Source organism: Sturnira hondurensis, unplaced genomic scaffold (genome assembly GCF_014824575.4).
Source record: "Sturnira hondurensis isolate 20B ecotype Veracruz unplaced genomic scaffold, ASM1482457v3 Scaffold0019234, whole genome shotgun sequence".
Classification (NCBI taxonomy): domain Eukaryota; kingdom Metazoa; phylum Chordata; class Mammalia; order Chiroptera; family Phyllostomidae; genus Sturnira; species Sturnira hondurensis.
This window is the reverse complement of record NW_028091865.1, coordinates 656,446-796,381: the sequence shown is the minus strand read 5'-3', so window position 1 is coordinate 796,381 and position 139,936 is coordinate 656,446. Positions and strand designations below refer to the sequence as shown.

The window sequence follows — 139,936 nt, the reverse complement described above, 5'->3', positions numbered from 1 at the left end:
AAGGACAAGGCCTGACTTGACTTTGGGTCACCGGGGGGTGCTGCTTGGCTTGGGACGACGAGCGTCCCAACAGAAAGATGGAGGTGCCGAGATCACCGGCTTTTAATGGGTCCCCTCAGAACAGGCTGCGGGGTGTCATTGGTTGGACTATAAATGGCACCATCCTCTTTGGGCGCCTGGGCACTTTGCATGTGGGGTGGATTGAACTAAAACGCTCTGTGATTAAAGCCAGGAAGTGCTTTGANAGTCATCCCGGAGCGGTTTGCGATGTCTTTGGCTCCGAAGCCAGGGGACACATCCAAGACTTCCAATGCCCGGTTGGGTGGCATCTCTCTGGCTTTGATTATCACACCCAAGCATGTGCTAGTTGGAGGTCCAGGTCCCACAGGCTGGTCTGGGGTCGACAGGTTCTGCCGGGCTTCGAGGCCTCTTCCCCTAGTGGGTCCACACGGACCACGTGTGAGCGGAAATCTCCTGGCTGCACACGCCATGGGGTGGAGTCCTTGGACCCACGGTCTAAGATTCTTGAGAAGGACAAGGCCTGACTTGACTTTGGGTCGCCGGTGGGGGGGGGGGCTGCTTGGCTTGGGACGACGAGCGTCCCAACAGAAAGATGGAGGTGCCGAGATCACCGGCTTTTAATGGGTCCCCTCAGAACAGGCTGCAGGGTGTCATTGGTTGGACTATAAATGGCACCATCCTCTTTGGGCGCCTGGGCACTTTGCACGTGGGGTGGATTGAACTAAAAGCCTGAGGACACATCTTATGTGCTCTTGGAGCCGGTAAGGACATGATCAACACTCTGTGATTAAAGCCAGGATGTGTTTTGATACAAGTTGGTGGAAGGCGCGCCTTCCGCTCCGGGGCCAGGGCCTGACCCCTGCACACCCCTCGCGTCTGTCCTTTTGACCCCGTAAATGAATAACCGGCAATCCCGTCCCTGGGTCCGAGTGTGCGTGTGTGTGTTTACACACCCTCCCGTTTATTCCCGTCTCCTCGTGGACTCTAGTAAATGGTTAACCCCGACTTCACCAAGCACTCAACACGGTCGAGGTGTCTCCTGCCACAGAGCCTCCCGTTGAATCAGTTCCAGATCGAACACGGGGCACTCTTTCCCGTTGTTACAGACACACTATTTCGAGCTTGCGTGTTGAAAGAGACCCTCCAGTACACCCGTTTCCACCGCGATTCCACAGACGGTGAGTGGTAAATCTTTTGTATTTTGAGATAATTGCCGAGTCAGAGAAAGTCGCACAGCCTGCGAGGCCAGGCGGTGCCCACGCTCCCAGAGGCCCTTAAGCCAGCTTCGCCGCCTGGGGGCAGGTTCCCGTGACCGCCACGGGACGACACCAAACCCAGGACCACGCCCTCACTAGCCTGGCTCAGTGGGGTGAGCATCGTCCTGCAGAGAGCAAAGTCACAGGTTCGATTCCCAGGCAGGGCACAGGCCTGGGTTGAGGGCCAGGTCCCTGGTGTGTGAGAGGCAACTGATCACTGTCTCTCTCCCTCTTTTTCTCCCTCCTTCCCTTTGTCTCTAAAAGTAAATAAATAAGATCTTTTAAAAAATGATTTTAAAAAAAACCAACCCAGGACATCAGTATTGCACATTCTTATTTACGAGACTGCAGACGCCAATGAAGTGAAGACTTTTACCAATCCATTGAACTTTATTTATTTTTATTGTTTTAAATTTATTGACGAGAGAGAGAGAGAGAGAGAGAGATTGATTCGTTGTTCCATTTTTTCATGCACCACAGGCTGATTCTTGCATGCACCTTGACCGGGGATCGAACCCACAACCTCCGTGCATCAGGACGATGCTCTCACCGACTGAGCTACCCGGCCAGGGCCATTCAGTCCACTTCCAGTGAGCACATTTCCGCCCTGTGTGGCCCTAACGAAACCCTAATGCACAAGGCATTCCAGAGCGCTTACCATTCACCGGCCAAGCAAGAAACGTTGCTGGAAAACCCGTCTCATTAGGTCCTGGGAGAAATAGCAACAAACGCCCCACCTCCCTGTACTAGCCAGCCTTTGGGGGCTCCTGTGGCTGGAGTGCGGGGGCGGGGGGGAAGACCCTTGAGGGAGGATGAGGGCTGTTCTGAACCAGCAGGGGGCTGCTTTGTGTAGAAGCAGGGTCACCAAAGTGGGGTGAAGGAGAGACCCTGTCACCAGGGGTCTTCCAACCGTCTTCCATCACCGCCACGGAAACCGCCCTGCATCTGGAAGGTGTCAGGAGAGACGTTCCGGAGGAGGCAAGAGGCTTGGAAGAGAAGGGGCCTGCCCAGTGGGCAGGGCAGGCGCCGCTCCCTCAGGGGTCTTGTGGGTGAGGACCCCCGATAAAGGAAGCACAGGGAAGAGACCTCAGAGGGTGCGCAGGGGTTCCCCAGAAATGGGGAGCCAGGGCTGGCACCCCTTGGGCTGGCTCCTGCAGCTGGGAGCCCTGAGCCGCAGCGGCCCTGGGGCAAGGGAGCTGTGGCCTCAGATAAGAGGGGTGTGAGCAGCCTCAGGACCCCAGGGTGAGGCTCGACTCACCCTCAGAAGCCCCCAGGACCCTTGTGGAAGCCACAGGAGCCCCCCTGGCTGGAGGCCAAACCTCAGCCCCTGCTTCTGGGGAAGCCCACAGCCACCACCCCGTTTTTGATCTCAGAGAACCTGAATGGTCTGTGTATGTGTGTGGGGGTGGGGACGGGGAGCACGGGGGTGTTTACAGCCCTGCCCAGCTCCGCCCAGCCCCAGAGAGGCCGGCCTTGGTTCCGAATCGGCCCAGGTCCTCCCCCAAGCCCAGCCGGACAGCCCTGGTGCAGATGAGTCACTGAGAGAGGGCGCAGCCCTTGGCCCACCTCCAAATCCCATTTCCTTCGTCTTTCCGGTGGCCCCGCCCGCACGCAGGCCCCGAAACCCACAAGTCCCTTTCCACTCACCACGACAGTCAGCGGTTCTCGGGGACACGCCCGGCTCTCTAGTGTTTTTCTGCAGGCGCGGGGCTAGAAGGAGCAGAGTTCATCGGGCAGGGGAGCCGTCCGTCCCCTTACAACCGCCCTGAGCGCAGCCCGCTTGGCCGAGGGGCATTGCTGGGTGGCCTTTAGCCGCCCCGCCCGCCCCACTGAGAACTGACCAGTCCGCTGAGAAAGTCACCAAAGGACGCAGGGCGCAGTCAACGGCCCCGAGGTGGCCCTGCCCCCAGCGCGGAGGAGGTTTGTTGTCGCCGTTTCCACGGAGACGCGCCGCAGCGAAACTGGCAGCAGTCGGCGCAGAGCTCAGCGCGCGGCGGGGCGGGGGGGGGCCTTATCTCTCTGCCCGGGGGCGGGTTTCAGGCGGGGGGGTAACCAAAAACAAACAAGCCCAAACAAAAAAGTATAATAATAACGGTGACAAACGGAAAGTTTTAGGTCGCGCAGCCAATGTGTTTGGACCCGTTGCCAAAACACTGATTTTTAAACTTACCTTTATCGAGTTTACCAGGGTGACAGTGGGTGATCTACCCATCTCCTCGGAGGTTTTTTTTTTCTTTTTTGCCTGACCCCTCCCCCTTTTCCCCCAGCCCCCCCAGGCCCCTCCTCTGGTCCAGCTTAATCTCTCCGTCTGCGTGTGGCAGTCTGTCTCTGCTTGGTCGCTTGTCTTTTTCCGGCTGCCTTATTTCGCGGAGTGAATTTTTGTCTGAAAAGCTATTTCCCTCCTCAGTGGGTGTTTTGAGAGACCTGATGCGGAGGCAGAGCAGGGAATGACGCGGGGCCCGCGGGTGGCCGCAGCCGGCCACCGCGAGGGGGGGGACGGGTGGCGCTTCAACGCCTCTGTGCGGTCCCCTGCCTCCAGCAATGCTGGGTCCTGCACCTGAGAGCACATTCCCGGAATAGTTAGACGGGATGCCTTCCGGATGAGTTCTCCTGCTCCTCTCAGATCGGAGTCACGGGAGTGTCTGGTCGCTCTGCCGGACACTCAGTCTGACATCCTGTGGAATGCCATCCGAAACTGAACAATAAAACTCCTAAACAGGAAACCCAGCCCCGGCCGGGATGCTCCGTGGGTTGGCGCGCCATCTTGTACGCCAGAAGGTTGCGGGTTCGATCCCCAGTCGGATTGCCTACGAGAGAAAACCAATGGCTGTTTCTCTCTCGCATTGATGTTTCTCTCTCTCTCTCTCCTTCCCCTTCCTCTCTCTCTAAAATCGATAAATAAATCCTTGGGTGACGATTTCACAAAAATAAAAACAAGTAGAAAGAAAGTCAGATAATTGTCCAAGACCGAAGGCCGGGGATGCGGCCTGAACCCATCCCTGGCCGGTAAGTGCATGCTGGCGGGACGCCCCCTGCCCCCCCCCTCCCCCCCGAGACCCAGAAGTCACAGCACAGGCGAGCACCATGAAATGACGAGGGAAAGGGCTGCGTTTTCATAAGTTTAAGCCCCCACCTTCCCGGACGCGTTGACCATGCCGGGAGGAAGTCGATCGGCGCCCCCCTCCCCGAGAGCGCGGCTGCCCCTGCGCGGCCGCGAAGGACTCTCGCCTGGACGCGCCTCCACACCGGGGCGCACCGGGAGCGCGGATCCCTTAGGCGTGAAGCACTGTCTGCGTGCAGCGAGCTGTTCGGCCACAGCGACGGTGAGATTAGGGGGCCCCGTCGGGTCGGAGCAGTTAGGCCGGCTGGACTTGGCTCGCTTCTTTCTCGCTGGACGGCATCCTGTCCAGGCCTCCGAGGCAGGCTTCGGAAGCAACCGAAGAGCCGGTAGTGATGGGGGTCGCCAGCGGTCTCCAGAAGCACAGACAACTCCCACAACGGAGATGCAGGTGCCTGGACCACCCGCAGGCCGTTTGGATGCTGGGAATGATCGCGAACAACGTTTGCAAACGTGGTCCAGGCATATTCCTTATGTTACCTGCACGGCGACCCTGTTCTCCGTCAACCCGACAGGGTAAGGTGTGGGACGGGAGCAAGACCAACCCAGAACCCAGAACCCAGAGACGCGGGGAAGCAAGTGACATGTTGGGGCCTTCACAGCTGCTCACCGCTGCGTCCTCTGCGTCTGAGGGTGCAGAAAACAAAGATCCAAGTTTTTGTCTCTATCTCCTTGTCACATTATGAGGACTCAGAACATTGCACTGTGGACCAGTGGTCAAGATGATTTTCTTAAAAAAAAAAAGATTTTATATGGTAGTTTTAGAGAGAGGGGAAGAGAAGGAGAAAGACAGGGAGAGAAACATCAGTGTGTGGTTGCCTCTCACGCGCCCCCTCCTGGGGACCTGGCCCTCAACCCAGGCCTGTGCCCCGACTGGGAATCGAACCCGCGACCTGTTCCCCCCGGCTGGGGCTCAGTCTGCTGAGCCACACCAGCCAGGGTAAGATGGGGTTTTTTAAATCCTTATCTGAGTATATGTTTATTGATTTTGGAGAGACAGACAGAAGCTTTGATATAAGAGAGAAACATCCTTCTGCGCACACATCAAACCGGCAACCTTTCCATGTACAGGACGACGCTCCAGCCAACTGAGCCACAGGGCCAGTGTGCAAGCTGATTTTCCTTGCTAATGTTATGCATTTGGGTCCCCTGAAGCCCAAACTCCTTGGAGGGCCCTTGGACACCCTAGGACCCGGAGTCCACACAGGGACCCCCGAGGGAAGGCTGTTCTGAACCACACATAAACGACCCCACCGTCGGGCCTCCCTGCTCTCTCACAGCCCGGCACCGACCGGAGCAGATGAGAATCAGATGCTGAAGGCCCCAGGCAGACCGGCCCCGACCTGGATCCTGAGGGCCGATTTCTGCAACCAGGTCCTCGGGAAATCCTCGTCGCCTCTGATCCCACCGTTCCCATCACGCCCCTTTCAACCGCGGACGCCATGGGGGCCAACGACCCACACGCTGCCCCCCCCAAAAGCTGAGTGGTGTGGCCCTGTCCTCTCCTCTCTTCCTTCAGGTGCGGTGACACCCGGGGACAAAGGCACCCCTTTCCCCCAGGAATGGGGAGAAGCCTACATGTTCCAAGAGAACAGGGACATGAACGTGCAGTTTTCCAGGCCAGGGAAGGGGCACCCCAATCTTCCCAATCCCCCGGGGCCACACTTCGTGGATTACCGCTCAGCCTCCCCACCAGCCACCCCCCAAGTCATCTGGCTATTGAGCTCAGGGACAAATGCCTGGCTTCTGGCAGACACCAGACCCCCGGGCCCCTCCCTGGGAGCGAGCATGCCTCCGGCCCCTCTGTGGACGAGGGGTGTCCCCACATGCACTGGGCTCTTCGGTTGGCAGCTTTTGTGGGAGCTCCCCCCCCCCGCAAATGCCTTCCCTCGCCCGGGCCATCCTGTCCCCCAGGCCCAGCCAGCCGCCCTGACACAGGGATCCTTGTTCGGAGCTGGCGGAGTGGGTGCCATCTCCTGAACCGGGGCCCGGGAAGGGCGCCGCTGACTTCAGGACATTTTTTTCCAAAAGTCACAGCCATTTCTTGGTCTTTTCCTGTCCGCGGGCACATTCCAGGCATCCCACAGGGCACCCGCCAACGGGAGCTGTCGGCTTCTCTCAGCTCCCCTGGGGGGTTGTGCCCAGGGTGAAGGTCCTGAGACCTCCTGCCGTTTCCGAGGTGAACACCTGGGGCGTGGTAGGGAGCCAGGCGGGGGTCAAAGGGGATCCCCTGACAGCAGTGACGGCTGAGGTGGCGTCTGTAAAAGGAAGAGGCATTAGTGTCTCACACAGGGGGTGGCTGGGAGTGTTGGGTGTGGCCCTGGCCTGTGCAAAGGGCCTGGGGCAGGAGGGACTAAGGGTGCGTGGGGGGCCATGTGATCCCCTGACGAGGCAGCGTGTGATGGGTGTGTGATGAGAGCCAGGCGTGCCCACACTCACTCCCCAATTGTGAATCCTTGGTCCCCAGGAGCCAGTGTGGTTTTTTTTTTTAAATTGATTTCAGAGAGTGCAAAAGAGAGAGAGACCTCGGTTTTTTTGTTCCACTTATTAATGCATCATCGGTGGCTTCCTGTATGTGCCCTGGCCGGGAATTGAACCCATAACCTCAGTGTATCGTGGCAGTCGTCCAGCAGACTCATCTACCCGGCCAGTCCTGTGTTTGCCTTTCATTCCACGGTCTTCCCCTTGCCCGGCCCCCCTGCCCCTGCCCGCCGCCTAACTCTCTGGCCTCATCTCGGGCTCTCACATTCCTGAAGGTCCCCGTCACGTTCCTGGTGCTAATGTTAGGGCTTTGAGTTCATTTTCTGACCACGAACGCAGCGCGACCTCACGATGGACAACCACGGACACCAAGGGACGTCAGCCACCTACACCACCCCCTGCGTGTTGCCGCGGCGGTGACCCTGGGTGGGGCAGCTGGCACCCTTCTCTCTGAGGACGGACTCTTCTGTTGCGGTGAGTTGCTGAGACGGGCCCAGCCTAGTAGACACGCCTCCCCTCCGTGTGGGGGTGGCCCCCCCTCTCGGCCGGACGCTCCCAGTCCTCGTCCCAAACCTGCTTGGTGCCACCCCGCATGGGCCCCGGGGAGCCAGGCGCTTCCTCGACCCCCTGTTCCAGCAACTTGGTTTGGCCGTGGAGGGGACACCTTCTCCCAGGTCTGGGCCCCATCAGCTCTTCCCATCCCGTGGGGTGGCCTGAACAGGGGTCCCCAAGCCTGCTCAGGTCCTCATCTTGGGGACCTGGAGAGGGGCTCCCTTAGGCCACACAGGGGGCTCTGCAGGTGGGATTCGGAGAAGGGGCTTCCAGAGATAATCCTGCACGTTGGTCGAAATCAGAAGCTTTCTTCCAAGAGACACACGAGGGGGCGGTTAGAAGAGGGTCCCCAACACCCGTCACTCTAGGAAGTGCCTTACGTGGAGCGGGAGGCCACTGAGAACAAACAGGCTCCAGATAAACTTTCCCCCGGGTCTTGAAGAATTTCACGTGGACGAATTCTGCGGTCTTTCGGGAGATCAGAGGCTGGATGGCGGGCCCTCCCCGGTGGCGGCTCTACACCTGGTGGGTTGACTCCGAGGTGCCTTGGTATGCAGTTCAGTGTCCCTCGATGGGACCGTAGGAGACACACCGGCGTTCTCGTGGACTTCCTTATTCCAAGAGGGAGCCCGGGCGCCTTCCCCCGGGCCGAGGAAAGAGCGCGTCCACGCGTGAAAGCAGGAAGGCGGAAGTTGGCACGAGGCTAGCATCTCCATGGACTGCCTCAGCGCCCTGTACCTCACCCCCAAAAGTGTGATGGTGCGTGGGCCAACGACACCTGTGCTCCAGTGCTCCCGTCAGATGGCTCCAGGAGCACCCGCCTGTCTTTAACTTCACTCAAAACAATTTTGTGAGATTGGATGAGGGCTGCTGTGGGGTCCCCGTGCATTTTTTTCTTTTTTTGGTTCATGCAACTTTATCGAAGAAAAATAAATGATTTACTAGCAGAGGTATTCATTGACCCCTCATCCACTGACACCTTGATTGGACGATAGATGAACTTTTTGTTCTGTTTTATTTTGTTTTTTGGGGGGAGGATCAGCGTGCATTTGTTGAAAAACTCACCAACTGGGTGCATTTTTGTGCAGCCAGTTTAACACTGAAGATGCAGGAAAAGACGCGACATTTTCAGCCTATCGTGCTCTATTACTCCCAGAAAGGTAAAAACACAACCGAGATGCAGAAAAGGGTGTGTGCGGTGTGTGGAGAAGGGGCTGTGGGTGATGCAACGTGTCAGAAGTGGTTTGTGAAGTTTCGTGCTGGAGATTTCTCGCCGGACGACGCTCCGCGGTCGGGTAGGCCAGTGAAAGTCAACAGCGATCCCAACGAGACATCCATTGAGAACAATCAACATTCTACCGGGTGGGAGAGAGCGGACACACTCAAAATACCCCAATCAATAAATCGACGGGTGAAGAGAAAAAAAAATGTGTCTTTCATTTTACAGGAAAAAAAAAAGCTGTACAGCCTTTTTGGCCAAACCCAAGATTTGCACATGGAAGGTTCGCAGCAGCCAGAGGTCAGGGAGACAATCCCCTGTCACGATGGGGCAAACGCCGGCCTGTAAGGTGCAGCGTCTCCCCTGCGGCACCTCATCGTCCCACAATCTGAGACGCTGGACACCCCGCTCTTTCCCCGCCCAACGGACCCCTTCGCTTTAAGTGTTTACAAAGGAACAAAAATCAGAGCGGGTCTCATTTCAGCTACAAGATCCTAAGGGGGAAAAAAATCCTTCTTCAGCGGATAAAAAAAAAATGTGTTTCACGAAACTGATCTGGTTGCCGATTAAATGACAGGCACACAGGGCGGTGGTGACTTATGCATCCTTTCTCTGCTGGGGACAGGAGCCACGGACCCGGAGACACAATGGGGTCACCCTTGGGCAGCGATGATGTGATCCCAGCACGCAACTTCTCGGTGGCTGTGCAGCTGGGACTTTATCAGCACGGAGCAGACACAGCCCTCGGGCTCCGGGGCAACTCCACGGGGCTAATCACCCGGCACGCAGGGACCCCAGGAGCAGCTCAGAGCATCGGTGGCATATGCCCTGACAGTTGGACGCTCTGCGGCGAACGCCTACGCTGTATCTCCTTGAATGAGTCGACTAATCAGATGTCCCGGGGAGCCAAGTGCTGCCCAGGCTGATAAGCAAACACACACACACACACACACACACACACCCCTCGGCGGGCACAGAAAGAAGTATATCACTTGCATGTGATATAGAGGAATTCTTTTCTTTCCGAAAGCAGCCCGACGTAGCAGTCGATGAATCTTGTTAAGGGGATTGGGAAGGAGAGGTGGGAAGGAGAATTGGACTTTCCTTGGACAGGTACGGCCAACACGTCAGACGGGGCTGGCAGAATGCGTCAGCTCCATGGCTTGCCCTGGGCCCCCTGCCCTGCTCTGGGAAGGAGACTGAGCCGTCTAAAACACTCCGTGCCCCACCGGTGACTCCGAGTATGGAACGTTACCATTGAGGGAATCGTCGCGTTGAATCATTGAAAAAGAAAATGCAGTCGGTAGCCAGCCGTCTTTGCCTGCGGCGAGCAAAGCCACCGCCCCTTCTGCAGTCACCAATCAGTAACTCTGGCGTTTTTAACAGAATAGAAATCGCCACCGTATTTTTACAGGGCTGATGAGGCGTCACCGGTTTCTTTATGTTTTTTTTTTCAATATAAAAGGAGACACCCCCTGCGGCTGGGGGAGTATTTAGGAGAAATAGAACTACACGAAGGGTCCGCTTCCCTTTTTATTCTGCAAGCAGCAGAGTGTCCCATTCTTTGGGGGCTCTGACTAATCACACCCCCAACACCATCTTCATGCGCAGATTTAGCTCCTGAGGACGGTTGGACGGGCTGGGGGAAGGAGGAGGAGGGTAGGTGGCTGGCTACCTTGCATGTCTGCACCGTGGCGATGTCTGCCGGTGACGAGAGACTCACCTGTCGATGCGGGCAGCGGGCCGCACCGGCGTCAGGGACAAGCGTCAAACTCCGAGAGTTATGTTTCCCGATGCTGCCTTTCCAGGGCTTGCTGTCGGTGTTACAAGAAAATAACGATCATGACCTCTGGCCTCTCGGAAATGGAGTTGGAGCGCCAGCCCCAAGGAGCTGCCTCGCACGTCGGATGCGTCCAAACTGGGGGCTTTGGAACAGGACAAAGTGACCTGTGCCTGGGACCGAAAGCCACCCTGTGTCCCACAGAGCTGTGTGCAAAGGGGACAGGAAAGCCGACAGGGTGACGACTGGATGGATGAGCACAGGACTGAGAGCGAAACATGCTGTGGAGAACCAGCGTCACGATGCCATGTCAGCTGCACCCACAGCCACGCCTCCCTGCTGTGGGTGTCCCTGTCCCCTCCCCTTTCTCACAGGGGCCACCCCTGTGTCTGCTCATCCTGGGGACCCTGTGTGGGCTCCTGCTCGAGTCAGCACTTCCCCAGGAGCTGTTCTTATTGACCGCTAATACACACCGTCACCTGTCACTTTGAAAACCTTTCGTTTTTAGGCGAACCAGTCCTGGTGTCCTCAGGGGTGACCTGAACAGGCCATGTCCACGGCAGGTGACCAAGGTCGCCCCCTGCTGTGCGTTGAAGGCAGGACAGGCTCCTGGGGATATTTTCAGAGAAAAGAACTGAAAAAAAAAAAGGTACAAAGCTCCGTTGAGAATGAGGCTCCCAGAAGCCAACAAAAGAGATCACCACAAAAAGGATGTATTTTTGCCGACCCCTGATGTTCACAGAGAATAGTGCTGACTGTAAACTGCCATTGAAATATTTTGTAAACACACCAGGGCAACGGTGCACTAATTCTCCACTTTTGGGCACGTTTTCGTGGCCAGAGTCTTCTTTGGGGCAGCTCAGAGGGCAGCAGGCCGACGGCGACGGAATCCTGAGGATTTCGCCCTGTGGAGCGCACATGGTGGGTGCCCGTGGACCCCAGGCAGACCCACGTGGTGTCTTGAGATCTGGGGGCCGTTTTCTGCACCCAGCATCAGAAAGCTGCCTGCCGAGCTCCCTGTGACCACGTGCGTGAAGAAAGCCCCTGCCGTGGGATCCCCGTGGCTACTCTTGCTTCCGGCGGCCGACCCTTTTCCATACCCTTCTGTCTAAACCCAGTGCCTGCAAGGAGCCTGGTCTACTCCTGAGTGTATCGCTCCTCCCACGTTGCTCTGAGGATGAGCAGGGTGAACTAGGGGATGCAACACAGGGCCCCCACCCCGTGCCATCGAAGGAGGGGTGGGGTGAGCCGACAGGACAGCCTCTCGTGCCTCCCTGCCTCCAGGGAGCACACAGCCAGCACTGGGGACTTTCTGGCACCCTGGGACCCCCACGTCACACACCTGTTAGGCCACGAGCACGTGGAGGAGGTGAGTTTGCCAGTCGTTTCCTGCTACGGGAAGGAGGAAGCTTCACCCAGTGCCCTGGGCTGATGGGGCTGATGTAAGGAGCAAAGCGCCCCACACAGGCTGGTTGAAAACTAGAGAGATTTGTATGCTCTCCGTGGGGGAGAGCGGGCGTCTGAGGTGCACCTGCCCCCAAGGCATTGAGAGGGAGACAGGAGCCACGCCCGCACCCTGCCCCTCTCTGCAGGGGACCACTCTTTCTGCCTTCCTCCGTGCACTGTTGTCCTCAGAAACCCCCCCGACCAGGATGTCCCTGGCGACCCAGCTCGCCTGGCAAACCAGGACCTCCCCACACTCACTCACGGGCCCACCGCCGTCACTGCGGCCCTAGCACCCCCTCGCCCAGTCCCCCAGACGCGAAGCTCAGGGACGGGAAGGCACACATCAGAGCCAGAGCCGCCTGCGCTGGCAAGAACGCCACGGACGGACAGACCAGGAGTGGTGTTTGCCCACAGGAAACCAAGCAGGCCCGGGACTCCGCCCCTCGGCACCTGCCCGTCCGCCTTCCAGTTTCACTTCCCCGCAGGGCTGCCTGGCCTGCAGGGGCCGGAGTCTGTGCACTCTTCACGGGGGGGAGGGGGGGTTCCTGCTTGTCCCTGAGCACAAGGCCCAGGTCAGGGCCAGCCTGAGCCATGACGGGCTGCATAACCACCCAGCCGGCCTGCCCCTCGACAGGGAGACCAGGCAGAGCGTCCAGGCGTTTGCTACACACAGCGGTGGCGGAGTCACACCTTCCAGGCCGCGGCACCTGTGCGTCATTCCTGGGACCCACCCCCCCCTCCCACCTCCCCCACACACCCACCGCGTGCATCTGAACCCTGGTTGCAGGGTTTGCTTCCGGGAGGAACAGGACAATGACTCCTGGCTTCCAGCTCGGTCTGCAAGGTGGTCACTATGGAGACGTATAAAGCACCCTGGCCAGGTGCTCATTGGGTTAGAGCATCGACCGGATGCCCCAGGGTTGTGGGGTTGAGGCCCAGTCAGGCACATGCAAGAGTGAGCCAATGATGCATCCATAAATCGAACCGTGAATCGATGCTTCTCTCTCTACAGCATCAATGAAACGTTTTTTAAAAGAGTCACCACGCCCCTTGTCAATGAACTCCAGTCACCTACGTCACCCCCTAAATGCCACTTTGTCGCTCTAATTGCAAGCCTCCCTCGGTCCCTCATCCCCTGACTCCTTCCTGTTTCCCCCCTGAACACGCCTCCTGGGGGACAAATCAGCCGTCTTCTCAGATCCTGAGGGAGCAACACGGCTCTCCCCCGAAGGCGAGGCTTGGTTTGGGGACGTCACAGTTGTTCATGGTCTCCACCGTTTTCTGTAATAAACACAGTCTCATCGTCCTCGCCCACAGGGTGCTGGGGACCGGGGGTAGGGGGCACCCTCGAAGAACAAGCTGAGCCAGGGGCATGGCGTTGCCCCAATCATCGCAGGACCCGTGGCAAAGCCAGGTGGAGGCCTCGGACAAGCCACTTTGCTTCCAGGGCCCTGGAGGTTCTCATCCAAGTAGCACAGGTGAACTTGAACATTGAGAAGTTCCTTTCACGTCCAAAAGCCCCCACAGACCCTGAGCTCTGTTTCCTGTGGCCTCTCTGTCCCCCTCCAGGTGAGCACACAGGTGTCCCCGGCCAGGGGAGGTAGAGTGGGCGGCCGAGGATTCGGGCAGAAATGAGGCCCGAGGTGCAGCACTGGGAACGGGGCTGTTATTCACAGTCTAAGGCAGGGGCTGCTGAGCACCCCCCCCAAAAAAAACACCACCCACATTCAGTCCTGATTTGCGTGTTTCTGTGGATTGGGCGTCGTACTGCAAAGGGGAAGGTCGCCGGTTCAATTCCCGGTCAAGGCGCATACCTGGGTTGCAGGTTCAATGCCCGGTTGGAGCACATACGAGAAGCAGCCCATCAGTGTTTGTCTCCCTCTCTTTCTCCTTCCCTTCCCCTCTCTCTACAAAGAAAACAAAACAAAAATAAAAGAGACACACTGCCCTGAATGTATGGCTTGGCTTTGCTCGTGTATAGTCATGATACAGAAAAGCCAAGGTTACTCATGGACTCTTAGAAAAGATCCTTCACGCCCACGCCCATGGCACCAATGGGCAAGTCGGTAAGGACAACACGGTCCCCGCGGACCCCAGAAAACAAGTCAGCTTGGGAAAAGCTGGAACTCTTGCCACTTCTGCGAACACCCACGCACCTGCAAAACGTGCAAAGCGAGATGAGCCAGGCAGAATTTAAAACTAGGCCTGAACGACCTCCCTCACAGGTGGGATCTAAAAGACTGTGAGGTGTAGCAGCGGAGCGTGGAAAGGGGCTGGGGGAGGGGAGAACGGACACGTTAGTCAAAAGGCACAACGTGTCAGTCATACGAGACAGAGAAATTGTGGAGATGCGCTGCGGACGTACTTCCGAGAGCTAACCGTACTGTGTGAAGTACCTGGAATGGGCTGAGAAAGCAGGTCTTAAGAGTTCTCANACACCCACGCACCTGCAAAATGTGCAAAGCGAGATGAGCCAGGCAGAATTTAAAACTAGGCCTGAACGACCTCCCTCACAGGTGGGATCTAAAAGACTGTGAGGTGTAGCAGCGGAGCGTGGAAAGGGGCTGGGGGAGGGGAGAACGGACACGTTAGTCAAAAGGCACAAAGTGTCAGTCATACGAGACAGAGAAATTGTGGAGATGCGCTGTGGACGTACTTCCGAGAGCTAACCGTACTGTGTAAAGTACCTGGAATGGGCTGAGAAAGCAGGTCTTAAGAGTTCTCACAAAAGAAAGAAGGAAAGGAAGGACAGAGAGAAAGAAAGAAGGAGAGAGAGAGAGAGAAGGAAGGAAGGAAGGAAAGAAAATGGAAACCATGGGAGGTGACTGATAGGTTAATGAGCTTGCGCTCCTGTCAGAAGACATATCAAAACATCGTGTGTGTGCGTGTGTGCGTGTGTGTGTGCCTTCACTATATATAAAACACTCGCTTGCTGATCACGGCTGAATAAAGCTGAAGGGGGCCAAAGGAAGCCCCCAAACCAATAGCGGCCTTCAGTGTGATCAATGAGGAACCGGGCGTCACCGTACGGGTACAATGGCCTCTGGTCCCCACACACTGTGACGGACCCGTTGCCAGGCCGACACAGCGACCTCAGGTACACAGGCCGGATCAGAGATGTGAATCGCTCGCACGTGGCTTTATGGACACACCTGTGAATGTGAGAGAGTTGGCCCATTTTCAAGGGTCTGAGTCAGTAAGGATTAGCATATTTACAGAGCTGCCTCACCATGAGCCTAATTTAGAAAGAAGCCCTGTCCCCACTGGCCCATGAGTCTGCACTCCCTCTCCCAGCCCCTGATAACCACGGACCCCTCTTTGCTCCTGTGGACTGGCCTGCTCTGGGAGTGTCATACACACGGAATCCACACCAGGGGGCCACGCGTGTGTGTGTGTCTGGAGTCTCTCATGGGGCATCGTGTGCTCAAGGCCTGTCCTCGCTGCAGCCTGAGTCAGAGCCTCGCTCCTGTTCCTGGCTGCGTAGTATTCCACCACGAGCCTGGACACACACACCCCTTCTGTGTATCCACACCCATCCAACCCCAGACATGTGCGCTGCTGCACTGTATTTGGGGGCAAACAGATGTTCTCATGTCTGTCGAGTCTACCCCCAGGAATGGACTGGCTGGATCCTATTGTGCGTCCCTGCTGGATCTTGGGAGGAAGCGCCGCGTTGTCACGCACCTGTCCCCCTGGCCTGTCTATCTAACCAGGCAGACCTGGCTCCCACTGGGACCTGAGGTCTCGGCTGCGGTCGGGGTCCCCAGCCCTCTGCGCCCCAGCGCCCCGCACGAATCTGGGTCGCGCTCTATTTCCAGGTGGCTGGGGACCTGGTCCATTTCGCACCACCGCACACAGACAGAAAGCACGCCACGCCACGCCCTCCACCCACGAGCAGCGCCCTGTGAAGTCCTGGGGCTGTGGGTAGCAGCGCCAGGACCTGGGTCTCCCTCCCTCTCTGCCCCTCTCCGTCTCTTCCTGCCTCCCGGCGCCTCCAGGCCCTCTTTTCCTCCTTGAGGACCCACCGTTTTCACCACAGAGCCTGCCTTATCGCAGAAGCTTAACGGCAAAGGGCACTGCAGCGAGCAACCTGCAAAACCCACCTGAACGAGGTGGGCCAGGTGGCCGCAAGGCAGAGCATCCCTCCTGCAGGTTCGCAGGTGAGCCCCCGGCCCCGCTGGGACTTCCCAGGGCCCCCCCCCCACGGAGGCCCCTCACCCCGTTGCAGATGGAAGGCTCCCGGGGCCGGCAGCCGAGGAGGGCAGCAGTCGCGCTGGGTCGCCGGCAGGTGGCGCAGTCAGACAAGGGAATTCAGCTTAGCAGCGTCGCCTGAGCGCAAAAGGTCGCTCCCTCCCCCCCCCCACCTCCCCACGCCCTCCCCAGCAGGAGCCCAGTCTGGGAGCTTCCTCAGGTTCGCCCAGGGGGTACCAACCCCGCTGCAGCGCCTGCGCGGACCTTGGCGGTGCCCCCTGCCCCAGGAAACCCAGCCACGGTGGGGTCCACCCTGGGTTTCTGGGAGGCTGTGTGCCGCCGGCCAGAGGCAAAGAATTCAGTTTTGACCATGTGCGTCCTGGGGCCCGTGTTCAAAAACCCAGGTTGTAATCACGAGTTTTCTGACGCCCCGCATGGGCTCCTGAAGCCAGCTCCGGACTTGCAGGATTCCTGCGGGCCACGGGGCAGGTTTCCCAAAACTCCACCTCTGTTGGACCCCTACCCAGCACCTTTTTGGAAACCGAACATCATTCTTTCCTAACAGTCAGTCGAGGCTGACACGCCAGGCGGGGTCTGGGAAGTCGTGCTTTCTAATAAAACTGTCATAAGCTGCCCCTAATAAGCCGTGACGTTTAGCAGAATACTCTTGACAGGATGTGGAAGACAGGGAACTGCTTCCGACACCGACCCCCCCCCGGAGGAATTTCGGGGTTCAAACTGCCCCTTTGCCTGGCTGCTCCCAGAGACCTCGCGGGAAAAGGGGGGCCCCCCCCGCTATGCCTCCCTCAAAGGGCTTCCTGGGAAATGTTTTAACACGGCACACAGCACCAAGGAGGACTGGACTCATCCATCTTGCCTGCACCCCCAAATGTCACGGTCCCACAGTTTCTCCAAGTGCAACACCTCCCCCTCCCCTTACAGGCGGCCTGCTGATCAAGGACACTGACCACCTGGGGCCTCCTTCACCGGCAGATAGAATGTTTTCAAAGAACAGAAAATCGCTTCTCGGCAAAGCAGTGGACAAAACCCCCAAGGTCCTCTTTGGTTCTCGGGGTTTCTTCTGTCCATACAAGGACGCTGGGTGCTGGGCCTGTGACACTCGCGAGTCCCTTTCACTTCCCGTTTCCTGCCAGCCAGCCCCGGGGCTCCCACGTGCCCCGGCTCGCATTTTTCCCGGCTTTCCCGTGGTTTTCAGTGTGTGGGAAGACCACCCGGAGGAAGGAGACTCCTTACAGACTGAGATGTGTCCTTTTGCTCCCAAGACTCGGAAGGAGATTGTCGGTTTTTCTGTGTGCGGGGACCCCAGCTTCAGCCAGGGCAACCTTGTCAGATGTGGGTGAAGTGTGTTCTTCACACACCACCCCCCCCGTATCTCCCCCCAGAGGACCTTACCCACCAAGCGTGGAGATTACGACAGCTTCCACATTCTGTGGAGAGTATTCTGCTAAATGTCACGGCTTATTATGGGCAGCTTATGACAGTTTTGTTAGAAAGCATGACTTCCGAGACCCCGCCTGGCCTGTCAGCCTCGACTGGGTGTTCTGGCGAATAACCCAAATGACTCGGCGGGTCCCAGGAATGTAGGCAGGCGGGCCCGCAGATTTGTTCAAGGGGAGCATTGAAAGAACCCTCCATGGCCCAACGCCGAGCACCAGATGCCGATTCAACTTCAGATCTCCCTTAGAAGGAATGCACGGCCAGCTGCTCATTTTCCCCAGCGTTGCTGACATCTGGATTGGCGCTCCGTGGGGAGCAAATGACAATGGGAACACAGTCGGAAAGAGAGACGTGCCAGCCCAGGCTGGGTGGCTCCGTGTGGTTGGGACATCGTCCCCCAGACTGAGAGGTCGTGAGTTCGATCCCTGGTCAGGGCCCATAGGTGGGCTCTGGGTTCGATCTTCGGCCAGGCCGTGTACGAGAAGGCAACCGATCGCTGTTTCTCCTTCTGTCTCTCTGCCTGCCTTCCTCTCTGAAAGAAAAAAAGAAAAAGAAAAAAGTCCTCAGGTAAGGCTTATTAAAAAAAGAAAGACTTACCAGCGTAGAAAATGTAGAACATACCTCGGGCCACAGCCGCAGAAATAACCACGAGTGTCTGCCCCTGTCTGAATGCATTCGTCATTCTGAAGCCAAAGCCCAGAGGCCGCTGTCTGTTATTGTGAAAGTAAAACATCCGTTTCCCTGTAGTTCCTACAGTTCTGGTGCCAGCTCGCCGTGGCTGGAATCGACGGCAAGAAAATCACGCTGCCGTCAGCAGGTGCCCCGCACGCAGCACCGCTGCCTCCAGAACACCTCTCCCCGACTCCGGATTGACCGGAGGGACTCATTTCCTGCAACGAGACGGTTATCTCCAGGGTTCGAAAGCCATTTCCCGATGAACGTGTTCCTTCCGGAGAGGTGCGTGGGCTCGCCAGCTCCCCTCTCGGGTAAAAGTCACGCTGGTCCTCACATTTCAATTCACAGGCGGAAATCGGGGACGTCCAAAACCCGAGTTTGAGCGTATTCCGAACCTGGGCATGAAAGCTGAGCCCTTTCCCACCAGGCTGCCCGGAACCAACTTGGATTTGAACGAGGGACAAAAAGGCGTAAACCCAAGATAACGAAGCTCGGAGGCAACAGAAAATAAAAATAAAAATCAAATAAGCCGGGAACCTCTCCCGTGTATAACGCACACCCACGTTTGGGGCCCAAACTTTCAGGGGGAAAAATCTTTCATTCAATTTTTTTTTTATGCATCGCTATTTAGAGACTTGGCTGGTTTGGGTGTGTGATAAAGGAATTTTAACATTGATCTTTGAACATCTTGCGGGGCAAGGAGTTTTATGGAACCCACAATTACAGAACATGAGAGCAGTTTATCCATGCCAGGCACGCCCCATGGATAAACGTGAGTCCTTACTTGCCCCCCAACATTTGGGCAAACTACGGTGCCTCGGAACCTCAAGATTTTTTTTTTTTTTTTTTTNGGGGACGTCCAAAACCCGAGTTTGAGCGTATTCCGAACCTGGGCATGAAAGCTGAGCCCTTTCCCACCAGGCTGCCCGGAACCAACTTGGATTTGAACGAGGGACAAAAAGGCGTAAACCCAAGATAACGAAGCTCGGAGGCAACAGAAAATAAAAATAAAAATCAAATAAGCCGGGAACCTCTCCCGTGTATAACGCACACCCACGTTTGGGGCCCAAACTTTCAGGGGGAAAAATCTTTCATTCAATTTTTTTTTTATGCATCGCTATTTAGAGACTTGGCTGGTTTGGGTGTGTGATAAAGGAATTTTAACATTGATCTTTGAACATCTTGCGGGGCAAGGAGTTTTATGGAACCCACAATTATAGAACATGAGAGCAGATACCAGGCATGTCAGGCACGCCCCATGGATAAACGTGAGTCCTTACTTGCCCCCCAACATTTGGGCAAACTTCGGTGCCTCGGAACCTCAAGATTCCCCGGACCATACAAACATGTAATTTCGGCTCATTGGGTTTTCTTGCTGTTCTCATTTGCTTCTTTTTTTTTTTTTTTTTTTTGCCCACGTTGGCAGGTCTGCTTTTGCCTAAGTCAGAGCCTCGAGTCCACACGGCCAGGCACGCTCCTCCTTACCAGCCTTGTCCTCGTGAAATCAGCCCAGATGGAGAAAGAGCCCTCCTTTCGGGGCCCCCGACACTCAAACGCACTCACACACAGGCCGGCCAGCCTCCGATTCAGAGACCAAATGGGCGGTGGATAAGCCGAGTTTTATGAATACGAAGGGGAGTCCCGGAAGAGCGGACGGAGTCTCGGGGGCCTCACTCGGCGTGGGCTGACCCCCAGGGTTCCGAGGCCCCCCCTCCGCCACCCTCGGGGAGGGGGGACCACGGCGCGGTGGAGAACGCGGGCAAGCTGCGTGGGGGCTAAAATGCACGTTTTTCTGCCCCCAAAGTGCAGCTGGCGCACAGGCAATTAAAATTGAATTACTCCAGGCAATCGAGTCCAGCCAGACAAAGGCACCGTCCAAAAATCTTCTCTATAAAGCGCTGGGCCCCTGCCAGCGCTCTCCAAGGACCTGGGACACATTCGGGAAAAGGCGCGTGGTTCTTCAGCACGAAGGCCGACACGGAGGTCGGGCCGGCCTGGGGTGCGCGCCCATCTCCCGTCAGTCAGCCTGTGGCCCCGAAGAAATCTTGTCGTCCTTCCTTGTCTTAGTCACGCACGACCTTTTGGTCACAGAGAGGGGAAGGGCTTTCCTTGTCTGCCTGCTCCCCACGCCATGTGCCCCCCTCAATGAGTGTTTAAATGTTCCCGGAACCGTCCTGGGCAGCTTCGGTCAGCGGAAGGCGTGTCCTCGGGTCTGTCACGTTGGAGAATAACACATCTCGTTTGCCTTCTTCCACCGAAACCGGAGCGGGCGGGCCGGCTGCCCGGCGTCTCCGAATTTCTGCCGCACAGAGCGTGTGCCTCTTCACAGGGCGCTCGCTACTCCCCCAGGCCTTGATAGAAGGTGCATCTCACCGGTGGACACACTGGCCGGTGCCCCTTGAAGGAAAGAAAAGCTTCCTCGTGGGTCTTCCAGGCTGGCTGTGCACCCCCTGAACCCCACGGGACTGTGAGAGACGCTCGCCGCAGCCTCTCGGCCGACCTCAGGACCTCCTGCCGGGTCGTGGCTTGGGAGCCCAGTGCCAAAGCCACAAGGAAGGCGTGCCCATTGACCCACGCCGGCGTTCCGACCTTCAAATGACCCTGCGGGGTCTGACCTGGACCTTCAGGGTACGTGATGTCCAGAGGAGGAATGCGGAGCCTTCGGTGCAGGGAACGCCGATTTAAAAGGAGGAAGCCTTCATTCCCAGCTCGATGCGCGTTGGTAGACCCCACCCTGCCTGACAACCCCCCCCCCCCAGACTCAGCAACTTCGAAAGAGTCTTTTGTAGGCAGCCAGTGCGTTTTGATAGAGGGAGCANGACCCTGCGGGGTCTGACCTGGACCTTCAGGGTACGTGATGTCCAGAGGAGGAATGCGGAGCCTTCGGTGCAGGGAACGCCGATTTAAAAGGAGGAAGCCTTCATTCCCAGCTCGATGCGCGTTGGTAGACCCCACCCTGCCTGACAGCCCCCCACCCACAGACTCAGCAACTTTGAAAGAGTCTTTTGTAGGCAGCCAGTGCGTTTTGATAGAGGGAGCAGCCCTTTGCCATTTCCCTAGTTCCCCCCCGGGGGGAGGGACGGGGGGGGGGCAGCCAATTCACAGCAACTGCACCTTGCTGTAGGACTTGGCCAAGGAACTCACCGAATACACAAAAAGAGGAAAACGAGGTGCGTGTCCTCAACTGCAGGGTCACACAGCGACCATGGCGACGATGCCGCAGACTGAAAGGAAAACGGTGTGCCCAGGGGGACCCGCCAGGTGACCGGTGAGGCCTGGAGGGTAGGTAGGGAATGGGGGCCGGTCCCCCGACTGCCACCCCATCGGGGACAGGTGGTGAGTTGGAAGGGGGTGGCTCAAGGCCAAGGTGTGCAGTCCCCCCTTGGATCCAGGCCCTCTGGGGGTTCAGTCCAATCAAACACACCCACGAGGGGTGCACAGGGGCCAGCAGAGGTGCCAAAGCTTGTGAAGGTGGCGGTGTGGGCCCAGCGAAGGGGGCTCTGTCTTTCTCCCTCCCAACCCCCTTCCATTTGGCCAGGAGGGAACGGGCTGCCTGCCCCCCCAGGCGGCGTCTCCCTTCACACCTGGGTGCTCCCTGGCGCTCCGAGCTCCATTAGGCCACCCTGATAGAGGCGCAGGCAAGATCAAGTTTAATGGAGCAGTGCAGGACACTCTGTCTTTGCCCCTTCGCGCACCCTTGAGAATCGGGAGCTCTGCGTGTGCGTGCGTGTGTCCTTGGTAAGGCCTCCTCTCCCCCTGGGGACATGAGGAAGTCCCACGGGCTGGGCTGCGTCACCTCCCCTGCCAAGCCTGTCCTTCACCCCCCGTTCTGACAGCGTTCCTTTCCCAGACAGCAGACACAGATAACAGACATTTCCACTCCTCCCTCTCGGTTGCTGGGCACCTCCGGTGTGTGTGTGTGGGGGGGGGGGGGTCCCTTCTGGCCTCGCTGCCTATCCACGCGGGGCAGACTGGGGCGTGGGGAGCTGGACTCCTGATTCCTGCCTCCTGCGTGACCGGCTCAGGCCCCACGGTCGCGGCACCCACGCGGCACCCTGAGCCCTCCTTCAGCTGCCTCCCGAGGGGACGTCGTTTCCAACAGACGGGCCAGGCCCGCTGTGTGCCTGCCTCTGAAGATCAAGGGTGTCCGTGTCTGTCCGACAGCTCAGAAGCTCTCGGGCACCTGGCTCTCCCTGTGGCTGGAGGCCCCAGGGGGACGAGGGACGGGGTCCCCACCTGCATTTCTGCTGTTCCCACAGTGCACACAGGAGGACTTGTCGGAGGGAGGCAGGTGGAAACGAGGACCGGGGCGAGCTAGGCCCGAACCCCAGGTGCCGCGGGCCTGTCTGTGCCTGGCTCCGAGTCCTGTTCCTGGTGCCAGTCCCCATGCCCTGGTCCCCCAACCAACTCCATACTGGCCACTCTGCCGGCGGACCCTGTTTCCTTTCCCAGGAGCCTGGCGCTGGTGCGTGGGGCCTCCTTCCCCCTCCCTTGTCCTGCGGGACACCCCACGAGCCCTCAGCCCTACACAGAAGGAAGGTGCTTGGCCTGAGGGAGGTGCGAAGCTGCGAGGGGCTGCAGGATGCAACGTCCATCCGCTCATCCACAGGTCCCAGGCCCGGAGGATGGGAGACACGTGTTTGGGGGGAGCACGGGCAGGCGTCTTTTCGGCTGGAAGGACCTATTGCAGAGGTCCGCCGCCTCGGGGCCATCCATCTGTGTATCACACAACTGGGAACCCCGCTCCCCTTACGTGAGTCCTCATGGTGGGCGCCCTGGGCCCGAAGCTCCCTTGCACCACGTCCACCTCCAATCCCTCTCCTGCTACATGGAGGCGCCGCGCAAACCCTTCCCGGGTTCAGCTGCACCCAGGAAGGAGGAGGAAGGAGAAAGGGGCCGCCTGTCTCCACCAGCCCCCTTCTTTCCCCCACCCCTTCTCCGTGCCCGTTCCTCTGTAATGACAGCCAGCGCACCAGCCGCGGGGGTGAGGGGTATCGGCTCCGAAATCAGGGAGGAAAAGAAAAGAGACTCCGAAGCGGAGGGGACCTGAGGGAGACAGGGGGACAGGGGGGACAACCGAGGTGGGGATACAGTGAGGGGCCGGGGAGGGCGCAGAGGCAGGAGGGGCGACGCGGAGTGGGGCGCAGGGGGGGCGCAGGGGGCGTGGCGCAGCTTCTCCCGCGCCCACCCCCCACCCCCCCCCGCGCGGTCTGCGGAGGGAACCCCCCTCTGCGTTCCGCAGCCCCTCCCGCGCTCGTCCCCGCGCCTCCCTCCCGCGCCCTGCGCCCCCCGCCGCCCGCGGACGGCTGCGCGCTGCTCCCCGCGGGGCCGGGCTTCCACCTGTCACCGCGCGCCCGCCGTCTCGCCGCTGCNCGCGCCCCCCGCCCTCCCGCGCGCCCCGCCGGGGCCATGCAGTCGCTCATCTCGCCGGTGACCAAGGCGATCCTGGTGGCCCTCTTCATCTTCGCCATCCTGCTCATCCTCTACGTGATCCTCTGGTACATCTGCCGCGATGTGGACTGCGACCACGGCATCTGAACGCCCAGGGCCCCGGGGGCCGCCGCGCTGAGGGCGCCCCCGCGCCGGGCATGGGGGCTGCGCGGCCCGCCCGCGCCCCCCGCCCCTGGCCCCGCTGCGCGCCCGCCGCTGCCACCTGGCCTTGACCTTCAGGGACGGACGGGGGGAGCCGGTGAGTGCACTCCTGCGGCCGCCCTGCGCGGTGGGGCGACGGTGGGGGAACCACAACTTCGCGGAGGGCGCGCGATCCGGGCGCGGGACCGTCCCCGGGGGGTGGGCGCTGCGCCCTGTATTCCCCACCGGGGCGCCGGAGGTGGAGAGCGGGGGCAGGTGGGTGTTCGGGGGCGGGGGCCGGGAGCCGGCCTGCTGGGCCGCTGCCGAGCAGTCCCGCCAGGCGCCTGGTGTAGCAGGGCGCAAAGCACTCGCGCCTTCGGTCGCCACCTGCGCGGCGGCCCCCCGGGCCGGGTGGGACTGAGCCCCCGGGTGCCCGGTGCCTGCCTCGCTCTGCCCGGTCCCCAGAGCTTCGCCTGCGAGCTGGGGGTGGGACCCTTCTCGCCGATGTCCCCCCTCCCGAAGCCCGGCACCGGTGTACTAGGTGCGCGCGTTTGCGGGGGACACAGCGGCATCCGCCGCAAAGGGACTTGTCTGGCGAGCAGGAGAAAAGAGGTCTGAAGCGCCCTGCTGCCCAGCCCAGGCATGCTAACGGTGGGAGAAGGGGACTTCCTCTGAGGGCTTCCTTGACCCCTGCCCCACACGAGGCGCCCAGAGAGACGAGAATCCAGCTCTGCCGCCCTCCCCCCGCAGCGCGCCGGGCAAGTTTGTGAATAAAATCGGGGCAGCCAGGAAAAAGGCCCTCCCCGCCGAACCTGTCTCTCCGAAAAGGAGCCTGGGCGAGGAACCGCTGCCCAATTGGGTATCTGCCGGTGGCCACTGTCCTCCCAGCCCGCGGGGACGTGGGGGTCCCTGCTGTGCCCCCAGGGGAGTCCACGTCTGGTCGTGCCTAGCCCCGTTTTGTGACAACTCAGTCCGTGTATTTCCCTCTCTCCAGCTCCTTCGCCTCTGGCCACCGCAGGGTTAAGGAATCGAGGGGATCAGAGCCTCCCGGGTGCCTGCCCCCCACCCCCGGGGGGGATAGTCGGTAACTCCAGGCAGGGGCTGACACTGTCTGGTGCGGGGTGATTAGCTGTGGCGGGCGTGCGGTGCCTCTGCCGTGGCGAAGCTGGGGTTGAGCCGGCCAGAGCTTCTGCAGCGTCTCGGGCACATCTCCAGGACCGGGTGCGGGAGGATGGGGGCCCGGAGACGCGACTGGGAAGACGGGCACTGCTGTTTGAGTGAATAAAGACAGCTTGGTGGAGCACCCCCACACCCTCTGACGCCCCTAGACTGGAAGGACATGTTTTCTGAGGGCACCGTGTGGAACTGGCTGTGTACCTGCTGTGCCCAGATGGAATGGGCATCTCAGCCCACCCTCCCCTGCCAGGGCCACAAGGATCAGACTCTCCCAACTCAGTCCTACAAAACACCCCCAATTGACAACCAGAATAGCCGAGTCTGTAGGTTTCCAAAGCCCCGCCCTCCGAGGGGGCAAGTGCAATTAGCTCAGACAAGCTGGAGGCGAACCGTGCTGGTCACTTTCTGAGCTGTGCCTTGAAGTTCAGTGTCCCCGCAGGGGAGAAAACACCCCCAGAGTGCCTCATGTCTGCACCGCACACACAGCCCGGCACCCAGGACCCCAGATTTCACCCAGCGTATTTCCCTTCTCCGGGAGGAGAAGGAGAAAGGGCCCCACCCCTGCCACCCCGTGAAGTGCCTGATTCCCGGGGTGTCCCGGGGAGACGTGGGGGAGAGAGCTTGGAGGCCAGTGGGGCACGTCTGGGAGGGACAGGGAAGGGACAGCATGCAAGCGACAGCGTCCCTCAGATGTGTTTCTCTCTCCAGCAATTTCGGTCCCCGTAAAGCAAGGTTTCCCCGACGCCCCAAAGACAACGTGGAAACTACAGCCTGGTGCCCAGTCCTGCATTGCTGTCCCTCAGGGTCATGGCCACGTCCACCCCACGGCGCTCCTCAGCGTTCACAAGACGAGGCGAGCACAAAGCCCGCAGAGATAGCACGCTCTTCTGCCAGACGGTCACCCCTCCCCCGCAAAGGACAGACACCCCAGTCACCCAGGGAGACCAAGACCCTTCAGACAAGTTCGCAGGACATTTCCTCAAGTTCACACAGCCCCGTGTGGTCTACTTCCCAACCACTGTGCTGGGAAGAGGTCAGAGTCTCGTTCCGGCCCCAGCGTAGGCGCCGAAACGCAGGCCAGGATCCATAGCCTCTTGGGCAAGGTCACAGAGCTGGTGAGGGGACAGTCGTCCCTGGTCGTGGGCAGTGTCCCCGGACCTTCCAACTGAAGATGGAGCCGTGTCTCCAAGATGGGAGACTTTTCGCTGCTGCTGGGAGACTCACGCCGGGTTCCCCCGTCCGCCTGTCTCCGCGCCTGCAGATAAATCAGCTCCCCAGGGTGCCTGCCGTTCGCTCCCGGCCACCGTTGGGGCGTTTCCTCTCTCGAGAAAAGGGGCCATTTCTCAGCATCGACACGGTGTCCCCCCGCCGCCGCCGAGACCCACATAGGGGGGCATCGAGGTAGAAAGGAAAATCTGAACCAGCTGGAAGAGGCGTGAGGCGGCAGACATATCTGTCTGCTCACCTGCCTCGTTCTCTGGGGACACCGCAGGGCACGGAGGGGCTGGGATTTCTGCCAGCGCCGCGTCCTTCCCCATAAATAACCGTGGCCTGCCGCCTGCCTTTCCCGCGGGCAGCCGTCCACTCGGCGGTTTCATTGACGCTGCTGCGTTTCTCCCGCCGACGGCGGAGAGGAGTGCGATGATTACCCCAATTACACAGAGCAACGGAGGAGAAGCGAGGCTGAGACGGAAAGGGGAAGGTTACGTAACTCGCCGAACCGGGGAAGAAACGAGGTTCGCCAGCCAGCACCCCCCCCCCGGGGGGAAATCCTTCCCGCACACCTGCTGGCTCCCGGGCGCGTGCGTGGCGTGGGTGCGTGTCTGTGTGTGTCTGTCCAGGCTCACAACGCTTGCTTTCTCCTTCAAAGTTTTAGATTGTGTTGCTCTTGTCTTCTGTCCCTGAGGGCCGGGGAATACTACTTCCCCTAAGATTTTAAAACCACGTCTTGTGTATTTAAAACCACGTCCTGTTCTCTCTCACATCAATGTCTCTCTCTCTCTCTCTCTCTCTCTCTCTCTCTCTCTCTCGTCTGCCCCTTCCTCTCTCTCCAAACTCAATACACATATCCTCGGTGAAGATTTAAAGAGAAAAAAATCAGAACCTCTTGCTTTGTGAGTACCGACCAACAGCTGTGAAGATTGGAGAGGAAAACAAACAAAAAAAAGCAAGTGGGCACTGGAGGGTTTTCTGGGTTTTGGACATTGTGTTCCAGGGCGAGACAAACACGGGCTTCATCCAGTGACCCTTGTGGACTCCGTGTCTCTGAAACCGGGAACATGTCGACGGGCCCTGATTGGTCCCCTGAAGAGGACGGGCGGGGGGGGGGCTGCCGATGTCTCGGGGCCCGGCTTCTAGAACTTGGCTTGGAAACAGGGCCGGGACTGGCTACCGCAGTGTGCGCTGGCCTGGCCCGGCTGCTGGCGTGGCCGTTGGCTTTTGCTCAGGAGAGATGTGTGGGCTCACGGTTGGGGCGGGGGGCACAGCAGGCAGGCAAGAAGAAAATGGGGGTGTCAGAGCTTCATACTCCCTGGTGGGTCCACGTAGACCCCCCAACTCGACGTCCCTGATAAACAAGGACATGCTTATGTCCCTCATGAACTTCGGGAGGCAGAAAGAAGGTTGGAAATCTTCTTGTTTCTGAAGGCATTTCCAGGGTTGTTTTTTTTTTTTGAAAAACGAGGTCGAGTCCTCCTGGCCGGTGTGGCTCACTTCGCAGAAGTCCTGTCCGATCTACTGAGAGGTCAGATGTTCAAATCCCACTCAGGGCACACGCCTGGGTTTCAGGGCTGCTCCCTGCTCCTCTCGCTCTCTCTCTCTCTCTCTCTCTCCCCTCCTATCTTTAAAACGGGATGAACAAGTGCTCCAATGAGACTCTAAGTAGAAAATAAAAAAGCAAGCGGAGAAAGCAGGCAAAAGTGGCATCTTCCCTGGTTATTTCCTCCCTGTCTCAGGCTCAATGCCACCTTCACAAGGGAGATGAGATACCACCGGGGGGTCTGGGCCTGGAAGGAAGGGGCGGGGGCTGGGGGACGGACCCCCGGACAACCTGGAGGGTCCGAGAGAGGAAGAGGGGCAGTTGCCTTCCTGTCCCCACCCCCAGCACGGCTCTCGGTGACGCTGGCGCCTGGGAGTGGAAGATATAACGGCTGCGGGCATTTCCAGAAGAGTTCCCGGAACAGGGGGGCACCCCGCGCAGCCCTTGGCACCTGCGGGTGGGTTTGGGGGTGGGGGACGGGTCATTTGTTTCGTAACTTCGCCTGCGCGCTTCCCCCCCTAAGGAGGTCTTTGAGGACTCGGCGTCAGGAACCACACATCCACGCATCCTCCCCACTGGGGTGACGTGGGTTCGTGTGCCCCTTACAAACCCCGGGACGGCTTCCCTTGGTGGCGGGGAAACTCAGGGTCTCTGAGGCTGGGCGGCTGTGAGGGCCAGCATGGTGGGGTCAGCTGCGGCTGCCCACAACCCGTCTCGGTCCCTCTCCCGTCTGGCCACGCTGACCATCGTCCTCACCTTCCGTCTCTGAGAGTCCTCGGCGGGCTGAGCTGCCCATGGACGTGTGGGCTTTGTACGAACACGGCGGGGGAAGCTCGCCTCGGCCGGCAGGATCACGGGAGGGACCCCGGGACAAAGGGGGAAGCGCGTCCTCGATGTCCACTCGTCCCTGGTTCTGTCTCTGCACGGCTGCCCTGTGACCCTGTCCTGAGCTATGCACACAAGGACGATGGAAACGAAATCTTTTATGTCCCCTGAACACCTGTGCTTTTATTTTGCTCTCCCCTCTACTTACTTATTTTTTCTTGTTTTTCCATTACCGTGGACTTTCAGCATTATGTTCCATTAGTTTCAGGGGCACAGCACGGTGCTTGGACCATCGTACGCTTGGCAAAGGGAGGGGTCCCCCGACATTTCCAGCACCCACCCAACGGCCACCCAGTGCTGTGACAACATTGCTGACCACATTCCCTGGATGTCCCGCTCACTTGACATCCTGTGGCCCTCCTGGAACAAGAGCCCTTCTGGGCTGCTTACCCCCCTCACCTTTTCCACCCGGCCCCCCAACTTCCTCCCCTCTGGCAGCCTTCCATCTACTCCTCGTGTGTCTGAGTCTGTTTCGATTTTGTTTGTTTGTTGTTTAGAGAGAAGAGAAGGGAGGGAGAAAGAGAGGGAGAGAAACATCCGTGTGTGGTTGCCCCTCATGCGCCCCTACCTGGGGACCTGGCCCGCAACCCAGGCCTGTGCCCTGACTGGGAATCGAACCGGCGACCCTTTGCTTCGCAGGCCCGTGCCCAATCCCTTGAGCTACACCAGCTACGGCCTGTTTCGGCTTCGATGGTTCTTTGATTGTGTCCATTAGATTCCACACATGAGTGGCATCGTATGGCATTTGTCTTCCCGTGCCTGACTCATTTCATTTCGCAGAACACCCTCCAAGTCCATCTCCGCTGTCACAAATGGTAAGGTTTCCTTCTTTGCGTGGCCAAGGAGGAGTATCCCGTCGCGTAAGGGCGCCGTACTTTTTTTTTTTTTTTTTGGTCTACTTGCCCCCTGACCGGCGTTTGGGCTGCTTCCAAACCCGAGCCGTCGTCAATAACGCTGCAAGGGACAGAGGGGTGCCCGTAGGCTTCCGAATTAATGTTTGGGGATTTTTCCGCACGTGCTCCCAGAAATGAAATCGCTGGATCGAAAAGCAGTTCCGTGTTTGGTCTGGCGAGGAAATTCCACACTGTCTCCCACAGGGGCAGCCCCGGTCTGCAATCCCCCCCAAGAGTGCATGAGGGGTCCCCTTCTCTCAGCATTTGCCCCAACACTTGCTGTTGGCTGGTTTGTCTATGCCGGCCCATCGGACCGGTGTGAGGTGGTATCTCGCGGTGGTTTTAATTTGCGTCTCTCTGATGGCTAGGGACGCTGAGCATCCTTCCGTAGGTCTCTGGCCCCTCCGTACGTCCTCCTGGGAGAGGTGTTTCTTCAGGTCCTTTGCCGATCTCTTCACAGGATTGTTGGTCGTTCGCGTTCTGAAGCAGATTCCCGTCTCTCTTCTCCATGTCTCGATGACGACATTCTGGAGCGTTGGGACCCTCCTCGAGGGAGGGTCCCCCCAAACTGTGTGGCTTTTATAGTAGGGTGGCTCTGCACCGTGATTTTGGGAAACAGGCATGCCACCTAATTGCAGACCTGACTAATTCACTGCTTTCTTGGGTCGTCCTTATCATTATTTCTTAGTGGTTTCCTTGGGGACCTTACGCATTTTCTACACGCCCGTGGAACGGGGCCCGGCTTGTGTACGCTACATGGTAGTGAAAGTTTTATGGTGAAGAAAGGGAGTTAGACACCTAACACTCTACTTTGTCTGTGGCTGCTTTCTTCTCTATTCTCTCTTTTAAAAAAAAAATTGTTAAGCATGTGTATCGTCGAGTGTTTCCAGGGGGCAGAGCCCCGCGTCGGTGGTGGGGTGAGAGGGCTCGCTCATTGCCAGGGAGGAAAGTTGGGAAATAATGATTCTTGTCCTGGAATAAATCATGGCCCCGGGCCTGTGCTCCGCCACTTTTGTTATTATTTTAGTCCAAGATACTATAAAGGGAGGCTGGTTCTTGTCGCAGCCGAGTGACCCGTTTTGGGACCTACATTCTCCCCGGTCCCCGGTGCAGGGAAGGCGGGACGCTGTTTCCCGACGTGGCCCCGAGAACGCCCTGGAACCGTTGGGTTTGGCCGTGATGACCGCTGGGTGCGGCCCGGGGCACCCCCTGGGTTCTGCGGCTCCTGGGGTTGGAGCGTCAGGGAGTGAGCCGTAGGATGCCAGTGGTGAACGGAAGCCCCGTGATTTCGGGGAAGACGGACCGTTTCCCCCACGCCCCGAGGGGTCTCTGTCCTCTCGTGCCGGCAGATTCAGCGTGTGAGACAGGCAGCGTCCAGGAGGCCCCGACGGAGCCCAGCACGGCCCCAAGAGGTGTGGCTGGGTCGGCAGCAGCTGAGAGCTGCTCTGGCACACGTGTGTGTCTCCCGAGACCCAGTCCCCGGATCGGCCCCCTCTCCGGGGAGCCCCGGCCCGTCGGTCTCGTAGGGATGGGGGACAGGGACCCCGACGCGGGGGCGGGGCAGGGCCTTGTCCCCGGCTTTGCAGGCCCGTCGTCGCTGTGCTCAGCTCACCCTCACTCTCCTTTTCTTCTTTTCACGTCCTTTAGGGTCACCCAAGGGACAGAGAGCTCTGGCCGCTGGGGGAGCCCCGGGCCTGCCTGCTCTCCAGGTGCAAGCCAGGATGCTCTGACGGTGGCGCCGTCGGGAGGCGCAGCTGCGATGTCACCGCTCGGCGGCGGCCGTGGGGAAGCGACCAGCATCCCTTCTGCCCGCACTGAGGGGGAAAAGATGGGGTGACCCTCGGGAGGAGCAAGGCCACCCCCCGACTCTCATCTTGCAAAGCCATCACCAGGTGGCCGGGACTCACAGGCCGAGTCCCCCGCGGGGCCATGCTGGTTTCTGTCACGTCCACCCACCCTGGCGGTCCCCTCCCGCCATCCCCGCCCGCCCGCCCGCCCGCCTGGCCCTGCGTGTTGTGACGTGTTCGTCAGCCTGTCCCCCGTAGTTCGTCCTCCTTCGTGGGTTCAGATGCCCCAGGCACGGTGTCCTTGTCCCCCGTAGCTCGCCGAGGCCAGGGCGCCGGGCCGCAGAGAGCACGCTGTTGTGCTCGGCGGGGGCCCGGCCCCCGGGGTCACAAGGGCAGCCCCTGCCTGAGCATCACCCCGAACTGCCTACACCCCGGGCATCCAGAGCTCCCCAGACGCTCCAGGGAGGACACACAGGGACCCCCTCTCCGTGGTCGCATCAGCGTGGTGCTGCCGGAAGACACCTGGTTCCGACATCAATGAGTCACCCTGCCCGACGGGGACTGGAAGCTGGGTGCATGGAATCAGAGTGCGGGCTGTGGAAAGTTCTAGAAACACACCCAGCACGGGAATGTCTGAACTGTAAACCACGCCTCGGGCGCTTTCTAAATCACGTCTCCGGGGACGGGGCCGTGACTGCCAAGGACCCTTGGGCTGGGTTTCGTGACCTCTGTTGAAAATCCCAGGGGACGCGTGGTGGGGAGCCCGGTCTGCCCTGTGGGGTGGGGGTGTGAGGCGTGAACGTCTCGGTGAGTGTGTGCCCGCGCTGTGTAGGCCCCCCGTCCCCGCCCGCCCGCCCCCCTCCCGTTTTGTACACGCTCCCGAGCCCGGCCGTCCTTCTGTCCCGCAAGCCTGTCTGTCCCCTTCCATGGCTTCTGCCTCTCCGCCCGCCAGAGGCCCTCCCGTCGGAGCTGACACATTACGGCTATTCCAGAAAATAAAATATTTTTGAAACTGCCCGGCTCCAGAGTGGGTCTTTGTCTCGTGGCGGGGAGCCAAACCCCCGTGAGCTCGGGGGAGAGGAGCGCGTGGGACCCGGCAGGGGCCAGGCCGAGAGGGGCCGCCACAGGCGGCCGGCGTAGCCTGGGGTCTGTGCGTCCGGCAGAGTGAGACCCGAACCCGGGGGCTGTCTGCAGGGGTGGGGACGGGGGGTGTGTCCAGGAACACCAACAGGGGAGAAGCAGAGGCAAAGGTCGGTGACGCATCACACCAGTGCTGTGCTGACGTCTTTTTCTCCTGCACCGGGGGTGTCCCCACCTCACAGCAGGACTTGGGGGGCCACCCTGCGCTGGTGCCCTCTCCACCTCCTGGTTCCCGGTGGCCTCGGGCCTCCTGGGCACCCGCCCCGGCTTCGAGCTGCCACCCCACTGGTCCCAGAAGGCACGGGGAGCTCCAGGGACCGCGCCCAGAACGGGCCTGAAGGGCCGAGGCTCGAAGTTGGAAAGTGCAGCTTTAAATACACACACTTTCATCGGATAACACAAAATGCCCATTGTGCTCATAAGACACTTATTTTAATGTTGATTGTGAGCAGGGAAACAGGGGTGTGGGGTGAAGGGGTGGCTTTGGTATTTACCTCCCGACAAGCGCACTCTGTGTGGAGGGAGCTCTGGGGAGGGGGGGGCGCGCTGCAGGACCCCCTAGAAAGCAGGCTGCAGCGTCTTGGGGTGTTCTGGCTCCTCAGAGGGATGGGGCGCTGGTCGGCACACAGCTGCTTCATGGGGCCACAGGTGTTGCTCAGGGCCAGGAGCCCATGCCGGGGTGGGGAATCGCCCTGAGGTGGCCAGCCCCTGCCCCGTTTGGGGGGTGCATGTCACTGAGACCTCTGGCAGGCAGGAGTCCCCTGGGTGTCCCCAACGCCTGAGGACCACATTGCAGAGCAGACGCCGCTACTTTCCAAGGCCCTGGGAGGAGCTGGGTGGAGGCCTCGGTGGCGAGGGCGCAGGGTTCCCCCAGCACAGAAGCCCGGCGAAGACCCCCATCTACGGTCCTGTCCCCACGACTCCAGACACGGAAGGTACCAGGGACTGGACACCTGTGGCCCGAGGCCATGGTGATCCGTTGTTTGTTGGATGCCCAAATGTGCCCACCAATCACTCCACACGGTACACCCTCCACCCGCAGGACACACACCGTCGGGATGAATATTTCCAACTCGCCCAGGGATGAACCCAGTGAGGAACGAGTCGATGTGCGTGGCCCTGGGGTGGGAACCCCGTGGAAGGAAGAGGCAGGCTGTCTCGGCGACGTCACGGGCGGTGGACGCATCCCGCGGCACTGGCTAACGAGATCGGTGAGTACGGGCGGGCGTTCTTCTAGGGGAACCTTAGGTTTCAAAAAGCAAAAGGTCTTGGAAGTTGGCTAACACGAGGCCTAGCAGAAGGAGTCTTCCTCTCTTTGAATCAAAAAGGCCCCGTTGGAGGTTGGAGGCTTATGTCGGGGCTGGATAAGCTGGGAGGCATGGATGGAAAAGGAACACCTTTCTACCCACACAGACTCAATGCGCAGTGACCAGGGCCTTTCGGAAATCCACCCTCGTCCCCCGGCTGTCCCAGTGAACCATGCCTCGTTTGGGGGACCCCCACATCCACGAGGCCACCAGCCACCCAGTAGTCTTGCCACGGGCTTCATAAATCACGAAGAACGGTCTCTTAAAAAAACACGTGAAGGTGATTCTTTAAAAAAAATGTCTGAAGGTGACTCTGGTGAAGCCCTGGGTGTCCACGTGGCTGGGGCGCTCAGCACGGTTGCAGTTTTGAACCCCAGTTGGGACCCATGTGTGACGCACCTGGTGGAGGTTTCTGATGTCATCTCTGTCTCTCTCTCTCTCTCTCAAAGCAATGAAAAAATATCCTTGGGCAAAGATAAAAAGAAATGAGTACCTCTTGAAAAAACTTGGTGCTGTGGGGAGACCCAAGATAACGCCGGCTAACACACTCATTTCCTTGCAGGTGAAACTGTAGAAAACGCCACTTTCTGGAAGGGAGTAGACGAGGCGTTGATCTAGCATAGACGAAGCGACCCCAAAATGTAACGGTCAGAGGGTGGGTGTCGCTCACGGAATCCCTGTCACTGCAGCGAGGCCCGGAGGGAGGGAGGGAGGTGGCTGTGCGTAGACCGAGGGGCCGATGACCGTGAGGAGCGCGGCCCAGGTGAGCGCGAGGGCCAAGCAGCCAGGACTCAACCTGCAGGGTGTCCACCTGCAGGGGGCAGGTGTCAGCCCCCACAGCTTCGGCACGGGCCCGTTGGTCTGTTTTGCTCCTCAGTCTGAGTGGACGTGGTCATCGTCCTTCTCGTGGTTGGTATTCACCTTCCCTGTTCAGGTAGGTGGACATGTCTGAGTTTTTGTGACATGCCTCATTATTATGGTTTCATCCTCACCCCAGGGTGTGTTTATTGATTTTAGAGCGAGAGGAAGGCGGGGGGTGGGGGCACCGGGGGAAAGAGAGAGAGAGAGAGAGACACCAGCTGGCTGCCTCCCTGAACTTTCAGTTCATGAGATGTCACTCAACCAACCGAGCCACCCCGCCGGAGTGCGACCCGGCCTTTTCATCCCAGAGAGCCACGGGCTCCAGATTCTTCTGCTGGAAGACATGTTCACTCAAAATCCGGGTCACTTTGTTTAACACCAGCAGCTCATTTACAGTTCTCGCTTGCGAAAGGCCTGACCTAGTTTCGGGGCCACTTGAGGAGCGTCCCCACGTGGCACCGGTGGGGACACACGGAACGGCCATCTCTCAATTGTAGCATCGTGTGCGGAGCTCTCGGGAGGCCACCCGGACCCTATTTTCCCCACCAAGTCCTCGTGAGCGACTCGTGAGGTAGGCGTGATGCATGTCTCCGCCCGAGGGTTATCATGGTGGAGGGGTAGACAGGCAGCATCGCAAGCCCAGGACAGCACAGGTGGTACCTGGAGCCGCCGACCAAAGTGCCTGCCTGTAACCTCTACCTCAGCCCAAGCCTCCTGTCCTCTGGGACCAGCAGGCTGCCTGCAGGGGGGGAAGGAAGCGGTCATAAGCTAGGAAGTTGAGAATCTCGCATTCGTCTACCCCTCTGACCCCCGACGCTCTCTCTATCCACCCACCTACACATTCACCTACCTAGCTCTCCATTCATTTAGTAACCCACCCATTCACCTATCCACGCATTCATCTGTTCACCTCTGAATGGATTCATGAACCTACCCATTAACGTATCTATCTATCCACCGGTACATGCAATGCACTCATCCATTTATGTACATTTTCATCTAGACATTCCTACGTCCACCTGTACCCATCCATCCATCCCTCCACGTATCCACGTATCCGTCCATCCGCCCATTCACCCATGAATCCATTTACCCTTAATCCATTCACTGACTTATCCATTTATCCATTATTCATCCATCCATCCACTCACCACCCCCCACCTATCCATTTGACCATTTCTTTACCACCCACCCATTGTTTTCTGAAACCAAATGTCCGTCCCGAGGGACGTTCAGACAGACCTACCTTCATTCCTGGCACGGCACAAGCAACCGGCATTCACTCACTAAATGGACACAGTCAAGAGTGAATGCCTTGTTTTTGTCACGAGCGTCCCGCGGATGTTTGACGAGGCTCTTCGTAGTGTCACCGAGAAACCAACCCAAGGGACAGAAACAACCCGATGACAAGGAGCCTCCAGGACTTTGTAGAGGAGAGATTAAGCACCGAGGCCGTGTAACTGTAGCCCTGAGGAAATGTTCGGGGTCACAAGCAACGCCAAACAGAGGGGTTACCTTCTCCGGATGGTGCTGGAAGCGGGAGGTGGCAGGTTGCTGCTAGTTCACGGCTTGATCTGAGCCCAGCTCTCGACCATCGCCACACATGTCACTCTCCAAACTTGGCAAATGGGGGAGTCGTGCTCCTCGTTACCTGCTGACAACCATTTCAGCAGGGCGGCAGCGTTGAGACCTGTTACGTCGTCAACCCTGCCTGGAGAGTCTCGACTCTGTCTTCCTTTTATATCTACACATATATAGAGGGCATCTTATCTTACAACATCTTTTTTTTTTCTTTTAGAATCAGCAGCGTAATGAATCTTTAACCGGGGTTCACCAAGTCAGTTTCAAGACGGACGCTACTATGCCTCCCGTAAGCGAGGGGAAGATCAGTGCTGGGCAGAATCGTCTGTCTCGAGAAAGAATATCAAAACTCTGTCCTTGGGCATTTTGTCTTTTAAGAAGCATCTCCAGACCCCCCGAGTTTCCCTAAGGCTGGGGGGGTGTCCCGGGGCCTGAGCTCCGCCCTCAGCACTTAACCGTCACAGGCAGGGAGTTTGTTGAGGTCCTAGAAAACGCTCCCCATTGTCCACCAACGACTTTGAGGACATACACAGGAGAGAGGGCCCCCGACTCCCCGCTCCGTGGAATTGTAGATAGGTCCCAGTGAGCAGTCCGACCAGACAGTTAGTTCTCGGTGGTTCAACCCTGAGCTGCCGTCTGCACCAGGCAGAGCCTGGCTTGCGTTTCCAAACGTAACTTCTCGCAGAGACAGAGGCGCGGTGGGGTTTGCATTCACCTGGCGTCCCTTTGGGAAATTCCCACGGCTCAGAGGAGAAGGTACAGCAACGGAAGGAGGTGTGCGTTCAGGGAATCATTCCTGGGGGCGGGATGTGGGTTACAGGGACGCCCTGTGGAGGGTTTTTGCCTATGGGCTGACCCGTGTCTCCAGACTAGACGATTTTGTGGCAGGAAAAAGGAAGGCACTGGCTGAGGGAAAATGCCACTCCCCACTCACGCCAGCTTTTAGCCCGTGAAAACGTTCGCCTGTGTAACCTGCTGTAACCTTATCCTATTCCATCAGAGGATTACAGAATAATGTTATATTTTTATATATGCATCTGACTCTTGAAGAACACGGTTGGAACCCCGCAGGTCCACATATACGTGTATTTTTTTCAATAGATGCTGCAAATGTCTTTTGTCTTTTCTGTGATTTTCTTGATAACACACTCTCTTTTCTCGCCTACTTTATTGTAGGGACGCAGTATGGAATACACATGGCCTGCAAAATAAAGATTGGTTGGCTGCTTACGTGATATTTCACGCTTCCAGTCAACAGCAGGCTATTCGTAGTGACATTCTAGGGAGTCAAAAGTAATATGTGAATGTTTTTTTTACTGTGTGCGGAGTTGGGACCCGTAACCCCCGCCTTGCTTAAGGGTCAACTGCATACAATTATATTTAAATTATAATTTAATTCAAAGTTGGGAAGGGGGTGGCAGAAGAACCAATAGGCCCGTGTGCACCTAAATTATAATGTAAATATAATTATAATGTAAATATTATATATGGGCATGCAAATGTATATATACATATATTTGTATGTAATATAAATGTTATGAGTACATATAAAGTATCTATTTGTATGTATTATGTAAACCTTATTCTATAGGTATGCGTAAATATGTATACAGGCGCCGGCACAAAAAAAACCCGCCCCTTTTTAATGACAAAATCTTGTATTAAGAAGTCAGAAGTGTGCCATTCTGTCACTGCCACGCTCCAGCACACCCTAGGACATTTTAGGTGACCTCTTCAAATTAAAACTGTGATTTACGACCCCCGTGCCACGACCCTACCAACCGCACTCAAGCAGGCGTCCTTCCCCCGACCCTGTATATCGCTGCATACGTGCCTTTGTGCGTCGAAAGCATAAACGTTCCACTTTAACTGAGGGCACCTGCCACGGTCCCTGGAATCCTACTTGGCTGAAGTGTCCATAAACGGCCCCAGCGAGAGCTCTGTGGCGCCCCCCTTTGGGAAATGCAGACAGGAACCCAAGGGCCGCTCCCTGGGCAGGGGGAGTTGCCCGGAGCACACCACCCCCGGGGCCAGGGAGGGTCCGCCCAGTGCCACAAACACACGCACACAACCTGAGGTTGCGGGTGCGGCCCAGGAAGCTGTCCGCCGACACCCAGGGCGTCCACACGTCTCAGCGGTCCAGTCGCCCACGTTCCTGCCGGCCAAAAATGAGTGCGTCGGGGCCGCCGTTTGGAGCACAGGGACCGCTGTGATTCCCAAGTGTCGTCTGCAAAGGAGGAGAGCGGGCACTTTACGGGAACGTATTTCAGTGTGGCGGAACGGGGTGTCAGGTGTGAGTCCCGAAACTTGGGAAGGAGGTGGGGCAAAGCCGCACGCCAGACTCGCGGCTCCGAGCCCATGACAAAGCACCGAACGGAGGGAGGCAGGCTGCACGTCCACATTCACGCGCTGAGCCTTCCCGCGGGTGGTGTATGATTTCTGCCCGCAGGCGCCCCGGCAGGTTGTACGAGTGATCGCCGGGCGAGGGTCCAGGCTGGGAACGGGGGCAGAAGAGCTGATAGACCCGTGTGCGGACGGCCAGCCAGCAGCAACACGGGAGCTCCTTAAACACAGAAACAGGTGAAATGTAGTGCAGGTGGGTATGTTAACCAGGGGACAGAGAGGGAGCAAGACGGAGACAGAGACAGAGAGAGAGTTCTGAGTCAGAAACCAATATAAAATTCGTCATCCCCGAGACCTGGCTTTCAAAGAATCGGTCAGAAACACGGGTCAACCCCACCAGCACCCCACGTCCACGAGGGTCTGTCTGTCCTGTTTCTTTCTTTCCTTCGTTCATCCCACCCCACTCAGGAGTGACATCACAGGGTGCCCGTCTTCCTCTGTCGGCCTCACATCACTGGGCACTGTGCTCGCTAGGTCCACCCACCTTGTCCTGAATGGTAAGGTTTCCTTCTCTTTTCCTGGGCGGGGGCGGGGGAGGGTGGGAATCACTCGGTCAGTTGTGGGCGTGTCTAACCACTATGGTGTGCCCCTGAAACAAATAGAATAGAATAACGAACGTCAGCTGTCACTGAACAATGAACTTTTAAAAAGAAGTGCGTGCGCGCGCGTGTGTGTGTGTGTGTGTGTGTGTGTGTGTACATAATGAAGCAACACAGCTGCAAAAGCAAGAAAAGAAGCCCGAGAGAAACGCACCCTTGTTCCCAAAGGGGAGCCCGCATTTGAGGTTCGTGGGTGTAAGACACGCGTAGGAACAATGCCTGACTCTGCGGCGAGGAAGATCCAGGTTCCTTCAAGGTGCGGCTTTAATTTTCTTGAAGGCGCAGCTGTTGGAACAATCCTCCCGTATTATTCTTCGACTCCGATTAAACAGGCTGTCACTAATTCAACACTGTGACTCATAAGAAGGAGCCTGGCTTCGAGGATGAATGTGTATGAGCTACTATCCCCCCTCCGTCTACCACCCCAACGACATCTCAGAAGCTGTTATTAGCGACCGAACGCCGTGACTAATGGTGCTCGGGGGCCGGCCCCCCCGAGACCCTGACAGGAGACGTGGGAGGCAAACCCCGGCGGGCAATCAGCAGGCAGTCGCTGACCGCGGAGGAGCTTTAGACGTCGTTTCTCAGCTCTGCTCTTTTTGCCCTCACCCCGACCTCTCTGGGGTCCATACCTAGAAAACGCACGCGTGGCACAATGCATGTCACAAAGCAAACTTCTTGGGCGCCCTGTTCAGAAAACCAGGGCCAGCTTCATGTGGCTTCTTTGGTCGAACCAGCTGCCTGGTGCAAAATCGCTCGCCGTAAAAAGAAATAATAATAAGGTGTTGTCGCACAACCCACATCACCAGTGATGGGCAAATTAGGGTTTGAGGAAACACCAGAATTAGGAAAGGTTTATTTTGAAGTATTCTCGCAGGAGGGAAAGTTTCAACAGGGTCCATAGGCTAACAGCCATTTTCACATTTTCTAATGCTCCTATTTTAAATGTAACCTTCGTACGATCCCTCATTTTTCTCTCTTCGCTTGTGGACGGAAAGATTTGCTATCTGGCTCTTTCAGAAAGATGGGCTCCCCCTGTGCGCACTGGGGGAGCGGCGACGTGTGCCGTCCTTGGGAAGTGTTCATCTTCCCGACGCCCTGTTGACGTTCTGTGACCCCCAAATTGCGCGTGGGGAGAAACGCCGTAAGGCCGTCCCGCCTGCCGGAATCCGTCTGAGAAGCAGAGTAGGAGAGAAGTGCACCCGGAGCCGAAGGCGGGGGCAGCAGCCTCCTTGGGGTGGGCGGAGGGGTCGCTCCGAGCGCAGCAGGGCCGTGGTGACCGCCAAGATGGGAATCTCCAGCAATCAGTCGGCGAGGAAGTGCTGGGGGCTGGCGCTTGAAGCCTGGATGGGGCCTCAGACCAGAGATGAGGAACCGGTGAGATGAAGGGGTACCGGGGAGCGGTGGCTTGCGGAGTTCTACGCAAGACGGATAAAGACCAGGAAGGGCTGGGGGGGGGGGGGCGGGCGGCGTGGAAGACGCATTGACCAAAAGGAGTGTTCGCCACGGTTGCCCAGAGGAGAGAAAAAGCAGATGAGAGAGACGGGTAGAATAAGAGACCGACTCGTGATTCCGGAGGCGGACGAGCCCCACGGTTGGTTGCCACGGACTCGGGACAGCTGCCAGTGTGTGCTCTATTCTGAAGGCAGGGCGACACGGGGGGGCCCCAGCCCCAGCAGCCAGGCAGACGGGGAGCATTCTTCCCTTTCCACCTGTTTGTTCTAGTCGGACCCTCCACGGATTAGTCCAGGCCCACCCACACTGGGGAGGGCAATCTGCCCGGCTGAACCCACCCACTCAAGTGCCGCTCTCACCCTCACACACCTTCCCAGACACAGGCAGACCGGATGCCCGGCCGGACGGTGGGGCTCCCTGGGACCCACTCAACTGGGCACAGGGGACCCACCACCTGCAAAGGAAAGAGAAGAGTGTTCAGGGGGAGACACGCTTCGTTTGGGGGACTTGGGAGGGGCAAGGGAGCGGCACGGAGCTTCTGATCGTGGTTTGGCAGGAGATGGTCAAGCCCACAGGAACGGTCCCGCCTTGCGGGAATCAGCTCCAGGCGAGGATGCCGCTGGTTCGTGGGCGTGGTCCCTCCTGCCGCGCGTGTAAGGGACCCACGCGCTCCTCCCCCGATGCTCTCCCTGTCCGCTGCTCAAATCCCAGAGCTGGGCTCACGTCAGTGAGAGAGATGCCCGGCCTGGGAGGTCACCCCACCCACGCCCACCGTGCTGCGGCCGGCAGGGCAAAAGACCTGCTCAGGGCCGCCACGCAGAGCTCGGGTGGGGTCACCGGAGGGTCGCACCTGCACACCCTTCCCCTTGCCACGCTCTCCCCGGCCCTGTCCCCCAGACTCTCCTCGGAGCCTCAGAACTCCAGGGAGCAACCAAAGTAGGAGTGCGATGGGATCCCCCGCAATGGGCCCAGGCTCACCGGCCCCGACCTGGCGGACAGAGAGCCCCTGAGCTGGGCGCACGCAGACCGAGCTGTGAGTGGGGACTCTTCCCCGTGTGTGTGTGTGTGTGTGTGTGTGCGTGTGTGAGTGTGTGTGTGCCCACAGGATTTTTCCACTTGCAAAATATGCCACTTCTTCTGTGTAACATTTTTTCAGCAATGCCAAAAAAAAAAAAAAAAGGAAGTCAACCCGTGAGTGTTAATGAGATGCCACACTCAATTTGTCTGCTCCAGAGAGATCTGCGTGTTCTGGGGCACGGCGGGGGCGGGGGTGGGGCGCAGACGCGTCCCACAAACGTCTTTGTCTGGAGCCACAGGCCGGGCCGGCTGGGACGTCTGCTGGTGAGGAGACGGCTGAATCCTCCTCAGACAGGCCCATACAGACCAGACTCGTGTTAAAGGGACCGTCTTTCTCGTGCAGGCAGACGAAAGACGTGTGGATCAGAGTGTCTGCCTTGGGCCTTGGCGCACGGGATGCTCTCAGAAAAGCCTTGAGACATACGGGGGAGGGGGGGTGCAGGAGGGGGCAGCCAGTGCGCGTGGGCCAGCGTCACCCAGACACCACTCTGCTCAAAAAGCGTTGTTTCCTTGGGGAAGCTGAATCCCGCCGAGAGGACGGGTTGGGGATCTCCAGGGCCACGTTGCCTAACCCGCGGCACCCACGCTCCCCACCAAACACAGTACGAGCCCTGGTCCATAACGCACCGTGGACAATTCCTGAAACTCTTCTCGACAGCAAGAGGGACGTTACAACCGTAGGCACCAGCCGTGAATGGGCCTTCTGGCATCTCGGCCACAGCTTCTGCAAATTCCCAGGGCAGGGGTGACACAGGGCATGGATGTCACGCGGTGGGGTGTCCCAGGGAGCCCGGTTGGAGGCTGTCCGCCCACCCTCCCGTCTTCCGCAGAACCCTCCCTTCAGAGAGGAGACCGGGGATTCCGAGAGTCCGTCAACGGCGTGGCTTGGAGAGCTCGGGATGTGAGAGACACACAGGGAACTCGCTCTCTCTTCCAGTAATTTATTATTATTTCTTAACTTGTCACTACACGTGGACATGTAGCCGTCGTTTCGTTTCAGGCCTACAACATAGATTAGACGTGAGGACAAGCCGTGAATCCCACCCCACCGATTGCTAGGGCCCGCCCGGCCCCCCTCACAAGGACGGCAGTATTTTCGTCTGTGCTCCCTGTGCCGGACTTTTTGCGTCCTGGGGCTGTTCTGGAACTGCCCGCCTGTACTTGTCCCCCTTTTCCACCCACCTCCGCACCCCCTTCCCTCCAGGCAGCGCTCAGTCCGTTCTCCGCGTCTGTGAGTCGGTTTCTGGGTTCTCCGTGTACTTCGTTTGTTTTCCAGATTCCACATTTCGGCGAAGTCCTAGGACAGTTGTTTTGGGGGCCTGACGGATTTTACTGAGCATCGTACCCCCTAGGCCCATCCGTGTTGCGAATGGTAGGAATTCATTCTGTTTCATGGCCAAGAAGGTATTCACAAGCGACACCCCTCATGAGGGGTTAATATCTAAAATGGATAAAGACCTTTTAAAACTCAGTACCACAAAAACACACAATCTAATTAAAAAACGGACAGCGGACCTGAAAAGACGCTTTTCCAAACCTATAGATGGGCCATAGACGTCGGAAAAACTTCTCAGCTGAACGCATCAGAGGGGCGCAGGTTAAAACCACCATGAGATACCACGTCACACCTGTCAGAATGGCCACCATAAACACATCAGCCGACAAGCGTTGGCGAGGACGTGGGGAAAAGGGACCCCGAGGGCACTGTGGGTGGGAAGGCAGACTGGAGAAAGAGAAAGAAAGAGAGAGAGAGAGAGGGGGGGGAGGGAGGGAGGGAAGGAGAAAGAGAGGGAGAGAAACATGGATTGGTGGCCTCTCCTACAGACCTTGATTATAGACCGAACCCGAAGCCCAGGCCGGTGCCCTGACCAGGAATCGAACCAGTGACTCTTCTGTGGGCAGGAAAACGCCCAACCGGCCGACCGACGGAGCCACACCAGCCAGGGCAGGAATTACTTTTTATGTTAAAAAAAAAAAAAGAGGAGGCAGGCAAATACAGAAATCCGTCGTCTTGGAAGAACAGGCACCAACAGATCCCATCAGGGGATTCCACGCGCTGGCGCTTACGCCGTGTCACGCCTCATATCTTGAGGGTTTAGAACGTGGAATCATTATTGGGCTCCAAGGCCGAGGTCTCCCTGGCAGATTGCGGGCCCCTGGGTCGCCGTTCGGTTCGTAGAAAACGGAGGTGTCATCAGTTTTCCCAAGGCTGCCTCCTTCTGGGGAAGCACGCTGATTTCTTCTTTCCTAACGAGTTTATCGCTCAGGCAGGTCAGGTCACACCTCTGTCCTACCGGCTGTGGATCCCGGGAGGGCTTGACGTTCTCCACACCCACAGGTTCTTGGAACGACGCTGAATCTTCCTCAACACGCCAGGACTAGGGGCGGAAATGAAAACAGCCCCGGCCGCGGGGGCTCCGTTGTCCTGCACATCAAAAGGTCGCGGGTTTGACTCCCGGTCAGGGCACACACCTAGGTGGTGGGTTCGATCCCCACCGTGTCCCTCCCTCTCTGCTTCTCTCTGTAAAATCAAGAAACCTATTCTCGGGCGAGGGTAAAACAAACGAAAGTAAAACAAAGGCGCCATGCAGAAGGTTCCACGGGGTTTTGTACACGCTGCTGAGCAGACGGCCCGAACGCGCCGTTAACGGGCGAAGAGCTGAATTCTGATTCGAGCCGTGGGACGAAATGAGGGTCCCCAGTCCCGCCTCGGGCCCACGCCGCACGAACATTCGAGCAGGGAGCAGCATTTATGAGACAGCGGGTACCTCCCAAGGAGGGGATAACGTTGAGAATGAGGAGCGCTCGGCACCCAAGCCGCTTCTAAATGATTGTACTCGGGAAGCACAGATAACTCAGCGTTAGTCAGCTTCTCAGCAAAGCATCCTGTCTGGGGCAGGCGCGCCCAGAGGGAATTTCTGGGCATCTCTGGGCATCTCTGTACCTTCCAAAATGCTCTTCCTCGATATTTCTAGGACCCACCTGGCCCCAGACAGAGTTACCACAATATTCTTTTTTTAAAAGAATTTACTTATTTATTTTTAGAGAGAAGGGAAGGGAGGGAGAAAGAGAGGGAGAGAAACATCCGCGTTGGGTTGCCTCTCGTGCGCCCCCTACTGGGGGCCTGGCCCACAACCCAGGCCTGTGCCCTGACTGGGAATCGAACCGGCGACCGTTTGGTTCACAGGCCTGCACTCAATCCACTGAGCCACACCAGCCAGGGCAGTTATGACAATATTCTTGGCTCTGTTCCTCATGCTGGGCTTTACACCCCCCCGTCAGTCTGTCTTCTGGGTCTACAAGTCTGTCTCCATTTTATCTCCTTATGTATTTTTGTGAATTAGATTCCACAAGTAACTGAAATCATACGGTATTGGTGTTTCCCCGTCTGACTCATTTCACGGAGCATCGTACCCTCTAGGTCCCTCCACGTCACAAGTGGAGAGATCACATTCCTTTTTACGGCTGAGGCATATCGCTCGTACACACACGAATGCACCATTTCTTCCTTCCCCACTCGCCTGTGGACGGGCGCCTGTCAGTAACACCACCATGAACATAGGCGCTGGGGCCCCCAAGGGTGGCCAAAGCCACGGATTCGCTCACCCAACCCTTGATGGAGACAGGAGCCCCGTGACGTGGAGAGGCAGTAAAGGACGGGAGACAGGTGACCCGAACCTTGGGGGGAAGTTAAAAAAAAAAGAGCATGACAAGACAGGAGCGTGGTGGATTGCATGTGTTGACATTTCTGGCACGTGGGTGGCTTTGGGGTCCCTTTCCAGGTCCTGGAGACCTGGGCCGTGGGTGTCCTTGGACAACAGGGACGCCGGAGGAACCGTGGAAGAATGTGCCCCCCCCCACCCATAGAGCCCGTGGTGGTGGGTACCACCCCCTTCTCTCCAGGTCTGGGTCTCCTTCCGACGCGCGTCCCAGAAAGTCTCTTGTGTCCGCAGCAAAGTCACAGGGCTGGCACCCCTGCTCCAGGCTCCTGCTCTAGGTCAGAGGGATGCTGACACCTGAGGTCCTCAGTATCCCCTAGTTCTATTCCTCGTGCCCAGAGCTGCCAGTTTATCAGCAGCCAGGCCACAGGGCACCCCGAGGAGCCCCGACCTCCCGAGACCTCTTCTGTGGGGACCAGGCGTCCACGTGACCTTCAACGAAACAGAACCAACACGGCCCAACGGGATGAGTCAGCGCCGTCATCTCCTCGTTGGGAGGAAGACGTTTTCTTTCTAAACCGTGGGAGGGATTTCAGGCACCCTCGCCTTTTTTTTCCCCCCTCCTTCCTCTTTAACAGAAGGAAACACACAACAAGCAGGAAGCCGCTTTCAGGATGTCAAAATATTTTTGTAACTTCCCTAGGAGCAACAGAACCTTTAAAACATGTTCTCTGGAGCGCCTCGCTGCGCGGCGGGGTGACGTGCCAGGGCCTGCTGCCAAGGACGCACGCTTGGACGTGCTTCGGCATCCAGGAGGAAACGTCCCTTCCCCGTCCCCGTGCCCGTGCCCCGAATCCCTCAGGAATGAGTGAGAGCGTCGGAAGACAGACGAATGCGTCTGGAGTGGTCCTGGATCCTTGTCCACACACAGCCTTTCCAAGCAGAAGGTTTAGACGGGCAGACACACGGGCAGACACCGAGCCGGGGCTGGCAGCGTTAACCGGGAGGCAGAGGCGTGGGGAGACGGCCGATCTGGCGGCCCGATCTGCTCCGTTAAATCAGCCTTCGTCTGGGTCCGTAAAAACGGTCGGGACTGGGAAATAAGATGACGAATTTATTTGTGCGATTTAAAAAAAAAACAAAAACCTCAGGGTCTTTACACGCACGCCCTAGAGACCAAGCTCCAATAGGGAACCCACTAATCAGAGGGGAACTATCGTCCGAAGGAGGGGCAGCTTGTTACACGCCCACAGAGAGAGAGAGTCCAGAGACAGGGCTTCTGGTCTCCGTCCATCAGCTCCCTGGCTCGGAAAGGGCCGGGTCGTGTCTCCTCTGCAAGGTTGAACCGCAGTCCTCTTCCGGCCACTGATTGATTTTCTTCCCTTCTCCCGCAGGCCTCTTTGCAATTCCGCTTTCGTCCCAGCGAGAAAACGTCCCGTGGCTTTTGAAAACATTAGGTCGATTGGGGTGGCGTGGGGTGAGAGGATTTCACAGGTGGGGAGAGTACATTGGCGTGACACACCAGCTGTGTATTACACGGGGGGTCCCGCCCCCCCCCATTAAATCTTCTCATTTCCCCCATCATCATTCATTTGACCCCCTTCACTCTCTTTATCCGTCCTCCCCAATCTGCCTTCCCCTCCGGCGTCAATATCCACCCTCTGTGGTCTGCCTGTGGGTGTTTGGTCATTCTCCCCAGTGGTTCGTTTGTCGCTTTCTGTTTTATATGCCGCCCACGAGGGAAATCATAGGATTCTTGACCCGTTTTGCCCAGCTGGGGTGGAGACCCGCCCACGTTCACAGTCTGCGGGCCGTGTGGCAGGGGTTCGAGCTCACAGAGACCCTGGCCCGAGGTGGGGTGGGCACAGAGGACACAGGCAGGTGCAGGGGAGTGGACGTGGGCGTGACACTCTCGGAGCAGAGGGGACTGCCCGCTTTCCTCGGTTCTCCGAGGAGGAAGCCCCTTCCGCCAGGCACAGGGGCTCCCGTCCTATCCTGAGCCCAGGACACGCTCGCTGGGAGTCTGTCTATGCAAAACCCATGCAAACCACAAACGTGGAGAAGCCCCAGGGGGGCTCTGTGAGGGGCCCCCGATCCCGGGGCTGGCGGGGGGGGGGTGCCCCGTCTTCTAGCGCAGATCTCCGCCCAAGAACATCGGCCTCCATGGGGAAGAAAATTAAAATTCTAGTTCATACTCCATTTGCATAAGAATGAATATCATTCCTACCGAGTTCTAGCCACGACTTCTTTCCTTTTCATTTGGAAAGACACGGGAGGACGTTCCCGGGTCTCCCAGAGGTCGCCCAGCCTCGGCGCTGTGCCTCTGTGACTGCCGGGTGAGCTGGCCCCGAGAGAAAAAAAATCGTAAGGGGAAGGTAACCGCGCGCAAGCCCAGAAATACCACAGGCAGTCGCGCAAGGGAAGTCACCCTGACCCAGACCGAAACTTTCTGGAGACAAGGTGTTAATGTCCGTTCGCCTTGATGTTCACACCCCGACAAGCTCCGGCTGGTGCCCCGTCTCAGCACCGGACCCTGCGGGTCTGCGTCCTTCCTATCCACCAGCCCCTGTTCTTCCGAGACTCTTCCAACCGCCACCTTGACCTCGGACCGGCTTCTCTCTGGAGGCCGATGCCCGGTACCTCCCCACCTTCATGCATCCTCGGCAGGTGCAATCTGGCTTCCAGAGAAGGGTCAGAGTTTCATCCCTGCTTCTGGAGGGGAACCCTCTGGAATTTCCCAAGCGACGGGAGGCTCTGGCTCGTCGGTGGTGGGCCCTGGCAGTTCAGGCTCTCGGGGTCCTTCAGGGTGGGGGATTGGTCACGACCCAAACGCCAGCCGTGTGAGGAAAGGGTCTGAGGTTTTGGGGGGATGCCCGGCTGACTGGAGGGAAGGCTCGAGGCCGACACCCACCCACCCCAAGGGCCGAGGATCAATCGGTCATCGTGCCACACGATGGCACCTCGTTAGGGACACGGAAGCCTTGGCGGCTGCCCCGTTGGCACTGCTGTGTGGGTGTCGTCCTACACCGGTGACAACTGAGGAATGGGACCGTCCACAGCGCCTGCCAGCTCCGTGCACCTGCCCCTATCCGACACTGTCCTATGTGTTCCTCCAACATACTTTGCATCTAAACTCGTGCTAAAAGGGTAACCCTAAGTCTGCGCCTTCCGGGAGTCCTGTGAGTCCTTCCAGCGAGTCACGAAACCCGAGGGTGGTTAGGGGGCCCCCTCACAGACTCGCACTTGCTGTCTGAATTTAGGGCGGCTCTGTGGGGACCATCCCCTCCGAGCCTGTCGCTTGGGGGACCCACGTGGGGCTTGCTCCCCGGTTCTTGGCGGCTCCCCGCTCTGGTTACTGGATAAGCAGCAAAGGAGGGGAATAGCTGGGCGTCTTGTGGGTTCAGCTCACCGGGATGAGCCCAGACTCCTAGACAAAGATGCGAGCCTTCTTTCTCTGCTCCGTTGTCCTGGCCTAAAGGCGTTGGCAAGTTCCCCACCCAATTTTTTGGTTCCCTCTTCCCAAATCGTGGGACGGGAACTCCCCATTAACACGAGCACGCCCCACAGCCCGGGGCAAGGCTTAGCTTTGGGGGAAGCAGGATCCGCTGCACCGGGAGGAGGGATTTGGAAAAGGGGAAACCGTGGTGTCGGAAATCACCCCATGGAATGGGGACCGGGGATGGGTGAGGTTCCGGGGACCGCCCGGGAGGCACCCCCCAAACCCACCCCCAGAGCCCTTGAGTCCCTGGGCTGCCGCATGCCGGGAAAACGCGAAACAGACACTTACAGGAACGATCCCCGTGTTCCCTTGGGCGATCGGCGGGGAGGCCCGTGCAGAAGGAAGTAGGTCACACGCTATATATAAACGCGTCCACAGTGAGCAGCGGGGTGTGACTGGGCCGGCTCGGGAAAAACACCTTAGCCTCCAGCTTGGCATCTGATGACCCATGGGGGTGGGAGGGGGACGGGGGTTCGGCCTGGAGTCTTCAAGGAGAGCGCAACCGTGACTGCCAGGTGGCGAGAACGCCTTCCATTTGCATAGAGATGGGTGCCTTCCTCTGAGGAGAGGCAAACTGCGATCCACGTACAGACGTCCCCAGGGCACGAGTGTGTGTTCGTGCGCGCGCGCGTGTGGGAAGTGTGCTTTGTTTTGCCCCTTGGGAGGGGAGGAGGGAATACAGAAATGCGACATACACTTGACCAACCTTTCATCGGGGTCAGTGTGGTCAGTGGGGTCCGTGCACGACACGTAAAGGCAAGTGACGTGAATCAGGCCACCCCAGCCACTTTGCAGGGTGGCATCCCCGTGACGTTACTTTTCAGCCGCTGGGCCACCGGCAGGCCCATCTGTTCCCAAGTACTTTTCAGCGAGCGTTCCAGAGGGGACACTCTGGCTTCCTAAAGACGAGTTCGGGCAAAGTCTTGGGGGGAAGGCACGTCCACGATCCTTTCTGGAAAGGATACACGTCGTCTGAGTCCTCGGAAGGCCTGTGCGTGCGGGAACCAGCGGGCTGGGCTTGGCTCACGGCTGTCCCGTGGTGGGTCTGGCACCCTGGCTGATGGAGTGAGTGAATGAATGAATGTGTGAATGAATGAGTGGATGGGTGAATGAGTGAGTGAGTGAACGAAAATTTAAAACAAGCAGTAATCCTTCGCCTCACGAATCCGGGCCTTCGAACCACCAGCTCCTCAAAAGGACGTCTGCAATCTGTACCTTGTATTTTGAAGTTATGGTAAACAACAACTTGCGGTGACGCTGCCTGTCCGTTCCATGGACCACCCAGAAGGATTCCCCCACTAATTCTCCCCGGGGACCTGCGAGGTTCTCCACGCGTACCCGGCCTTCTCCATCCCTGTGCATCTCGGGACAACCCGGGAAGGGGGCCCACACTGGCTGCAAGTCACTGTCTCAATGTCGTAACAGTTGTTATGTAGAGATTTCAAATGCGTTTTTTTTTATTTTTCAGTTACACTTGACGTTCAATATTATATCCGTTTCGAGGTGACAGCACCGTGATCAGACAGATAACGTGGCCCCCCGAGATTTCCGGTCCCCACCTGGCACTATACAGACCTGTTGTGATTTTGTGGGCCGCACTCCCCGTGTGGGACTTTTTTGGTTTGTTTGATTCTATTGCCCTTCGGATCCCACAGACAAGTGAGTTGACACAAGGTTTGCTTTTCTCTGAGTTATTTCACCGAGCACGATACCCTACAGACCCATCGCGCTTCTACAAATGGTGAGACGCCGTGACTTTTACGGTTGCTGTCATTGACCATCGATTGGCCGGTAAAGAGCTCCCCAGACAAGGAGAAGCTGAAAGAGTTCATCACCACCAAACCAGCGTTAAAGAGAATGTTAAAGGGACTTCTTTAGGAAAAAGAAGGAAATGTGAGACATATCGATAGTAACGTGGAAGTAAGGATGAATCTACCAACAATTACTTTCAAGGGAAACAGATTGAATGCTATCATCACTATAAATTTGGGGGGAAAGAATAAGGCTTCAGGCAACCCCCCAAAAATACAGCGTGCCCTGGCTGGTGTGGTTCAGTGGACTGAGCGCCGGCCTGGGAACCAAAGGGTTGTAGGTTCGATTCCAGTCAGGGCACATGGCTGGGTTTGCAGGCCAAGTCCCCAGTAGGGGGCGCATGAGAAGCAACCACACACTGATGTTTCCTTCTCTCTCTACCTCCCTTCCTCTCTCTCTACCAGTCAATAAACAGAATCTTAACAAAAAAAAAAAAAAAAAAAGCAATGTCTCCCTAACGGCACAGGTGTCCAGCCTTTCTACAGTTCTACAAAATACCGTATTTTGCCGTGTATAAGGTGCACCCATGTTTTGTGTGCGTTATCCGCAGGATTATTCCCTGGTGCAGAATCATTACACTCACCTATAACGCGCACCCTTGCTTTTTCCCCTCAAAAATTTGGGCGAAAAAGGCACGCATTATGCACAGCAAAACCCGTGGAGTCGGGAAGACGACGGTCGAGGCCCCCTGGAGGGGGATCGCCTGGTTTCTGCGCGTCTTTATCGGGGACACCCACTGGTGGCCATGACCCCGAGGCTCGTCTGAGTCAAGCCCAGGCTGAGCAGCAGGAAGAACCGGCGGAGACCCGAGGCCGGGGTCCCCGCGTGAGGGCGGCAGAGACACCTGCTGTTGCTGCTCAGGTGCCCCCTCAGCATCTCGGCAGCCTGCCTGTCTGAAGGTCTCCGACACGACACTGGAGTTGGACGCCCACGCATGAGGCATCGCTGGAGGAGGTGCAGGGACCACCGGGCCGGCTGATACTCGGGAGAGAAATCACACGCACGTCGCCGTCACCTAGAGATGCTGCCTCTGTCCGCCCCCCACCCTGATCCTGACAAAGGGAGGAAACGCATTTCCAAGACAGCCTCTCCGAGCCAGACACCGCACCCACGCCCATTACTCTCCTGCGCTCGGAGGTCACGGCCAGGAACGCAGAAGAAGACAAGCCACCACGCTGCCACCTTGACTGAGACCACTGCAGAGCGTGACCCACCTTCCCCAAGGTCCTGGGGGCAGGGAACACCGGCCAAGAGCGCGCCCACCAAGGAGGGGAGCTCGCCGTCACCTTGCTCCTTCACAGCCTGACCTTGTCTGTTTGTTGAAGAGCAGGAGGCAGAAGGGACCACCAGGACCCTGTCCGCACACACCCTCCTAATTCCTTCTTCCCATTCCGTGCATGGTGACTCCACGGAGAAATTGTGGGCTTCTCCGGTTCTTGGAATGGACTTGACTATCCCAGCTGCCAAGTCCCCAAGAGCAGCCTGCAATTTCAGGGGGCTTCTGAGACCCCCCCTCGGGTTCCATGCCACCCTGGGCGAGTGCAGACAGCTCTGTAAATTCGGTGTGCTCCTGGCGATGAGAATCGCAACAGCACAGACAGATCCGAGGACCCATGGGAGGTGCCCACCCAGCAGGAGGACCTAAACTCCAGCCCGGTGGTCTCTCAAGAGTGGCTCTCCGTGAACCCCTCACATCTCCACCTTCCCGCACCACAGTTCTTAGAAGTAAAAGGCTGACGACCCCCAGGGAAGTGAGTGTGGGTTTACTAGGCAAGAGGGGGTAACATTCCTGGACCGGCTCTGAGAAGGGCTTTATCACAAGGTCACAAAACAAGGCCGTCTTCCCTCCTTGGAGCTGGGGATATCATTGGGGACGATGCCAAAGGCACAGTCCAAGCAGAGAGGGCAGGGGGTAGGGGGGTTGTTGGGAAACCTTAGTCTCTGACCATTGGCCGGAGTGATTGGCGGCAGGAAGGGAAGATGGTTAGGTTCCAGATGGGGGGCGCAGGGGACCCCTGCCTGAAGCAGAGAGAGACCGGGAGTGGAGGGCCAGCCAGGACGTCAGCACTGCAACCGCGGAGGGCCAGATTCTGCCGCCCACCTGCGTGAGCCTAGAAACGGGCCTGTCTAGACCCGTCCCTGTGGGTGGGGGGACCTCCTGTTTTTGACCTGGGGAGACCTGGAGCAACAGACTCAGGGGGAACCGACCGTGCGAGCTTGCCACCCACGCGACCGTGAGGTCACACACTCGCGTTGCCGGGGGCTGCTCCAGGTGGGGTTACGTATCACAGGTGCGTTCGGAGTGAGGCATCGGCTTTGACAGACTATAGGGGGTCTTCCCCCCAACTACCCGGTGAAGCCCTCAGGTCTCAGCCCCCAATCCTCGGCTCCTCCGGAAACCCCACATTCAGAGACACTTGGCGGACTTGGGGGCAGGAAGAAAGGAGGAGGGCACTGGGGTCCCCCCTAGAGGTGACCTGGCATTGCTCACCCTCCGCGAATCACGGGGCCTAGGAGCCTTAGAACACGCCAGAAATTCCGCCTGTCCCGGGGGGGGGGGGGGGGGGGGGGGGGGNGCTCACGGGAGTCAGGACAGGGGCGAGCCCTGGCGCTCCGTCGTGGAGACCCGGGTTCCAATTCTGACGCTGCGGGCGACGACTTCCCTTCTCCCACGCGGGGGCCCCTTGCGGGAAGCCCTTTAGGGTGAGGAGCCACGGGGGCCACTGTGAGGTCCCCCGATGCTCTTTGGCGTACGCACCTGAGCAGGGATGACGCACCTGGGCGTACCTGGCCAAGCAGAGCAGGGAATTATGGGAACGCTGCCTGGCCTCAGTTTTCTCATCCGCGGGGCGCAGGGCAGAAAGGCCAGAAGGGCGTGTCCTCAGCCGGCCTGGGGGTGGCCCGCAGGGGTGTACCCTAGCGTCTCTGTTCCCCGCGGGAGCCCAGTGGAGGCAACCCCAGGGGCGTACAGCCTGGGTGCTCCGCAGCGCCCCCTAGAGCTGCGCTAGGATTTCAGCCCCAGGCAGGCCGGGGGCGGGGGGGGGGGTCACTTCTTAATGGGGGACCCAGGTGGGACCCTGGCTTCTAGCGGCGGCAGAGAGGGCCTGGGGGTCCTCGGTCCTGGGTCTTGGCAGGAATTAGGGGTTAGCCCGGCTTGGTGTGTACGAAGGGTGCTGGCCTGCAGTCCAGTGGGGGTTAGAATTGGAGGGGGCGGGGGCTGGATGGAGAGCCTCGTGGGGGTCTGCCAGGTGTCCCGGTGGGGCTCTGGGTGGCGGTCTGCGTGGGGCCTGCTTGGCGGGCCGGATGGAGCTGCTGGTCCCCAGCACGGGTGTGGCGGGGGTCCAGGCAGGAGGGTGGGGCCATGTGTAGTTGGGGCCATTACCTGACCTGGACGGGGTGTGTGGTTCCAGGACCCTGTAGGGGTCCCCGTGGGAGCCCCAGTGCGGGTGGTTCTCTGGTTCCCCCCCTAAGGGTCCAAGCGAGGGTCCCGCCAGCAGGGTGAGGATCTGGGTGGGGGGCCGCGATCAGGGTGGGGGTAGGGTCTGTGATCCGTGAGGGGGTCCTTGGCCCGGTGGGGCGGTCCAGGTGGTTCGCGCCGGGTTCCCGGCAGGGGACAGGCGGCTGGGTCACTTTTCCATGGGGGGGAGGGGCGGAGGGGGTTGGGGGCGGGGCAGGCGCGGGGCGGGGCGGGGCGGGGCGGGGGCGGTGCCCCGGAGGGGCGGGGCTCCGCTGTCGTCCAGTCCGTCTCTGCAGCCGCGTCCTGGGCGGGCGTCGCGGAAGCGGTGGCAGGGCAGCCATGTCGCCTTTGTCTGCGGCGCGGGCGGCCCTGCGCGTCTACGCGATGGGCGCAGCGGTGATCCTGGCGCAGCTGCTGCGCCGCTGCCTCGGGGGCTTCGCGGAGCCAGGTCAGCGGCGGAAACGCGCGAGCCGGGCGCGCGGTTCCCGGGCGGGCGGCAGAGGGCGGGCCTGGCGGCGACAGGGGGGACTTTGGCGACAGCGGCGACACCCGGCCCGGGGCGCGCTCCCGGCCCCGCGTGACCTTGACTCTGGGGCGCGCCGGGAAGGAGGGCAGGGCTGGGCGCCCGGGCGGCGGGGGTCGTGCGCTCTGTTCCTCCGCCCCGCCCCGCGCGCCCGGGGCCGAGGTCTCACCCAGGGAGGGCCCCCCTCCCCTGGGTAGTAGCCCGGGGTCCCGGAGTCCCAGACCTCAGGCTGCTCTTCGGCCTCCAGGGGGTCGGGCCGTGACTGCGCCCCCTCCCCGGCCCCGGCCCGAGTGACGGGGCTGGCACGCGTGGGCCGAGGCACTGGCTTCTGCGGCGCTGGGGAGCCACGGAGGTCTGCGAGGGAGGGCACTTCCGTTCGGTGGCAACTTTGTTTCTCGGTGGTTAGAGACGCACGGGGCCGCCCCCGGGCAACTTCGCGTCCAGGCCGCCGAAGGGCCTGGGGACCTCCCACCTGCCTGTGGGCCGGTGCCCCGGATCGGCCATTCGCGGCACGGTTAGGAGCTAAGACCCAGAAGCCTGGTGCGCCCACGGGTGCGCTGGTGGGCCGGGAGTGGTCCTGTCGGCCCACGGACATAGTGCTTTGAGGGGAAAAACAACCGTGTTTTCGGAAGCACAATCTGGAGTGGCTTTGCGGCTAATCTGCCCCTTGTCCCGCCTGACCTGTGGACAAGAGTTCTCGCTTCTGCTTTGCCTTGACCCCTGAGGGCCTGCTGGCCTCTGGCAAGAACGCCCGGAAGGATGGGGTTGAAGCCAAGGCCAGGGGCGGGTAGGGCTGTGTAAATACTGTCCCATCCCCCAACCCCGAAAGCCACACTGCCCCTTGGATCGCGTGCGCTATTCGGGTTCACATTTTTGAGGGGGGACGAAGGATTTGCATGATGCACCGGTAGTCCTGATTCCGGAACGATATCCGTGGGCAAAATACTGCCTTGCCATACGACCGTCAGTTTTGTGTCTAAGTAGAAGCCCATAAAAAAACTGAATCACAAAATCACAATGAAAGGTGTTTTTTTTTTTCCCCCTGAAAGCCTGGGCCAAAAACCGTGGGTGCGCATTATATGCGGTAAAATACGGTGGACTCCTCGAGGTGCCCCGGCCTCCCCACCGGCCCTCAGGCAGACAAATCTTTCCTTGGACAGGGGCAAAGCTGTGGGGTTTTGCCAGGCCCGGGCTGTTTGTGTTTTCAAACCCGGTCCGGGTGATTCCACCTGAATGGGCAGGAGGAAGCCAGCATCTCCCCTGAAGCCTGGGGGCTGGGAGGTGAACGTGCCTCTTCTTTGATTGACAACCAGAATGGTTTCCACTGAGGTGACTTTGGTTCCGAACAGATTTCACAGGTACACTATTATAATTTGGTCATCTGTCGACTCTCTTGCGTGCGCACCCCCTAAAAACTCGTTTGCGTCTTTGACCATCGGTGTCACCCCTTGAATCCATTTTCCCCCCTCCAAACTCCTTCCCGGCTGGTCCCCAACATCCTCTTGTCCCCCGCGACACCGTGCACGTGTGCCTTGTTAATCTGGACTCACCTGTCAACTGTGGGCCCCTGTGGGAAGGGTCCCCAAACTGCGCGGAGCCCGGCGGGAGCATGCCGTTCTCCACGGGCGGGCCTCGCTCACCTGCCTGCCAGCCAGGAACGCACGCCGGCGGGCTTATTTTGACCACCCGTGGGGGGCCACGCAGAAATGGAGGGCTTTAGTGTTCTTTCCCCGCGGGCACGATGACGCAGGGGGGCACTTAGACTGTATGAAGCGGGTGCCGACGCCCCCGCGGCTCATTGGCCGCTTTTCTCGCAACGTGTTTTGTGGAACCGAAATCACGGCGCGGTCCCTCTCAAAGGCAGCCCTGTCTTTACGGAAATACTGTGTAAGCACCCCACAGAATTCTGTAAAGAATTCCTGAAAAGGTGTCTCCTTCCCCCCCATCTGTGCCGGGTTCAGGCTGCGTCCTGTGTGCCTCCTTTCCGTTGGACTTTATTTTCGTAAGCCGCAGCCCCACCTTTTAAAGACAAGATTGAATCCCTGGGTCGGACGGGCAAAGCGGACGCCAAACACTGATCCGAACGCAACCTGTGCGAGGGACAAAGAGTGTCTGTGACAAATTCCATTTCTCTGAATCGAACGAGGCGCGTGTCCCCGTCGGGTTCACCCGCGGCCTAGAATTTTCCTTAAACGTCCTTTTGTGAGGAGGGAAAGTGAGTCTGCGTGCTGGGCTGGGAAGCACGTTCCAGCCCATAAGATGCCGGTCGGCCCACGGACGACGCTGTCTGCACAGACCCTGCTTTTCCAAGTACGGGGTTTTGAAAGGCCTACAAAGGGAACGCTAACTCTTGCTGGTTTTGTGTACCCGTGGGCAGGTGTGGCCTCTGGGTGCAGGGAGGCGAGCTTTCAAACGTTACGCTCTCAGGGCCCACCCCCCGACCCCCGCCACCCACAAAGATCTTTTTGCTCACGTGGCTTTATTATTATTATTTTTGAGACCTCTCAGTACTGGGAATTAAACGTAGACATTTCAAGTATTCAGACTCCATTCAGAATACTTGAAACTGTTATCTCAGCTAACAGCCAACAGGCCACGTGCAGGTTGTCATCACCAGAAACATAACATTTTGCGATGTAATGTGACCGTATTCTCGCCTACGAGAAGAGACAGGTTGGGGGAGCCGTGGTCTGACTTCGGGTGTCTCCGCCCAGAGTCATCGGCTGCACCAAAGACGACGCTCTGTTTGGCTGTTGGTTCGTTGTTCTACTCCCGCTGAACAGGGAGAACGCAGCTGCTCGGAGGGACGTGACAAAAGGCAGGACCTCGTTGGGCCTCTGGGTGGCTTTCGGGGACAGGCCCACGGACTCGCTAGGACCGCCGGGTGGGACGCTGCTCCGGAGGAAACTTTGTCTGCGCCCTGATGGTGCAAGGACAGCGGTGCTGGGCCTCCCCTGATCTTGGTGGGGTGGTCGTGACAGGGGACCACACACAGTCACCCTCCCCCGTCCTGGAGACCAGGCGTCTGAGGTCCAGGTGTCTTAGGACTGTGCTCTCTCCTCGGGCTCCAGGGAGGGGCCTTCCTCCTCTTCTGGCTCCTGGGGCTCCAGGCATCTCCAGGCTGGTGGCCCTGTCCCTCCCGTCTCTGCCTCCGACTCCACATGGCTTCTCCTCTGGGTCTGCGTCTCCTCTTGTGTCTCTTCTCAGGACGCTGTCATTGGACATAGGGCAACCCTGACCCAGGACGACCACTTCTCACATCCTTCCCTCACCCCACCTTCAAATACCCTGTTCCCAAACAAGGTCATGTCCCCAGGTTGTCCAAGGACCGGAATTTTGGGACAGTCTCTGGTTCCCGCCCCTCACCCCGCCCCCAGTGCTCACCAATGTTTGGCTCTGAACAGACTCTCAGCACTCGGGAAATACCTGGTTGGGGCGGCTTGTTATTTGACGAGAGAGGGTAGGACGTTGCACACAGAACATGCACCACGTACCCAAACTCAGCTGCCCTTTGAGGCGTCCCTGCCCTGTGGGGGGAACTCAAAGGGTTAGGGGCGAGGGCATGAGCAACGAAGGGACCCCGGGGCCTGGCTCCTAGTAGGGCAGTCGTGGCTTTCCGTGCCCGGATGGCACTGCCCGCCCTGGGCGTTTTCAGACTAGAATCAGCCCTGGCTGCTGTGGCTTCGTGGACTGAGCACCGGCCTGAGAACCGAAGGGTCCCCAGTTCGATTCCCAGTCAGGACGCGGGCCAGGGCCCCGGTAGGGGGCGCGCAACAGAGGACCACACACAGATGTTTCCCTCCCTCTCTTTCTCCCTCCCTTCCCCTCTCTCTAAACATAAATAAATAAAAACTTTAAAAAATGTTACTGCGTCTTAAGCCAAACTGACGACTGCTTGGCCCAAATTGGGCTCTCGTTTTTGCTGTCTTTTTTTTGCATCGGGGCAGCCTTGCGCGCGCGCGCGCGCGTCACTCACGTTGTAAAGGACGACAAGGCAGCGGGTGGGGGTGGGTCTCCTAGATCAGGCAGGGTCCGTGAACGCGGTTTGCACAGAAACGCCCCGCCTGGCCGGTGCGCGGTCGGTGGACCTTGTAGGAGCGCTCGCAGCAGAGATGACGCAAGACGCGTAAGGCGCACAAAGACGTTCAAAGAAACGCCTGTGGTCAGGACTGCGCCGTCGCCACGTCTGTAGGAGCGCCCCGGACGGAAGCCCGTGCCCCGGACTCTCCCCTTCGCTGTGCCAAAGCCTCGCGCCAAGGAAAGGGGGCCCACGCGGCCCGCGGGCCCTGTTTCCACAAGCGCAGCCGCTGGGGCGCCTGCCCGCCCTGCCCGCCCTCCGCCACGTGCCTGGGCCCCTTCTCACCCTCTGTTTGTGTTGCTGCTTCTCAGCAGGTGGCCACGCGTGAGAGGCGCCCCCACCTCGCCCCCCTCCACCCCGACCCCGGGCCTGGACGATGGAGGGGAAGAGCCCGGACAGCTGCCCGCCGGACCTCAAGCTCGTGGCCCACCCGCGCGCCAAGAGCAAGGTGTGGAAGTACTTCGGCTTCGACACCAACGCGGAGGGGTGCATCCTGCAGTGGAAGAAGATTTACTGCCGCATCTGCAGGGCTCAGATCGCCTACTCCGGGAACACCTCCAACCTGTCCTACCACCTGGAGAAGAACCACCCCGAAGAGTTCTGCGAGTTCGTCAAGAGCAACACCGAGCAGATGCGCGAGGCCTTCGCCACCGCCTTCTCCAAGCTGAAGCCCGAGGCGTCGCAGCTGGCCGCGCAGGACCCGCTGGCCTCCGCCAAGGCCGCCGGCCACGGCCACGAGGCCAAGCGGCAGCAGGAGCTGACGGCCGCCGTGCTCGGCCTCATCTGCGAGGGGCTGTACCCCGCCTCCATCGTGGACGAGCCCACCTTCCGCGTGCTGCTGAAGACGGCGGACCCCTGGTACGAGCTGCCCAGCAGGAAGTTCTTCTGCGGCAAGGCCATCCCCGAGAAGTACGGCGCCGTGCGCGAGGCGGTGCGCAAGGAGCTGGCCGACGCGCCCTGGTGCGGCCTGTCCACCGACGTGTGGCGCAGCCACAACCAGAACCGGACGTACGTCACGCTGGCCGCCCACTTCCTCGGCGGCGGCGGGCCCCCGCAGGGCCTGTGCCCGGGCTCCCGGTGCCTGAAGACGTTCGAGGTGCCCGACGAGAACGCCGCGGAGACCATCACGCGGGTCCTCTACGAGGCGTTCATCGAGTGGGGCATCAGCGCCAAGGTGTCCGGGGCCACCACGGACGGCGGCAAGGACGTGGCCAAGGCCTGCTCGCTGCTGGACGTGGCGGTGCAGATGCCCTGCCTGGGCCACGCCTTCGACGCGGGCATCCGGCAGGCCTTCCAGCTGCCCAAGCTGGGCGGGCTGCTGGCGCGCTGCCGGCGGCTGGTGGACTACTTCCAGCAGTCCCCGGTGGCCAGGTTTATGCTGCAGGAAAAGCAGAAGCTGCAGCGCCGGGCCCCCTGCATGCTGGTCAGCGACCGCGTGTCCTGGTGGGGCGGCACGCTGGCCATGCTGCAGCGCCTGCTGGAGCAGCAGTTCGCCATTGCGGGCGTGCTGGTGGAGGACAGCAACAACCACCACCTCATGCTGGAGGCCGCCGAGTGGGCGGCCATCGAGGGGCTGGTGGGGCTGCTGCAGCCCTTCAGGCAGGTGGCCGACATGCTCAGCGCGTCCCGGCACCCCACGGTCAGCATGGTCAAGCCGCTGCTCCACATGCTGCTCAGCACCACGCTCACGGTCAAGGAGACGGACTCCAAAGAGACCAGCATGGCGAAGGAGGTCATCGCCAAGGCGCTGGCCGAGACCTACCAGGAGGCGCCCGAGGTCGACATGTTCCTCAACGTGGCCACCTTCCTGGACCCGCGCTACAAGAAGCTGCCCTTCCTGTCCGCCTTCGAGAGGCAGCAGGTGGAGAACAGGGTCCTGGAGGAAGCCAAGGGCCTCCTGGACAAGGGCAAGGACGGCGCGCCCGCCACTGCTGCGGCCGACGACAAGGCCTTCGGGCAGCCCGAGGAGCCGCCCGCCAAGAAGCCGGCGCAGCCATCCACGCCGCCGCCGCCCACCAGCGTCATCAACAGCATGCTGGCGGAGATCTTCTGCCCCACGGGCAGCGTGGAGGACCAGGAGGAGCTGCACGCGCAGCTGCTGGAGGAGCTGAGCAACTTCAAGTCCCAGAAGGTGCTGGGGCTGGGCGAGGACCCGCTGCGCTGGTGGTCCGACCGCCTGGCGCTGTTCCCCGTGCTCCCCAAGGTGCTGCGCAAGTACTGGTGTGTGGCGGCCACGTGCGCCCCGCCGGAGCGCCTCTTCGGCGCCGCGGCCAGCGTGGTCAGCGCCAAGAGGAACCGCCTGGCGCCGGCGCACGTGGACGAGCAGGTGTTTCTGTACGAGAACAGCCGCGCGGGGGCGGAGCCCGAGCCCGAGGGCGAGGGCGAGGGGGACTGGGGGCTGGACCAGGAGCAGGCGTTCACGTTCGGGGACGCGGTGCACAGCGGCTTCTTCGGGGTGCGGGACGGCGGCTTCGTGTAGCTTGGGGGTGGGCGAGGGGAGAGCTCAGGGAGGCGGTATGGGGGCGGGGTGCTTGGCTGTGCCTGCCGACCCCGGGGGGGGGGGGTGGCCGTGCCCACAGGGAAGTCACAAAAACCAAGGCGAGACCAGGGAGGGCTCGAAGAGGAGGGCACCCACTCGCATCCCAGTAGAAGGGACCTCCGCTTCCATAACCGGCACGCTCCTTGTCAGCGCGGCCCTGCCCTCACTGGGGACAGGACGAGGGACTCTGCACAGCCACTCCCCTCGCGGCCTCGCCACAGGGTCTGGGCACCTCCGCGGAAAAAAGTCGCAACTACAGGCCGAGGAGAAGGAACCCGTCCCTCCGAGGCCCCATCGCCGTGTGGCGCGCCCTGGCGCTCCTTCCGCAGGGAACACGCGTGCGCGCTCCCAGAGGGAACCCTGCCTCTCGGATGCACCCCAGAGGGTCTTGAACCAGATGCGCGATGGCGTTTACTGTGGGGTAACAGCTGTTCAAAGTGACTGCGTATTAAACACCAGAAAAGTGGCATTCTGTGTATTCTTGTCTTGTCTGCCGTATCGTGAGTCTTTCCCGCCCCCTTCAAGAGTTCCCTTGGTGGACCCGGTCCTGGTAAGGGTCTTGGTGCTTTGGGCCCAAGGCTATTTTTGCGTCTGATGCTTTAAAGGTCTGTTTTTCCCCAGAATCACTTTCCTGGGGGGTGAAATTCTCCCTTTTCAACGAAACACGACGGACACAATCAATTCTACATGATCTCCACGCATACTCTTACCCTTGAGGGTTGTTGGGGATTTCCTGGGCTATTCCACCAGTTACAATTACTTTTAACTAGTGTCTGTTGTTGTTGTCGTTGGTTTGGAAAGTGGAGACCCGTCTGTCCTTCCGGGTGCGCCTTCGGATGGCACCTGAGCAGGTGAGCCGTGTGGACGTGACCCATCTCAGCGACCCACGGTGCCCTGCCTGGATCCCCCAACCACATCAGAGGCGCAGAGCAGAGGCGCCTCTTTCGGTCACCAGCTGTGTGTGCGTTTAGAAAGTCGGGTGTGGAAGGACGTGGCTTAAGCCGTGCCTTCTCCTTGAGGGACGGTGACCACGGCTAATCGAAGACCCTTGGCTGTGAGCGCTCCCGGGAAGGGGCATCCGGCTGGGGCCAGTGCCGAGGGCTTTGGGACTTGTCCTCTGTCTGCTCCTGGGCGGGAAAAACCAACCCCAAGACCCAGCTTGTAAAAAATACATTGATTTGAGAGAGAGAGAAACATCGATTGGTTGCCTCCCACGTCTGCCCTGACTGGGCAGCTGCTGGCTGTCGTATATAGCAGCAGCTCAGACTTCATTTTTGTTGTTGTTCACTTGTGAGGGTGTTTTATGTAACGCGTGAAAGAGTTTCTCCTTGGAGACACTTGTAGAATCCCACGGGATTGCATGTGAGGAGGACGGGGGTGAAACCTTGCAAGTTCGCTGCCCGCATTGACGACTTGCAAGTCTGTGGTCGCTGGGCCACGGGAAGAGACTGATAACAGAAGCACCTTGGGTCTCCCTAATCTGCTGTGTCTTTAGCTCTGTGCTACTCACGGCGATTAGTGAATTCCCCATCACTGTCAGGACACAGAGCAGCCCCGTCCCCACCAGGAGCCTCTGCCGGCCTTTCTGCAGCTGCACCCACCACCTTTTCCCGTCACCCCACACATCAGCCCGGCAACCGCTGGTACCCTCTCTCTCCGTCCGACTTCCTCATGTCGACCAGGCCTCGTAAATCGGGGCCCACACCACGGAGCCCTTTCTGAAGCTGCTCCCCCAATTCCTCGTAGCTTCATCCAGGTCATTGCTGGACCAGGGTCTGGCCGCTCCCTTTCGGAGAGCACCCGAGAGCCATCTCCCGGGAGCTGGCGATGCTGCTCCGATAAACATCGGCAGTGAGTGTCTTTTATGTGTTTGCGAACCCGCGGCTGTGCCTCGGGGGCATTAGTCGTTGGAAGTGGGCGGATTGTCCGGAGCACGGGCAGCTCTGCGTAAACAGCCGTGGCCCCCTCGTCGGCTGGGGAGATAACCATCTCCGTGGAGAATTCATCCCGTGTGCAAGCATCCCATGTTTCGGGGGGTGAACCCATTCCGAGGAGCACAAACTGTTCTCGTTTGTTGACGAAGCTGCGAACTTTACTTCTATTTTTCCGAGAGCTCTTTCTATACCGAAAAAAATATGGGACCTGTACCATGTGGCCTGCCTTTGGCCTGTGACCTGTGTTATTGGTGGTGATTTTGGCTCTACAGAATTAAATATTTTTATGTGGTCAGAGGGGTAGAATTTTTCCTCCAAGGCTTGTGCCTGTTCCTTAGAAAAGTCATCTTTGCTATGAAATCATCCATCCCCCCCAAAACAACATTTTCTTCTTTTTAATAGACTGAATTTTTTTTGACCCTCACCTGTGGATATATTGATTGATTTTAGAGAGACAAGGGAGGGGGGAGAGAGAGACCAAGACAGAGAGGTAACGATGTGAGAGAAGCAGCGATCGGTTGCCTCCGGTACGTGCCCCGACTGGGGATTGAACCCACACCCATTTGGGTGGATGGGACCACACTCCAACCCACGGAGCTGCCTGGCCAGGGCTAACTTTCCCCTTTTGCTTGGTAGGGCATTGGTTTCATTTTGCTGATGTTTCAAGAGCTCTTTCCATAGGAGGGAATTAGCCCTTTGACTACACCACGTTAAAAAACAAACAGTAGAACTTGTCTAGTCCCGTCCATGTTGACTTACAATGAGGAAGGTCTTTCTTATTGGGAGATTGCTGGCTTTTTCATGGTTTGACCTTTTTCACGTGGAAGTCTCTTCTGACGAGGACGACCAGGTATGCTTCTCCTTGACTCTCTCTCCAGGGGGGTGTGCAGGTGTGCAAACATATATGGACAAGTTTGCCTTTGCTCCTGTCACCGCAGGCCCCAGTCCCTGGGGCCGGGCCGTCCCCAGGGCGACAGGCAGGGTCCCGACGGAGGTGGTGGCGGCGGGGTGGGGTCCAGCAGCGTTGCTCGGGGGTCTTTCTCCCTCGGAGACCACTCAGGGCTGCCGGTGGGGATTCTGTGGGTGGCAATGCAAGAGGAACCGCGAAGATCGCAGCCCGCTCCGGGCGTCGGATCCTGGGCTCCTGAACCTCACTTTGATTTTCCTTTTTTTTCTTTCTGCAGCCTTCCCCCACCAAGCTGGCCGGGTTGCCATAGTGACCGGCGGCACGGAAGGCATCGGCTACGCTACCTGCAGGCGGCTGGCGCGGCTCGGCATGCACGTGGTCCTAGGTGAGGATTTCCGTGCTTGTCCGTGGTGGCGGGGGGTGGGGGGTGGAGGACTGGGCGCAGGCCGATGCAGGGCGGTAACCCCTGGCCTGCTCAGAGAAAGAACAGCAGTGGGAAGGCGTGAGGAGTCGTGTTCAAAAACAAAGACAGAAAATATGACCCTCTTTGGGGTAAGGACGCTGGTTCTGTGGTAATGTGGATCATGCAGTTTTTTAGTGTGGTTCACTAAGGAAAAAAAAAAAAGCAATAAAGCTGAATGACTTCGCCAGAGCCAATGTCACAAACGACCCCAGACGGAGTGGCTCAAAGAACAGACATCTCTCCCTCCCCGGCCTGCAGGCTGGAGGCCGAGACCCAGGGGTGGGCAGGGCTGGCCCCTCCTGAGGCCCCTCTCCTGGGCGTGTGGACGGCCGTCTTCCCCCGTGTCCAGACATGGGCGTCCCTCTGGGGGTGTCTGTGTCCCCACCTCCTCTTCTTCCAAGGACCCCGGTCCTGTGGGATCAGGCAGGGCCACCCCAGGGACCCCATTTCACCTTCGTCACCTCTTTCTAAAGTTCATTTCCAAGCGCTTTCCCATCCTGAGGTCCTGGGGATCAGAGCTCCAACCTGTGGATTTGGGGGGCCACAGTTCAGCCCACGTCAGAATCGGAACCTATGTTTCGGATAGCAGCTTCTTCTGTCGCTAGGCCTTACAGACGCTCTATTTTCCATTCTTCTTTTCAAAAATCTCTCAGAGCTTATCTTGGTCCGTAACTCCTCTTTGAAAACAAGGAAACGTTCTCCGGCCCCCAAAGTGGACACCATTCAGACGGACCCCTTTTGCTGTGGTTCCTGGTCCCGGTCAGTCGGGGGTAGAATTGTTACTCCGCTGGGGAAGAGGGGTATGTGGAGATTAGCTTTGGGAAAAGACCTGAGTCGGATTAAATGCTCTATGCACCTGGTCGGCACTGAACTGCGGCCTTTTGCGATGACGGTTTGTACGCGAACCCTACGGAGCGGGTTTTCCGTGTCCCGAACGGCTTTCCCTGCCCACTGTCTGGCCCGTCATCACCCACACTCACTCACGTCTTCATTCTCGATTCGTTTCTCATTCTCCCTCTTCCTTTCCCCGCCGCCAGTGGACCGTGGAGGACAGTGACCGGTGACTCGGGGAGAGGACTTACACGCCCGTGCGTCCCGGCCTTCCCTGGCTCCGTCCACAGCTGCATTTCCCCTTGTCTGGTCCTCGGTGTCACCCGACGCCCAAACCGGCCAACGAAAACCCCATAACCTTACAAACCAATTATGTTGACGTGCAGATGTGAAGAATACACGAGAAAACCCCCGAGGAGCCGTGTCCTCGTACACGTCAAATCTTTGTACAAAGACTGACGTGGCGTCCTGGGGAGGTTGGGAAGTGTATGTTTTGGAGCTGTGATGATCTTAAACTTGGTTTCGAGGCATCTTCGGCCAGTGACGCCTGGTATGAAAATGTGTAGTATAGCCCTGGCCGGGTGGCTCAGTGGGTTGGAGCACGGCCCCATACACCAAAAGGTGATGGGTTCAAGTCCCAGTCAAGATGCCTACGAGAAATAACCAATCACAGTTTTTCCTCTGACATCAATGTTCCTCTCTCTCTCTCTCTCTCTCTCCAATCAGTACATATATCTTCGGGTGAGGATTTTTTTTTAAAAAAAGATAGGGCTGTGAACACAGGTGAGCAAGCCTGGGCCCCCCACAGCCCCAAGGACGAAGCTGTGGCTATTACCACCTCATTGAGGGGGTGCCGGTTGGGCGTCCCATTCCTGGGTTGTGGGCACCAAACGTTTCTTATTNTCAGTGGGTTGGAGCACGGCCCCATACACCAAAAGGTGATGGGTTCGAGTCCCAGTCAAGATGCCTACGAGAGATAACCAATCAAAGTTTTTCCTCTGACGTCAATGCCCCCCCCCCTCCAATCAGTACATATATCTTTGGGTGAGGATTTTTTTTTAAAAAAAGATAGGGCTGTGAACACAGGTGAGCAAGCCTGGGCCCCCCACAGCCCCAAGGACGAAGCTGTGGCTGTTACAACCTCATTGAGGGGGTGCCGGTTGGGCGTTGGTTCCTGGGTTGTCGGCACCAAATGTTTCTTATTTTCTGACTTAAATTGAGAGGGGGCCCTGCATCCTCGCCTCCCCCACTGTCTGCTTCCCGCTCCCCCCCCCGCCCCCCGCACACTGAGCTGCTAACGCTTTAGCTTGGCCACTTGCGTGGGTCCCAGTCCCGACGCCCCATCCCTTTGACCAACCATGCCATTGTCCCTGCTGTCTGTGACTTTGGATAACTGCACAGAGGCCGGCGGGGACCACTCTTCATTCCGCATGACCGTTTGATTAACGGTCACTTCCAGCCCCCTGATCGCGAGACACCTGTGGTGGCAGCCTGGGCCCTCCGTGAGGGGGGAGGGCGCGTGGGCCCCAACCCGCTGCCAGCCAGCGCTTCTGTGTCCCGGCGTCCGTGCCAGCGTTTCCAGGCTGGGGTGCGCCCTGCCGTTCCCGTGTTGCCTGCCGCCCCTGAAAGGTGCCTGAGCCGCGGGCAGGTCGGCAGGACCCGAAGGTTCGGGGAGCCATTTCTGGCTCACGTCCAGGTGACCTGCCCACTCACGGTGGGTGTCCTTCTCCTCGCAGCTGGAAACGACACAGCCAAAGCGGAAGGAGCTGTCCGGAGCATAAAGGAAGAGACGCTGAATGACAAAGGTAACCCCCGTCGCCCGCGGCTGGGCTCCCCGGTGGTCAGATGGGGGGGGGGTCGCGCCCGCGGCCGACCCCCCGTGAGGCTAGCATGGGAACAGGCTGGTGGACGGGGCCTCGGCGGGCGGCTCGCCCATTTCCCGGGGGACGTGTTGCATGCCGTTTTACACAGTCTGAGTGAATTAAAGCAAAGACAGTCGCCGAAAGACTTGTCAGGAGCAAAGGCCTGTGTGGGGCCGCGTGGGGCCACGTAAAAAGTGTCGGTGCTGTTCGCAACGATGGGACGCCGGCTCCTGTTTTCGGCGGGGAAGCGTGTTCTGGGGGCCTCGTTTCCGTGACTCGGTGGCTCGTTTCCGCTCTGTACGCTGAAAGTCAGGCTTCGGTGCGTACGCGGAAGGGCACGTCTTGGTCCGCGTTTCTGTTCTGGGCAGGGGCCGCCAGGGCCGTTGGAGGGAGGCGACGATGCCCGGTCCCTCTGGGGAGCGGCGACGTCCCCCTTGTCACAGCCACTGAGTTTCTGGGAGAGACAGACCCTCCCGGGCGGAAGGCTGGCTGTGTGTCGTGGGTGAGGTCGGTTCTGCATTGGTCCTCCTGCTTCTCGGATGAGGGCATGCAAAGGGTGCGGTGGAGGTCTCGGTCTCAGGCTCGGCGTGGTCTGGGAGTGGACACGGGGCGCCGGGACAGGACTGGACGGAGCCGGGTGACCGTGGGGCCTGCGGCACCAGTGTTCCAAGCGGGGGACCCATGGCCGGTGCTCACCACGCACAGAATGAGTGGAAGCGTCGGGAGGTCTGAGCCCGCAGGACCCTGGTCACTCCCACAGGACCCAGGAGTCGGCCCTGGGGGGTGGACTGGCCTTCAGTTCCACACACACACACACACACCATGTAACTGAATCTCGTGTGCCCCGAACCACGGGCAGGAGTGATGCCGTCCGTGTTTACGACATTCATAACCCTGCTCAGACTGGCTCCTTTCACGGCCCCTCCACGCCTCGTCATGGTTCGAGCGCTGGTTTCTCAAGGGGCAGAGCCCCCCTCTCCACGGGACGTTAAATGCTTTTCAGTCCGCGTGTCCCCCTGCTGAGTGGAATAATGGTCAGTGGGCTTCTCCGGGGGGAGGAGAGTTTCAGGACAAAGTCCTCCCTTTTCACACCCTCCATTGCTCCCAAGGCAACTGGGGGTCAGGGTGAGAGTTTGGGGGGAGGGTCAGGGTCCTAGGTAGGGACAGAGGTTGGGGTTGCGGCTTAGAGTTATGGCTAGAGGTTCAGTCAGGGATAGAGTCAGAGGGGAAGCTTGGAACACGGAGTTAGAACTTGGTGCAGGGTTAGGTTTACAGGTTAGGGTTTAGGGTCAGGGTTAAGGTTAGGACTAGGGTTACAGTCAGGGTCCCAGTTAAGGTGCGGGACAGGGTGAGCTTTAGACTTAAGGTCAGGTCAAGGTTAGTGTCAGGGTCAGAGCTTGGAGGTCAGAGGCTGGGGTCAGGGTCAGGGTCAGAGCACTGAGTGCTTCCATCTGACGGCCAAACGGTGGAGCTGAGGCCCCCCCCCCTGCCGATTCAGCCCCACAGCAACATTTCTCCGTTCCGCCCACGTGGGCCGTGGTACAAGTTAATTACCGGGATCATTGTTGAGTGCTTTCCGCCAGGCGTGCTGTCTGCGCCATGTAACAGATAAGAAGACGTGCTGGGGGAAGGGGGGAGGGGGAAGGGTGGCTTTGTCAGCCACTGAGATGTGCGCGTGTCTGGCCACTGTCCCGGTCCCGGGCGCTGAGGAGAACGCAGGCAGCAGCCGGCAGGACGGCCCCTCGGAGGCCACGCCGAGCCCCGCTCACCAGGGGGGGTGGCGTCTGCCCCCACCACAGGCCCTAGGTGCAGCCGCGCCCACCCGACCGGCCCATGTGTGCCCCCTGCCAGCGGCGTGCCACCCTGTGAGGTCCGGCTGTGCAGCTGTGACAGAAACTCCCGTTATTCCACAGAGGCCTCTGCGTTCAGCTGTCGGTTTTAATTTTTTCATTTATTGATGGGAGAGAGACGTCCATGTCTTGTTCCACTTCTTTATGCATTCATCGGTGAATTCTTGTGTGTGCCCCGACCAGGGGTCGAACCCACAACCTTGGCGTGTCGACTGGGGCCATGCTCCAACCCACCGAGCAACCCGGCCGGGACCTAGGCATGACTGAGTGTCACTGGATAAAGCTGTCCTTGATGAAGCAGTGGTCAGGGGGAAATTTGGAGTGATTTCCTGTGTTTTTCACCCTCCAGACAGGGCACCTGCCGGGTGAGGTACCCAGGAGAGCTCCTTTACCATGTGTTCCCCCGAATGTGTCATCAAGTCCCCCCGGGGTGCAGCTTGAGCCTCCCCTGGCCTGCCCAGAACAGGAAGGAAGGTCCCCTGTGAACCCTGGCTCATTCAGGGCGAGTGGAGGAGACTCCTTTCTCAAGGCAGTGAGCCCTCGGGCCAGGGCCCCGCGCCCTTTTCCGCGACTGGGAATTCCCATGCACTCGTGACACCGTCTCGGGGAACGAGGGTACCAGTGGTAGACTCTTGGGTAAGATGTTGGGTTCGTTTGAGCAGAGTTTAGGAGGGACTGAGATACGCTCTCGGCCCACGCCGATGGCCCTGTGAACGGCGTTAACGATGACTCTGTAGGACTCGCTCTCCTGTGTGACCCCAAAGATTGTCCCCGCCACAAATGCTGGGACGACACCAGTCCTGTCCCCGTGGTGGCCCCCTCTGTCCTGCTCTGCCCCCTCTGAGAGTGAGGCCCCAGGAGCCGCCTGTTCATAATACGTTTTCCCGGTGAAAGTGGAGTTCCCGAGTGCCCACCCTCACATTCATTGTTCAGAAGCTGCCGTTTTACAGCGTGTAGGCTGACAAGATTGAGCGCCGGGAAGGAACTTGTGTACAAAGAGTAGACACGAATTAAGCGAGCACCTGTGGAATACAGCGAAAATACAGAGACCATTTATGTTGCTCTCTGTTCTTGAACGGGGAAACGGGGAAAAATTATGGCTGACTGAGCACCCAGGGGAAGGACATCAACATTAGGATGGAGGCTATGGAAGTAATAAATAATATTCTAATGCAGAACTCAAACACTGGAACAAGGAAGAGGAAGTATCGTCTAATAAAAAATGTGATTTATTTGGGGGCAAAAAGGAATGAATGGTTTCTTGATTCTGGGCTAATACATTTGATAACCAGAATGTCTCATTTAACAACAACAAAAAAAGAGAACTGTTTGTCCTGGCTGGTGTAGCTCGGTGGATTGAGCCCTGGCCTGCAAACAAAGGGTCACTGGTTCGATTCCCAGTCAGGGCACATGCCTGGGTTGTGCGGGCCAGGTCCCCAGTAGGGGGCACATGAGAGGCATCTACACATTGCTGTTTCTCTCCCTCTCTTTCTCTGTCCCTCCCCCCCTCTAAAAATAAATAAATAAAACCTCCTTTTTTTTAAAGCAGTTTTCCAAAGAGATGCAAATAAATCAGACATCACACCCAGAAGAGCAACATGCTTCAATAGCAAAAGTCAGGACTCTCGCCCGTGGTCGAGTTCCTAAATGCATTTTCCAAACCTCCAAGCATCATCCAGACCAGGAGCCTGCGCACTGCACACACCCTGTGAGAAATCTGGCCCTCCCCTTGTTTTTGTCAATAAAGTTTTATCGAAACATGGCTCCGCCCACTCATTCACTGCCGATGGATACAAGTTGAAGACTTCAGGGTGCTGATGGTGGTGATGATACTGGTGGAGATGGTTCCTGATGTCTTCTTTACCGTAGCGCCCATCACACAAAATCACAGACATCCGGAGGTGACACCCAGAGGCGTTCATGGGCCCCTGGGGAGACCCAGCTACCCTCGGGCACCAATGTCCCCGTCGTGTCCCTGCCACTATGGTGGTGTCTCCGCTCTGCCCCCGGAGAGAGGCATTCCTTCTGTGGCTTCCCGTGCCCTGGGTTGCCGTCATTTTTAATTTCCGATCACTGTCACCCTGCAGGGTGGGAGAAGCTAATGGGTGGCTGTCTGTCTGTCATCGGCAATGGTGCTTCCTCAGTTCCTAACTCTCCTCGGGGTTGCACTGAACCTGGGTGACGTTCACTCAGACAGCAAGCCCGGGCGTTCCCAGGGAGCTCTTGTACCGTGGCTCTGCCCCTGGGCAAGGGGGTTCCTGGTGAGAAGTTGTATCTAGGGCAGCCTCTGTTGTTCTTCGGGCTTCTTTGTGTATCAAGCACACGCCCTGTGCGCGCACGGCCCCCACGCTCCCGGAAATGCACTGGGTTGAGGAAGTGTCGCCTCCCGGGGCGACGACAAATGGGGAACTCGGCCCACGCTTCCCCTTTGCTTATCTCGGCGCTGTCCTAGGAAGCCAACCTCTACCCTTGGGGCTGGAGCTTGCGTGCTATAAAGTCCTTATTTCTATAGCCCTTGCGTCCCGGCATCAATTGTGTCCAGGGTGATACTGGCCTGTGGACACCTGGGTGGTGGGGTGGGGCTTGTTCTCCAGGGAAATGCCCGTCCAAGAGAGTCGAGCTGCTCTTCATTGTGTCCAGAAGAGAGGGGACGGTAGGGACACTATAAAGGGATTCAAGGGTAGTGGCGGGTTCTCTCTCTCTCTCTCTGGTGAGCTGTTTTATTGAACTCTGAATTAACACAAATTCCACTCGCAATGGAAAGTGTTAGGCCGGGGGGAAAAGAATCTTTGCAGCCTGGCTGAGCTTGAGGACGGGACCTTGAGCCGAGGATGCTGGAAGCTTCTAGCAGGTAGAAAACATCACTGGGTCTCCCTCGCACAAACAAGAAGAGCTCTTGTTTCCAGCCGCGGACGTGGTGCGCCCTCTGCCACGGCACCCACGGGAACCTTCCGGATTGTCGCTGGAAATCTGGAGCCAACGTTTGAGCTTCTGCACTGGAAGGAAGGACAGATAGAAGCTCCACGTGTCCGCTCGTGGCTGGTGCCCCCCACGTCCCCTGGTGTGTGGAGGACAGAGCACTGCCTCCCAGCTCTCTCCCCGGCCGTCCAGAAGGGCGGTGACCCAGGATTTCAACACCAAGGGCCAGGATGCCAGGGTTGCCCGCTGGATGGAGGGACAGGGCGCTCAGCCAGTGAATTGCCCTCATAATTGGCCTAATGGCTTTTATTCTGCAAATGGGCCTCCGGGTTCATTAGGACCGCCATCCCCGCGGAGCCTGAGCTGATTTACGGGGAGCACAGGGTGCAGCCACAGCGCCTGGGCTCTCTGCGAAACAGGGCTCTCTCTCTGTCTTGCCTGCCTGGGGTCACCATCCTGCTAACCCCCCAGGAAGACTTCCAGAACAGCCACAGGCGCGACAAAATCTCCCCCCGCCCAGCCCACAGGGTGCTCATTTCATCGGAGAGAGGATCTCTGAGGGAATGGAAATGGCCTCCCCCGGGGGCGATTTCACTTTGTCTCCGCTCGTGCCGTCGACCTGCGTGAGATGACTTCCCAGCGGACAGGGCAGACACCACGGCAGCAGGCTCAGGGGGGTTCCCTGTCCCTTCGTCTGCACCCAGGACTCATTCGTTGTCCCCAACCTGCCCAGAGACCGGTGTCTGTCACAGGCACGGGGACCTCTGTTCAGTTCCCACCGGGGAGGACGCGTTCATGGCCTCTGGTGATATTTCCGCAGGTGTAACTAACGCACGCTTTCCATCGTCCGGTTTTCTTTCTCTCTCCCTGGTCCGACGCCAGGTCCGTCTGGTGGGGCTGGGACAGTGTCTGTGTGCGTGGCGCCTTTGACCACGGAGAGCTTTAGGTTGTGACAGGGTCACTAACCCACGCCCAAGCCGAGAACACCACAGAGAGCGACAGACTCATGGCGTTGCACGAGACCAGGTGAAAGGGACGTGCTGGACACCGAGTTGGGGTTTACTTTCCCTGCAATAGGGTCCTGGTGCTGCCACAGAGGCGTGTCCGTAACTGGGGGACTTAACCAAGCAAAATGTGTCACCGTCCTGGAGACCAGGGGTCCCAGGGCCGTGATCCCTCCACGGGCTGCAGGGAGGGTCCTTCCCCTGTTCCAGAAAAATGAAGCGACCAGACACCGAGGGTTGAGGAGCACCATCTTTATTTACGTGCACGGGCCCAGAGGAGGGTGATCTCCAAATTCTCGCCCCGAACAGAGGACTCCTGGGGTTTGTATAACCTGTAGGACCTTCCTGTCTACACAGCGGAAGCAGGTTACAGAAGCGGAATGCGGAAGTTAGACTCTCCTACGGGGCGTTCTTAGGCTAGTGGAAAAGGGGCTTTTCTCTATCATTCCCCCCCGTGGGTGCTTAGACAGCACTTTCGTCTGTCTCAGCCTCCAATAACGGGACGCTCTGCTCCTGTTGTTGCTGGAGCATGAGAATTCGGCTAGTGGTCTTCCATACTAGTGCTCCTTCTAACTGGCTGACTACTGTTCTGATGGCCCAGGGTCCTACGGTCATGACTCCTGCCACCAGGAGGATACTCCCGTCCCGGCCCTGGGCTGTAGTCTGTCTTTAAGTTCGTTTATGCGTTGTATGTTTTCTTTAACTAAGCCACTTTCATTAACAAAATAGCAACACTCTTCTCCTAGGAATATACAGGTCCCCCCCGCCCCCGTTCCTGGATTCAGAGCATTAATGAGGTTTCTTTCCTCATCATTTTTCTCCTCCTGTGATTAACTATTAGGAGGGGTTCTGAGGTTCCTTTCTCCTTCTGGAATCATATAAAGGACAATGGACGGAGGTCTCATCTTCTTGTAACTACTTCAGGCTGGACATGGACGTCGTCCTACCTACCCTTGGGTCAGGAGTACCCTGAAAGAGGAGGAGGTGGGTGCAGCACAGAGGGAGTCCTTCCTGCAAGGGGAAGGACCTTACAGGGTCCTGGTCAGTTGGCTGTCACCAGGAAGTCGCAGGCTTGGTGTCCAAAGGCTGGCATTACTGGACCGTTGGCCTTCTGATCAGGTCATATTCTGGAGGTGACAGATTAGGCAGGTCATAGGCATACGGCCTATGTAAACAGAAGAACACACAGATTAATTCACACAATAATTCCCAAACCAGTTGCGTGCCTGTGAGACTGTCTTTTGGGATGACATTCTATTGCAAGGTCCTTCCTGAAATGACATTTAACAGTGGCAATTTGACAGGTCCTTTGCACCTGTAAATTGTACATCTTTGGTGACATCACAAACCTGGTTTCAACTCTTAAATGAAAATTTAAGACAGTTAGCTGCGCCATTCTGATATCTAATACTGAGCATAGTGATTTTCCTAGAACTGTAATTTTTCTCCTTAAGATCACCCTCACTGTTATTATAAGGACTACTTTAGGTTCCACTTTTGATTTTGACTGTTTATTTGCATAAACACACCAAGAGCAGCCTGGATCACTTATGATCTTCAAATCCGCTTTGCTGGAACTCACACAGGGAACCTTCAGATTGACTTCTCAGTCCTCCCCTCAGGGCACAGAAGCAGAGCCACACATCCGCCATCTGGCTTTGCCTGTACCAGTCATTTTACTCAAATCCTCGAGCCTCTATTGTGCCTATAGGTTCCTTTTAGCCATCTTTCAGGAAGGCAACCTTCGTTCCTTCCCCGGAAAGACTGGCATGGACCGCACAACCAACCAATGTACCAGGTTTTACTCGTGGGCTTTTGCCAGCTTCACAGGTCAATCCCAGTTCCTCTGAGCTCTCTGGTAACGACCAGAACCCATACATGCCTCCTTCAGGTGTGACATTCCAGTCAAAGTCCTGGTTAACAAAACCACTATTAATGACTGGTCTTATTGGTTTTATGCAAAGAAACCTTACGTTACCATTATTCATTCCTTCAGAATGCCAAATTCTGGAGGGATCAGGTAGGGAGAAAAACGCAAACCTTGAAGGAAAATCTTTCTCCTAATACCCATTTAAGATGCATCTCTATGCCTTATACCTTCTATTACTAATATTACATAATTTCTTTGCAAAACTTTCACATTTCCATTTATTTTTATAACTTCCCACAGACTTTCTGCAATATTCATAAACCTTCTATAGCCTTTTTTCCTATCCAGATTTATCCATAAACTCAGTATCCGGCAGCTAAAAGCCCCTAGATTCGCAGGGACATTTTTCACCTTTCTGAATTATAGACCTTGCAAACACCCTATAAATCAGATGGTCAGCCTTGGACCTCAGTTCATGACCTTCAAAACCAGAGCCATTCCTACCAGAACTAGTTACACAGACAATCTGACTGCTGCAGGGTCCGCACAGCAGCAGCTCAGAGCTAAGCAGGTTTACAGAAGCAAGAAAGCAGGGCTACTGATAAGGTAATGTTCTTTTGTTCTTACTTCTTAGTTACTTAGTTGTTTACTCCTCTTTATCTTAGTGGCTCAGCAAACGGACTCAGTCCCTCTGACTTGTCTGGGCTTGTCTAAACAGGTCTCTTGCTACATCTCCCCCCTTTATCTATTCTGAGGATGGGAGGAGGTCTCCTAAACACTTTGGGGGCATTCCTAATTCTAAGCAGTGCCAGCAGCAGCAAATCTGTCCAAGGTCATCCAGTTTCCTTCTCAGTGAATGATTTTAGATCTCTGGCCAGGGCCTCTCTGAGGGGAATGGGAGTTTCTGAAGCTCTGTGGCAGTCTGGTCTGGGTCTAAGCCAGCTAGGCTGAGGGCTGTAGGCGCCTGTGACCCTGGTCTTTGTTGCCTGTCAGTGGGCTTTTTCTCTTCCCTTTCAGATACGGATACAGAACAAAATCCAAAACACAGAGTTCCAAAATAACACACAGGCCTCTTCTCACACCAGTGCGTCCACTGGTGGGGGACTCGAACCTCCCTTCCTGGTCTCGGGTCTGGTCCCTCCGCAAGTGAGGGCACGGTGATCGGACTCAGTCTAAGTTCCTGACTCCGATCAAATATTCTGGCTATGAGAGGTGATCAGTCTCTCCCTGGTCTCCGGTCCGGTTCCCGGGGCACTTACCAATTTCCAATTTGGCGCCTTCTGATTTTCGATAGATTGTGGTTCGAAATCCTCACTTCCCGTCTGGAGTTGCGGGTCGGGGCCTAAGAAATCTCAGGGCACGTGCTCCCCCGGTGTCCGGTCGGGCTACCGGCCGCCCGGCCCGCCCTGTCCAGCCAGCGGCAAATCAGCCCGAATTTATGTAAGGTCGCTTCCCGGTCAGGGAACCAAATGTTCCAGAAAAATGAAGCGACCAGACACCGAGGGTTGAGGAGCACCATCTTTATTTACGTGCACGGGCCCAGAGGAGGGTGATCTCCAAATTCTCAGCCCCGAACAAAGGGTTCCTGGGGTTTGTATAACCTGTAGGACCTTCCTGTCTACACAGCGGAAGCAGGTTACAGAAGCGGAATGCAGAAGTTAGACTCTCCTATGGGGCGTTCTTAGGCTGGCGGAAAAGGGACTTTTCTCTATCACCCCCACTTCCCGCTCCTGGGGCTCCAGGCGTCCCCGGGCTGGTGGCCGCGTCCCTCCCGTCTCTGCCTCCATCTCCACTTGGCTTCTCCTGTGGGTCTGCACCTCCTCTTCTGTCTCTTCTAAGGACCCTGTCACTGGACGCAGGGCCACCGTGACCCAGGACAACCTCCTCCCAGATCCTTCCCTCATCCCACCTGCCAACACCCTGTTTCCAGATGATGTCTCATGGGGGCCGCCATCGCCGTGGACTTGCGGGCTCTCGATCTGGAAATAGGAGGCCAGACGCTTTCTAATTTGGTAACACGAGAGACAGAGAGAGGGAGAGGAAGAAACACTCATTTTTGTGGTTCCACTTCCTGATCCATCAGGGGTAGCTTCTCGTTCGTGCCCTGACCAGGGGTCGAACCCACAACCTCGGCGTATCGGGACGACGCTCTAACCCACCGGGCCGCAGGCCAGGGCGGGAGTCAGACCCTTTCTGCCTGACGTCCCCTCTGCCTGACAGTAATAAAGACATCCTCCTCTGTAGGTGACAGGCAGTGGCCTGGTGGAGAACGCTGACTTGATGTTTCTTCCCCTCTGACCGTTCTCTTTTCTGCTTTGTGACAAGGGACACACACTCACCCACCCACCCACACCTGCAGTCACAATGCCTCAGACACAATGGCTGCATTCAGCCTGCCGTGGTGGCCAGCAGAAATGAGGCTTTGCGGAGCCCCCTGCCGCACGATCCGTAATTCCTTCTTTCTGTCTGAATCGGAGGCGGCGGGGAGAGGTTGTGGGGGGGAGCCCTTTCTTCAGGAAAACAGGACCCCAGGGGAAATTGCTCTTTTTATTTCTGTTTTCGCAAACACATTCTGAGCATAATGATGGGCCCGGGCGAGTGAGTAAAAAAATCGCAGAGAGGGACGTTTTATATCCTGTGTTGACTTTTTTTTTTTTTAATGAAAGACCCATTGAGGTTGCATTATTCCTGGGCCCCGATGAAATAGCAAACGCAAAAAGCAAACAAACCAATGCAAGGGCTGAGGAGTGTCCCTGCAGAAGAAGGCGGGGCCTCACGGGGGTTTCCGGAGAAACACACACAGCGAGAGGACGGAAGGGGTACCGTGGAAATGCCAGCTTTTCTGCCGGAAAAACGGGCTTCGTGGTTCTCTCCAACACTCGGGGCGAGGAACACACCGTCCGTTTCTGTTATGTTTATTTCATGGTAGTGGACGTGCGGTTTTCTGTTCCTTTCAGGTGCACACTGCACTGATTCAGCTCACGACCGATGAAAACACAGAATGAAACCTGGCCGTTCGCGGCCTCGGGGAGGGACCCAGAGGGCGTTGGGCTAAAAAGTCAGACACGAAAGGCGCCCGACAGTTTTTTCCTTTTGGCATTCTCAATATTTTCTCCTTTTCTGCATTTTCCTTACACATTGTTTAAATGTTTTCAGTGACAGTGGACATTTAATATTATTCCGGATGACTTTCGGATGTACAGCTGTCCTAGGCAGGGGCCGGCACAAATAACACCATTTTTTTTTATTACAAACTCTTTTATCACAAAGTCATAAGCATGTGATTCTGTAACGTAACACCGTTACCCTCAAGCACACCTTAGGACCTTTTAGGTGACATGTTCGAATCAGAACTGTAAATTATTACCGCCCTATGACGACCCTACCACCCACACGCACGCAGGCGTTCCTTCCGCCTGACCCTGGGTTTTACAAAAGTTCCCCCCGATACACTCCTTTTGGGCTCTGTGTTCTCTGAGTCATGACCTGCTGCTGCCGACCAGCAGGCTCACCTGGCCGCGGGGCCATGCGTCTCACCTGGACGCATGGGATCTGTGCCCTTACAAGACCCCGCTTGAAACTCACCTGGGCTTTGTGGGACCCGCGGTCGGCCGGGTTCTGCACAGTCAGCACCTCCGGAGCAGGGTAGGTAGCGTGGGCTGTTTTTGGAAGCCTCTGGTTATTTTTAAACACAACCAGATGTTGGTATTTGGGAGGGTGGTGGACGTTCATCTGGGCTGGGCAGGCGGGTGGCCGGCGGGGCCGCCGGTGCAGAGGACATCTTCCTCTCGCTCACTCCCTGCTCGGCTCTCCACCGAGGCCCGTCCTGTCTCTTTCCGTCCCAGACGAAACTCCTTTCATCCGCGGGGCTTTTGCCCTTCACCCTTCACACCCAGCCCCCCAAACCTCCCCTCTGACTGCCTGATGACCCAGCAATTTCACTTCTGGGCATATAAACCCTGTGAAACACAAGAGGGAAAAACCACACGCAGCCCGATGTTCACAGCAGTCTCCTTCACAATGGCCGAGATCGGCAGACACCCCAAGGGCCCACCAATACACGAATAGGTGAAAAAAAAGACCGCAGCGCGTGTACGGAAAACCTTCCCAAAGACGGGGTCCGGGCCCGCATCTCGCCTACACGAAGGGCCTTCTTCATCCCGTAGCAACCCCTTGCGGGTCGGGGTGCCCGGAAATTTTTCTCGGTGGAAGACTGGCGAGGGGGGAAAGAGGCAGGAGGTGGTGGAGGAACGCCGTGTCCCTGTGCGGCACCGTTATCGAGTCTCAGCAGGTTGCGAGTTAGCTTCCGATGGTGCGTGCGTGCGTGCGAGCTGAGGCATTTCCCGCCCCGGCGGCCTCCTCTGCCGTCATTTCGCTATGACGTGAACAAATGACTATGGACCTCAGGCCAGCGGGAGGAACTTGAAAGACTGTTTCGGCGTGGTGGAACGGTTCTTCATCTGTTCTTGTCCAGAAAAAAAGACACGTGTTTTCTGCTCCTGTTTCCCGTCCCCAGATGAGGCAACCCCGAGACACCAACTCCCTAAAGGGATGGCGTCTGTCTGTCTGTCTGATGAAGGACGGGGTGCAGGGAGGGCGGGGGCCGAGTGTGGGCAGCTTCGTTCTTGCCAGGGTGAAGACCCATTGATCTCAGGTGAGGTGGCCTCTTCCCAAACACGGGCAATGTCTGCCTGTGTCTGACATGGCCACGCTCCGGTTGGAAGTGGGTCATGGGCATCTTCCCCAAACCTCACAGTCAGCTTTGCGGGAGGCTGAGCTGACTCAGTGCCCCTTCCCCCCGCGCTGTGCAAGCCAGTGCCAAGGATGGATGGTGTTGGAAGGGCCCAGAGGGCCTGTTGGGAACCACCCTGCCTGGTTTCAGAAGCTCTAGCCTCCCCCATGGCTAAGGTTGAGTGGACGACCTTGGGACCCTAAGCCACTAAGGAGACAAAGCTTATCTCCCTAGAAGGGGTACCGCCTTTGCCCCTTTTACTTCATCCATAACTGGCCCCCAATGCTTCATTGGTTAGCCGATAACAGATAAGATTCCCCAAGGGGGGAACGACCTAAGACAGGCACGATCATGGGGGGCCCCCAGGGAAGGACTTGGGAGGCCATGGAGAAAGAGAGTGATGGACCCTCACCCCTTGGCTTTGACAGAGCCCCAGCCCTCATTCTGTCTGCGGCGAGAAGTCTCCTAATCTCGTGGCCGCCTTACTTCCGCTGCCTGACTTAAGCCTGAAACAATGACGGAGGGCGGTGCCGCCCTGAGCTGGAATGGGTGGTTCCCTAGGGGCGATCAGGCCCCAGGCAGAACGCATAAAATCCTGTGAAATGTGCTTTGCTAAGAATGCTCTCCATTAAATGATAAGGGTCTGAGCAGGAAATGAGTTTGTTTCCCAAAGTTTTGTAGCCCGTTAGCTCACAGACCCTGACTCAGAATAAGCCCTCATAGTTCTTTGTATGCTGACTCTTGTTCGATCCTTACCACCTGACAATGACTGATGAGCTTTACCTGGATTCCTGTGCAGAAGGAACCCAATAAAAGCCCATTGAGGAAAAGGCTCTTGGTGCTTCTCCTTTGAGAGATCGGCCACCTCTCCTCCCCAGGCAGATCATGTCTAGGTAGACTTATGCTCATCCGTGGTGGCCAGGACAGGGCTCTGCCTGCAGAGGTGCCCCCCACAGGCGCCAGTGCAGAGCTGAAGGGTGTTTGACTCAGCCCCTCGTCCTGGCCATATGTTGGTCCTCATTGCAACCTCCTTAAGGGCCGTGGAAATCCAACTGCAGAGAATTGTCGTGACTGTGGGTCACCGCTGTCGTATCCCCCCTGTCGCCTGCCAAAGCAGGTGTGTGACGCGCCTTCTTTGGGGGGCGGGAGGGTTTTGAAGAGGGTGCGTGATGCGAAGATCGAAGGGTGACAAAATCCCCGTGCAGGGCCGTCACGGGGAGCCAGGGCTGGTGATGCAGCTTCCTGTCAGGCAGGAAGGGGGGTGGGGCACAGCACTGCTCGCGGACCCCTGGGATGCACCACCCCCTTCCCACCCGGGCAGGGCCCACCTGGCACGCCGTACAGCCCCTGAGCAACCTCGGGTTAAGCGTCCTGAATACCGGGACATGTCCGTGTCGGTGCCGTTTGGGGAAACGCTGGGTCCTTCCCAAGTGTGGTGACGTCGAGGGCGACCCAAAGCAGGGTGGGTGCAAGGGGGTGGGTCCCGGATGTCATAGAGGGGAGCTGCCCCAATATGCAGAAGGGAAGGGAAACTCAGAGACAAGTGGCGTGGTGTTACGCCGAGCAAGACAACACCCACTATGCGGAGGATATATAGTCTTCCCAAAAGTTTGTCGTCTTTCCCCTGGGGTACCACTAGTTTTTTTGTTTGTTTGTTTTTGCATGTGTGGGAAACTAATCTGCTCCGAGTGCTAACCAGGCCACTTGATTTTAATGTAACAGGGGATGAATTAAATGGAAAGAATGAACAGGAAATAAATGACGTGTAGGGTGTGGGGAGAGCGTCAAAGATAAGCCGCACACATCTCCAGGAGCTGTCAAAACCCTGCTCCGTGGTCCAGCTCGGTCGTCTCCTTCAACGGACGTCTAATCGATTGCAGGGAGCGAGTGCAGGCGAGGTAGCAATCNTCTGCTCCAAGTGCTAACCAGGCCACTTGATTTTAATGTAACAGGGGATGAATTAAATGGAAAGAATGAACAGGAAATAAATGACGTGTAGGGTGTGGGGAGAGCGTCAAAGATAAGCCGCACACATCTCCAGGAGCTGTCAAAACCCTGCTCCGTGGTCCAGCTCCGTCGTCTCCTTCAACAGACGTCTAATCGATTGCAGGGAGCGAGTGCAGGCGAGGTAGCAATCCTGCCGTCGGTGTTTAAAAGGGTAAGAAGTCTTGAACGCTCCGTCTGCACGCTGGGGCAGGGGAACTGGAATCGTCAATCTGTGCGCAGAAACCAAAGACGTGAACCCTCAGGCTCCACACAGAAGTCTGAGAACTTGAACTTCTGCCTGTTCACAGAAGAGAGCGGCTGAGGCGGGAGCCTGTGGCATTTGTGGGGACACCTGGTTTCTCCATTCTGCGTCTAGGTCCCGTCTCTTGCCGTGGGTTCCTTTTGGGGAGTACATACAGTCCAGTCTCACCCAGATAAGTAGTTAGAAAACGGAGGACTTTTTTTTTTTTTTAAGCCACAGACATGTATTTTCTCACCATTCTGGAAATGGAGAGTTGTAAGTGGGAGGGAGCCAGGGAAGGCAGGTTTTGGGGGGGTGGGGTGGGGGCTGTCTTACCGGCTTGTAGGTGGTCCCTCGTCCTCCCCCCAGGACCCGTGTGCCGGGGCTGTGCAGAAACAAGGAGCCGAGGCACCCTGTGCATTTGCAGGAAGCGTGGCCTTCGTGCCTTCGTTCCTGACACACCCAGTCCCAGCCTCGTCGCCCCTTTGACATCTGTCCCTGAGCTGCCTGCAAAATAACGCCCCCCCTCCCCCGCCCGTGCTCTGCAGGAAGTCTGGGTCTCACACGTAGTGTGTGCAAAGCCGCCGGTGCAGAGAGCGGGCAGCTCGGTGCACTCAGGTGCCCCGGAACTGTGTGTCAAGTAGGGTGAGGTTCCACGGAGCCTCCATGTGCAAGGACTTTTCCGTGTCCCCCGTGGGGCCATTTGCCTGTGGCTTCATCCACAACCCCTAAGGTGGTGTGGCTTACTGCCCATCCTCGGTGTGTTCTTTCTGCAGGAGGCCACTCTGGGGAAGACCTGTTAGAGGGAAGAGGTGACCAGGCTTGAGGGGGCTCTGGGCTCTCCTTCACAGGGCCAGAACTGTGGCCTCAATAGGAAGGAAGAACTTGAATACACGCTACAGGGGGCATGTAGAGACCCACCAAAGCCACTGGACGTTGCCGTGGTGCGTGGATGAGAGGCAGGTTGCGCCATGTGTCACTTGCATGGGGAGAAGGCACGTTCACGATGTGTGTGGAATGGCCGCCTTCTTCTGTTTTGTCATGAACTCCCTCCGCCGTGGTTCCGAACACCCCCTGAGGCTGTGGCTGGCTCACCGCTGGTACCTTCACGACGGGGGTTAGGGGGACATTCACCAGCCGCCTAATTGTTGGTTCTCCCGCCGGCTCTCTGTCACTTCTGCTCTGTACGATGACGTGCTGGTACAACGACCGTGTTGCAGGTTGTGTCTGTGACGGGGGCAGACGTCACAGCATAAAGCCAGCACCCCGGTTGGCCTCCACGGCGTGTTTTCTACCAGACGTCGGGGAGAGACACGGCACTGTCTCACCGTTTTGCAGATGAGGGGCTTGAGAAGAGACGGCAGGGTTCTCCCGCGCGCCTTCGTTCAGTCTGTTGGCCGTCGGAGGTTTGTGTGGAAGGAACCCCCACCCCACTTGTTTCCGCCGAACAAAATCCGACCTCGCACGCATATGCATCTGGAAAACGGAGGACCCTCTGATAGCTTTTCCTCGTCATCGTCGGTGGCCTTTGACACGCTCTCAGAAGAACCCAAGAGGTGGTTGCCGCTTTAAAGAACGAGTTGTAAGGCGGGACCTGCGAAGATTATCGGTGAAACTGGTCTAATTCTGTTCGATTCAAGTCGGTGGTCTAGCTGGAGTTTAGAATGGATGTGTTTTCGCGGTGGTCCTTTGGGAACGACGGGTTCACGGATCCGGGGAGGGGGGCTTCTTAGAGTTCTCCGGCTTCATGGCTCAACATGGAACAGAAATCGCATCGTTTCCTCAAGTTCCCAGGGGCCAGATGCAACTTTCCCAAAACGCTGGTTTTCTCTTAAAAGCTCGACTTTTCTAACAGACAATCAATACCCTGATTTGTTTTCCTTAACGGCCAAACACCCAAAGCTGACTCACCATAGCTTGTGTATCCACTGTATTTTTTAAGAAAGATTTTACTTATTTACTCTTAGAGAGAAGGAAAGAGAGGGAGAGAAACATCCATTGCCCCTTGTGCGCCCCCTCCTGGGGACCTGGCTTGCAACCCGGGCATGTGCCCGGACTGGGAATCGAACCAGCAACCCTTTGGTGTGCAGGTTGGCGCTCCATCCACTGAGCCGCACCAGCCAGGACTATCAGGTGTGACAATAACAAAGAGTGTTGGCCTCCCAGAGCCCCCGAGGAGGTGTGGCCTCCCTGTGACAGCACCGGTGGAATGCACGGTGGAGTTCGCCGGTGCTCACCACGGCGGACAAGCATTAGCACAGGAAGTAGGGACACAGCGTCCCTGGGAACACACGGTCTCAGGGACTCCTTCCGCCAGCCTCTGGCCGCCTTCGTGACCTTGACTTCCACGGGTATGGGGCCCTTTGTAATGCTTCTTTGCTTTTCCAAACTGAGGACAGGTGCCCGACGTTGACAGAGCAACGCACTGCTTCCTGGATTGAGTCCGAGTTTGTCCCCTTTGTAATTTTCTCGTATCACGAGCCACTGGCTGCTTCCAAGAATGTGGTGGTGTGCGTGATTTTAGGGTCTTTTTTTCCCAGGTTATGTCTGTGTCAGACTTTGGGTACTGCCATGGACTATTTTATTTTTGTTATTGATTTAAGAGAGAGGAAGATAAGAGAGAGGAATATGAGAGAGAGAGAGAGAGAGAGAGAGAGACGTTGATTTGTTGTTGTGTGTATTGATGCATCTCTGGTTGGGTCTTCTACGTGCCCTGACTGGGGATCGAACCTGCCACCTTGGCCTGTCGGGATGCTGTTCCAACCCACTGAGCTCTCTGGGCAGGGCTTCCGTGGACTTTGCCCTGCTTTGCACGGCGGTGCTGTGTGTCCTCGGGTTACCTGTGAATGTGTTCTGCACTGTCATCGTACGGCAGCATTTTCCGTCACCCGGGAGGGTGACCTGCTTTTCCCAGTACCCTCCCTGCCCCCGCTGTGAGGGAGACAGCCTGGCCAGTCCAGGGAGTCCGTTTGCATTGTGTACGTTTGCCGGGGCTGTTTGGTGTCTCGCCGCCCGGTGACACAAGGTGCCGAGAGCCCTCTCCTCTGTCCTGTCCTTCACCGTGGCTCGGGGACGCCGGTGAGCCGACAGATACTGAGTCACAGTCACTCCCAGGGCCAGCACACTGCTGTGTGTCCATATGGCTGAAGTTCCCACCTGTGTCTCGCGTGTGACGCCTGGCCCTCTCCTGCCTCCTCCTCCCCCATTCTGCGCCCGTGGTGAGTCCCTAAGCCCCTGGCCGTGGCGGGTCAGCATCATCTTCCTCCCCTCCTCAGAGCCGGGCTGGGTGTCTTCGTTCCTTAAAAATAAATCCCGAAACATCACAGGAGCATCTTGAGTCTAAGACGTGAAGTTTTTTGGCTGGACGACCCGGGTGTCCGGCACCGAGACGGATGGCTGTTCCGACGTCGCCAGACCACTGAGCCCTTGGAGAGGCTGGTCCCTCAGCCAGCCCTCTGGGTTTGTCTTCGCTGGAGTTTTTGCAGGTCTTGGACTGGAGGTGACCAGCGCAGGAGGACATGTCAACTTGAGAACTCAGTCGAATCTGAGGGCCACCACGCAGTGGAAGTCCCCAGAGTCCCCGGTGAGGACCCAGACCCCCACCCCTGCAGGTCTCCCAGGCCTTGGAGAAGGCAGGCTCCCCTCTCAGACCTGAGGTCCCTGCACGAAACCAATGCAGCAGTTCCGGGGATGAGACGGGCCCCCCGAATCCCGAGCCTCCCCCGGCCCAGTTACTGGTGCCGGGCGCAGCGCTCCTGGGAGAAGGGACCCGGTCCAAGCCGACTGCCGTCAGCACGATCATGCCCTGCAGAGCCTCCGGGGCGCCCCGGGAGGACTGGAGGATGCTGACGGTCCTGGAATGTGTAGCCTGGGGTTCACCACGGCGCTGCGTTAACCCCTGCAGGAGGTGGCTGTGGAAAGGTGACTTTGGTGCCCCAGCGGACACGCCCACTTCCTCCTGGCAAACATATGGAAGCCGCTGCCTCTCGGCAGACGGCTCTCTCTGATGCTGCGAACGCCCAGGAAGACTCGGGGCAGTGAGCAGTGGCAGCTGTGGGACGTGGCCACTTGCAGTGACCTTCCAGTGTCCTCTCCACCTACTTCTCTGTAGGCCCTGTGCATTATCAGAAAGGGGGACATTGCTAGATGCAGCAGGAGCTGGTTGCCGTGGCTGGTTCAGCGGAGGTCCTGGCTTGCCTGCAACAGGGCTTCTCAGCCGTGAAGGAGTCTGGAGGGGTCAAGGTGGACGCTGGGGAACGGTCTCCAGCAGGCAGAAGATGTGGGCGGAGGGTGTCCTCCCCAGGGGAGGAGGAAGGGACGGGACGCTGGCTCTGCTTCTGCACCACTGTCGGGGTGAACCGCAGCTCATTCTAACAAAACGGGGCGTAGGGATACGATGCATGGAAATGAAAGGGAGAGAGAGGCACGGGGGCGGGGGGGGGACTGGTGGATTCAGCTCTCTCTTTGCACCTGAAGAGCAAACTAAAAAGAAAAAAGAAAAGAAAGAAGCACGCTCACACACATCTCGATGACACACTGCCAAACCTGGTCCCTGAAAACCCCACGGACACCTTGCGCCTTTTTAGGAGGACCCTGCTTTCGTGAGCTGTGGTCCCTGCCCTGTCTCAGCTGGCCTGTCTCAGCTCTCTCGGCCCCCTGGTGCCTTCGGGAGACAGTCGGGCTGGGCCTGCGCGCTGTCCGTGGCCACCAAGGGAAAAACACGGTCACCCCACCCAGGTGGGGGCTGGGCGAGGACATCTCGCTCCAGCTGTTCTGTGTGAGCGACGCCTGTATCCGCCCCGTGGGAGACAGGGCGTGTGTGTGTGTGTGTGTGTGTGGTCTCCTGCGTCGTGATGTGCATTCTGCTTGGTTTTTTCCTGCCTGGAATCTCGGTGCTTTCGCCCACAATGACTGAGGAATGACTCAGGGGAAGATGGAAAAACGTGATGTGTTTTCTCCAAACATTTATGTGGATGGCCTCGGGGGGGACAACGCATAGCTTTCCCTTCTCTGAGATTTCTTTCCGTGTCGGGACTGAAATGAGGATGATTTGGGGGCCATCTGTTCGCTTGCCTTCCAGAATACGCTCACCACACAAATATCCTAAGAATCTTGGACGGGGAAATGTGATTCGGGGGAATAGCGTCCTGCAGAAAAACTCTGACTTGTTTGAGAAAACACACACAGCCCTGCCCCATCGAGGGTACCCCAGCCGTCTCGGTGGGTTCTGGGGCGTGGTACGAAGACAGGGGTTGGGGGTGACAGGGAGAAAGAGCCGTGGCCCCATACCGTCCTGGACAAGTCGGTGCTGGAGTGTCCAGGGCGACGTGTTTGAGTCTCAAGAGAGAGACTGAACATTCTGCGTGTGTGTGCGTGTGTGTGTGTGTGTGTGTGTGTGTAGGGGTATGGTGGGTTGGGGTGAAGATGGAGAGGGTGGGGGGAGGATTCCAGGGTCCCCAAGCCGCGGGAGTCCAGACTGAATGAGGTTGTAGGAGTGATCGTAGAAGCCGTCTCTCTGCCCCTTAGACAGGTGAGTTAACAACGTCGTGCGTAACACACGTGTTTACCCGGTGAATCACGGTGTGAGCGGTGTCTGCGCCTGTGTATTTGCACAAGGGAATGAAGACAGGCGCCCACACGAGCGCTTGTGACCCCTGGTGGGAACGCAGTAGCTCGTGGTCACCTACAGGTAGAAGCAAGCCAACTGTCCACGGGTGGGTGGGTGGGTCTGCAGAATGGCATCCATGCACAGGGTGGAATATTACGCAGCCACGAACAGGAGCGAGGCTCTGGCTCAGGCTGCAGCGTGCAGGCGCCTTGAATACGTACCGCTGAGTGAAAGAAGCCAGACCAAAATAGGGCACCTGGTGGAGGATGCTGTTACAGAAAATGTCCCCCAAGCAGGCAAATCCATAGAAAAGGAATGAGAGCCTTTGGGGGCTACGGGAGTGACTGTGCCATGAGGACTCTTGGGTGGAGCGTTTCCTTTGGGGGCGACGATAGTCTTCTGAGGCCGCACGGTGAAAGACACCTACACAGTGCCAGGCGTGTACTCTGTCACCGAATGGGTGTCGTCGCGATTGTTTTTCGATGACTATTTTGAACGCAAGAAAGTCCGGAATCGTACACTTCTGCCTGTTACGTGTCCATTCAGTTCTTTTGGGTGTGTTCTCCGAGGGGTAGAGCTGTTGCCGCCGCCGTCTAATTTTTAGAATACACTGCATGTCTGGGATCAGTTCTTCCACGTGCACTCACCCCCGTCTGGAAGCTTCTCATCTGCTTTCTGCCTGTATGCGTCTGCCTCTGTCCGCTGGGTTCCTCCACGGACGCTTCCCCCAAGGCTGCGCCTACGCACGCGAGTCGGTCGAACCACATCGCCAACGCCCCTGAAAGGAGTGGTGTCGAAAGCAAATGCTCATGAGAAAAATCCACGAAACGGCCGCCACCCCAACGCCCACCCCCTCTCACCGTTCCGCCACGTCTTGGGTCTCCCCCGAAGTTCTCGCTTCTGTAGACGCCACGCCCGCCCCAGCCTCTTCTTCCTTGAACCTGGGAGTGAGTTTTGAAAGTTCTTCTGTGAATGCCTCTGTGTTTACTCTACGCTTTTTTGTCAGTACGGGCTGGAGGATACCTGGACGCCGGGGGCCAGCGAGACTCGCGGAATCCATCTGTCTGGATCCGCGGCCCCGGGGAAGCCTCGTGAGCGAACCGGCGTGTCACGGAATGGGCGTGTTCTCCTCGGGAAGGCAACCAAGCCCTGACCGAGCAGGGAAAGAGAGGCTCTGAATGCAGAGAAAGGCAGCCGCCCCCTGTAATTAATTTTTTTGAAAGGAAAGAAAAATGTAAACGCTGTGCCCCTGGGTGAATAGCTCCCGCATTTTTTTTTCCCATTAGATTTTGCATGTTCTGCCTGTTCCGATAAAAACGGTCTCTCATTAACCTGCCAGTCAAAGCCCTTACTGAGCTTCTTTGGTGATTCTTGAGTCGTGCTCCGTTCTGTTTAGGAGAGAGATGGGCGGACACGACCAAGAAGACGGACAGAGCTCGCCGCCTGCCCAGGGGCACCCCTTATCCACGGGGAGCTGACCCAGACAACGATACCAATCTTCTGAAGAATTATTGAAGTATATCGTTGGTACACAGCATTCCATTCCTTAGTGAGACAGTGATTTGAGACTTTTATGTGGTATGATGTGACCACTCTGCTAATGGTAGTCGTTAATGTCCCCGTGAAAACGGATCACAGGGCTATTATTAACTGTTTTTCTCTTCCCCCTCTTCACCCGTCATCGCCCACCCGTTCCTTTTGGGGGACCATCCCCGTTTTTGTTTTATTGTGTTCGTTCGATTCCACATACGAGTGGAACGACCGGGCCTTTGCCTTTCCCTGCCTGACTAATGTCACCGAGTGTCCTGCCCTCCGGGTCCCCCTGCGTTCTTCCGAACGGCAAGCTTTCGTCTGTGTTTACGGCCGATTCCTGTTCCATCGCAGCACGACTTCTTGTGTTCAGCCTTGCACGTGGGTGCTTCTCTGCCCTTGCCCTCGTGTCTGAGTTCTGTGGAAGGGAGCGTGTTTCGCCGCCGTGCCTGGCGCCTCACCCACCCCCACGCCCTCTGGTCATGCCACCGCTGCCACCACCACCCACAGCCATCATCCCTTCCAACGCGGTGCCGGCCCTCCTCGCTTCCCAATTAACGAGCGCCCGAAGTTCCGTAGTGAGGACAGACTCTACTCTTTGGAGATACATGCAGTCACGTTGCCCCACGCCCCCCCACCAAACTCTCTTTGGGGGACCGCTGTTTCCCGCCGCAGCTTTTGTCTCCGCTTTTAGAAACTACTTAGAGATGGTGTTCTTTCCCCAAGACGGGCCTCCTCTTCAGTGCGTCGGCCGCACCCCGTTCCACGGACATGGCCCTTGAGGAGAGAAGAACCCCGGTTGCTTTGGTGCGACTTTGGTTCGATGCTGACCGTCCGTCTTGCCACGGGCAGGCGGGCGGGCCGGCGGTGCTCACGACTGCGTGGAGCTCTCGTGGGACCGGATGGAGCGTGTGTCTGAGTGTCTTTGCTGCTCCGAGTTCCCGATTCCTGGAGTGTTTGACAGGGTCCTGTTCTCTCACCTGAACGACCCGTCCCAGGCATCTGGGAGCATTTGCGCGAGCCGCTTGCACATCAAGAGGCTGTCTAGGACTCTTGACTGAAACCCAAGAGTGAGGACGAGGTCTCTCAACCTTACTTGGTTTTTGTCTCCCGCACACAGGCTGCCTCGGCCTTTCTCACGACTTTTCGCCTCTTGTTGTCCATCCGGAAAGTGTCCGCTTCCACCAGGGTGTGGTTGGTGGCCGCGTGGGCATTTAAAAATGATGTGTATGGTTTGTTCTAGCTCATTCACAGCCAATTTCCCTCTTTCTTTATCACGGGGCTTTTTTTCTTTACACTGGGCCTCTGCCTCTAGTTCCATTTTTCTTTGCCGTTTTCCCCTAGTTCTTGCCTTCAGAGGAAAGAACTGGTTCTCTGACTTCCGTCGCACGTTCCCCATCTAATCGCTTCAGCGCATCCTCTTTTTCTGCTGACTTCTATGGTTTGGGAAAAAGTTTTCTCGACATGTCACTGAGTTGACGCTCTGCAGGGTTGATTCTGGACATTCTCCTGTCTAGTGCGAGAGCCATGTATTACCCTGAGCTTCCGGTGATAGGCGAGAGCCACCCAGTGAGGTTCCAGGCCAGAGAGGACAGCATCCCATGTGGTTCAAGGTGATGAGAGAGAGCCGTCCAATGAAGTTCAAGGCTAGAGCAGACAGCCACCCCAGGAGGTTCAAGGGCAGAGGAGACACCCACTCGGGAATGGCAGGCCCCGTTCACCCGACACGAGTTATGTCCCAGGAGACTTCCCGCACCCTCGTCTCTGGGCACGGGGTCAGCGACCCCGCACGGCCCAGGCCCTGACCCCCCCGCCTCCCTTCCCGTCCCCAATCCCGGAGTTCTGAGAACTCCCTCCTCCCCTCCCACCTGGCTCAGACCCGCTCTCCCACAGCCAGCCCCCAGCCTTCCGAACCCAGGGCGACGTGTGTGCCTGGGATCTGTGGGTGCTCTCGGTTTAAAAATAATTCGTACCCTGGACCACCGACGTCTCCATCCAAGTGCTGGCACGTCTGGTTCTGAGACACATTCGGGCGCCACCGACCCGCCAAGGACCGCTATGTTAGGGATGCCTGTCACGGGCACGATTTCACCGGCTTCTGAGTAAGCGCCACGCACTAACTGCATGGCGCAACGGGGCGGGAAGCATCGCATCAAACCCCTGGGCTTCTCGTCATCGGCGCAACGTGGGGACCAAGAGGCCCAGCATCTGAGTTCTCGGGGTCCCTCCCTCTGCGCCCGAGAGACCACCCTCCTGGGGTATCGCCGTCCTGGTTCGGCTCCAGGAGGACGGCGTCTGGCCCTCCACCGGCTGGTTGCACCCAGAGTTCCCTGCTTTAGATGGGTTGATGGCGTTGCCGGCTGGATCCAGGTTGGGGGGGGCTGCCCTTGAACACTTTGTTGAAGACATGAGATGTATGGGAGTCCGGCTGGGTGGCTCCGTCGGTGGGAGCGTCGTCCCACAGACCAAAAGGTCTCGGGTTGGATTCCCGGTCAGGGCTGGTGCAAGAGGCAGCTGGTCAACGTTTCTCTCTCTCCCTCTCTCTCTCTTTCTCTTCCCCTCTCTCTTTCCCTCCCTCTCCTCTTCCTCCATCTGTAAAAGCAATTTTCAAAACGGGAGGTGTACATTTACTTTAAAAAAATTAGCTTATGGGGGACAATGGTTCCTAAGATGCTCCAGGTTTCAAGTGTAACATTTTATGACGTCTCCGCTGTATAGTGCATTGTGTGCTCACCACCCAAAGTCTGGTCACTTACTGCCACTGTGTATATTTGGCCCCCTTTACCCTGTCCTACCCCCCACCCCTGTTCCCTCTGGTGACCAGCGTACCGTTCTCTGTATCTATGGGTTTTTGTTGGTTTTCCTTGTTTGCTTATTCTTTTAAAAGATTTATTTTTTTTTTATTTTTAGAGGCGGGGGAGGGAGGGAGAAACAGAAGGAGAGAAAGGCTCATGGGTGGTTGCCTCTCCTGCGCCCCCTCCTGGGGACCTGGCCCACAGCCCAGGCCTGTGCCCTGACTGGGAATCGAACCCGTGACCGTTTGGTTGGCTCAGGCTACTGAGCCACACCAGCCAGGGCTCCTCGTTTGCTGATGTTTTGCTTTCAGTTTTATATCCCACCCCCGAGTGACGTCGTATGGTCCTTCACTTCTTCTCTTGTGCATGCTGTCCTCAGGCCCAGCGGCACCTCGCCCCTCATGCCCTCCACCCGCTGGGCCTGCTCTTGCAGCCGAAGATGCTGGTTCTCTGCTCTCACGGACCCCAGTGGACGTCACCAGAGCTCTGCGGCCTGTCTTGGAGAGACCAGAACGTCACAGTTGCACCCCAAACAGCTTCAGGTCTGACTAGCTCCCGCCAGGAGGTCCCGGAGCCACAGGGCCAGCAACCCGTCAGGGCCGACCATGGGAGGTGATTTATAACATACCCCGGGAAGACCATGTGGAGCAGAAACTCCAAGGGCCGCGCCGTGCGGTAACCATGGGCGTGTGGCCGAGGACAGGTCGGGCTCCTGGGCTCCTGNTTGGCTCCGTCTACTGAGCCGCACCCAGCCAGGGCTCCTCGTTTGCTGATGTTTTGCTTTCAGTTTTATATCCCACCCCCGAGTGACGTCGTATGGTCCTTCACTTCTTCTCTTTGCATGCTGTCCTCAGGCCCAGCGGCACCTCGCCCCTCATGCCCTCCACCCGCTGGGCCTGCTCTTGCAGCCGAAGATGCTGGTTCTCTGCTCTCACGGACCCCAGTGGACGTCACCAGAGCTCTGCGGCCTGTCTTGGAGAGACCAAAACGTCACAGTTGCACCCCAAACAGCTTCAGGTCTGACTAGCTCCCGCCAGGAGGTCCCGGAGCCACAGGGCCAGCAACCCGTCAGGGCCGACCATGGAAGGTGATTTATAACATACCCCGGGAAGACCGCGTGGAGCAGAAACTCCAAGGGCCGCGCCGTGCGGTAACCACAGGGCGTGTGGCCGAGGACAGGTCGGGCTCCTGGGCTCCTGGGGCTGGGACCGCAGGTGGGACACTGTTCTGACGCCCGGCTGGTGGATGACCTTGGGCAGCCCACGTCCCTGGAGGCGCTCCGGGAGGAAGTTTATTTCAGACAGAATCCTCTAACTCGTGACTCACGTCCTGTGACTCACGCCCCCCCGCTTTCCTTGGAGACGGTACATATTTGCCAGCTTCCTGGTTTCCGAGGGCCCGCGAAACCAGGCCTCTTGGTCTGCAAGGCCTCCCGAGACCGTGGATTTTCTGGCAGACTCACGCCAGCGTCCCGGGGCCCTGTTACGTGAAGTCACGTGACGTGACTTCCCTGTTGCGTGGCTGGAGAACAGGTTTGAGTCTCTGGATGCCACCGGTGGCCTCGGGGTTGGGGTGGAAGTCTCCCCCAAATCCTAAATGCACAGCGGTTGGTTGAAGAGTGGGTGTCATCCTGACTCAGCAGAAAACTTCGTGGGCACAGGGCTGGCAGGTCCGCCAGTGACCACCCAGGCCCACTGAGTTGATGGGTGTCATCTTTGTCAAGAGGCCCGTGCGGCACCTGCGTCCTTCTCTGACCCCGGCCCCGGCTCCACGTCTGGGGGCCTCGTCCAGAGGGACCGAGCGGGCCGCGTCGGGAGCCAGGGAGCACAGCCCCGAAGAGTCAGCCGCTTGCTCCGAGAAAGGCGGGCACGCGAGGCCTGTCCTTCAGCTTCGTCCAGAGAGCAGACACCCGGGCCCCAGCCCTCCCCACGGCCACGACACTGGGCGTTTGTGGAGTGGCGTTTCTTTCTGCTTCCATCACCCACCCACCTTTCTTTCTTCCTATTTATTTATCCATCTATTCATCTATCCATCCATCCGTCTTTGCATCCATCCATCCATGCGTCTATCTCTCTGCAGATACAGAGATGCCAAGAGAGACAGAGACATTGAGAGAGGAGTGTGTCCCCCGGAGGGGGGAGGACAGCAGGTGGCACAGGTTCCCTCTGATGTGGCTGAAGGAGGGAGCGTGCGGGAGGCAGGCCTCGGCTGGGAATGAGGAGGAGGACAGCAGGCGGCAGGCCCATCGGCCTTTGTTCGCCAGCGAGGGCTTGAAAATGTCCCCCTGGTTTCTCTGCGCCGTCGACTACGTGAAGTCTCCGAATTTCCCTGCACCCTCCTGTTACGGTGGAGCTCACGTGTGCCATTTCTGGGGCTCTCCGCTGCTTGGTGCGTCGGGACCCCCCACTTCCAGCGCCCGCTTGGACTGTGTTTAGAAACCCAGTGTCTGCACCGCGGAGCCTTTCAGCGTGTTTGCACGAACGGGCAGCAGGAGAACCTAAATCGCCTTCCAAGGGACGAGGGGCGAGAGCGGAGCTTTGTGGCTCCGTTTCCCGCGGCGAGGGCGGGCCACAGCCACGTTGGCTGTGCCGTCAGCCGTGCGTGAATGACAGCGGCCAACGTCTGTGTCCTGGGCCAGCCAAGGGGCCCCCCAGTTTCCCGGAGGACTTCCACAGCGTGCACGCTCGTCACCTGGTGAGGAGAAAGGTCAGGCGGTGGCCCCACACGGGGGCCAGACAGACCGGCATCCTGTGTCCTGCCAGGCCCTGGGTCACCCACCTACACAGGAGCTAGAAACAGGAGCAGCCAGGGAAGACCAGAGCGAGTTCAGCCTGACCAAGGGGAAGCAGCATGTTTGGGATCGAGGTGTTGGGGGTCACTGTGCTGGACCCCCGTCCTGCCCCCACCCCCGTGAGAGAGGACACAGTTCTCAAGTGGACAGGCATGGACTGCCCCCTAGGCCCACCCAGGATGGCCGGGAAGTAGACAAAGATGGGGAAGCCTACCCCTCCAACAGCCTTTACTGTGACTTAGACATGGGCAGGCACAGGAGCAGGCTGAGCACTGGGTGGTGTGCATGAATCCGCTGGGCTCTGGACATGGTGCTGCCCGTGGCTGACTGGCTCCCGCCTTCGGGACATGAGGAACAGGGCTGGGGGCCCAGACAACGAGAGCTCTGTAGAGGACACGGAGGCCGTGGCTTTGCATTTGACAAGCTCTCTCACCAGCTAGTCATTGAATTTCTTGAAAAATTGCTTAGCCGTGGGAGAGGCCGCCCCTCCAAGGTGAGCCGGACTCCCGTTGTCAAAGCATCGAAAATACAAAGGCCAGAAAAAGGCGTGGTTGGCAGAAACACCCCCGTGGCGGAGATGATGAGGAGCTGATGGGTCTGGGATGGGATTTGAACTCGCCGCTTAAGCATGTGGGGTGTGAACGGAGTGACAGATCGTAAGGTGAGGCGGGGGCTGTGGCCGGGAGAAGCCCCTTGAAGTGACGGGCAGGGCTGAGGACAGACAGAGCGGAGGTTGTCGTTGGAACCAGAAGGTGGAGGAAGAGCGAGAGCCGGCGTGCATGGGTGTTCCCGTCTCCACTTAGGGCTGTGTGAGTGCCTTAGGTCGGCCGTACCAAACTCACAGGGAACCGGATGCTCCTAAAATATGTAGGGATTCACACCGTCCCCGTCTTGGGGACCAGGCCTGTGAGATCCAGGTGTCCCGGGGCCACGCTCCCTCCACCGGCTCCAGGGAGCGGCCTTGCTGCCTCTTCCAGTTCTGGGCACTCCAGGCGTTCCCCAGGCTGGTGGCCGCGTCCCTCCCGTCTCTGCCTCCATCTCCACGTGGCTTCTCTCCGTGTCCGTGTGCCGTTCCTCGAACGAGGACACCAGCTCTTGGATTTAAACCCCAGCCCGAGTCCAAGACAATCTGACATCCTGGACTTCCTCATCTTTCGAGACCCTGTTTCCAAATCAGGTCCCATCCACAGGGCCCAGGGCACAGAACTGGAAGCTCCCTTTTTAAAAAAATAATTGATTTAATTGTTGTTCAGGTACAGTTTTCCTTCCCCCCGCTCCCTTTCCACCCCTCCCCCCCAGTGCTCCCCACCTCCCTCCCAATTCCACCCTTCTCAGTTGTTGTCCATGTATCCTTTATATATGTTCCTCTAATTCCCTCCCCTATTTCCCCTGAAATTCCCTCCCCTCTGGTCCCTGTCAGCCTGTTCTCTATTTCCGTGTCTTTGGTCATATTTTGCTTGCTTGTTTGTGCTGTTGATTAGCTTCCTGTTAAAGGTGAGATCATATGGTATTTGTCTTTCACCGCCTGGCTTATTTCACTCAGCATAATGCTCTCCAGTTCCATCCATGCTGTCGCAAAGGGTAGGAGCTCCTTGTTTCTTTCTGCTGCCTAGAATTCCATTGTGTCAATGTATCATAGTTTGTGGATCCATTCACTGACTGACGGGCACCTAGGTTGCTTCCAACTCTTGGCTGTTGTAAATTGTGCTGCTATGAACATTGCGGTGCAGAGGTTCTTTGGGATTGCTCCCTTTTGAGGACAGCCGTGAACTCGCCCCCGAGGTCAGAGGCGGGCAGAGGGGCCCTCGAAGCTCAGGGCCGTGTGGCATTTTAGACAGTCCACGCCCATCCCAGTGCCTGTGAAGTCTCAGCCAGACCTCCCCCGGCTGTGAATTCTGAGCGTGTAGATTATAGGACGCTTACTGGGAAAAACAAGCTAAGCTCCTCCCTCTTTGGTGGCATAAAAATCACTTCCTGGGACTGACTGCAACCTCTTCCTGGGACTGACTGCAACCTCGTTCTGAAGTCACTGCAGGCTCCCTCGTGACAGACGCCCACCTCCTGTGCTTTGCCCCAAGTATCTGGGGTCAGGACCCCACCACGGGGCACCCGTTTTCCTGGGCAGCCTGCAAGCCAGACTGGAGGCCCCCGAGGCCCAGACCAGGGCCAGCGCAGACACACCGGGTGGCGCTCCGTGAGGATTGGGAGGTCCGCAGAGATGACAGGCCCTGGTGTCCTGCGTGTCCACCACAGATTCCCGTCGGCGGGGTGGGGCGCAACCTGCGTTTATGGCCGTGGCGGCTGCACGGCTTGGGGTGTGGTCCCATCTGGCGGCGTTGGGTGGGCGGCTCCCGGACCAGCCCCGCACGTCCATCCCTTAGGAACTTCTTAAAAATGCCGGTTCTCAGGCCCCACCCCACACCTGCAGGTGATGAGGTTCCCACCTGCATGTCCACCAGCCCCCCAGGTGGCCCAGTGTGCCATCCCGTGGAGAGCCACCCGCGGGCTGAAGGATGCCCCCTGCCCGCCCTCTGAGGACCCCCCGTGAGCCCAGTTCCATGTTCCCCCAGGGAGAAGACTGTGTTTCTTGACCGCCGTGGGCCCTGGGCGCCCCTCGGGCCTGTGCATCCCGGGAGCCCCAGATAATTAATTCCACCCCAGACTCTGGGGACAGAGCGCCCACGGTACAAAGGAGAATGTGCGGCTCATTCCCCCGTCTCCCTCTCTGCCAACACAACCTGTTTTTGTTTACTCAAAGGCAATTAACCTCGTGGCGTGATGAATGTGAGCACAGATGTGCCGCATAGTAAGAGGCATTACCCGCCGCAAAATGCTCTTCATAAAGAAAACCCGCAGGGGCCGGCAGGGAAGGAGCGAGCGACCCAGCGGAAGCTCACTGCCTGCTGAAGATTAAGCTCTCCGAGCGGCAGAACAATCGTTAGGAGCAAAGAACGGGGACAGACACCAGAGGAGCTGGGAGAGCGAGCGTCACGTGCAAAGGAAGAATCGAGCACGGTGTTAGAAAAAAAAAAGAACTCGTGTTCGGTGACTCAGACTTTTGTCCCAGAGCCTGGAATGATTCCCCCACTGATGCCGGCTAAGTGCACCCCGACGGGGTCCTAATAATAACACAGACCGTCTAGAAAGGTTTGGGGCTGAGCGCGCGCACACACACATACGCAAGCAGCAAATGAAACGTTCGTGCACCAAGCGTCCTGGGTTGAAGATACGGCAGCCGTTGAAGGGGAAAGTGAGGGAAACAGCGTCTCACAAAAAGCCAGCTCGGATCCAGCACAAGGAGTGGCATCGTTTAGGACGGAGGTTCTTGGTCCGCGGAAGGACTTCGGGTAGCCCGCCGTGTTTTGGAAATTGCGTGCGGGTGAGCATCTGTGCTAGTCCAGGACCAACGGGAGCCGCTGGTTCTGGTGGGTCACGTCTGGACCCTCCCACGGCCCTGCGTCCTGGAAATGTCCCTGTTTCCCTGGTGGCCGTGGACCATGCCCAACTGTCTTCGCCAACCGTGAGGTTTAGGGGAGCACGTTGGGTCCCCTGACCCCACCTTCCCCCTCCAGAGCGGCTGAAGAGCCAGGTCAGCCACGCTTCTGGGACTCACCCCCCGCAAAATCCCTGGACACCCAAGCTTCTTCTACACTCCCCAGGTTGGCAGTGTTTGGGTCCCACTCACATGGCAGTCGAGAGGCCAGCGGGACCACCACCATTTTGAAAGCACACGTAGCCGCTGAATATTCTCGCTAGAATTCCGAGGAAGAGCATGCAAGGTGGTGGGCTGTGGCATGACACGGACATGCTGGTGGGCCGGGCACCAGACCGGGGTGGGCACTGAGCACGGGGTGGTCACGCCCCAGAGGGGCAGCGGAGTCACAGCCACAGCGTTCGTGTCCCACACCCAGTGGGGTGTCCCCGCTTGGCCCCCCCGTGTGACACTCCGAGTGTCTGTCTGATCTCTCTCTCCCCCGACACCCTACACACAGTCACCCAGCCAGTGACTCACCGGGCTAATTAGCAACCTAATTTTAAAAGCAAATAGCACCACGCACACCACGCTGCTTTGCCTGTCTCTCTCCTTCCGGACGAGGTGCGGAATAATCGATGACTCAGCGTCTCCGAGTCTCTCGGGGTCTCCTCGCGCCCCCCCAGTCCCTCGGCCGTCTTCCCTCTCGTCCGTCCACCGTCCTCTCAGGAAATGAAAGCAGGAATTCCAGAACGCGTCAACGCGTTCGGCAGGTACCGCAGTAGACGGACGGCGGTGGGCCGGTCCGTGCGGCACCCGGACCATAGGGCTGATCCGTAGCTCCGTGTCAATGGGGAGCGAACTGAGGCTGGGCATCTCCCGAGCTCTCTGTCCCACGTCTGTGCCCCTTTGTCCCCTCAGTTGCCACTGGGCTGGGGGTGGGGGTGGTCCTGGGCTGGCTCCTCCCTTTCCCCCTTCACCTCTTCTTCCTCCTGCCGAATTTGGGAAGGCCCTGCAGCACGCTCTCCTCGCCTGTGGGTCACGACCAGGTGTGGCCAGATTTCTCCTCTCACGGTGCCAGGAAGACAATCAAACTCAGTTACACAGGTGTCCTTGGGGTGTAGCGTTTCAAAGTCACGTTCGTGTCCCCAAAAGAGGGAAATGGTAAGAGGTGTGCTCTTACCATTCAGTGACATCAGTGTGCTCTGCTGATATATATATATAAAAAAAGGGATGTTATCCTGTACATTGGGGCATTCATCGCTTTACTTTTGAAATGATCCAGGCATGTCCAGCTTTGGGTAGGTTCCCCGTCACCCTGTCCTTGTCCCCGAGGTGAGGACTGTGCCTATGTATTTTGCTGTCCGTCTGGTCCTTGTTGGTGACGTGGTGGCCTCAGCAAGGTGTCCCTGCTGCGAACGGAACCGCCCCTCCCATGCCTGTCCCCACCTGTCTCTCGGGTGTTGGCCCCGGGTCCAGCCGTGCCCACGCAGGGGGCTCCCAGTGCCCATGGAAATGGCTGCCTGGGTGGAGACCAACGTGGCGCTTGGGCTGTGGGACCCAAAGGCATGATCCAGACGGGAAGGCAGATCCAGACGCCCCTTCCGGATTCATCGTGTGTCCCCTGCCTGAACCCCAGCGCTTGTCCCGTCGCCTGCAGTAACGTGGAATTCTGTCCGTCCCTGGGATGGCGAATGTAGCAGGGGCTGTGGGAAGGACACGGGGCATCGCTCATTTGGTTTCTCTTTGGAGAGAGACGGCCAGAGGAGCAGATGTGCCCTAGGTATCCGGGAGCGGAGCTCACACGGCCCATCACACAAGGATTTCCGTCCGTCAGCCCTGGCCGAGTGGCTCAGCTGACTGGAGCATCGTCCCGTGCACCCAGAGGTTGTGGGTTCGATTCCTGGTCAGGGCGTGATGCTTCTCTCTCTTTCTCTCCCCCCAAATCCCTAAACCTGTCCTCATGGGAGGCTTATGAAAGTCAATAAAGAAAAGCAAAGAGCCGGCAGTCAGCACCTCAGCAGGTTTGCGCCTACTGTGCACCTTGACCGTGGAGGGACGTTTCAAAATAGGCTTCGCGTGTGTGCGTGGTTGGAGAATGCGCCGGAACAGCCCTGGGGCCGTCCCCTGGGGATGGCAGAATATACCCGCGTGTCTCCAGGGAAGGCCTCAGGAAAGCAGGCATTGCAAGAGATTCCAGCCGCCCGAGAGCTTTGTGGGTGCCGACCCTCACACCCGGCATCACGGCCAAGGTTTAGGAGCTCTCCGCCGAGCTGCACGCGCTCGCTGCGGGGGGCTCCTGGCGTTCCGCGCCAGGCTGCAGACAGGAAGGGACCACCCCCTGCCCTACGGAGGGGCATAGGTCTGCCGTGCAAGGAAGGCGCGTCCCTCCCAAACTCACGTGGGCTGCAGGGTGTCGGTGTTGGCGGGGGTGGGGGAGGAGTCTTTGGGACAGATGAGGAACTAGGGGGTCCCGTAAGAGGGGGGCTCCTTATGGGGTGAGTGTGCTTACCCCATCGTACCGACGTTGCTGATTCTCCACAGCGTGTTTCCTTCTCAGCCCTGTGCTCATCTGTCCCGTCGTCCCACAGAGCTGTCCCACAGCTCTGTGGGAGACAGCTCCTCGGGGCCAGCGGCTCCGGCCGCACATTAAGCAGGCTTTGTTGGGGGGGCGAAAACGACTCTGAAGCAATAACCTCTCTCTTGAAACTCTGACGTTTTTCCCCCCCTGGTGCTCAACACCTATGCTTTGCCTTACCCCAGTGGAAGCTTATTTTAAAATTGACAGCTGTGGCCCTGCCTGGTGTGGCTCACTGGATTGAGCACTGGTCTCTGCAAACCAAAGAGTCACCGGTTCAATTCCCACTCAGGGCACATGCCTGGGTTGCGGGCCAGGCCCCCAGTAGGGGGCGCCTGAGAGACAACCACACACTGAGGTTTCTCTCCCCCTCGTTCTCCCTTCCCCTCTCTCTAAAAATAAATAAAACCTTTAAAAAAAGGTTACATACTTAAAAATAAATACATGAAATTATTTAAAGAAATAAAATGGACAGCCGTGTCATGATTTCTTATCTGCCCCTCTGTAGCGGACGACAGGCTCTTGCTTTCCCCTCCTTCGCTGCCCGGCGTCAGGGAATAAATCCACCCGGCGGGCCCTGAGTCAGCCCGCGTGGGCGGGATTTCCTGCTGTCTGCCCCCGCCTCCTTCCCCGAATGCCTCATTCTTTCCTCATTTCTCTGTTTCTTGCAGATTCATGGGTCTGATTAGCCCTCATTTCCTTGATTACATTGTAATCAGCGTCACTTTCTCAGAAATGCATTCATTGCCTTGAGATGCTCATATCTGGGATACAGACGGAACGTGTCATTAGCGCAGCGCGAAGTGGGAACCTGTAATTTAGAAATCGTCGTCACCAGATCGACGCGTCCGCGGTTTTCAATCTGCATGCGCCGCCTCGTCAGCGAGGTTTCTCCGGGCCCTGGTAGAGGGGTGTTTGTCTTCCTCTGAACCGCAGCATGTGAGAAGTCTCAGTCCCTCTCCAGGGTCACCGTGATCCATGCGCTTCGGGGACACAGGCCACACAGTCCAGTAGGTCCCGTCAGTGTCTGCGTCGTGCACATTCCGGGTCTTGTATGAATCGGTCCAAGCCTGCTGGATGTTTCCGATGCTTTCCAGCCTCTGTACTTACTTCCCTTTTACATGTTTTCAGACGTCTGGGTCAGTCCCAGTACGGGCGCACCGTAGGCCATCGCAGGCAGCGTAAAAATGGAAGAGAAAACAAGACAAGGAATAGAACGTTCCTTCAAACTTCAGCGCACAGCGATGGGACATTTAGACAGCTTACAAAGTGGCCACCGGCCCATGACGCTGTACAGCCTGTATCCAACCTTCTCCTTTTTAATCCTCTGTGGGAAAGTTTCTCATCCGCTTACAGGAGCATTCTGTCTTTTCACACACTCTGAATGTGGTGTTTTTTTAAAATTATTATCCATTTTGTTGTTGTTGTTGTTGATTCTCGAGAGAAGGGAAGGGAGGGAGAAAGAGAGGGCCCAACCCGCCACCCAGGCACCGTGCTCTGACTGGGATTCGAACCTGGGACCTTTCAGTTTGCAGGATGACGCCCGAGCCTCACCAGCAGCCATGGCTGTGCGTGTGGTTTCCCAAGAGGGGCCCCATTTGGTTTGTCTCACGCCCACCAACGGAGCTCAGGCCTCCTCTCTCCAGCTGCGCCCCCAGCGGGCTCCTGCGCCCTTGTGTCTGCCCCCCGAGTTCCATCTGTCGGCGTGGCGGACTCCTGTCCCAGCTCCCGTCCCCTACGGCCCGTGGACCGGCCTCACACCATCTCCCTTTGCGTGTCTCTCGTTACGCAGCTACAAATGGAGGCGCTGTTCACAGCGCTGCGTGAAAAATGCTGCGTCTTCTCCCTCCAGGAGTGCAGCGTCAACCGTTACCCCCGTGCCCTCTGACCCTGCGCAGAGGCGGCCCTTGCAGCCCCTCCTTGGGTCTAGGGGGATGTCACAGGGGAGCCAGGAGCCCGCGAGACAGGCGGCGGCCTGGCCAAGGTCAGCGCCGCTTTCCAACAACCCCAGCACGAGGCTGGGATTCCGGGAGCCGCGCGTCAGCACCCGCCCGTGCCGTTGCCGGAGGTTCCAGGCGGTAACAGGTGCCGGGGCTTCCCTCCCGGGGTCCCCCCTCGCGCGTGTTTGCAGGGAGAACCAGACAGCGTGTCGGGGGACTCCCACCCAGATGGCGCCGCCGCGTTGCAGAGCCGCGCGCGCCCCGACCGGGAGCCGCAGGGCTGCCTTGGCCCCGATCCGTCACAGGCGGAGGCTGTCCTAGGTAGCGTGGAAATGAATTGCTAGAAAAATGAATGCTAATCGCATGCAAAAGGGAAGCTCCCTGTGTTGCTTTTTTTTTTTTTTTTAATCAGTGGATTCAGCAGACATGAAATGAACGGGTTTTTTTTTTTTTCTTCTAAATACTTCTTGACGATGTCTGAATCTGCCTTACGGCAGAGGGATAATGGCTAGTTCGAGGGATGGCGCTTGTCTGTTGACCACATTTCGGGGTTCTCTGACCGAGGACCGTACCACCCCCTCCTCTGTGTTTCCTTAAGGAAAATATCGACAATTTTGTCCTCAACGTAGGCTTCCTCGTGGCCCGCCAGAGACAGCCGGGGAGGGAGATTCTGTGACAATCACCCGCCCCTCAGCCCTGGCTGGAGGTTCAGTGGGCGCATCGTCCTGTACACGGAAAGGTGGTGGGTTCCATCCCCGGTCAGGGTGCAAACGGAGGGAACAAGTCGCTGTTGTTCTCTCCCATCGGTCTTTTTCTCTCTGTGTCTCTCTCCCTCCCGCCCTCGCTCTCTAAAATCAAGAAACACATCCTTGGATGAGGATTAAAAAATAAAAACAAACCAACAAATCCATCCATAAAACTGTCCCTTCCCAGTGAAAAATGGACGTGAGCCTTTGACAAAATACATCGTCCCGGGTTCACAGGTTTTGACCAACTCTTGGTGGCTGTGATGTTTCCAGCGATGTTTCAGGGGTCACAGGACAACGAAATCTCACCCATGTGTCCACTGGGGAGTCACATGTCACAGTGGGTGCTTGCCTTTGGTGGGGCCATGCTGTCCTCTGCTCGGGGGTCCCCAGAGGGGAGCTTTGCAAAGCCGACATGACCGTGCGAGGACCCCATGGCTGAAGGGTCACCAGGCAAACTGGTCTGAGTGTCCCTCCGTACCCGAGAATTCTCCCCCAAGCTTGAGCATCTGTTGGAGACACTCGGGGCTTAGAGGCTGTCGGTGTGAGCTGCTGACCGTCCGGCTGGCTGGCGAGAGGGACTCTTTACCCCCTGAGTTGTGGTCAGGGGGGTTGCATGACATATTGTTTGCCGTACGAAGGAACCCAAGGACGGGGCTGACACCCCAATGTCTGCCGTTCTCCTGTGGATAAGAAGCCGGGCACGGGTCCCCCCTGCGTTCAAGGAGGGGGTCCCTCCCCGAGGATTGCGTCACGGCACGTCCCTCCTTTCTCAGATCCCCCGTCACTTCCTGGGTGGGATAGAAATGAGGTTGTTCAGAAATCCCCTCTGTGCACGGGAGGGAGGTAACCAGAGTTTCTGTGCTCCTCAGTGGAGTTTCTGTACTGCGATCTGGCGTCCTTGGAGTCCATCCGCGAGTTCGTGCACAAGTTCAAGAAGAAGAAGATTCCTCTTCACGTGCTGGTCAACAACGGTGAGTTCCGGCGAATTCCGGGGTGGGGGGGGGAGTCGGTTGGGACACACACGCGGAAGCCCACCGCCGCCCCGTGGGAGGGGCATTTCGGGAAAGCAGGAATTCCCGTGGCCATTCGGGAACGCGTGTGCTCAGGCCTGAGGGTGTTCACACGTATTGTCGTACCGAAACTTCAGCCCGCCTCCACGGACGCCGTCCGCGTTTGGGCTCCTGACCCCGAGGCTCAGCTCAGTCCCGACTTCTTCCCGCAGGCCACATGCCTCGACCAAACGTGTAGAATCACTGTGTCCCATTCTTTGTCAGTACAGCGAACCCCAACCGTCGCAACTGTGCCCCGAAACGTGGGTTTCGGTGTCATCCAACACGTTGCTTTCAGACGCGGAGGCCAGACGGAATTGTGTGAGGGGAATAAGTCGTAACATCGACAGAGTGGGTGGAACACACACAAACCAGTGTCTGCCTCTCACTCGCCCCCTACTGGGGACCCGGCCCACGACCCAGGCACGTGCCCTGACTGGGAATCGAACTGGCGACCCTTTGATTCTGTGACACAGGTTCTGTGTATTGCACTGTGTGCTCACCGCCGGAAGTCTAGCCTCCTTTCCTCACCGTATATTTGACCCCCTTTTAGCCTTTGCCTCCCCCTCCCCCTTCCTGCCGGCAACCTTCGTAGCGCCACCCGTGTTTATCTTTCTTGTTCATTGGTGGCTTTTCAGGTTTATATCCCCCATGTCAGTGAAACAGGCTTCGTAGCTTTTAGGTTTCGCCAGCGTGAAACGGCTGAGACAAGGCTCGCCTGAGGAGAACAGAAGCCAACCGCCTCTTTCTGGCTTCAGAAGCGCAGGAGCGAAGCTGGCCGTCGAGCCAATGCCGGAAGAATCCACAGTCAGCCTCCTCCTGAGCTGGGTCGGTGTTTCTAGGTTCCCCGGTTTTATTGCCCGAGTGTCCCACCCCTGCTGTGCACATGAATCAGGTTTTCGTGACGGCACCGGGCTGGCGTTTTACATTCGTAGGATTTCTTCCCGTGATGATAGTGGATGAGATTCCCGAGATCAGGAAGGACTCCCAATTCGCCTTCCTGCTCCCCAGAGATGCTCGCCTGCCTTGGTGCCTACAGAACCAAGTTTCTGCTGAAGGTCTTTGTTCATCAGCTCATTCGGGAAATTCGCCCCGAGTGCCGAGGCCGGGGAGGCTCCCGCAGCAGCGGACACTGGTTCCTGGTCCCGCACACCTGGATGCGCCCACCCCGGGGTGGGCGCTTCGGAAGCCCAGGACCCGGCCCGCAGTCGGCAGGGCAGCGGCTGTTGTGAAAACACGCGCTCCCCGCGCCACTGTTTACACAGGAAACACGATCAGACCGCATCTGAGGCACCTTGGACTCGCCCTTGTCACATTCTTAGAACCGGGCCCTGGGAGTCTGCCCTCCGATCTGTCAGCAGCTCGCAGGGGGAGCCGACACCCCCGCCGGCATCTCTGCGTCCCGGCTGCACCAGGGCCTTGTCACGCCCATTATCACAGGGGAACGGAACAGACACGGAGTGAATAGGGCATGTGAAGCCTCGGGGAGACTAGGGGGTGGGTGTCCTTCAGCTCCTGTAACCTTCTTCCCCGACCACGGGGGCCCCCGCGAACACAGACACACACGAGGCCAGCTATTCAGGCCGGAGCAGGCGAGACGCCGAGGGGGCAGTCCTGCCTCAGGGTGCGTGTGGCCGAGGCCCCTGCCTGTTTTCTCTGCTAGCCGAGCACAGCAAGAGGGAGGCGGGACAACCACCAGCCGCCATCCCGGCTCCCAAGGGCCATCGTCAAGTGGCCAGACGGCCACCTGGCCAACCCGATTATTAACGCCCTGCACTTGGACTGTGCATTTTTTTTAGCCTCCCAGCCCCGTCTCACCAGGCTGAAGCCTTAGGAAGCCGCCCCCGTTAACACCCCAGAATTCAATCAGAAATCCCCATGGAGCCCCAAGTCCCCTACTCGTGTAAGGGGGGGCCTTGCCGACAAAATTTTCATGTCTCGGGACTGTGTGTGGGTGGCTCCTTTCCCCCTCAAGACAAGGCTGCCTAACGGGGAAGGCATAATTTAGGCACGTGGACAATGCCAGGGACCGCCGCTGGGTGACAAACCGCCCCCAACCCCAGGGGCTCCAAACCGCTTTGTCTTTTTGTTTACAATGTGGGGACACGGGAATTTTGACCGTTTTTTTTGGCCCCCAATGGGGAAGCCAGAGCACATGGGCGGGATGGCTCCCTCCGGTGGCGGGAGGTAGGTACTGCCCATCACCCTGGCTGAGTGGGGATGGTCGACCAGATAGATGTCCTGCCGGTGGCTGTCACGAAAGGTAGTCTCAGTTTTGTCCATCTTCCCCGAAAATGCTATTTTGGAAATGGGAGCAGGAGTCCCAGATACCAGCACATTTACATAGGCAGACGTGCACATGGCCAGAAATGCCTATGCATGCTCTATGCGTATGGTACTATGCAATTCAGACATACCTAGCCTATGCATGCCAAATCACATGTATGCTAATTCACACACTGATGTCCAGAATAAATGTCGGTGTGTCTATGGGAATGCCTGTGCCTATGGGAGAAAATATGCACACACCCGCGTACGTACATTCCGGAAAGATCCCCTGGCTGGTGTAGCTCAGTGGATTGAGCGCGGGCCTGCGAACCAGAGGATCGCGGTTCGATTCCCAGTCAGGGCACATGCCTGGGTTGTAGTTCAGTTCCCTGCAGGCCAACTCCCAGCAGGGGACCCACAAAAGGCAACCATACATTGATGTTTCTCTCCCTCTCTCCTTCCCCTCTAAAGATAAATAAATAAATAAAATCTTTAAAAAAAAAAGATGCACGCACAGGACAAACGCATACCCACGCACACAGACCCACCCATCGGTGCAAGCTGGCCTGTTCGAGGGGACTCCGTGTGACGACCACGGTCGCGTCCAGCACACGCCTCCATGGAGGGACCCGGGGGTCCCGCTGCAAGGAGGCTGCATTTGGCGCGGAGGGGGCCGCTCCAAGCCTGGGGCACGTGGCTGTTCTGGGGCCCCAGGTGTGCACCGTCCATGGGAACACACGGGTCCGCGTGCCGCACAGGGCACCATTGGGTGGATTCGTTGGGGGGAAACTCTGCAAATTGGGGTGCCATGGCGACCCACCTAACCGCACCGAGCGCAGGACGTCAGCACCCGACCAGGGCTGAGCCGTTTCGCCCAGACCATCGGTTGGGGGAGGTGAGGCCCTCCCTTTATTCGTGCACACCGCTGCGCTGTCCACAATTTTAACTCCTCTGGGGCACACCCGGTGATCCGAGCCAGGGTGTTCTCACTTTTTTGCACGCCTGCTGCCATGTTATCACAGTCGCTGTTATCCTAATAATTGCACGTACAGAATGACGGAATTTCAGAACAAGGGAGGCTTTGCCCCACCACATACAGCACAGGACACGCAGGCCCAAACGCCTCACTCACCAATTGTTCCCACCCACCTACCCAAGGGTGGCAAAAAAAAACCCTTACGCAGCGCCGGGAGCCCACTTTTATAGACACAAGTCCCCACCCCCTGTCTCCGATTGGTCCATTTTCATGCAAATGAGGGCTCCCAATCCTAGCAGTGTGATTGGCCCAAAAGGCTGCGTCCTGATTGGTCAGAATAGAGCTACTGTGAGAGCTCAGTGAAGATGCTGATGAGGGTATCACTGGGCAGCTCTGATTGGTTGGAGAGAGCCCGAGTCCTATTGGTCGAAATGGGATTCCTGGAACTGCTTTATAAGGGCTGCTCAGCGCAGGCTGCTCCCAGGGGCGCAGGCAGCTGCCTTGTGCCGGAGAAGCGCGTTGGCAGAAGTGGTTGCAAGGCTCTGCTCTGCAGTTCGAGCCCAGCGACCCTTCCGGAGCAGGTGTCTTGTTCTGAGGCTCCGCAGGCGCCCAGGGAGGCGGCCTAGCAGCCACAGCCAGGGCCAGTCGTGCTAGAGCGCAGGGTCGGGGGGTGGGGGGGCGACCTCTCCATCTGCTCGCATCTCACGGCCCCCTCCACCCGCTCTGTCCGCAGCCGGCGTGATGATGGTCCCGCAGAGGAAGACCGCGGACGGGTTTGAGGAGCACTTCGGCCTGAACTACCTGGGACACTTTCTGCTCACCAACCTGCTCCTGGACACCCTGCAGGAGTCAGGGAGCCCCGGCCGCAGCGCCAGGGTGGTCACCGTGTCGTCAGCCACGCATTACGTCGGCGAGCTGGACTTGGACGACCTTCAGAGCAGGTGGGTCTGTGCTCCCTGAGCAGGTGGGGGCCTAGTTCCAAGCCCCTTGTCCTGGGTGTCGCGACAACACGCAGGGCGGAGCCCTCAGGATCAAAGCAGCGTGGTGCTCGTCACCGACCATTTTTGCGTAAACCCGTCTCGTTGTGATCATTATAACGATCTCTATGAACCGTTGACTGGCTCGCAGTCCCACGTTTAAGCGCCTTCTGCGCATCCACCCGTTACCACGTCGTAGGAAGGCATGTAGAGAACCACGCACGCCGTTGCCTCAGTTTACCCAGATGGCACACTGTCCGGCTGCTACTGGGGAAGTGTCACGGTAGGTGCATAGTTACCTTTCGGAGCACTCTCCGATTCAAACTGAGCGCAGTCGACAGCGTCGAGGACTACCGTCACCCTGCAGACATCTTCGTCAACAGCTCTTCCAGCGGCCATTGCATGAGCTTAACCTCATGGTCAGCCACCGACGAGGGGAGCACACTCACTGTTTCATACAATAACAGGGCAGGGCGTTGGTTCCTATAAAAACACCTGAAACTTACAGGAAGGCTCTGGCACCTTCGTGTCCCATCGCCTCCCATTCAAGGCGTGTTTAAGTTCCAATCCCTGGGACCTGGACACGGGGCCTTACGTGGAAATCGAGTCTCAGCAGAAGGGAGGAAGTGGAGGATCTGAGAGCAGGTGGTCCTGGGCCAGGGTGGCCCTGCGTCCAACGACAGTGTCCTGAGAAGGGACAGAAGAGGAGACGCAGACCCGGAGGAGAAGGCACCTGGAGATGGAGGCAGAGACGGGAGGGACACGGCCACCAGCCCAGGGACGCCTGGAGCCCCAGGAGCGGGAAGAGGCGGGAAGGCCCCTCCCTGGAGCCTGTGGAAGGGGCGCAGCCCTGGAACCCCTGGACCCCAGACACCTGGGCTTGAGAACGGGAGAGGGTGAATGTGTGTGGTTTGAACCCCCCTAGTGTGGGGGTCTCCTGTACCCTTTGCTGGGCTTCTAAGGGGTGTCTGAGGTCTGTGGGACCCTGCGAGGCTCACCCTGTGGAGTCTGTCAGCCCTGAGGACAGCTGGCCGTAGGGAGGCCCTGGGCCTCTCCACTGAGCTGGGAGCCCGAGGGAGGGAGGGCGTGGCCGGCTTCCCTTGGGACACGCCTCTGTTCCCGTCCTTCCTTTTGTCCCTTTCATTCCCTGCTGACAAACCCCGTGGTTTCCAGGGGCAGGAACACCAAACAGGAGACGCAACGTGACAGGTACTCCCCAGTGCCCCTCATGTCGCTTCAAGGACGCACCCTGGGAAGCCAGCCTTTCTGTTTGTCTGGATTCGTCACGTTGCACCAGGATCCCCGGGGTCCAGTCCTGGAGGGGCCTCTCCCCCGAGGGGGCCACGCTTGGTGTCTGCAAGAGAGTGTGCGACCAGCCAACGCCCCCAGAATTCAGCAGGGACGTGCCGTGGCACGGCCCACGTGACCCATAATGTCGTGGCCGGTGAACGTGGGGTCCCCTGGCTCACCAGCGTGGGTTGGTCTTGGTTCCTTCCAGCAAGAGTGAGTTTGAAGACTGTCAAATCGCACGTATGCCGGAGAGACTGCCGACGTGGGTGCGCCTGGCTCTCGTTTGCTACGGGGGGGAGGTTCTGGGGTCTCGCCCAAAACCCCGACCCTCCTAGGGAAGGGGCCCTGGCGGGCTGCAGGCAAGAGAGCGTGTCGGGAACCTGCTGGTGAGCAGCCTCTGCTTACAGTTTCTTGTAGGGCCAGTGATGGGTGTTCCGTTCCATCCCTCTGTTTTAGAAAGGTTTCTGCAAAGGGGGCGAGACCATTTTTTTAAAAACAATGTTTCCATGACAGTTGACAGGCCACTGTATTTTATATTGGTTTCAGGCGCGCAGCACGGTGGTTACACAGTCATATGCGTTACAGTGCCCCCCCCCAATATTTCCAGCCCCCACGGGGCCCCACACAGTGATTACAATAGCACCGTGTTCCCCGGGCTGGACTTGAGGTCCTGTGACTCTCCTGTAACTGCCCGTCTGTGCTTCTCAGTCTCCTCACCTTCTCCACCCGGCGTCCCCACTCCCCTCCCCCGACAGTCATCCGTCTGTTCCGTGTCTGTGCGTCTGTCTGTGTTTTGTGTGTACATTTATTTTGTTCATCGGACTCCACAGATCAGTGAAGTCATACGGTGCTTGCCTTTCTCGGTCTGACTCGTTTCACTGAGCATCGTACCCTCTCGGTCTGTCCACGTTGTTGCAGATGGTAGCGTTTCCTTCTTCTTCGGGGCTGAGTAATATTCCACTCTACGTATGTGCCACCTCTGGGCATTTACCGAAGCAATCAAAGGCACTACTGTATTTTGATGTGTACAGTGTGCACCCACGTTTGTGGCCCAAAGTTTCAAGGAAGAAAAAAACCTTTCATTGCAATTTTTAATTCAATTTTTCATTTACTTACATCGAGAAACAAAACTGGTGACTAGGTTCCAGGGTATTATTTTTTAAGTTTTTTTAAAAAGATTTTACTTATTTATCTTTAGAGGGGAAGGGAAGGAGAGAAGGAGGGAAATACCGATGTAGGGTTGCCTCTCGTGAGTCCCCTGCCGGAAACTGGCCTGCAACCCAGGCATGTGCCCTGACTGGGAATCGAACCGAGATCCTGTGGTTCGCAGGCCCGCACTCAGTCCACCGAGCTACACCAGCCAGGGCCCAGGGTATTATTTTACACCCAGGTATCCGTTATTGCTTTCTGGAGTTACACTTCTAACGCATAAGCATAAATAAAAGAGTTATACCTCAGTGGATTGAGCGTGGGCCTGTGAACCAAAGGATCGAGGTTCGATTCCCAGCCAGGGCACATGCCTGGGTTGCAGGCCAGGTCCCAGCAGGGGGCGCACGAGAGGCCACCACACATTGATACTTCTCTCCCTCTGTCCTTCCCTTCCCCTCTGAAGATAAATAAATAAAATCTTTTAAAAAAGAATTTAAAACATGTGTACAGACACGGAATTAACACTGCTCATGTAGTATGCTCACCTTTACTTTCCCCTCCAAAATGTGGGCTGAAAGGTGCGTATCATACCTACAGCAAAATACAGGTAGTTCAAAAATATACGCACACCCCCACTACGTTCGTTGCAGCATCGTTACCAGTTGCCAAACTGTGCGAGCAGCCTACTGCCCGTCAGTAAGTGAGAGAGGATAAGGAAGGCCGGGTGCATTGACTCAAACGGTCACCTAATGCCCCGACACTGCTCTCTTTAGCTGTGCTCACAGGTTGGCCATGACTGAGTTCGTGTGCTTAGTATAATACCCTGTAGTCGTTCCCCCAGGGGTGTGTTTATGGATGTCGGTCGGTTGCCTCCTGCCTGCACCCCGACTGGGGAATCGAACCTGCAGCCTTCCGGGTCCCAGCGGCTGACCCATCCGGCCAGGGCTGGTCAATGGATTATTTTAAACGCGAGGCAGTTGAGAGCCAGCAGCTAGGAAAAACTCTCTCCTTCCCCGTAGTTGTCTAAACGCCCCCTCTTGCAGAGGACATTTACGGCAGGGAAGGACTTTTTATTCGTAAGCTGTCTGCAGACCAGGACCAGAGTGGCACTCCCGGGCAGACGGTATCAGCCCACAGCCTATTGTCTGTGCAGCCAGACCAGCCTGGTTCTCCGCACAGTCCCTCCGCCCCTCCCCAACCAGAAGCCAAAACCCTTGTTCTTTGTTCAGACCCAGACGCATTATCAACGCAATCGCCTCGCTGCCTGCTTGAGCCCTGGATCGTGAGTGTGAGAATGAGTGTGTAACCTCTTCTGGGTATTCACGCTAGTTTTTCCTGTGTGCGTGTCTTTGCACAGTTTAATTTGCACACCCCCCGGTGCAGAACCTCAGAGTGCAGAAGGAAAAAGATATTTTCTCCAGTCCACGGCTCAGTGAAAAATACAAGCCCTGCATGTGTATTTTTTTTAAAAAAGGGGAATACAAGGGTGTGCATTTCCGTTCACAGCCTCTAGTCTGTTTTTTCTTTTTTTAAATGAGGACCTCAAGAGTCGGTTGCCCGACGGAACTGTGTGACCTACTGTATCCCCAGCTTGTTGCTGGGAATGCGGTCTCGTTGGCTGTGTCCCAGTCACTGCCGTGAGCTGGGGGAGGCTGTCGCAGCGGAGCCTGACGCAGACCAAACAAACCCCCTGATGTGGGGGACACCCCCTACACTTGACAAGCGACACGAGCGTCTGAAAGCCCAGCACCCACCCCCCACCACGAGCAGGAGGACACCTGAACAATTACCACCTTTTCTCAAAGAGCCTAGAAACCGTTGACTCTAAATGTCTCTCTCTACCTTTCCACACTTTTCTCCTAGGAAGCCACACACACCTGTCACATTAAAACTAAAACGTGTAGGTTTTTCTCCTATTCCTGTGCCATCGGTCGCTTTAATTCAGCCACAGAACCCGAAAGGAGAAAAGATTTTTTCCACCCGACGAGGCTCCCCATGCCGGTCGCCGCTTTGGTTTTGGATCGAGCTTCCGCTTTCTCTCCAGGGGGTCCCATCACCCGGTTTTTACAAACTGAAAATGAAGGTGTTTTTTTATGGTTTCGGGGCTACACCACGTGAGTAATTTATTAAAGCGTCCGTGTTTAGAATCAAGCGGCGCGGACGTTTCGTGAGTCTCTCTCGCCTCTGCATTCGAGGATCCTAAGAGAAGAGTCGATTCATCGTTCTCTCCTGCTGGTTCTTTCTGTAAACGTCCAACACTTTATTGTTTCCCAGCACTGGCTGCCTTTGTCCTTTCTCCTTGGGGTTCTGTTGACAGAGCTGGGGGGCGCATCTCATTCTCTGCTCTGTTTGCCTGGCAGCTTTCCATGCCAACCGTGTGTGTGTGTGTGTGTGTGTGTGTGTGTGTGTGTGTGTGTTTCCTTGTCCCCACATGCGGCAGAGAAGCCCTCCTGAGCTCACTTGCGCCCTCGGACTTATTCCGTCTCCTCCCGTAGGGGGCTGTCTTGATTTGTCCTCACGCCGTACCTTCAAAACGTGTCGTTCTGTCTCCTTCCCGCCGCCCTGTAAAACCACCCGCATGCGACTCACCGGCGTGACCTGGAGGAACCTGCGTAGATTTAGGGCTCCGTGTCGTGCAAGTTTCCGTTGCTGCCCCCGCCGCACACTACCCTGGTGCGTAGGATAAATTTCAAACCCTGGGGTGAATAAATTCAAAGACGTACACGGGTTGTTTTATTTTTTTTTTCTTCTGGTTTGTGGATTCGAGAGAAAGACAAACATGGATGTGAGAGCATGTCGTCAATCGGTTGCGTTGTGTACACGCCCTGATGTGAGATGGAACCTGTAACCTAGGCCTGCGCCCTGACCCGGTTCGAACCCAGAACCCTTTGGTGTGTGCAGGACAATACTCTGACCCACTGAGACCCCTGTCCAGGGCTACAATGCCCTTTAAAAAAAAAGATTTTACTTATTTTTAGAGAGAAGGGAAAGGAGGGAGAAAGAGAATGCACCATCCACGTGTGGTTGCCTCTTGTGTGCCCCCTGCTGGGAACCTGGCCTGCAATCCAGCATGTGCTCTGACTGGGAATCGAACCCGCGACCCTTTGCTTCACAGACTGGTGCCCAATCCACGGAGCCACACCAGCCAGGGCGGGTTTTTTTTTTTTGTTTGTTTGTTTGTTTTTAAATATCTGCATGTGTTAGATTCCTACTGTGATGACGTAGACGACGCACGGATGTTGTTCTCATAACTTAAGAGATCCCACTCAGCTTGAGAAGAGGACATGGGTCCCGTCAGAGCCAATGTAAGCGGGCTGCTGCCTCGCCCTCAGATAAGGGACCTTCAAAGAACAAAAATACTCTCGGGGCGTCGAGCGGGACCACCCCCCGACAGCCCGGCGTGTCCTGGGTTTCCACACCTTCACGCCCAAGGACGGAGTCGTCGGCCAGAGGCAGCACAATGGGCAGAGCCATCGTGGCCATTCTGCGTCACACCTGGGGCCGTGCCGGGTCGGGTCTCCCCAGCACTGAATAATCAAAGGGGGGAAGACATCGGCCCGGCCCAGCACGTGGGAACATGCCTGGAACACACGTGAGCTAACCAGGCATCTCTAGACACGTGAGTGCACAGGGCAGAGCTGGAGCAGTAGAAACGGAGAAGGTGTAGGTATTGATGGTCACTTCATGCCCAGAGAGCACCCCACAGACGTTAATGAACAGATGCCCCCCCACAAAAGGACTCCGGCCCCGGGGGTGTGGGTCCCAGCACATCGTGAGACACCCCCGTGGTCTCCACGCTGGTTCTACTCCCCCCGAGACGGCGCCCGGGGCCGCAACGAGCTCATAGGCAGAGAGCCTGAACCAGGGGCTCGGCCGCCTTTGGGGTCCAAGACTGAGGTGTTCGGGGCTGCACGGGTTCCCTCTGTCTTGGTGAATTTAATCATGTGACCGGGAACGGGGATGGGAAGCCAGAGTCGGAGCTACTCAGTTATCCAAGCCCCCCAGGGCTTTATGAACGGGGGGGGGGCGCTCACTGGGGCGTGCGGCCCCCTAATTCCTTCCATGGTCATTTCGCTGGCAATGGGCCTGCGTGGGGGACCATGTGTCTGCTAGGCATTTGCAAGGCAAAGGTGAGTATCAGGCACCTACGCAACCTTCATGCTGGGAATCCACATTTGGGATAAAATACCCATTTGAAAAATCATGCACTCCCAGGGAGATTGGAAAACAAACTTCCAACCCCCCAAGCGTGGGAGGGGCCGCTTGTACTCAGGCGTCTGGGGGGACAGGGAGTGAAGGATGCAGGCTTTCTCACGGCCTCCCTGTGCACCTTTCCAGCGGCTGCTACTCCCCACACGGCGCCTACGCCCGGAGCAAGCTCGCCCTGGTCCTCTTCACCTACCACCTGCAGCGCCTGCTGGCCGCCCAGGGCAGCCACGTCACGGCCAACGCCGCCGACCCCGGCGTGGTCGACACCGGCCTCTACAAGCATGTCTTCTGGGGCACCCGTCTGGTGCAGAAGCTGTTGGGCTGGTGGCTGTTCAAGGTGAGCCGACAGCGGTTCGTGGGTGGTTTCTGGGTCTGGGATCTGAGGCGTGTCCCCCACCCCGGGCAGCCCCGAAAGGGGGTGGGCCTGCGTGGCCACCAGTCACGTGTGAGAGCATGCTCGCGCCCCTCCTCGGTCTGGTAGGAAACGCAGCCCCGGCCTACGACGTGTGCACAAGTCTCAGTATTTTTACGTTAACGTTGGGGGCAGAGAAGGGTGAGGAGGAGACGGGATCGGATGCCTCAAGCTAAGGAACACGGAGGATGGACGGGAGTCCGGGGGCGGGGCATCGGCGTGCAGCTAGAGGCCATTTCTGGGGTGCACGGGGGACGGAGCTGGGTGAGGATGGACCCCGGAGACTGTTGTCCTAACGACGCCACGGATGCACCTTGCCTGGTCGACGGCAGGAATTCCGAGAGGAGAGACTCCACGGGAACCTGGGGTGAGGTCAGGAACTTGGGAGGGGTCCTTCGCAGAGTGGGCAGGCCACCCAGGGTCCCCTCAGGGGTATGGCTGTCATTTTCTCTTTTCTCAGTGAATGTTTCTAGAACACGACACCCATGCTCGCGTCCGGAGCTGCCACGGCCCACTCTGGGGAGGACCCATTTTGTCCTCCGACACCCCAGCTGGGGCCAGGCTTTGCTGACTCACTTTGGGGAGAGGGCAGGGCAGGCTGGGTGAGACCATGGACCAGGGAGCTGGGGGTTCTGGGTTCAAATCCCGGCATCTCCACCGTCGAGCTGCACACCGCGGGCAGCCTCGGATCCCCGTCTGAAAAGTGGGGCCCGCGACCTCATCCCGGCGGCCACCCCGACTTGATTCCTCCACCCAGTCACTCGATACTGCGGATCACACCCAGGGGCTCAGGACGCGCCTGCTTGGTTTCGGAAGGAGTGCTGGGACTAAATATTTACATCGGGGGGTTTTAATTTTTATTTATTGATTTGAGAGAGAGAGAGAGAGAGCAAGGGTGGGAAGGGAGAGAGAGACACACACAAAAACATTGCTTTGTGATCCCATGTGCTGGTGCATCGTGGATTGCTTCTTGCACGTGCCCTGACCAGGGATCGAACCCATAACGTACTGGGCCTATTGGGCACGGCAATCTACTCTAGTGAGCTACCCGGCCACGGCTGCCTCGGGGGTTTGTCTGTGTGTCTGTCTGTCGGAATGAATGAACCCGAGGTGGAAATCCAACCCACGTGGGTGCGGGTTCCCATTGGCTCCTGTGGAAAAGAAACCCACCGGCTCTGAGGCTCAGTTTCCTGAGTGGGCAGGGACCCTGGGGTGGGGCTCTGTCACCCCCCCCCCCCCGGTGTTGGTGCAAGGTGACAACCCTGTGCTCTGCTCTCAAAGCTGACACGCCCTGGGCTTCTTCCCTTCTCCCCCCACAGACCCCCGACGAAGGAGCCTGGACCCCCGTCTACACGGCGGTCACCCCCGAGCTGGAGGGCGTGGGTGGCCGCTACCTCTACAACGAGAAAGAGACCAGGTCGCTGGCCGTCACCTACGACCGGGACCTGCAGCGGGAACTCTGGGGCAGGAGCTGCGTGATGACCGGCGTCCTCGACGTGACCCCCGACATCCTCGCGGGACGGCGGCCCCGTCGGGAAGAGGCCACCCTCGAGGGCGTGTGACGAATCTCCTGGCTGCCGCCCTCGGGGCGCGGTCCCCAAACAGATGCACTGGCCGCCCAGCCTCTTGCAGGGCATCACAGAGCCAGGGCCACGCGGCGTGTTTGCCCCACGCCGGGGGGTCTGCACCCTAAATCTTGTGATGCCTAAGTGTCCGATGGTTCGAGGGGCCGTGAACGATTCAATCCTGCCCTTCCACATGCAGGGTCCCTTGCTTGGCACCGAGCAGACAAGTGGGCTGGGCTGGACGTGCGCCCCAGGAGCTGAAGACTCCCCGGGGACGGCCTCCTGTTGGGGTCTCGGGGCTTTGGAGGCCCCCGTGTGCCGTCTCTCCTCACCCTCCGCGTTATTCCGGAGCTCTGGCGCTGATTCCGGGGCCTCCCGTCGACCTCGGCAGGACCCTTCCTGGGCTGGGTGCTCAGGGCTGGTGTGACCCACCTTGCCTGACGCGGGCCTGTCCGCCGCCGCTGCTCCCCGCGGCCCGAGGGCGCCTCTCGTAGCCTCAGGCCCGTCGTCCCTGCAGGTGGGTTACCAGAGCCACCGCGGACGGTGCCGGACCAGGACAGACTGGTCCCTGAACTGACAGCTCCTTGGGGACCCTGCCGCGTCTTCCAGAGGGACAACTCACCGCCCGCCACCTCCAAGGCCTGCCCTCTGGGCCCCGGGACGAGGGGAGCGCTGGGTGGTTGACCTTTCGTCCAGGTGGCCTCTGGTGCGCCCAACAACACGTCCACCCTGTAACCCGCAGAACTGTGGTCATTTTATCCGGAAAGGGACGTCTTGGCAGATGGGAAGGAGAGGTTCCAATGAGCCGATAACACCGGCTGGACAGGGCTGCCCCAGTCATCCCGTGCTGGCCTGGCAGACGCAGGCAGACGGTGACTCGATTCCAGAACAGGAGAAGCCACATGGGGACGGGGGCGGAGACGGGAGGGACGCCTGGGGAGCCCCAGAGCTGGAAGAGGCGGGAAGGACCCTCCCTGGAGCCTGTGGAGGGAACACCGCCCCGGGACCCCTGGAGCTCAGATGTCCAGTGTCCAGGACGGGGGAGGGTGAACTGGGCACTGGCCTTGGCCCGCCTTCCTCTCCCCCCCAGTCAGACAAAGAAGGCCCCAGGGTCTCCCCGGGGTGGGGGCTGGTGGTCCCAAAGCCCCCCGCACACAGACGAGCCTTTGGAAACTCTATGAAACGCTGCTGGTCTCCACCCTGCGTTTCCAGACCCGTGGCCTCTGCTGTGGACAGCTGCCTGTCCATTCCCTTAGGTGACCAAATCCCGCTAGACAACCCAACGGTGTGCCTTGCAAGTTCGGCCAGCCACCCCCCCTCCCCCACGTGGCGTGGTTCACGGAGGAGGCAGGAACCGCTGCTGTGTCCGCCGCTGCTTCGCCATTCTGAGGTGGGTGGCGAGTCCCATAAACAGGGTCATCCGCAGCCACCCTTGTGGAACGGGAGTGTCACGTGGCAGCCACGGAGTCAGCCGGGAAGGCCTGTGGCCGGTCACCTTCGGGAGACTTGAGAAAGCCAGTCACGGGTGTCAGTCTCCCGCCTCCGAATCCCGGCACCGCTGCGGGCAAAGCCGCCGCTCGCCGGGCAGACGGGCTCATCAGCAAGATCGCCCGAGACGCCCAGGGAAGCGTGTGGGTCCGCGTGCCCTTCGGCAGAACCTCCAGACGGGACGCGGGTGTCCCGGGTCCACACCTGGGCACAGCGGCCTTTCTTTCCGGGTCCTCAAACCCTCCCCTCTGGCCCAGCCGCGTCCGAGACCCCAGAAACCGGGCACGTGCCGACCTCAGCTTCCCGAGGGCTGGCACCTCCGGCCACGGCGGCTCAGATGTCCTGGTCAGTCCCGCCCCGTGAGGGTCCGACCCAGAACCGCTTCGTGTACTGAGGCCCCATGCAGACGTGCCTCCTCGATTATTCCCCAACAAGCTGCACAGACAAAAAATTTTTAAAGCCCACAGAATCTCGAATTCTAGGAAGTCCCCAATCCTGGGACGTTGGCAGGTCCTCAGAGACCCTCGTACCGTTAGACGTCGTCGTACGGAAGTGCCAGCGGCTCTCAGGGTGGTCTCCAAGCAGGTTTCCGAGGTGTTGCAGGCTCCGCCCTGGCCCAGCCGACTTCCCCCTCCCTCAGACGCCCCGGAGAGGGGCACCTCGGTCCCCAGGCTCACAAGCTGGGCCGCCAGACGGACTTGGATCTTGTGGGACCCCGGTCACCCTGGCACCTCTGTTCCCCCCGGGACCGAGTCAGCGTAGCTTTGAGATGCGAGCCGGGGTCCCTCCACACCCGATCGTTGTCGCGTTCCTTGGAGATGCTCCGCTGAGGCTGGGTCCACCCCGTGGATTCCCGGGTGAGTGAGGCTGACGTTGGGGCACACTGGGCCCTGGGGGTTCTGGGTTCGAGCCTGTCGCTGGTGTTGGGGGCAGCGGGTCGAGCTCTGTGCCCCGGGACGCGTGACTCTCCACCGCTCACATCGATGTGTGTGTCTTCTCCGCAAAGCCACCGTTGGGTCCCCCTGGGCGGCATNCTCCGCCCTGGCCCAGCCGACTTCCCCCTCCCTCAGACGCCCCGGAGAGGGGCACCTCGGTCCCCAGGCTCACAAGCTGGGCCGCCAGACGGACTTGGATCTTGTGGGACCCCGGTCACCCTGGCGTCTCTGTTCCCCCCGGGACCGAGTCAGCGTAGCTTTGAGATGCGAGCCGGGGTCCCTCCACACCTGATCGTTGTCGCGTTCCTTGGAGATGCTCCACTGAGGCTGGGTCCACCCCGTGGATTCCCGGGTGAGTGAGGCTGACGTTGGGGCACACTGGGCCCTGGGGGTTCTGGGTTCGAGCCTGTCGCTGGTGTTGGGGGCAGCGGGTCGAGCTCCGTGCCCCGGGACGCGTGACTCTCCACCGCTCACATCGATGTGTGTGTCTTCTCCGCAAAGCCACCGTTGGGTCCCCCCCCCCCGGGCGGCATCAGTCAGTTCCTTTCAGACCCTGCAATGGGACGCACCACCCGGTCCGTTCATTCATTCATTCGCTCATTCATTCATTCATTCGTTTGCTCATTCATTTGTGTGCAGCACACCCCAGCCTGGCGGCTCGGAGCTGAATGGGACACGTCTCTTGTTCTCATGCAGCCGGAGGTCTGGGGTGGGACCCCGAAATATCAAGCCCCAGTGTGGGGACGTGGGAATGTGGTCACAGGGACTTCTCACCGAAAACTGGGGGTGCAGCGAAGGTGGGCTCTCCCCCCGTTGAGGCACTAGTCTGCTTCTGAGGGTGGCTGTGCGCGCACGGGCCGCTCCCTCGGGTATTCTGCAAAGGGGGCGCCCCCCCGCAAAGCCCGGAACTTGTTTATGGAACGTTGTGGCTCTCTTCTGACCCGTTTAATCTCCAGGCCCTTTGAAGGAGTCTTCATTGGGTAGAACACACCTATGGAGACGTTTGTGTCACGGCACAAAACAGTTCCTGAGCGTGCCGATTCTGATGCCTTTTCGTGTTTCTACCGTTTTTTGTTTTGGCTCTTCCACATGGAGAAAACGGTTCCCTTGCATATGTGAAAAGGGAGGGTGGGGCACTCGTAAACGCCCCCATCGTGAAACGGGCCAACGCACTTCGTTTCTTCAGAACAAAAAAAATTCACCGCAGCCGGGTGCAGCCTCTCACAACGACGCCAGCTGGCGCACGGATACAGACGGGTTCCCAGGACACTCACCCAGCGGGGGAAGCCTGTCCCACAAAGGGCCCGCCCTCCAGAAGGTAATTCCGGATTTCTCGGGTCCCCGCCTCGTGTATCCTGTTGGCCAGCTATCCAGTTCACTGGGTCCCCATTCCACAGGATCAAACATACTACAGGCATTCGTTGCCTTTTCAACACCGGGGCCACGTGTCTCCCCCTGGGGAGTGCCGATGTCACGCACAGGTGTCTCCAGCACCCTCTCAGGGACTTACCTGTGCCGCCCGGAAGGGAGGCGTCCGCCTGCTCATAGTCCACGGAAGGAGATGGACGGGCCAGGGCTCCTCGCCATGCCGGCCATGCGCCGCGCTCCCCACGGGCCTTCAAGACACGCACGGGAGGCTGCTCTTGCTTTCTAAGTGCCTGCAGCATCGGGGCCCGCGAGGGGGCCTCTCCTGCCGTCCCGCGCTGCTGACGGGTCCCTTCCCCCAAACTGGACTCGCCCGCACGTCGCCGGGGCGCCGTGGCTGTGAATGCAAATGACCGGAGCCAGCTGCACCTTCTTCCCCTGCCCTTCAGGCCTCCAGCTTTTTGTGAACCGCCCCTGCCCCCGTCACCACGCGCGTGAGTACCTGTGCCGTGGGTCCCTCGTGTTCCCCACGTCACTGACGAGCTACCCACGGAGGACTTTGGGTAAGGCACAAAGAAGTAGGGCTGTGGATTTCGTGGGACCTGGGGTCGGCTGCGTGGCGCTGCGCCCTCCCCGCGGCTGCCGTGAGTTACCGGGGCTGAGTCACGGCGCTCGAGAAGCTGCCCGAAGCCGCTTCCGGGACGGGCCTGGGTTTCGGGACACACGGCCCCCGGTTAAGTCATATTCGCAAACCGACTCCCCGGGGGGAAGTGTCCACACGTGTCTGCAGCCAGAGCCAACAGCAGCTCTCGGCTCAGAAGTCACGGGGGAACACCCGTGTCCCTGCGTGTTGTAAATCCCCGCCCACTGCGCGGCCTCCTGCAGTTTCATACAGAAATTGCACAGGGGTCGGCGATGGGGGACGCTGGAACTGACTGCCCAGGGAATCGCCCCCCGGGGGCCAGACTGATATTGGGGGTCGGTGCTCCCCGTCTGCTCGTCCTTCCTGTCAGAAGCTGAGGTGGCCCCACGTACCTGGGACCCACACCCTCCCCGGTGGGCTGGGTGAGGGCAGGTTTGGGGGGGCTGTTCTTGATCTGGCCTTGGAGACCCAGCGGCCGACTGGGCGTCGACGTGGGGCCGGAGGTCACACCGGGATAGGGATGTTCTTCAGGCTGCCATTCTGAATTCAGGCAGCTGGATTTCCTCAGCAATGCGGTTTGTTACGGTGCCTTTATTGCCCAGGGCAGGGCCTCTGGCCGTCACGCTGCGGTCATCTGGGGTGGGGCATCGTGGGGACGGCCGCATGCTGGACATCATCCCTGGCTGGTCTGCACCCACAGCATGTGTCAGTAGCATCCCCCCCCCACACCGACCCCCAGTTTTCACAGCCACACAGTGCCCACACGTCAGCGAGGGTCCCGTGGAAAGCGAGGCACCCACACTTGACGGCCAGGCCTCGGGGACAACGTCCACTCACCTCTTGCGATTCCCCGGAGCAGAACACACGCGTGCACTCCCACCAGCCCGCACCGCGCGCGCCGACCCCTCTCTGCTCCTGCTGTAGGCCAGACGGGCTCTGCGCGCCTTGCGGTCGCATCGCAGCCTCAGGCAGCCCACACGGGGATGTGACAGTCCCCTGAATCCCCCCCAGACAGCAAGTGCTCAGCGCCCGGGCAGCTTTAGGGGCAGGGCACGGCCCGTCCGTGTGGCCTCCGCGTCTGCCCGTCTGTGTCTGTTTCCTGTTTTTCATGTATATTCACCACCTGCCACCCGAGCGTGACATCACCTGGCATTTGTGTGTTTCTGTCTCGCTCGTCCTGAGGAGCGTGACACCCTGTGGCGCCGTGGCAAAGGGAGGCGCCTCCTTTTTCACGGCTGCGTTGTATTCCTCCGTGCACATGGGCCGCGTCCCTTTTACCCACTGTCATCCGAGAGGCACATTTTGCGGCCCCCCCCAAGTCCCGGCTGCAACCCGAAGCTGAGCATCAGAGAAACGGAAGGAGTCTTGCTAACGCACAAGGAAGAGAAAGAGGCAACCGGCGGGGAGGGAAGGCAAATAAGAGGGCGAGTCACGTCTCCGGGATGTGGTCACACGTGTAGCCATTTTGAAAGGACCGCTGCCATCTCTGACCAGGTCCCGGTCCCTCGCTTCTGTCGGGGGCGGGAGGGACCCGCTCACGAGAGGTCACCCGTGAGCGGTGCCGACTCTGGCTGGGGGGCTTGGGAGGAGGAGCAAGAGGGGAGCACGCAGAGCTGGTTCCGCGGTGACGAGACATTCGGGGGGGCAGACAGGACACCCCCAGGCTGCCTCTCCTTCCTCCCGCGCCCCGATACACCGCTGCAAAGAAGCTCAGCGAGACCTGGTGCGGAAGCACCCACGGATCGGCGCTGCCAACACGTACCTGCCGCTCACGTTCTGCTCAGGTGTAAAACTGCGTAGATCAGCCGGGGGCGGGGCGGGGGGGATGCGTGTAGGTGGAAATGCAAGCTCAGGAGTGGCTCAGATATTTCTATGCACCGGCTCCCCTCCCCCCCAGGGGGGGAGCATGTCCCAGTCTCCGGTCACAGGGGCACTGCATGTGCCTTGATGACTTATGTCTTGCCCCACGCCACAGCTTCGTAAAGGCACGCTGTAATTTATTTGGATGCATTAACGAGGTTGAAGTTTCTGAGCCATAACGCCTTCTGCCGGGAAGCTGGCAGGCCCCGTGTGAGGCAAGGAGGGAGGGAGGGAGGGAGGGAGGGAGGGACGGACTTGGGGGCAGTGGGCCAGCAGTCACCACCCCCAGCGTCCCCGGGGCGATGAGATGGATTTTTGCTTCATTGATCTTCAATAGGACGCAGTCTGGGTCTGGCCCCAAGCACAGGCAGACGGGCGGGGGGGGGCAGCTGGCCCTGACGTCTTTATCGGATTATTCCTGCTGCTTCCCGCTAGCGTCCCACCTTGGGGGGCTCTTCCTCGGCGCCCGCCCAAAGCAGGGCAGAGAAAGGCCAGGCGGAGGGTTGGGGGCCTCTCTCACTGGTGAGCGTTCAGGGCAGAGCCGCAAAGTCGAAACCTCCACCCAGCAACACGGCAGGGCCTCCTGTGAGGGACTTTGGTGCGGGACACACTCCGTGGTGTGCACCTACTGTGTTGTGTTTCCACGCGCGTGCACTATCGGGCGTGAGCGCACGCACAGCAGTGACTGGAATTGCGTGTCCCCAAAGGACAGCTGTGCCTTCTGACTCCTGGAACCTGTGAACGCCACGTAGAGGTGGAGGCAGAGGCCGGAGGGACGTGGCCACCCGCCCGGGGACGCCCGGGGCCCCTGGAGCCTGTGGAGGGAGCGCAGCCCTGGGACACGGGGGTGACCTCAGACGTGTGGTCTCCACAATGGGGACCGGGTGAATGTCTTTCTAACCCTCCCGCTTTGCAGTGAGGGGTTATGACTGCCCTGACTGGCGGTCAACTTACATATATGGTGTGTGCGCCGGTAGGTGGGGTGAGGCAGTGCCTCTGCGTGTGACGGAAGGCGGGCTGCAGCCCCCGGAAGACGCAGCCCCGGCGGGAAGGACAGAGGCCGTAACCCGACGACCTCCCTGGCCAGGGCTAGAAACCAGGGTCTCCCGATCGCATCCCTGACAGCCCCCCATCCTCCCTTGCCCTGAGCCCGCTGATGACGTTTGTCCTCTGCCGGAATGACCGTCGCCTAGCTGCCGTGGCCCCGCAGGACACTGTCCGATTTAACTGTCTTCGAAGCCCAGGCCCCCGGCTCCGCCAAGCTGGTGAGCGGCCTTCCAACTCACCGTGACGTCGAACAGGGACGGAAATCCCAGCGCCGGCGATGTAGCCGATAAAAAGATAATACCCACGTACGGGGCCCGGCAAGGGGGGACTAGACATCTGGGGCTGGTCCCTTTATAAGGGATCCAAGTGAGCGACCACCGTGTTGCATGCTCACAACTACCGTGTATCTTTTATTCTTTAAACGAGAAAGCAGAACGGGTGTCTTGCAGGGGCACTCGCCTCGCCGCTGCTGGGATCAGACCGAGCCTTGGCCCCTCCGGCTCTTTGGTGTCCGCCCTGCAAAGCGGGGGGTCGCTGAGCCCCCTCGCTGGGGCCTGCAGTGATTTAGAAGTTGGGGGCGTGCCCAGCCTGCCGAGCCTCCCCCTCCCAGGCAGTCTCCCAGGGAACTGTGGGCCTCTCCCCCTCCCTCCCCGCGGCCCCTGCCACCGTTTATTTCCCGATAAGCAGGTGTTTCCCCGAAAGCTGAAGGAAACCTTCCCAGAACTGGGAGAAGCCCGCGGGCAGTGAGGGATGGGGGGCTGGTGGCCAGATTCTCAGCCTCGCGGGGCGGCCTCCTCTTCTGAGGTGTGTTGTTTTGTAACAAGCTCCTGGGCGGGGTTCGGGGGGAACAGGAGGATTCTTAATAATCGAGTCTGTGCCTTTCTCACCACCTCGCCGCACGAGGGTCTCTTTAACGTCGGCACAGCCCCCAGAAGGGGAGACCCAAGACCCCCCTTAGAAATTCCTGTGATGACTTCTCCATTCTAGGAGCTGAGAATCCCTTTTCCATCTCAACCAAATCCGCATAGACAATGGCACTTCTGTGTCCAATGAAAATGCTACCTTTTTTCTTTTCTTTCTTGTTTGTGTTTCGGCCAAAGGCACAGCCCCATTCCTTCGTGCCCCGTCCAACCGTGACTCAATCCTTTGCGAGTTGTCCTTAGTGACGTCTATTCACAAACATTTGTGTCCAAACCCTCTGGGCCAGTCCAGGCCGCCATGATTTGGCTCCATCCCTGCCTCAGTTTCCCTCGATGTGTACCCCTCTGCCCGTTCTCCTTCCTTTCCGTGAGTGCTAGGGTCCCTCCACACCTGGGACTACTTTCTCTCTCTGGTGGGCTGTGTGGGTGGTGTGGACGTCTACACTGGAAATCCCGTGTCCCAGTGCAGAAACTCTCAGGATGTGTGCTCGAATCCCCCCAGAGTCTCTCTGTGGCCTCGGGCACATGTCTGCGCCCTCCGAGCTTCTCGTACGTGTCTGGGGCTTAGAACAACCCCAGCACCGACGTGTCGGGTTTCCGTGAAGACCACACGAAGGAACCGTGGGACCCTCGGGCAGCCAGGCTCTCTCGCTGAGGTCTCGGGATGTGAGCTCTGCCGTGACGGTCACTGTTGTCTCAGAGAATGAGTTTGGCTTCAGGATCTCAGTGCTCGGATTCTGCAACGCAGAGGGGTCTCGGAAGCGTGACGCTGGCCGCAGACCGTCCTCGAGACCTCGAAGGGGTCTTCTGAGGGTCCTTTGGAGGCCACCGTGGTGGAAAATTGCTGCCTTCACATCGGTAAGGACTGACTCCCTCCAGGTGTCCAGGCCTGGTCAGAAGCACCACCGTTCTCCTTAGTAAGCCCATTGCAGTCGGTGCGTATGGAAATGCAATGTAACTCGAGACCTATGGTAAATGCGCTAGGATCTCAGCCCAAGGGAACAGACCAATATCACGAAACGTCTGCCCGGGACCCCCACAGGCTTCCACCTGAGTGAACTCTGAGAAGCCAGCGCCCGGCCATCGTCTTTGGAGGCTCGGGAACCAGGGTTTCTGGGGCCAGTGCGCAGGGTCCAGCGTCTGAGGGACCAACGTCTAAACCCGATGCTGTTCTCCGATGTGGTGGAGGAAACACTACACCGGTGAGGCCAGGGCGGCGGCTGCACTGTCTCCCGGCAGACCGATCGCCACGGGGAGGGAAAATGTGGTGAGAAGTGGAGTCCGTGTCTCTAGCAGCTGGGCGGGACGTAGGGACCCGCGCCAGGCTCCTTTGGCTTTGGGTCCAGCTGTCCACAGCCTCCACGTGGGAGTCCCACGTGGTAGGCAGAGACGGGTGGAGGACCATCCAGTCGCCGCCTCTGGGCCCAGAGAGAAGTCCCGCTCACCCGTGAAAGCCTGTACAAAAGGGCTCCCTGAGTGAGTGTGTGGGGCTCCGGTTTGCTCACACAGGGTGGTGGGCTACGGAGATTGCCTCCTAACAGGCCGTAAGAACCCACCGCTGGGAGGGAGGGGGTTTCAACCTCTTTGGAAGGCTGTCTCTCTCCTCGCTCACCGTGTTTCAAAACCTCTCTATGCCTTCTACTCCAGCTCCCCTTGACCTTGGCATCTCACCTTGAACTTGGGCTCTTGTGTCTCACTGGTTTTCGTCCCGGACTTCCTGGTGACCCAGACCCCTCCGCCGGCCCCTCCCTGCTCTGCGAAGAGGCCCGTGTTCCTGTCCGTGTCTAGCCCTATCCTGACTTGGGAAGAGAAGCCGTCAGGCCGACCGACGGAGAAAGCCCCAGCGGTTTTACCACTGCCTTTTGGGAGACAGGGGACGGATGTCCGTGTCCAAGAACGGGGTGCCTCTGTGTTGCTGAGGCTCAGTTCACCTCGCTTCCCTGCGTCTCCACGTGCTTTCTGCCGGGAGGCTCCGCGCTCACGGGGGGCCTGCAGTTCTGTTCACTGGACCACACGTTTCTGTCTTTCTGCTCCCTGAGTATGCACGCACGCTGACTCCGTGGAGGAGGAGATGAACAGGTCGGGGAGGGATGGGTCTATATGCGGGTGGGTGACAAGTGAATGAATGGGGGGGGAGGTTGAGTTGATGGATGGAATGGTAAATAGGTGGGTGGGCCTATGGGTGGGTGCATGGATGAACAAGTAGATGTGATAGGAAGCTAAATAGATGCAGAGGTGGGCGGATGAGTGAACGGATGGGTGAGTGGACGAATAAGTGGATGGATGGATGTCTGTGTGTAGATAGGTAGGTGGNTTCTGTCTTTCTGCTCCCTGAGTATGCACGCACGCTGACTCCGTGGAGGAGGAGATGAACAGGTCGGGGAGGGATGGGTCTATATGCGGGTGGGTGGCAAGTGAATGAATGGGGGTGGAGGTTGAGTTGATGGATGGAATGGTAAATAGGTGGGTGGGCCTATGGGTGGGTGCATGGATGAGCGAGTAGATGTGATGGGAAGCTAAATAGATGCAGAGGCGGGCGGACGAGTGAACGGATGGGTGAGTGGACGAATAAGTGGATGGATGGATGTCTGTGTGTAGATAGGTAGGTGGATGGATGGCGAATGCATGGATAATTGGGTGGATAGATTCATAGGTGGGTAGGTAGATGGCTGAGTGGATGGATGGACTGGCGAGTGAGTGACTGGATTGTTGGGTGAATGGATGGATGGATGAATGTGAGCCTAGATACATGGATGGATGGGTGGGTGGGTGGCTCACACAAATCGCAAAAACACTTCCTGCTTTGAAGTCTGACGTTCTCCTCCCTGGCTTTTTCTCACCAGCCTCCACGCACCTGCCCAGACACCTGGGCGTATGGCGCTCATCTCCTCGGGCGCCTCTGTGAACCTGCCCCGCTGCGGGCTGGCCTGGCTCAGACAGCTGCCAGCCAGCTCTGTTCCCAGACTGACTCGGGTCCTAACTGTACTACCAGTGGGGTCCCAGGCCTCGTGTTGGGACCCAAGGGAACCGTCGGCCACAGCCGCTCCGAGCGCGCAGACGGACCTGGCGTCCCTGCTTGCCTGGGCCTCCTGCGTGGGTCCCGGTGTGGCATCAGCTGCAAGACTGTTTCCTCTGTCAGAAACGTTCATGTCGGGTCTGAATAGTCAACATTGCTTTTCAGTTTCCCCTCGGCTCTTTTTCTGGGGGAGGGGGGGCCCCCTCCGACGTCTAGCCAAACTCCATCTCACAGATGCGCACCCCGTGGCGAAAGCCCTTCCTTCAGAATTGGTCGACAGGCGCCTGGGAGGGTTCCAGCTTCCAGATGGTCATCAGCAGACATGGCTCGCCCCGACATCTGTCATTTTCCCCCTCCCTGAAAGAACAGAGTGACAGAAAGGAGCCTGTCTCTGCCCACACATGTTCTAGGCAGCAAGCTCCTCCTGAGAAACCAAGGCCTGGAGAGAGGAGGTGAGAAGGAGAGAGAGAGACCACGGGCAGCGCGGGGCTCGGTCGCTTCTTTCCGAGGAAGCCGCCCCGTGACAGCTGACAAATGGGTGTGCGGGGGAGGCAGATATTTCGGGAGGCTCACCGCAGACCCGTTTGTTACAAGGCCACTTAGAAGCTGTCTCGTTAGCAGGTCCGGTCGTCACTCTTTGCTGTGCCTTGGCCGTGAAGAAGGCTCCACGGCCCCCGAAATGCATCGGTCACATCGCCGTCTCTCTGGGGTGAGGGATGAAGGGGACAGGTCCTTGCAGGCTGCTTTGTTCTCTCAGAATCCCAGGGGCAGCCGTGTTCAGCCAGTCAGCGCATGGCATTCAGAGTCTCGTGGATGAGAAAGATGGTGATGAGGGTGATGGTGATAATTTTACGATCAACATTCTTTTTAAAAAACATTTGATCTATTCTGTGGAGAGAGGGGAAGGGAGGGAGAAAGAGAGGGAGAGAAACATCCATGTGGGGTTGCCTCTCATGCGCCCCCTACTGGGGACCTGGCCCGCAACTCAGGCACGTGCCCTGACTGGGGATCGAATCGGCGACCCTTTGGTTTGCAATCCATCAAGCCACACCAGCCAGGGCCGTGACCAACGTTCTTGGAGCCCGATCTTGGAACTTGGATCCTTGGAAAACGCCTATTACAATATTTATCCGACGGTTTCCCGACAACTGTGTTGGTCTCATCCTGTTTTCCGTTTTCTGCCTTCACGGACGTATCATTAAGCAGTAGTGTCAGGTCATGGGTTAAATAGCGAGCGCTCACTAGGGTCCCGACCGCGGAGACCTGTTCTCACATCGGCCCTGTCCGCTCCCCGGACACGGGCAACAGCATCTTCATGTCAGAGTGTGCCGGGGAGATTTACAAGGACTAATCCATACTTTATTTTTGTATAGATTTTATCCATTTATTTTTAGAGAGAGGGGACGGGAAGGAGAACGAGTGGGAGAGAAACATCCATGTGTGGATGCCTCTCGTGCGCCCCCTACTGGGGACCTGGCCCGCAACCCAGGCACGGGCCCTGACTGGGAATCGAACCGGCGACCCTTTGGTTCACAGGCCTGTGCTCCATCCATGGAGCTACACCAGCCAGGGCCCAATACTTTATTTTTTAAGCAACAGAATAAAAGTGTAGCATGGGAGTACTATGCAAAGGGCAAAATAAACACCCATCAGTCACTACAGATACACATGATGGAACGGAGATATGATAAAGAGAATAACATAGAGATTGGCTGGCCAAAGGGTTCGTTTTGGGGGTTGTTTTTTTTCCATACGGTGGCTTTAGTGGTACCTACCTGTTTTTAACTTCACTGGAAACAACTTTGTCAGACTGCACTGTGACAGCTGTCATTTCAGCGTGCGTTCATGAAAACGTATCAAAACGGGTGAATGTCCAGTCATTTTAATATTGGAAGATGGAAGGAGATGGGCAACATTTGGGGGGCATAGTGTGCTTTATTATTTCAAGAAAGGCACAGAAGAAAAAATGGGTGCAGCGCAGGCAGAAGGGGCAGTGATGGGGTGCTCGTGTCAAAGTGGTTTGTGAAGTTTCTTGGTATCGTGGACATTTTGGCCAAATAATTCTGGGGGGGGGCGGCTGTCTGTTGCTCTGGAAGGTGTTCAGCAGCCCCCCCGCCCAGCCTCTCCCCACTAGAAGCCAGCAGCGGGAGACAGCAGCCACTCTCAGAATATCCCACTCGATCCGGTTCTCGAAATGAAACTCGAGTCTTTTATGTTTTGAAACAGCGGGCTTTGGGGCCCACCCAACACACACCCTGGAATATCACCCAGCCGCCCAGAGAGTGACATCCCCTCGTCTGGGATGACTTGGAGGAGGCCGGAGGGCTTTATGCTCAGTGACATAAGTCAGACGGAGAAAGACAAATGCCATGTGATTTTACTGACGTGTGGGATGCAAAAAAAAAAAAGAAATGAGCAAGCAAAACAGAAGCAAATTCCCAGATACAGAGGGCAGAGTGAGGGATGGCCCGAGGGGAGGGGGCTGGGGCGGGGAGGAGAGCAAGGGGCAAGAAAGGAGAGGCACCGACCGGCAGGTGCGGAACAGCCCCGCGAACCCAGTCAGTAACGTGCTAATTACTGCCTGCGCTGGGAACGCTCACATTTCCCTTTCTCAGTTCTTCTTCTGACTCACTCCTGCCAGGATCCCCATTTCCGCGCGTCCCCGTGTCTCTGTAACCCGCCAGGGCCTGCACGGCGTGGAGGGCAGACGCCGCCCGTGGTGGTTAGTCCCGGTCCCCCAGAGGCGCGCGCGGCGGTCAGCCGTCATGGAGATGATCGGTGTTGGCACGTCCACACCGTCATCACCGCGCTGGGGGCTCCCGTCCCGCTCCATCACGTCCTGGCTGTGCCCGGCCCCCCTTCCCCACCCCCGGTGGTAATGACCCCCTCGTCCTACAACGGCATTCATGGCGGAGCAGGGAGAAACGCCCACCGTCACGCCTGGCCTCCCGTCCACCGTTATTTCAAGCCTGCCCTCATCGATCTGTCTCCTCGTTTTCATGTCACAGATGATGGCCCGACTCTGCGTCGGCGCGTTGCACCCCGAATGTGCAGTTTGAATTGGGAAGGGGCAGCAAAAGGCAGGGAGGGCGGATGCTTGGGCTGGTGAGGCCGTCGGCACTGAGACGAGGCTGGAGAACACGTGCGGCGGACTCGCAGAACCGCCACCCCGACGGCCCCTGGCATCTTGGGGGGGGGGGGGAGGGGGCTTCTGGCCTTGCAACGGCTGTGCCTTCCGGCCGCCACCCTGGGACGGTTTGTGTGAAACGCAGGGCCCCTGGCTGGGACCCAGGTACAGGCTCATGTCACTCACAGAACGCACGTGAATCCTCGTCGGCCATCTCCTGCGGGTGGGACGTTCGTTCGGGGCCGGCACAGACCCGAAGCAGGGGTCTCGGCGTCCCCACCGTGGGCAGACACCCGAGCCCCGGGGGCATATCCAATTTCGGATCCAGGCCACCCCTGAGGGAACCACCCCAGTCAGCCCGACTGCAGGTCAGTGTTGCCCACGCAGTGAACACCAGGTGATGGAACTGTGCCCCTGGGAACACCTTGGAAACCCTGCGTGGGAGCCGGGCGTGACCTCATGTGGGGCACAACGTCCCCTGGAAAAATCGGCACTGTCGCGCACACAGTTCTCCAGGGAGGGACCCCAGAAAAGCCAGGCCACGATGCAGGCCTGAGAGCAGGTGTGGGCCGGAGGAGGTGTGATTCCCGGAGACCTGTGCGGGTGACTTCCTGATGTGGGGGCGCCATCTCTCTCCTCTCTCTAGCCTTTGATTCAACCCACACACCATTTCACAGCAGCTTAAAAAAAAAAAAGAAAAAGAACCACCGGTCTTCAGGCAGCATTTACATCCCTCCTGGGGGCCAAGCCGGCTTCCTTAAACGCAGCCCCTGGCCAAGCAAAGGAGACTGGCAGTCCCGGCTCTGCTGTGCGTTTCCGAATCAGTTCATGCGCAGACACGAGCTTATTGATACTTGTTCGCAACGGACGCAAAGGGCCGTCAGTCACCCTGTGGGTTCTGAGCCTAGGAAAAGAACTGAGTGTAACAGTTCCGTGTGTGTCGCCGATGGCCAGAGAGTGGGGTGTGACCCCTCCCTGACAGCATCCTGCACAGTTGCGCCTGGAACTGGCAAATGGACACATTCTTTGTTGGCTACGGAAGTAGTACCGGCAAGGGAGCCCCCGATGCAGGGAGCCTTGCAAACCACAAGCTGGGTTTCTGAGAACCGCTCCAGGGGCTTGCTTTTTTTTTTTGGTTTGCCTTTCATCAAATGTCCTTTGAAATTCTCAGACCAGGAAAGTCTGCCTGCCCCAAATGCCCCTGCAGAGAATGTTCAGAGGCACATTGGGTGCCTCGTTGGGCTTGTCAATGAGGCTGGCAGACACGAACTTTGTGTTTCATTTTTTCCCCCCCTGAGGCTGTGAACCGCTGGAAACAGAACCCAAGCCTCCTCCCCGCCAGTTTCACTGGATAAAAAGCCCCACCCCCACCCCCACCCCCTCGTGTGGGCCAGCTTTGTGGTCAGGGCACCACACAGAGACAAAGAGATTAGGCAGATGTTTAGAGGATTAAATTCAGGCCGGAAGCTGCGGCACAGAACAGAGCCTGGAAACTTCGTGTGGGTTGTGCCTGCGAATCACACACGCTTGCAGGTTGCTTCCAGCGTTGCCCCTGGCAGGCTGACTCCCCAAATATCCCTTCGCCCGCCTGGGAAAGAAAAGGGTCACTGTTTAAAACACTTTAGCCAAACGACATGGAATTGTGGTTGTTGATTCTGCAAGGGACGAGGTTGGGACGGCGGCCGAGTCTCTGAGCTTTGACGAATGCCCTGACTTTTTACGGGTGGGATCTGTGGGGCCTGGGCAATCAATCAGTCCTTGTTGGCTGAGAAATATTGTCCTTTCTGATTTTCCGCAGGAAACCCTCCTTTCGGGGACACCTGTGGAGGTGCTCAACTGTGGTTTGAGTGATTTCCCTGTAAGCAAAAGTAAGTAGATTTACACATTTTAAAAATACAGAGACAGCCCCGACAGGTGTGGCCCAGCGGGTTGGGTGTCGTCCCTCAGACGGAAAGGGCTGCCGGTTCGATCCCCAGTCGGGGCACAGGCCCGGGTTGCGAGCGTGTGGGAGGCATCCACTCCACGTTTCTCTCCCTCTCTTGTTCTGCCTCCCTCCCCTTGTCTCAAAAAATAAATCGGTCAGTAAATCTGTTTAAAATGTGCCGACATAAATGGAAGCTTCCAAATTCCAGTATAGGAAGGGCACAAACTCTATTGACAGTGGGTTTAAAAAGGTCTTTATTTATTTATCTTTAGAGGGGAAGGGAAGGAGAGAGGGAGAGAAACATCAATGTGTGGTTGCCTCTCGTGCGCCCCCTGCTGGGACCTGGCCTGCAACCCAGGCATGTGCCCTGACGGGGAATCGAACCTCAATCCTCTGGTTCGCAGGCCCGCGCTCCATCCACTGAGGTACACCAGCCGGGGATGGAATCCAGCCTTCTGAGAGCCTTTCTGGCTACTGCCCGAGCATATTTTATGAGTCTCGAGTAACTCCAGTGCTGCTGCTTCTGGGCGTTAAGCCGAAGAAAAGAGGAGCAGAGATTCTGAAAGACATCTGCCCCCCTGTGTTCCTGGAGGCATTACTGATAATCACCAAGACCTGGTAGCACCTACATGTCTGGTAACAGAGGGCTGGGTAAAAGTACTGTGATACGCACATGCCGTGGAATACTACTCGGGCCTGAAAAAGAAGAAAGCCCCGCCAGTTGTCACAACACGAATGGACCTGAAGGGCATTATGCGGGGGGGGGGGGGGCGGGGGCGGGGCTAAGTCAGACAGAGAGAGACAAATACCACAAGATTCTCTCATATGCGGAATCTAACAGAATAAGCCACACAGAAGCACAGCCCCAGATACAGACAGCAGAACTGGTGGCCACCCCCCAGGGGAGAAGGAGACGGGATGGGAATTTTCAAAAAAGAGCTGAAGGTTATTGTTGGAACACTCAGAAAGACAAAGCGCTCTCCCCACAAACAACAATAAAGAAATAGGGTAGAAGCTTGGGAGGAAAAAAAACGCTAACTTGTCACACAAGGAGTTCCCCAGTGGCATGCGGGGGGCTTTGCGCTCGGGGGCACGTCAAGAGTCTGGGGTCAGTCATTGTTTTGTCACGCGTCTACGCCAGACGGATGCTGATCCCTACCCGGTGTTTGCTCTGGGGGAGAGTTAGAAGAAAAAAACGGAGAGCAAAGAAATGGGGGAAAGATGCGGAGACGCTTAGGCGTGGGAGAAGACTCCGGTTTTCAATTTCACGTAGGGGGCCCCCGGCGTCAGGGAACTACGGCGGATTGTCCCGGTCATCAGCATCGCCATCAGCCTCGCGAGGCAGAATCAGACGTGTGTTGTGAAACTCGACTGTTTCAGGGTTTCCGTCCCCCGACACAGCAAGTCCTTTCTGCCACGTTCCAGCTCTGGGCGTCCTGCACACAACCCCTCACCGTCCCCCCACCCTCGCCCCTGCACGCAGGCTCACCCCTCCCTTCGAACATCCCCCCCAAAGTCCCCTCAGCCAGCTCCATAATCTGATTGGCTTCTAATCCCCGCTGGAAGGGATAAACCCGGTGACCTTCAGGGACAATCCTGAATAAAACCCATCCGGTCTGAGCCCCAGGGATAAGCCTGTGTTTACTCAGCCTTCGCTCTTTGCCCGGAGGTGCGTCTGAGGGAGCCGGTAAAAAGTGCGAACGTGCCCAGTGTCACTTCCAGGGCATGTTTGTCCTCTGGGTTGCATGCAGCCCACAGAGAAAGACCTGTGGCTTGGGCCTCCCTCCACACCTCGTCCCAAAAGGGGTCACCGTGGCTCCGCCACTATCAATGTTCCCCGCGCGTCATCGGGCCGTGCCTCCTGGGAAGGGCACGCCGGCCACGTTCCGATGGAGTGGTCAGCCCAACGTGGGCGGGCGTTATGGTGTCTCAGCCTCATTTTTCTGGGACACGTGGTCTTTGCCGGTGGCAGAGGGAGGCCAAGACCACAGCCCCGGCGGGTGGAGAAGCCCTCCGCCTCGGGGCGCTTTCCTGGTACAGCGAAGCTAGTTTTCAGACCCGGGGAGGTTTGCGACTCACCCGCCACCCGTGGCAGAGGTCACAGACCCTCTGTGCACGTCCCCTGGGGCTCAGGATCAGCCCCTGGGGTTCCAAGAGAGGGCGCGGGAAACCTTCTGTGAGATTACATCCCTGGAAAGTGTAACCTCGCAAAATGACCTGGAGGTTTGCCCGGGGCTGCTTTCTCTCCGCCCTGTGGGCAGAACAGGCTCGGCACGTACGGAATAGAGACGCCCATTTCTGTTCCTTTTTAATGACAAAAATTTCCGAGGAGCCTGGCAAGGACAAAGGATTTAACCCGGCATTTAATCTAGTTCTGAGAAAACGGGATTAAGGGCGACGTGCGTCAGAGACGGCCCGGTGGAAACATCCCAGAGGGCAGCCCGCTACCCTCCAAGGAAACAGCTGCCCAGGGCGCACTGAGTGCTGTGTGTGTCTGTGTGGGTGGGTGTGTTTGTGTGTGTGTGTGTGTGTTTCTCTGTGTGCAAGAGGCTCACCGTGCATTTGCAGACACGCACACGCAGAGAAATCACGGGGCGGGATGGCGGACCTGCCGGGGGATGTCCTAAATACTCCTCCTTCGAAGAGCAAATGCACGCGGATGAAACTGCTGTCACGCCGTGGTCTGCCATCGATTCTCTGTGCCCACAGACGCCGCGGCTTGACCACACCCTGGGCAACGTGCACACCGGTCAGCTCACGCCGCGGTACGCAGGTCCCAGGCGGCGGCCCACCCCCATGCACGCTCATCTTCTCCTCATTGTGCAGGCTGGACCCAGGGCAAGGTCAAGGTGTCGGTCGGCCAACGTGCTGCCTGGCGGAGTTTATCTCCTAGTTATTACCCCGTCTTTGTTACGGGGTTGTTTTGCGAACGGAGACCTGCAGACCTGCAGTGGCCCCAGGCGGCCCGTGTCCTTCCCCCCCCCCCCAAGCTTACGGAAAGTTGTCTCCAGGGGCAGATCCCCTTGGATTCTTCAGGGGCTGTGGGGGACAGCGGGTCACAGCAATGGGGGGGACAAGAGGCTGGTGTTCCAGAAGGGACCAAGACCCCAAACCCAGGAACAGGGGTGTCTTGGGAAGTAGGAAGAGCCCAGGAAATAGCCCTGCCTGCGAGCGGCTGGAATTTGGGGTTCCCGTGGCCAGCACGTCTGTGGGACTGGGTTAGAGCCCCCTCAGGGAAGTCACCTCATGCTGAGGAGGGAGGGGGTGGGGGGGGCCAGTGCCCAGGGAGCTTGGGCGAGTGGGACCGATGAGAAGAACAAGAATGGGTGAGACGGAACTGTTTTCACACTGTGGTTTGAACGTGCAACCTCCCTAGGCGGGGGCTGTAAGGTTCACAAAGGGAGGACCTCTCCTCCCTCTCGCTCACCCGCTGGGACCTGGCTCCATCAGGAGCTGCTGGAGGAAGGAGCCAGGCCACAGGTCGCAGGAGAACCCAGGTCTCTGCTCAAGTTCCTGTCTCGTTGCCCCGAGCACGGCACGGTGGGACTCAGACCTCCGGGACANGAGGGGGTGGGGGGGCCAGTGCCCAGGGAGCTTGGGCGAGTGGGACCGATGAGAAGAACAAGAATGGGTGAGACGGAACCGTTTTCACACTGTGGTTTGAACGTGCAACCTTCCTAGGCGGGGGCTGTAAGGTTCACAAAGGGGGGACCTCTCCTCCCTCTCACTCACCCGCTGGGACCTGGCTCCATCAGGAGCTGCTGGAGGAAGGAGCCAGGCCACAGGTCGCAGGAGAACCCAGGTCTCTGCTCGAGTTCCTGTCTCGTTGCCCCGAGCACGGCATGGTGGGACTCAGACCTCCGGGACACAGTGCAAGAATTCAGAGGCATTTTCAGCCGAGCTTAGAAGGCCGGGCGTGAAAAGCCCCCTGTTTATTAAGGACTAAGTTTGTGTTTTCACTGTTACCTGAGGGTGTGTGTATTGACTTGAGAGAGAGAGAGAGAGAGAGAAGTATGGACGTGTTGCCTCCCATCCGCACCGTGACTGGGGATCGAACCTGCAGCCTTTTGGTGCACAGCACCATGCTCCAAGCAGCTGACAGGAGGGTGACCATGTCATGTGGCTGGACCCAGGCCGTCTGCGCGTCTGCAGCCCGTGTGGGAGGCTCAGGGAGCCGTGTGCGTGTACACACAGCCTGTGCTTTCATTTCCCCTCGACAGCGTCCATCTCCTTGGCCCGACGGTCCGCAGCCTCCTGCCCCTGCGGTCACCTGGGCACGTCCCTGTCCCCCCAGGCAGGCCCTCCCCCCCTCCGTCCCGAGCCGACCCATGAATGCCTGGCACTGCGGCCCTGAGTGGGTTCCACGACCTCGAGGCCGGGCTGCCCGTGAGCCCGAGCCCGGGGCGTGGGGAAGCCGTGGCCGCATTTCCCAGCCCAGGTTCCCACAAGCATTTCCACATGCCATGCTCAGGTGTCTGGGGTCACAGGGTCGGGGGGCGGGGCAAGCAGGAAAAGGTCACCAGGGCGGCCCTGACCCCGTAGGACTGGAGTCCTTATAAGAAGAGAAAACAGAGACAGGGACGCCCATGTGAGGACACGGGGAAGACAGGGAGCTGGGAGAAGACAGAGGCAGGCCCCCCCCCACCCCCCCCCCGGCAGTGAGTCCCCTGCAGGGGGCCTGCTTGTGCCTGAGACATACCGACAGCAGCGTGCTCGGCCCACCTCCGCCTCCGCCTCCGCTTCGTGGAGATATGGCCGCTGTGACTCACACCCTCCCGTTCGGCATCCTTTCAGAGTCAGAAACTCGGCTCGTTTTTGTGCCCCCGTAAGGACCCAAACGAACGTCCTGAAATTCAGCGCAAAATAAATAACAAAGTTTTCACACGGTCATAAACTCTGCACAGGGCCCGGCGGGTACTGGAAATATCAGAGGGACACTTTGTAAGGTATATAAGTGTCTAACCTCTACACTGTACCTCCGCAACTAATATAATATTGAATGTCAGCTGCCATGGAAAAATAAAGAAATGGCCCTGGCTGGTGCAGCTCGGTGGGTGGAGGGTGGGCCTACGAACCAAAGGGTCGCAGGTTCAATTCCCAGTCAGGGCACATACCCGGGTTGTGGGCCAGGTCCCCAGTAGGGGGCGCACAAGAGGCAACCACACATGGGTGTTTCTCTCCCTGGCTTTCTCCCTTCCTTCTGCTCTCTCTAAAAATAGATCAATAAGATCTTGAACAGAAACAAAATAAAGAAATGGTGAGTGTCCCAGTAGACTTTGGCTTGGGTATCGCTGTCATTTGGAGATATGTCCAGTTCCCGCCATCTGCCCCAGCGAGTAAATAGGCGTTGGACGGATTTCCCGGAGCAGCGTAGCGGCTGCCTCTCTTTCCAGCGCCCAGCACGGGGCCGGCACAGCCAGGCCCTAGCTCTCTTCTGGAGGGCTGGGTGCCGGTTTGCGGTGGGACATCGGGCTGCTCAGAGCCTCCCGGGCCCGGGAGTGGGGACTCTGTAGGGTGCCCCTGGCAGGGGGCAGGGTGTGGGACGCTGCAACCCAGGACAGAACCCAAATCAGAGGAGACAGAGAATGTCTCAGGGCCCTGGTCTCAGGTGTGTTGGCCAGGCTGAGGGGCTTGGACACCAGACATTTATTCTGTCCCGATTCCAGGGGCGGCTGGCTCCCCCCGAGGCCTCTCTCCTGGGCATGTGGATGGCCATCTTTCCCCGGGGTCCTCACACGGCCGTCTCTCTGGGGGTGTGTGTGTTCTTGCAGACCATCCGGCCACTGACCCCCTCACCTGTCCCTCCCTGGAGCAGCCGCTGTGTCCTGCTGGACCTGGGGCGGTGGACACGGCCCTTCACTCCCCCAGCATCCGCGGCTGCCTCACCGGGCACCGTGCGGCACTCCCGGGCCACGTGGAGGCCACCCTGACGCGCCCGCGCCCCCATCTTCGACAGACATGGCTGGGGGCGGGGGCGGAGACCCAACGTTACTCCTCAGTTTTGAGCGCAGGCTGCATATCCCGTAAAATTGGGGCCCTGGAAGGACAAATTGCCCCGTCTGCTCTGCTCCCAGGTATACGCCCCGCCCCGAGGCAGATAACCCCTCTGTGTCCTGCGGACTGGACTCGGGGTCTTATCCGAACTCATCCACAGAGGAACGATTCTCACGGCCCCATCACACCCTCCGGTGGCTGCACACCCGTTCCCACTGGCCTCTCCAACCTTCCTCACCGCCCCAATCACATACCCTCTCCCCGTTCCACACTCAGTCCCCACCCGTCCCCCAGCCCCAGGCTCCACCCTCCACTCTCCGTCTCTGTGAATCTGACTGCTCGGCAGGGCTTGTCCTTCTGCGTCACTCACTGCAACGCCTTCACAATTCTTCCCCCTTGCAGC

At 58.2% G+C, this 139,936-nt stretch overlaps 2 protein-coding genes and 2 long non-coding RNA genes across 5 annotated transcripts; all 4 read left to right on the top strand.

Moving 5' to 3' along the window:
- The first annotated feature begins 54,391 nt into the window (after positions 1-54,391).
- Positions 54,392-117,412, top strand: DHRSX (dehydrogenase/reductase X-linked). The gene is made up of 7 exons (XM_037027688.1): positions 54,392-54,565; positions 64,376-64,483; positions 67,129-67,197; positions 104,189-104,290; positions 108,346-108,553; positions 115,367-115,574; positions 116,969-117,412. The coding sequence occupies exons 1-7, from the start codon at positions 54,457-54,459 to the stop codon at positions 117,209-117,211; spliced, it is 1,047 nt and encodes a 348-aa protein (XP_036883583.1). The 5' UTR covers positions 54,392-54,456; the 3' UTR covers positions 117,212-117,412.
- On the top strand, positions 54,476-61,245 carry ZBED1 (zinc finger BED-type containing 1). 2 transcript variants are annotated; one of them, XM_037027686.1, is made up of 2 exons: positions 54,476-54,565; positions 59,030-61,245. In XM_037027686.1, exon 2 carries the CDS (start codon positions 59,095-59,097, stop codon positions 61,195-61,197), a length of 2,103 nt encoding a protein of 700 aa, XP_036883581.1. In that variant the 5' UTR covers positions 54,476-54,565; positions 59,030-59,094; the 3' UTR covers positions 61,198-61,245. The 2 variants fall into 2 exon arrangements, with proteins under 2 accessions (XP_036883581.1, XP_036883582.1); XM_037027687.1 differs by having other exon boundaries at positions 54,478-54,565; positions 59,033-61,245.
- Positions 117,413-124,415: 7,003 nt separating the features above from the next.
- On the top strand, positions 124,416-127,543 carry LOC118974338 (uncharacterized). The gene is made up of 3 exons (XR_005063876.1): positions 124,416-126,330; positions 126,457-126,739; positions 127,120-127,543. It is a non-coding gene; the product is annotated as an uncharacterized LOC118974338 (long non-coding RNA).
- Positions 127,544-127,786: 243 nt separating this feature from the next.
- Positions 127,787-128,657, top strand: LOC118974323 (uncharacterized). The gene is made up of 2 exons (XR_005063872.1): positions 127,787-127,848; positions 128,316-128,657. It is a non-coding gene; the product is annotated as an uncharacterized LOC118974323 (long non-coding RNA).
- Positions 128,658-139,936: the final 11,279 nt, after the last annotated feature.

Excerpts from the sequence above, each read along its gene's own strand:
- DHRSX (XM_037027688.1), top strand. The coding sequence starts at position 54,457 with ATGTCGCCTTTGTCTGCGGCGCGGGCGGCCCTGCGCGTCTACGCGATG. Across the intron at positions 64,484-67,128 it reads CGGCATGCACGTGGTCCTAG|CTGGAAACGACACAGCCAAA; the intron begins GTGAGGATTTCC and ends TTCTCCTCGCAG. Across the intron at positions 108,554-115,366 it reads TTGGACGACCTTCAGAGCAG|CGGCTGCTACTCCCCACACG; the intron begins GTGGGTCTGTGC and ends GCACCTTTCCAG.
- ZBED1 (XM_037027686.1), top strand. The coding sequence starts at position 59,095 with ATGGAGGGGAAGAGCCCGGACAGCTGCCCGCCGGACCTCAAGCTCGTG.